Genomic DNA, 140,601 nt, shown 5'->3' on the forward strand with positions numbered 1-140,601 from the left:
GGTGTTGAGACGGGTCCTTTGTGGTCTTCAGAAGGTTGTGGATAAGTACATCTGGCTTCTTTACACCTCCACGTTTTCCTCCAGTTTTTATTTCATTCCAGAGTGTTGAACATTGAGAGATTTTGATAGCACAGGACTTTAGCAGTAGGATTTTGTCAAACAGAATTTTTGAAGGCATGAGTCCAGTGACCCAAAGCACAGGTGCAAGTATGCCTGGAGGGCTTCAGGCTGAAACCAGTATAAAACCAGTAACTCCCTGCTTACTCCCGAGTGGTCCCTGCAGTTTCAGATCGTGGTGAGTGTTCCAGTAACCAAGCCAGTCCCCAGGACATTGCTCTGGCTTGGCAGGATTTCACGAGTTAATCATTCCTTAGGCCTCCCTTGGCCCTTTCATCCTGCATTCTTAGGTGAATTGGACCCTTGGAAGGATGTTGTTGGGTCAAGGTTCTGGGCATAGGGCAAGGTGCTCCCATCTTTGCTCACACTAAGTTCGCCACTAGTGGAGTTCCCGCCATGTCATTTCTACCTCCAAAATAAGTCATCAGAGCTCGCTCGTCCACATCTGGTCCAGGCAGGAGTACGAGGAAGTCTGCTTCTACACCCGTGAGCACAAACACGTCTGTATGGGACAGTCTGTTCAGCTTCGTCATTTAGGCCAGCCCATTACAGGCATTCCTGGATCAGGTGAGAGGGTTTCTTTGGGCCTCTGTTGTAACATTCTTATGAAATATATAGGCTTACGCTCATCACCTAGCAAACAAGGACGGTGCACATTTCAGGTGGTTTATTCTGAGGGGGAGGGGGCTGGAGGGGGTTGGTGATTGTGGGTGCTTAAACTAGAATTCTTTTGTCCACGTTTAAAAAGACTTGAAAACTGAACCCTCACGGTTCAGTGTTAATTCATGCCTTTGTGTGTAACAGGACACTTGACAATTAACTCAAGAACACACAGCAGCATTGAAGCGTAGAAAAAGAATAGCAGATGCCTTTGGGAACACAAATCGCTTAAGAGCCAGCCAAGACGCAGGAGGAGCGGTGAATGTCTGCACCTGATACGCTCCTCCCAGGTCCCGTGTCCTGCAGGCCAGGTCACCATCTGGGCTCCCTGCTTCAGGGCCACATCAGTGGAGGTGTCTGTCGCTGTGGTAGGGAAGGCAGCAGGAGGGGCCAGAGGAACCATGGCTTCTGGACGCTGATTCGCGCCTTGTGAACACCAGGAGTTGGTTCAGGAACAGTTAGAGGGAGGCTTTGGGTTTTGGTGTCCTCTGCACAGCTCCCTGTGAGCAGAGAGCAGAGACAGGAGCTAGCATTACCATGGGTGCTTACTCTGCCAGGCTGCTCGGCGATGTCAACCCGTCTCCAGCTTGGTTGAGGTCTGTGTTCTGACTCGCCACACCCTCACGCTAGATGATGTGCGCTAACACACAAGACCGCAGAGTAAACGGGGCCAACTGTGGCATCAAGACTGCAACTTGACAATCACGGTTTGCTAATCTCAGATGGGCGCTGAAAACTCAGTATGGGCGTGTGACTTAGCGACTGAGCCCGCCCGCCCAGTTTGTCGGTAACGTTTCCACCCTTCAGTTTAGCTGCCCTGTTTTCTAATGTGCTGTAGAGTTGGGAGATAATTTATGCAAGTGTTTGGTTCCCATGTTTACAATTTTTACAGCTTTCCTAGCATTTTAAATGGAAATGTCAATAAATGCTACGAATTGGTGTCGAAGTGATAACTTTCTGGTTGTTTCCTTTGCAACACGATTGTTTTGTAGTTTTTCAGATACGGTTACCTGAGCTAGGGTGACCTCTTGTTCTCTGGTTTTGAGTGGCTGCTGAGAACACCTTGTGTGGTTTTCGCAAGGACTTCAGTCAACAGCCTTCCCCTCAAGTGGAGCTGGCAGAGCTGTCCCCACTCAAAGCAGTGGTGCCGTGCCCACTGTGCTGGTGCCTAGTGGCCCGGCTGGTGCATCCTCTAAGCAGATGCAGGATGCAGGATGAAAAGAATAAGATGCTACGGTTTTAAAAGGCAAACGAGGAGAGCAGAGTTCATTCCACCCTGAAAGGAGAACAAATAGGGCAAACCAGGGGTGGGTTTTGTTGTTGTTGTTGTTATTTTGTTTTTTACAACAGAAGCAAAGGAAACTCCCTGACAGCTCAAGAAAGCAGAAGAGCTCAGAACATGGGAACACGGCAACTGAGAAAAATGGAATCCTGAGTCCACTGATACGGAAATGCTGATAAAATCTAAAGTCTGTAGTTGGCAGCTTTGTATAAAAGACTTCACTAATAGGAGGAGCTATGGAAAATATACTGAAACCCTCCCTGTCATCTCACAACTTTATTTAAACATACGCAAACAAACTAATCTTGTTAGGCTATTGTTTCAAGGCTCAGAGGAAATAACTCTAGGGAGAATTCAGCCAGGTACAATGGTCCACACCTATCTGTAATCTTGGCATTCTGGAGGCTGAGGCAGGAGGACCTGGGTTTGAGGCCAGGGTAGTTAACATATTGAAATCCTGTCTCAAAAGTTTAGAGTTGGCATGCTTGGCGCCTTTGGTTCAGTTCTTAGCACCAGCAAAAATAATAATGACCAAGAGGGGAGCTCAAAACCAGAAACAGGCCGGGCATGGTGGCACATGCCTTTAATCCCAGCACTCGGGAGGCAGAGGCAGGCGGATCGCTGTGAGTTTGAGGCCAGCCTGGTCTACAAAGTGAGTTCAGGATAGCCAAGGCTACACAGAGAAACCCTGTCTCAAAAAAACAAAAACAAAACCAGAAACAGGCAACAAGCCAAAAGGAAGACTCAGGTGCTTGAAAATTCAAAAGGAGAAACAAGGCTTTAATAGTTGTTCAGGGAGATGGCTCAGCACATCCAAAATGCAGCCTGTGCAGCCCTAATGACCCAGGTTCAGGCCTGGAACCCAGTGAAGAAAGCTGGATGTGGTGGCGCGTGCCTGATCCCAGCACTCCTACAGTCAGATGAGAGACAGGAGAATCACCCAGAACACTTAGGACAGGACCACGTAGTGTGGCGACCGAGACCCTGCTTCAATAAGGGGCTCTCCACGGGTGTGGCGAGGCTAGGCGGCCACCTGCATTCACCTCCCTCCCATAAAGTGAGTAAGGCTTGGCTGTTGAGTGTCTTGGCGAGTATCACACTTTTCTCTGACTACCTGGATTTGGTCCCCAGAGCCCACATGATGGAAAAAACTAGGTCTTCATGTTATCCTTGGACCTCTATGCATGTGAACACACACCCACGTGTGCGCGCGCACATGGAAAATAGTAAAAATTAAAAAGATTTAAAAATCTAATAGCAGGAACGTTTAAACAAACTTAAATCTTTAAGAGAAAAATAACATGAATATTCCAATATATCAGTTTTCATAGATACTGGGCAGGGGTGCAGCTCTGCAGTAGTGTGCTTGCCTGTTGAATACAAGGCCCTAGATTTGGCCTTTAGCACTGCTGTATACATGACATACGTATATCATTGTATGTTGTAATGAGTAGGGTTTTTAAAAACAAAAAACAAAACAAGAAAAAAGTGCCATGAAAGGTGGTGGAATGTTTTACCCAGTCAGATTTTACTTGCTCTGAGTGTAAACAGGTCCAAAGTACCGGGAGAGCAGTCACTAGGAACAGCCTGTAGCTTGGAGGTCAGGCTGCTCCTGCGCCCAAAGCAGTGGTCATTTCTCACCGCGCCCCCCCCCCATTGGTACCTCCCTGCCCAGCACAGCTTAAGGTAAAAAAGAAACAGGAGCAATCCAGCTCCCAAGGGAGATCATTTACCAAAGCCTTGCTATTGCAAGATGCCCTGTTTATCTAGTAACTCCATCCCATCTCCCACGCTGCCCATCCTGGGGTGAATATGGGCGGGGCGTGTCTGATTTCTCCCATGTTAGAACCTGGAACTATTACAGCTGCCAAGGCTGGGTAAACCGCATTTGTGTAGTTACTGATGCACTGTTTGTTGTACCCACACCCCAGCGTGGCATTGCCAAAGGCTAAGCCAGCCCCATTTGAAAGCTTACACTGTAACATCGTGTACAGAGGCCCGGTTGGGGAGGCTCCTTCAACAGTGCCTGTGAGGGTAAATATTTGGATTGGGGTTCTATGATGTGGTCATAGGTCTCAAGTGGTTTCTTTCATGTAGTATTTTAAAAGCCTGAAGAAAATGTCAGTGTAGAGCTCAAGGGGAAAGGGAGCTATAGCTGAACTGTGTTGCTTTGTTTAAGGGAAAATAAGTGTGTTGGTTTTCAACATTAGCTCTGTGCTGTGACTGCTTAACAGAAGCCAGATATGCTAATTTTAGCCGAACCCAAAGACCAGACAAGATTACAAATTCCTAAAGCTGTGAGCGAAAGAGAATGCCCACTGCCTCAGTTTGAAATATGAGAACCACCGGCCCAGGGAAATGGCTCGGAAGGTAAAAAGGACTTGCTGCCAGGTCTGAGGACTGGAGTTCGGTCCCCAGTATCCACAAACAATGTCCACAGACACACAAGAGAAGTCGCCGGGTGGTGGTGGCTCACGCCTTTAATCCCAGCACTTGGGAGGCAGTGGCAGGTGGATCCCTGTGAGTTCGAGGCCAGCCTGGTCTACAGTTCGAGTCCAGGACAGCCAAGGCTACACAGAGAAACCCTGTCTCAAAAAAGAAACAAGAAAAGAAAAAAAAAAGAGAGAGATAAAAGTCTGTGTTTATGTCACCAGTATTCTTATTGAGACCAATTTGATTTAGAAATGATCAATAATATTAAACATTTTCAAGATACAACTACATTTAAATGAGATAGCATACAAACCCAGTTTTTTTTTTTTTTAACTTTTTGTTGTTTGTGTGTTGGGGGGGGGCATTGTCCTTGTTCTTTTTGGTTTTGTTTTATAGACAGGGTTTCTCTGTATATCACTGGCTGTCCTAGATCTCGCTCTGTAGACCAGGCTGGCCTCAAACTCAGAGATTCATCTGTCTCTGCCTTTCCAGTGCTGGAATTAAAGTTGTGCACCATCCCTGCCCACCACTGGCGATCTTTAACTGTTTTACCTTTTCTGGTCCAAAGTCTCTATCAGCATTAGTGAAGGAAATAAAAGCTGTTACAACTACACTGAAGGTGGCAGCATCAAAATTCTAGTGAATTTTGATCTCTTTTTAAAAGTCCAGTGGAGGGTGAAGGGATGTCTCAGTGGTTAGGGGCACTCAGTGCTCTCGCAGAGGATTTAGGTTCAGTTCCCAGCACCCGTATGGTGGTAAATCATCTTCAGGGCATCCGATTCCTCTGTTTGACCTGTGGGGAGCAGGCTCACACATGGTACACATACATATATGCGGACAACACTCAATATACATAAAAGAATTTTTTTAAAGTAAGAACAAGGGAGATGATTCGGGGGCAAAGCGCTTGCTGTGCGACCCTGAGAGCCTGTATTTGGACTCCTCACGCCCCTGTGAAAACCCAGGTGTGCAGTACAGCCCTGTGGTCCCTGCACTGGAAGGCAGGAACAAGGGGATCCTGAGGCTTATTGGCTGGTCAGTCTCAATGGCTGTCTCAAAGAATAAGGCACAATAGAGGAAACCAATCTCTCCATGCATGTGTGCATGTGTGTGCACACACGTGTAAAAGCTAACCATGCTGATATTAAGAATGTTTTATGAAGCTGATGGTGGTGGTACATGCCTTTAATTCCAGCCCTTGGGAGGCAGAGGCAGGTGGCTCTCTGAGCTCAAGGCCAGCCTGGCTTACAGAGTGAGTTCCAGGTTTACAGAGAAACCCCGTTTTGAAAAAACAAAACAACAACAGCAAAGGTGTAGAGTAAATAAGGCGAGACATCTGATGGCCACCTCTGGCCTTCACATGTATATGTGTGCACACATGTACACAACCACACTAACAAGTACACATATATGTGGCCATGGTGTTTAGTCTATAGCCCCTCAGCTGAAGCCCGCTCTTTGCCTCCTGAATTGCTGGGATTAAAGGTGGGAGCCACCACCGCCCAGCAAATTATTTTTCTATCGGATCAGAAGTTGGCCCTTAGGTAGGGGTATGTTTACTATACATAATTTTTTTTCATTGTCACCTATATCCCTAAATATGTATATATAACCTGTTCTGTTTGGAAAATGTTACTTGTATGTATATGTCTTCAGGGCTGACCCTTTGGTATTGGATAAACAGTTTGGGGGCTCATCCCTGGGGATGACTGTTTCTCCAGCCTTCACCACTCCTCAGTTGTCTATAGCTCCTCTTTTAGGGTCGGGGCCTCCTGGCCTGTCCCCCTGCCACAGCAGCATCCTCACTGGTGTCTTTCGTGTCCAGGTTATATTTAAGGCAGCCATGTTGATGGGGGTTCTTGGGTGTGGCTTCCCTGACATTTCTAGGAGACCAGGTCTCACAGCAGACCCCCTTGCTCCTCTGGCTCTCACAGTCTTCCTATTCCCCTGGTTCTGCAGTACCTGAGCCAAGACTATGAAGTACTTCATGGATGTATGCCATCCTCACACAAGGGCCATGCTAGTCTTCCTTATATCGGTCCAGTTTAGTATATGTGCTGGGGAAGTGAGTATTTTATAAATTCATAAATTATACATTTTAAGAGGCATTTCATAATTATTTACTGGTTGCCAAGTAGGGACAAGACATAACCCTTGAGGTACATAGCCTTGTGAGGGATGGGGCCCACCCGTGGCCCCTAATACTGTTCTTAGTTTATTCTGTGGCTCACTATATTGTCCCTATAACCAAAGAAAATAATTCCTAGGGTGAAAAGAGTCCATATTAATTTGCATATTAGTCACCTGCCACTTTGAAAAGGAATACAGTCCCAAGGAGGTGGTGGTGGCGGAACACACCTTTAATCCCAGCACTTGGGAGGCAGAGGCAGACAGATCTCTGTGAGTTTAAGGCCAGCCTGGTCTACAAAGCGACAGCTAAGGCTACACAGAGAAAGACTTTTTTGAAAAAAGGAAAAAAAAAAAAAAAAAAAAAAAGGCAGGAGCGGGACACAGGGGATACAGTCTGTCATGTTACTATTTTTATATTCCCCGCTTCTTCTACCTTTCTATTTTGTCATCTCTGTTTATATGTGTTACTTATAATGGGTATTTTGCCTGTAGGTGTACCACATGACTTCTGAGGAAGTCAGAAGAGGGTGTCAGATGCCCTGAAACTAGAGTTTCAGATGATTGTGAGTCACCATGTGGGTGCTAGAAATTGAACCAGGGTCCTCTGGAAGAGCAGCCAGTACTCTTAACCACCGAGCACTGTTCCAGTAACTCCAGTATGAGTTACTTTTGTTGCTGTGACAAATATCTGACAAGCAATTTAAGAGAAGAAAGGCTATTTTGGTTTACACTTTGAGAGTACAACCATCATGGTGAAGAATTCATGCAAACAGAAGTGTGAGGCAGCTGGCTACAATGTATCCATAGCAGAGAATGGGAGAGGAGGAGGAGGAGGAGGAGGAGGAGGAGGAGGAGAGAGAGAGAGAGAGAGAGAGAGAGAGAGAGAGAGAGTTCTAAGCACCCACATGGTGGCTCATGACCCTGTGGAACTCCAGTTCCAGGGAATTCACCATCTTCTGACCTCTGCAGGCAAGACACACATAAAGTTATAAAATAAAACCCACACCAACTTGTTCAGCTCACATGGGATCCTTGGGTTTCATGAAATCCTGTAGATGCATGTCAAAGTTATCTGTGTAAGTGACAGCAAATGTCCACTGAAACACCTCTGGTAAAAGGATGCCACATGTTGCCAACTCTTTTCTCATCGTCAGGTGCTGATTTTTTTTTTTTCTCTGCAAATGCTTCCTGTCACACCACTGTGTCCGTGGTGACCACCCACCTCACCCAGGCTCCTTCCCAGGGTTCTTCCTACAGAATTGCCCTTAGAAAGCTAGGGAGAGAGAGAGATGTGCTGGACTCTATTGCTCCAGAACTACTTAGCGGCTTCTAGCTGGAGATGGGTAGGAAGGCCACCTCTTGGGATGCAACAGAGAGGCTGGGAGTCTCTGCTTGCCTGTATCCCAGGAGATAGAGCTCTTAAGTGATACACCATGCCTGGGAAATAGACTTCAAGATGTTAAAAAAAAAAAAAAAAGTAGGAGCTATTAAAACTATGTTCAGAGTGGCCTAGCAAGGCCTCAGCAGAGCCTCAGGACTTCGCTGCTTTCGTGTATATGCACATCGCTCAATTTTGCAGCCAGTCTCTAATGTTTCTTTTCACACTTCTAAACCAGTGGCAGCTTCGGCCCTGTGGGTCAGTCCTGGTGGTCTTATTTCAGGAAAGTCTGCCCCGGAGTTGTCTTTCAATCATATCTCCCCGGCCCTACCATGGCGGTAACATTAACAGAACATGGGCCGTTCCTGTACCTAGCACTTCATATACAGGATGGTGCATATACCTCTAATCCCAGCACTAGGGAGGTGGAGGTAGAAGGACCAGAAGTTCAAGGCTAATGTGGGCCATGGGAGACCCAGTCCTCAATTCCTTGTTGAGTTCAAGGCCAGCCTGGGTTACAAGAGATTTCTGTCTCAAACAAAAGAAAACAAAACCAAAGACAAAACACACACAAAAATGGTGCTCAGATTGAAAGAACCAGCCTTGTGTCCAATACCACGGAGCAGCCCAAACTGTTGGATTAGATTGAGTGTTAAGCCGTTGGCTGGATCTAATTCTTCCATGCTTGGCTTAGAAAGCTGATGCCTAAAGTAAACTGATGTATTTCTATTTAGATTGGCCTAAAATGGTTACTCTCCCATCTCTTAAAAACAAGTACTTGAGGCTGGAGCGATGGCTCAGCAGTTAAGAGCACTTGCTGCTTTTTCAGAGGACCTGGGCTCAGTCCAGGCACCTACATGTCAGCTTACAACTGTCTGTAGCTCCAGTTCCAGGGGACCTGATGTCCCCCAAGAGCACTGCAGGCATGTGGGCACAAACTCATGCAAACACACACACACACACACACACACACATACATGAACAGAATTAAGGCCGGGCGTGGTGGCTCACACCTTTAATCCCAGGACTTGGGAGGCAGAGGCAGGTAGATCTTTGTGAGTTCGAGGCCAGCCTGGTCTACAAAGTGAGTCCAGGACAGCTAAGGCTACACAGAGAATCCCTGTCTAAAAAAAAATAGTAGGTGGGACTGGGCAGCCATGGGAGATGCAGTGAAGAAAGATGGAGTGGTGGGGAGGAATTGGACTTGTGAGGAGCTGCCACTCATACTTTCATACTTTGAGATGCTGGCTATGCTCTTGACTAAAGTAGGAGGAGCCAATGTCCTGCTCTTCAAATCTGTCCACTAAAAGGCTGCCTTAAGTTTCATATGCACCCAGAAGAAAGCCTGTGATAGAAGAGGAGTGTCACCGTAGGGACGCTGGTGGAGGAAGGTCACTGGGACACACAGGCCCTTAGGACAGCTCTGGGCTCGCCTTCCTCCCTTTGGAAACGTAACTGAAGGGGGTGGGCGGTGACGAGGACATGCTCAATGGTAAAGTGCAGGTACAGCATGTACAAGAGTCTGAGTTTGAGCCATAGCACCAAATCCATAATAAAGGAGCCAGGAGCGTCGAGGAGCAAATGCCTTTAAAGTGACAGGAGTCCAGCTTCTAGAAGCACTCCTCCCCCCTTCCCTCTATTAATAGCCATGCTCAGGGGGCCATAACTCTGCCCTCATGCTGCAAGGTCCTTGGGCTCCTCAGGAGTTAGCTTCATCAGTTTGTCCACACACAGCAGGATGAGAGTGAGGAACCAGAAACTCCAGCCGACCGCCGCAGCAATCCAGCCGTATTCATCCACAGAAGCTCGGCAGCACAGGGAGGCTAGTGGGCAAAAGTCGACATCTGACGGGAAGAACGAGAACGAGACTGTGACACACCAGCCACACCCGCTCTCTCCCACGTTAAGAACCAGAACACGGGACGGCAGCCAATGCTTGTTAAGTGGATAGTAAATCTTTACATTTGCTACGTCTGCACTCAAGGTAACACCACAATCGTCACCACTGTTTTGGTGCTGGGGATTGAACCCAGGGCCCTGAAGGAGGATATGCTTTGCCACTGAGCTACACTCCAGCTCGGTGATAGGTGACAGTGCCCAAGGCTACAGCGTGGCAGATGTAGGGCTCACACTCCAGTCTGTAGATCCCAAAGCTGTATTCTTGGCCCCTGAAGTATTGCTCCTCATCCCTGCTCTCTATAAGTGCACAGATGCAAGCAGTGGGGGTCATTTGATGAGGACGGGACAAAGGGGCCGAGTTAAAATGAAACAAAACCTTCTGTTGCTTGAACGTGGGTGATAGAGATCCCTTTCTGAGTGCCCCAGCCCTGGAAGCACCTCAGGAGGATGGATGGAAATAGCAGAAGAGTCTACGAGCCAGCTCCTGCTTTGGGCAGAGGTTGGAGCAGCTGTTTTAAATGGGCTTCTCACGCCCAAATGCTAAAACATTTTCACCCAGGGCACCTCTGGCTGCTGGCCAGGGTATGGGCCATTGGGCCCACCTGTGCAAAGGATCTTGAGGCTAACTAGAGATCAAAGGCAAGCTAGCTTTAGACCCGCTCTGAACAGCACTGGGATATCCCCGCTCCCTCATGGTCTGGGAAGAAGAGCCAGTCCCTGAGCCACCTGACACCCATTAGAAGACAGAGAAGGGCCAAAATTTCCTTCCCAGCTCCAAGCATAACTCTGAGATCCTCATCTGACAGGGGGAAACTTACTGGCACACTGCTCCAGGGTCCCAGGGTCTGGGTGGTGGGTACCCAAGGTTGAGTTGCCGCTGCTGGCTTCTGCAAGAAAAGGTAAGAAGGAGTCTCAGTGAGTCCCAGGAAGAGGGCTTGAATTGCTTTGTGCACGAGTCGTGAGTAGAAAGAGTGTTCTAGAAGTTCCCGTGAAGACACCACTGTGCACCACTAAGACTCCGGTGGGAAATGCCCTGGGCTCCTCACACTCACCAGCTAACTGCCCTGCTCTCCAATGGGTGATTTGGATGTAGGCCAAAGAAGTAATTAAGGCCAAGCGAGGGGATGCAGAGTGCGAGGCAGTGGGAGTGATATTCATATGGGAGGAGAAAGAGCCGAGAGTGATGGCACGCCTTTGATCCCAGCGCTCAGGAAGCAGAGGCAGAGGCAGGTGGATCTCTCTAAGTTTCAGGCCAGCCTGGTCTACATAATGAGACCCTGTCTCAAAAACTAAAACTAAGACAAAACAAAACAAAACAAAAAAAATGAGGAAGAGATACCACCAATGCTGGGGCTTAGAGAAGTAATAACTATTCAAGGTCACAGTGAGACAGAGGCCATCGGTGACCACAGGAGGGAGAAACCAAACCTGCCCACACCCTGACCGAGACATCCAGCTTCCAGAATGGTGAGCAAGTCCTGTTCTGTTAAAGCCCCCCCCCACCCGAGGCTGTGTTTGTTTCATAAGCCCGAGTGAAAGGTTATGCTCACCTTTCTTTAAATATAGTTAATTTTGTTTTTAATTTTTAAATTAGTGTACAAAATAATATTCTTTTTCTTTTTCTTTTCTTTTTTTGGCTGTCCTGGACTCGCTTGGTTGACCAGGTTGGCCTCAAACTCACAGTGATCTGCCTGCCTCTGCCTCCCAAGTGCTGGGATTAAAGGCATGCGCCACCACGCCTGGCTAATATTCTTCATTATGACTTATTCATACACAAAGATCCTGTACTCGGCAGATATTTGCCCTTCTGCTACCAACTCGTGTGCACCCTCTCCCACCCTGTGGGTCCTTTTCCTCTCTCCACGTAATCCCCGTGCCGTTTAGTTCTTGTCAACTTGGGATAAAGTAGGGTCACCTGGGAAAGAGAGCCCAGCTGAGGAACTGCCTCCATCAGGGGCCTGTAGGCATGTTTGTGGGGGCATTTTTGTGGTTAAAGATTGATATGGGAGGTTTCAAAGATTGCTGTGTGGATGGACTCAGCCCCCTGTGGATGGTACGGTTCCTCAGCCGGTGGTTCTGGTTTGTATAAAAAAAAAGTGCAAAGTTTGTGAGGCAGAGCAAGCTGGTGTGCCTCCATGGCCTCTGCCTCAGTTCCTGCCTCCAGGTTCCTGCCGCCAGGTTCCTGCCTTGGCATCCCTGATGATGGGTAGCAAGCTAAGGTGCAATAATCCCTTTCCTCTTTAAGTTGCTTTTGGTCAGTGGGGCTTTTGTTTATTTGTTTGGTTGGTTGGTTGATATGGCTTTTTTTTGTTTGTTTGTTTATTAGTTTTTGTTTTTTGAGACAGGGTTTTTCTGTATAGTCCTGGCTGTCCTGGAACTCACTCTGTAGACCAGGCTGGCCTCAAACTCATAGATTCGCCTGTTTCTGCCTCCTCAGTGCTGGGATTAAAAGCATGCACCACCACTGCCCAGGTTGATCAGCATTTTATCACAGCGATAGAGAAGTGAACCAGAACAGTCCTCCTTTGGAGTTCATTTGATAGACATATAAACCTCTCTTTATTAGCTGGATTCCACATATGAGATAAAATATGTGAAATATGCCTTTCAGAGTTTGGCTTATTTCACTTAACATGATTTCTAGTTCCATACAGGTTCCTGAAAATGACATAATTTTGTTCCTTATTCTGAGTAAAACTCATGCCTTTCATCCGTTCATCCTATTCACGGACATCCAGGCTGGTTCCGTTCCTGAGCTACTGTAAACAGTACAGCAATAAGCATGGATGTGCGAACATCTCTAGGGTATGCTGACCCAAGTACAATCCCCTTTTATTGCCATTTTATCCTCAGTCAAAGAGACTTTCTCTTCTTTCTAAGAAATGCTTTGCAGGTGAGTGTGGTGGCGCACACTTCTAATCCCAGCACCTGGAAAGAGGAAGCTGAGGGAGCTCTTGAGTTTGCGGCAAGCCTGAACTACATAGCAAGTTCCAGGCCAGCCAGTGATACACGGTGAGACCCTGTCTCAAAAGAAAGAAAACTAAACAAAACCCAAAAAAGCTTGGTGACCAAGACCCACTGCACAGGGCTGCTTCCTGGGCACATAGCCGTAGCTATAAGATAGTCTTTCCTGTGTAAACCGAATTAAGCCCTGACCGAGCTAGAATGCCTCTTTCACAGCAGATTTAGTTTCTTTCCAACATGTGAACAAATAAGCGCTGAAATCTGACCCTGATTCTTGTTCTCTGAGGATCGTGATGTAGTTACTCAGGCAAAAAGTTATTAAGGAAAAGTACATCTCAATTGAGCAAGCCCACCGCTTTCCAGAATAGCCGATGCTTGGAACTGTCTCCCAACTGACAGGCCAGGGACAGGAAGATGGGGGAAAAAAAACCACTTTAGAACGAAATCTAAAAGTCCTGCCAAGAGTTTGTGGAGCGGTGTTGGGTTATGTAGACAAACATTCAGATTCAGGGAGGGAAAGCCATGTCTGGGTGTCTTCTGGTGGTGGGGGGAGGGGGCTGGGGGGTGGTCAGAGCCACGATACCCAGGATAGCACTGTGACCATTTAAATTGAATTTTAAAAAATGAAAAGTTAAAAATTCAGCTTTCTCATCACCCTAGTCACATTTGAAGTGTGTTTAGATGTTACCTGTAGCTGCTGGCCATCTTATTGGAAGCACAGTTCAATCAGAAGCACTTACCATGGGATAAGATTCTACCCACATGAGCACCAATCTAGGTAGACAGATTAAAACCAAGAGGTTTTTGTTTGTTTGTTTGTTTGTTCATTTGTGTTTTGAACCCCAGACCCCTGGACTTAAAGGCTGATGCTTTACCATCTGAGCCACCTGAGGCTTTATTTTTTTTAAAAGACCGAATCTCATGCATCTAAGGCTGGCCTTGAACCTGCTATATACCCAAGAATGATTTTAAACGGCTCATTCTCCTGCCTTTACATCCCAGTTACTAGGGTGACAGGTATACGCCACCATGCTGGGCTCTTGCAAGGTTGTAGGTTGAGCCTGAGGCTTTGTGCACGCTAGATAGGCACTCCTTCAACTGAGCTGTGCCTGGCCCCAAAAAACTGACTTTTGAAGAGTGGTTCTGGAAACTATGCTGCTGTTTGCTTGAAAGTGGAAGGGGAGCTTAGATCTCTCAATGCCCCACCGCCCATGGGTCAGCATGTCCTTCAGAGGCGCTGTTGACACAGAGCGGGGGGAGGGGGGCGGGACGGGGGGGGGGTGTAATTGAGGAAGAAAGTTGTTGCCTAACCAGAGCCACAGAACTGCTGCCACTCTGTCCCCAGTCCCCCATCCTGCCTAAGGTATGGTAATTACCTCGATAGGATCTGGCTACTGCTGGAAATGATTTACACAGTTAAGCCTGATTCCTGGACATTGGAAAATGTCTTCCAAACCAAATCACTTGCTTAGCCTTGATCTTGGCTCTCCACCTAAGGTGGGAGTGTTCTCAGGACAGAGTAAGTGAATGGGGGGCGGGGAATAGATGCCAGTATTCGGTTGAATCCTATGAGGCTGTCATGTTTAGAGGTCAAAACGAACTCCTTATCAGCAGTTTTAGGCGCTTCAGATGGGATAACCCAGAAGAAAATTCCCAAGTAATTTAATGTCACCCCTCAGTGTGCTAAGAACCAGCCAGGGACAGCGAACTGTCATGGTAAACAGAAAGAAACAACCACCACCACAAAAGCTAACACCCTTATGTATGATGGATAGATCAAGAATAGCCATAACTTATCCTTTATTGTGTGCTTGCCACTATGTTGTTGTAATTTAGTTACAAGCTGTTACATGCTGCCTCTTTACAGATAACTTGATAAAGCACAGTTTTGTTACCCTGGGGCTATAAACAAAGAGTCCAGGGAACAGAGAGGCAAAGTAATTTGCTCCAGATCACACAGCTACAAGCCGGATGAGGAGATGAGCCAAGGCTGTTGGCGCTGAAGGATTCTCAAGAGCCAACAGTCCCTAGAGGAGAGCCAGAGCCACAGGATGACAGAGTGCTGAGAAGTGTGTGTGTCTGGGAGTGGGGCCACTCTGAGGAGGCTTGGGGCAAGGTCAGAGCCAGAAGCAGGAGAGGGGAAATCTGCCGCCTAGATGCTCAGGTGTAGAACCCAGTTGCGGAAAGCCAGGCCTTTTGGGATGTCCTGGTGAGAATCTGTGTTTCTCATGCCTGCCGGGACGAAGCCCTGGAAGCTCAGGGCGGGGTGGAGAGCCAAGGGTAGCTTTCCAGTTCCAAATTGGCAGAGGAAGAGGGAATCTCTGCTGCCTAAGGGAAGGTGAGGGCCCATCCTGAGGGAGCCTGGAGGAGCCATTAATACACTTTTCTACTAGTTTGTGTCCCTCCTCTCCTATGAATGAGATGCTGGCAGATTTGTTTGTTGTGTTTTGTGGTAAGGGTCAACAGGGGGGTGATGGCTGCTGTCCTAGCAAAAGACACCCGCAGCTGACCCCCACCCCAGCTCTGTTGCCTAATCCTCCAGGGAAGGACTTTTGTTTCCTCTTTCCTCTGTGCAGGACCAACCCTGGCCAAGGAATCCTCCCCGCCCCCCCCCCCAGGCCTGCCCTCCCCTTTCCAAGGTAGCCAAGAGGAAAGCTCAGAACTAGTACCTGTACCGCAGGACAAGTGGAAGGAGGCTAAGACCAGGCTGAAGAGCAGGGCGCCCTGCGGGGCGGAGGTGAGGTACCCAGGGCTGCAGAGGGAGACACCTTTCTGGACCATGTTGGCGCAGGGGTGCCTCGGGGTGGGGACCATGTGTCCCGGAGTGTGAGTGTGCTGCGGCTGAGGTGACTCCTGTCCTGCTGGAACTGGGAATCTGGTCAGTGTTTGGGGGTAAAGAAAGAAGGTGGAGCCAAGGAGACTGCCCGCCACACCTGTTCTGCCTCTGTAACTGTTGCTGGGGAGGGGAGGAAGCAATCGCTTCCCTCCTTCCCCGAGACAAGATTGTTCCTATTAGGGAAAGGGGATTGGTTCCCTGTGAGTTCCTTGGATCTGGGCTTGCCTGTCCCTTCACCTGAAGGAGTAGTGCAGGATTCTCTCATCAATTACTTTATTATTTATTGAACACTGACTTTGTGCACTGAACTATGCCGCGGCCTGGAAAAACCCACACTCAGGGTGTTAGCATTACAGAAATCCAAGACCCTGAACAACCTGGGGGGATGACTAAGGACTTTGGCATCAGTTGCAAGAGGTCAAGCTACGTCTGCTGATGGGATATTTTAGGGAGAGAAATGACATTTGGACTGGGCCTTGAAGCATGCATAGAGTATTTTGAGTTGTGAAGAGGAGAAAGAGGCACTGTAGCAGGAGAGACAGACACACAGAGAGGTGCTCGGAAGCCCATTGTGATCTTGGCGTAGATAAATGCTGGTCAGGGTGGGAGTGGGGGGGCCGGAGAGCCAGGCTGAGCATCTCTGACTGGGGAATCTGTAGCTGCATCGAGAAGCTGTGGGTAGGTGCTGAGCTGAGGGGTGGCAATCTGATGGGACGCTGTTTTTGCCTACGGTGTTCTTATCTTATGTCCCTACCCTGAGGCAGTACATTCCAAGATCTCAAGTGGATGCTTGAAACCATGAATACTACTAGAACACACACATACACATACTTTCCTAGAGGTTCATACCTACCATAACATTTAATTTATAGTTGTAATAAGATTACCAGCACAACTAATAATTAAGCAGCAATTATAACAGTGTATTACTAGACTATTTAAAACTTAGGAATGCATGGTGGTGGTGGTGGTACGCATCTTTCATCTCAGGCCTCCGGAGATAAAGGTGGATCTCTGGGTTTTTTTTTTTTTTTTTTTTTTTTTTTTGTTTTGGGGTTTTTCAAGACAGGGTTTCTCTGTGTAGCAAGTCCTGGACTTGCTTTGTAGACCCGGCAGGCCTTGAACTTACAGGGACCTACCTGCCTCTGCCTCCCCAGTGCTGGGATTAAAGTGATATCAGTTCTTATGCAGATGATCATAGATAACTGTTCCTTCTCCGTCTTTCTCTTTCACGCGTTTGTATGTGACCAGCACAAGATCTCACTAACTGCCCACTGCCCAGTCTGTGTAGTGCCTCCCAACAGGTGTTATCCTAGATAGCTGAACACAGGGAGGCACTTTTGTAGGTGGCCCCGTGAGAACACAGCTCTCTGGCTGCTCCTTTCTCAAAGGCTGCTGGCAGATGACAACCTGTTCATTCTTTTTTTTTTTTTCCTCGTGAGACAGGGTTTTTCTGTTTAGCCCTGGCTGCCCTGGACTCGCATTGTAGACCAGGCTGGCCTCGAACTCACAGAGATCCACCTGCCTTTGCCTCTCCGAGTGCTGGGATTACCAGGTGTATGGCACCATGCCCAGCTTGGATCTCTGAGTGTGAGGGCAATCTGGTCTACAGAGATAGTTCTAGGACAGTCAGGCCTACACAGAGAAACTCTGTCTTAATAATAATAGTAATAACAACAACAATAATAGTAGCAACAGTAACAACTTAGGGATTGTCTCTGGGATTTTCTGTTTAATATGATCAGAATATAATTGATGACAAGTAACTGACATGTCAGGAAGTGAAAACAGAGACGAGGGGAGCTGACCCCAGCACACTTACCTGGAGGGGGATGGCACCTAGGAGCCCAGCATTTGAGACTCTGGGGTAACCGAGGAGAGCATACTCCAGCAGAGAGGCCAAGCAAGGAAGACTCTGGATGTAACATGGAAAGACAGTTATGGGATGGTAGAAGAGGAAATGATTAAATCTGCTGAGAGGACCCGGGAGGGGCTTCCAGAGCATGTGACTGAGTGTTGAAGTTCGCATGTGCGGAGGGGAGCTGATGGCTTCTTCAAGTAGCAGGACCAGCAGCACATCGAAAGTGAAGGAACCATCTGAGTATGGGGCTAGCCTGTAACACATTTGTATATTGTGTTCTTTGTGTGTGTGTTTTGAGACAGGGTTTCTCTGTGTAGCCTTGGTTGTCCTGGACTAACGTTGTATACCAGGCTGGCCTCGAACTCACAGAAATCCACTTGCCTCTGCCTCCCGAGTGCTGGGATTAAAGGTGTGCGCCACCACTGCCTGGCATACATACATGATGTTCTTAGTAAGAAAGTGATGGCTGCAGGCCAGCTAAATCAAAACTCTATAGAAGACTGTCACGTCTTGTCGCTCACCCCTCTAACACCAGCACTTAAGAGGTAAAAGGTGGAGGATTGAGTCTAGGCCAGCCTGGGCTATCCAGGCCTCCCCTGAAACCCATTAAGCCCCATGACCACAAAACCAAAAAACTAAAATAAACAAGAAGGACTCTGTGGCAGGACATGTGTAGTAGCCTATCTGAGCACTTGTTTTAGAGTTTTCCAGAGGGCACAAATTAATGGTAGCCCCAGTTTGGGGAATGGGATGGAAGTGCTTCAGGCAGCTTAATTTCAGGTCTTGCCCAAAAAATGTCCAGTGCAAGGCAGACATTCACCAATGTCCAAGTAGCAACCCTGTGTGCCAGGGCTTTGGCTGGGGATGGAAATGGGGTTTTTGATCCAGACCTTCAGAGGTGGGCAGCTCACCAGGCATGAGAGAACTGATATGTGCGTGGCCTCCAGCCCTTTGGGTATCGCCCTTGTCTGGGTAGTGACGATTGTGCTGGGAGCAGGAGTGGGGGCCACAGTGTGCCTGGATATACTGAGAACAGATTGTGAATGGCCCTGGATACCAGAGAAAGGAAACTGGGCTTTATCTCACGCTTGGGAAGCCATCTCTGTGGAAGACAGATATGGACATAGGCTTCAGACTAGGTTTGAAACAGATCTGCGGGCAGGGAGGTCTCCTCACAGGCTGCCGCAGTAACAAGGTGTTAATTGCTCGGCTATTTTCCTATTGCTCTGCCTCTCTGTCCCCACCGCACAAGGATACTGATTTGGAAATGGGCCATCTGGGCTTCCTTCCATCCTTTCCTGTCTATACAGACGATGCTTCTACTCAGCCCTTTCCGGGTTACAGAATGAGGTGGCATTCCATTCTGGAATCACAAACAAGGCTAATTATGATCTCTAAGTTGTGCTAATTTTGCTCTCTGATGGTACCAAATCCAGAGAGTGATGTTCTCCCAAAACTCTCTCCCTCAACAAAGTCTTCAATGTTTTCCTCCCAGTAAACCTTGCTCTGGGTTCTCTGGTTGGCATCGGAGGTAAGAGCAGTGTATAAAATCTGCAAGATTTTCAAGGGTCTCCAAAATGTTTGAGACCTGACAAAAATGTCTTCATATCTAAAATCTGAACAGCTCCCCAAACAGCAAAGAACAAAACAAACAAACAAACCTGAGGCAACACAAATAATTTTGACAAGCAATTAATTTCAAATGTTTAAGCAGAAAAAAAAAATACATATGTTTTTCAAGGCAAGGTTTCTCTGTGTAGTCCTGGCTGTCTTGGAACTCACTCTGTACACCAGGATGACCTTGAACTCAGAGATCCACCTGCTTCTGCCTCCAGAGAGCTGAAATTAAAGGTGTGTGCCACTACTACCAAGATACACTTAATATTTTAAAATGTTTATTGTTATTATTTATTATTTTTGTTGTCTGCATGAGTGTAGTGTGTGTGTGTGTGTGTGTTTCCTAGTTTGGAGAGGCCATCTGGTCCCCTGGAGCTGGAGTTACAGAGGTTATAAACTGCCTGATGTGGTTGCTGGGAGCTGAACTCAGGACCTCTGGAAGAACAGCAGGTACTCTCACCCATTGAACCATCTCTCTAGACAGGGAACGTTTTAATATGTTAGATATATTGACCTCTTCTTCCAAAATGGTAAGAGCCAGGCAGGGACTTAGGAAGATTTTAGTTGACATGCTCGTGGCTGCACCCTGACCTAAGCCGACAGCGCCCTATTAGAAGCAGAGGATGTGGGGGAGGGAACTGACCCAGTCCCTCCTTTTCTCTTTTATCAGTTATTACTTGAGTTGAGATTAAGTGGGTTTTGAAAAGAGATTTACTTGTTTATTTATGTATTTTACGTATATGGGTGTTTTGTCTGCATGTACATCTGCACATTAGAAGAGGGCATCAGATCCTGTAGGAATACTGTTCCAGATGGTTGTAAGCAGCCATGTGGGCACTGGGATCGAACTTGTGACCTCCGGTATCTTGTTATCATGATACAGGATGGACTGATTTCTCTACTCTCTGGTAACTCATTCATTCCCAAAGGAAGGGCCACAGGGCAGGTGTGAGAGGCCCCAGGACTATTGTTTTCAGCAGCTGCAGTGCAAGAGCCGCAAGGAGTCCGTAACCCTGCATGCATTTCTGCACTGGGTTTACTTTGGAGAGTGTACCAGGAAGTTACGTTGCTCAAAGCTAGACATTCTATAGGAACGTTCTCAAGATTTTCTTTTCACATACTTCAGTAGACAGTGTTTGGTTACAAATTCTTAAAAAACAAAACAAAACAAAACCCCTTCAGAATAATTATGTCTGTGGTCAGGTTCTACCATGGTGGCTTGAGTTGGAGATGGCCAAGATGGTGGGCTCCCCTTCCTTCTCATTTTATCTGTGTCTCTGACTTCATTTGAAAAAGTCCAGGAGAGGTCTAAGTGTGTCCTCTACAAGGAGGCTCTTTGACGTTGGGGGCACACTGAAGAATACTATGAGAGGCTCTGCTACCACACGTCCACTCCTTCAGTTTGGGCCTTTCAACCTCTAGTTAAGCAAAGATCCATTGTGAAGATGTCCTTGGAGTTCAGGTCTGGGCTACTGCTCCTCGACAGTTGGGATTTGGATGACGAGTTGATAGTTGCTGGAAATGATGATAGGCTGGAGGGCCTCAACCTCAAAGCTCTCTCTTGGGGGAGGGAGGGGCTCAGGGGTGCAAAGTAAAGAGGAAAAAGTGGGCAGGAGGGCTGCACAGAGTGCGGTTGTCATCAGGAAGGACGTGCGTCTCCATTTTCATCTTCTCTAACAAACATGATGCCTGTCACTTCCTGGGACTAGATTCTGTAGCTCACCTACCCCGCCCCCCTTTAAATATGATGTATTAGATTAGAGAGATGGCTCAGGGGTCAAGAGCACTCCTGTGCTGGGTGTGGTGGCGCACGCCTGTAATCCCAGCGCTCCAGGAGGCAGAGTTAGTAATCGATGTGAGTTCTAAGCCAGCCTGGTCTACAGAGGAAGTCCAGGACAGCTAAGGCTACATACAGAAATCCTGCCTCGAAAAACAAAACAAAACAAAATCAAACAAATAAACAAACAAAAAGAGCACTGGTTGCTCTTCCAAAGGTCCTGAGTTCAATTCCCAGCAACCACATGGTGACTCCCAACCATCTCTAATGAGATCTGGTGCCCTCTTCTGGTGGGCAAGCATGTAGGCAGGCAGAGCATTGTATATGTAATAAATAAATAAATCTTTAAAAAATATGATTTTGTTTGTTTGCTTTTTGAGACAGGGTTTCTCTGTGTAGCCTTGGCTGTCCTGGACTTGCTTTGTAGATCAGGCTGGCCTTGAACTCAGAGATCCTCCTGCCTCTGCCTTGTGTCTAAATGTTTGTGTCTGCGTGTGTGGTGTGGGTGTGCATGTGTGTGCGTGTGTGTATGCCTACTGCCTGTGGAGATGAGAAGGTGTCAGACTGGGCTTAAAGACGACTGTGACCTGCTATATGAGTGCTAGAAATAAGACCCAGGTCCCCTGGGGGATAAGCCAATGCTCTTCGCCACTGAGCCATCCTCTTCGGCACCAGCTCACTAGTTTTTAAGGGAGCCAAACACCTCGTGGGTGGTTTCTGTTAAGGAGGGTAGAGAGTTAGGAGCATTGAAAGGGCAAGGTCATTTTAAGGTGAAGTTGATGGACAATTAGAAAGAAGGGAGGGGCTTGTTAGCCTCCCGACCTGGCGATAGGAAACTTCAGTCTCTCCTCGCTTGGTTCTCAGCCTTATCATCTATGCACACTGCTTGTGTTGGCACAACAGTGCTTGTGGTCAGAGTCATTTTTGTTTAATAAATAGAAAGTGTGTCCTCCAAGAGTAACTTTAAGCTAAGGGTTTTTTTTTTTTTTTTGGAAATAAGGTACATGTTTGTGATGAACAGCCAGTTTCCCCTACCAGTTCCGTCGACACAAAACCAAAAGTGAGCAGATGTGGAGTCAGATACTGTTAGCTCTGTCTCCCCAACATCTAACGTCTCTCCTACAGTGGTCCCCTTTACCAGTGGTCCCCTTCCCTTCATCAGTTCCTTCAGACTGTCCTGCTGGGGAAGCAGAACCAGCTCCAGCCAGCAGCACATGTGGGAAACTGAAAGCACGGTGATGCTGTTTAAGGTATCTGGTAGAGATTGCCCAGGAGGGGGCGCTGAAGAGTGATGCTTTCAATGCTCTGTGGGAAGGCCCTTGTTGTGGGTCCTCTGAACCCACTGAGAGGTGACAAAGGACCCTCAGGAGGCGTTATTGCCTAATGCGGGTAGGGTGGACACAGGTAACCTTTGGAGTGATTTCCTAGGAAACTGCAATGATGACAGGAACAGGCCCCTGAGGCTGGAGTTCTGTGCGCTGCCTCTGGCTCTGCCAACAGCTCATTTGCTTTGGGAGTACAGGAAAATCGCTTTACCTCTTTGAATGCCTCCTCTCTGAGGGGCTTGGCTTAGATGCAGCAGTTCTCAATCTGTGCAGTGCAACGCCTTTGGGGGCCTGGTTAACCCTTTCATGGGGGTCACATATCAGATACACTGAGTATAATATTTATATTACAATTCATAACAGTAGCAAAATTACAGTTAAGAAGTAGCCATGGTGGCCAGGCCGTGGTGGCACACGCCTTTAACCCAGCACTCGGGAGGCAGAGGCAGGCAGATCGCTGTGAGTTCAAGGCCAGCCTGGACTACAAAGCGAGTCCAGGACAGCCAATGCTACACAGAGAAACCCTGTCTCGGAAAAAAAAAAGAAAAAAAAATTTTTAAAAGAAAAGAAAAAAAAAAGTAGTAATGGTATAAATTTTATGGGAGGGGGTGTCACAACATGAGAAACTGTACCAAAAGGCTATAGCATTAGGAAGGTTAAAAACTGCTAACTTAGGATTTCTAAGTTTCCCATGACTGTGTATGATAGCAAATATGGAAAAAAGAAATAAGCTGGTAAAAATGATTTGAGAAAAATGAGATAAAACTGAACTTTTTTTTTGTTTTGTTTTTCGAGACAGGGTTTCTCTGTGTAGCCTTGGCCATCCTGGACTCACTTTGTAGACCAGGCTGGCCTTGAACTCACAGCGATCCGCCTGCCTTTGCCTCCCGAGTGCTGGGATTAAAGGCGTGCGCCACCACACCCGGCTCAAAACTGAACATTTTTAAAAGGAAAAAAAAAAAAAAACCCAGTGCAGTTTAGACTAAATATTACCAAAGAAAAAGCAAATTGCTGGTAGCCAGCACTCCTAAGTGAAAAGCTTAGCAGCTCAGGAAAAATCTGCCCATGGGAAACTGTGTGCCTCCTTGTTCCCTGTGGGGAAATGCTGTCTTCCTACACCTCCTTTGTGCTGTGAAGTAGATCTGCCCTGAGGAGACGCACAGTCAAGGTCTGCTGGGGCAGAAGAGAGGGCTGCTGGCCGGCTCCACCCTACAGTGTGAGCGTATGGTGGTGGAAGAGCTGGTAGAGTGACTGCTCTGTATCCCAGGGCACCACCTACAGGACGCCAAGCTGTGAACAGCCAGTAGTACCAGTGTCACTGAAGCACACAGTGAGAGAGCCTGTGTGGCCAGGAGGAAGAGCGGGATTGCTATGGCAGGAAGGCTCCTGCTTCCAAGAGCCATACATTAGATCACTGTGGGCTGGAGGACAGGCTCGCTGGTGATGTCACCATCAATGGAGTCCATTGTGGAGTGTGGGAGGTGGAGGAAAGGTGGTGTGCCTCTGAAGCAACTTGGAGCTTCCTATTGCGAGCTCTTCGTTAGCACCATGGCTGGCCAAGAGTACAGAAGTGCTAGCTGTCAGTGCACAATAAAATCGCCTATTTGAATGAAGGTGACCTGGCTGGAACCTCATTCCTAAAAATTAAACAATAGTCTTTGAAAAGCCAGTGTGACGTTTGTAGCTAGAGCATTTTGTTGGGCTTAAATTCCTCGCAAGCATTTGAGCTTGCCATATGCTTATCTCCTCTTGTTTTCTAAGTGCCGTTCTCTTATAGACTTATCTCGTGTCGCTGAATCTGTGAGTATGGTCAGTGTCCTTCCAATCCGGGTATAGGCAGAGAACACAGGAGGCCCTCGGTGCACAGGGACGCTGCAAGTGGGGAGCCCAGACCTTCAGCTTAAGAGCCACTTAATAGAAAGTCCTCAGGCCATTCGAGTGCCGCCCCAGGGACCTTCCAGGGCAAGTGTGAAATGGCTTCAGCTGCCAGTGAAGCTGGCGTCAAGCATGGACTGTCACAGCACTGCTGCTTTGGATCCAACTCTGTGAGAGTTCTTTGTCTCAAGACCTCACGTCAAATTGAACTGCTATTCTCTTTCAATGAACTGAGTTGGGGATTTCTGAGTATATATAAAAATATATGGTTTGGTGATGCAGCTCTGTAATTCCAGTATTACGAAAGCCCAGAGCCATAAAGAGTCCAAGTTCAAGGCCAGCCTGTGCAACTTAGTGAGATCTTGCCTTGAAAAAAGAGGGCTGGGGTTGTATGGGGTTATAACTCAGTGGTAGAGCCCTTGCCTACCATGTTTGAGGCTATAGACTCTAGCCAGCACTGCCAAAAAGAATTAATTTAACTCGCTATATATAAGTATGTTCAACGATTTGCAGGAGAATTATCTACTCTTTTTTTTTTTTTTTTTTTTTTAAGCCTGCAAAACAAATGGTTAAAGAAACAAGAGTGAATTGTCAGGCATGGTGGCACACATGTTTAATCCTAGTGTTCAGGAAACAGGATAAAATTGTCTTGCTGTGATGAAACAACATTGACCAAGGCAACTTACAGAAGAAGCATTTAATTGGCCTTATAGTTTCAGAGGGATAGAAGCCCGTGGCCATACCAGTAGGGAGCATGGCAGCAGGTAGGCAGGCATGGCTTTGGAGCAGCAGCTGCCAGCTCATGTTCTGATCCACAGATTGGAATCAGAGAGAGCGCTGGGATGGTAGGAAGGTTTTGATGCCTCAAAAGTCCGACCCATGGCACACCTCCTCCTGCAGTGCCACGCCTCCTAATCCTTCCCAAACATTTCCACCAGCTGAGGACAAAGTATTCAAACCTATACGCCTATTTCAAGCCACTACAGACCTTTTCCATGAGGTCTCATTTTCTCTTCAGATTGCCCACTCTCTCCTTTTTTATCTTTTGCAGCCAAATTTTTAAATAGACATGTCTGCAACTGTTCCATCTGTCTTTTCTTCCTTTGTCGTCAACTTCTTTTTTTGTTTGTTTGTTTTTGTTTTGTTTCTTTGTTTGTTTGTTTGTTTTTCTGGTTTTTCGAGACAGGGTTTCTTTGTGTAGCTTTGGCTGTCCTGGACTCACTTTGTAGACTAGGCTGGCCTCAAACTCACAAAGAACCTCCTGTCTCTCCCTCCCAAGTGCTGAGATTAAAGGCATGCACCACCATGTCTATGCCTAGCTTGTTTTTTTTTTTTTATTTAAAAAAATTTTCAAGACAGGGTTTCTCTATGCAGCCTTGACTGTCCTGGACTCACTTTGTAGACCAGGCTGGCCTTGAACTCACATTGATCCACCTGCCTCTGCCTCCCAAGTGCTGGGATTAAAGGCATTTGCCACCACACCTGGCTTTGTTGTCAACTTCTTAACTGCATGCTTCTTACTCTGAATTCCCTCCAACCCATGAGGTAAGGCACACAGTGACCCTGGAAAACTCCATCTTCTTTATGACCACCCCAGCATGCTTGAGACACTTTCCCTTCTTGCATGTTTATTCTTAGGACTATCCTCTGTTCTCATGTTAGTGTCTTTTGTCCAGCCTTAAAACCTTTGACCTCCCTAGTGTTCAGTCCCGGCACTCCAGGGATTCCTTACATACTATGGACTGGATTGTGTGCCCAACCCTCTGATTTGTATGTTGAGGCCTTAGCCTCTGGTAGCTCGGAATGTGGCCTTATGCGGAAGTGGGGTTTCATTTGCTTTTATATTGGAGTAGCAGATGTGCTTGCCTGGTGCCCTTATGACACAAAACCCGAGAATAAAGAAGGCAGAGATAAAGACAGTTGCAGTTTAGTTTGTTGAGATCCTGATCACCTTTCTCTCCCACAGATGTCCCCTCAGTGTGTTGCATTGTGGACAGTATGCTGGTTGAATCTAGTGAGCAAGAGGCAGCAAACTATTATAGACTTATTAATAAGACATTTGCCTATCAGAAGATGGGAAATGAGTCCACCTTTGAGAGTTCCAGAGGTGCGTGCACTTCAGGATTGCCCTTTCTGGGGAGGGATAGGCTGTTGTACGGCATCCAGTCCCGCTTACAGCTAAGAATGGGGCACAATGCTTCGTGAGCCTTTTATAAAGCGACAGTGCTCTCCTCATTTGGGGGTGTTACTTTAGTCCACTTACCAAATGGCCTGAAAAGCTCCTAGTCTAAGTGGGGCCCAAAATAAAAGATGGTCTGTGCTGCTGTGCTGCTACTCCACCGCTTGAGCCCTGTGATCTGGAAGTCAAGGGTGTCTGAACTGTCAGAAGCTGATAGAGAGCTGTTTGGGACTTTGGAAGGTCTCTGAAGGGGACCTATGGGGGCTGTAGCTCAGTCAGGAGAGCACCTGCCTAGTAAGGGATGGAGCCCTGAGTTCAACCTCCAGTACCGCATTAACCAGGGGCGGAGGCACATGCCCGGTAATCCCAGCCCTGGCGAGGTGGGGGCAGAAGGCTGAGCCGTTCTCCCACAGAAGTTCAAGGCTAGCCTGGGCTACATGAGTCCCTGTCTCAAACAAAACACACACAGGTTTACGCACCACAAAATGAAAAGAAAAAAAAAAAAGCCCCCAAACTAAAAGCCACCCCTCGTTTGAGGACCTAGTGAGTACATTTTCACATAGATAGTACACAGCTGTGTGGAAAAGCTGTTCTGGAAAGCTCATTCATGTGAGCCCAGAGACATCTCTGACTTGCTTGCTCTGTTTTTCCCATCACTCGGCAAAATAGCACTTGAGATGCCGGGCTTTGAAGGATTCATCTGTTTCTTCGTCTTTGCAAATAGTGTCCAGAAAAGCACTCACGGGGACAGTGAATCAGATGCTTTGCTTGCTTTCAAAACTACTTCTTAATGCTGTTTCATTTTTTCTGTTTTGCGCAGTGCTGGGATCCGACCCAGAGCCTCCCACGTGTTAGGCAAGGGCTCTACCAGTGAGCCACGCCCCAGCCTCATTCTTGAGACTGAGGCTTTTGACTTGTGTAGGAGCTGAGTTAGCCTGCGGTCTGTCTTAACCCCTCTACGGCCCCAGGAAACCTTGTCCCCAACCTCAGTTCCCCGAGGAGCAAGTTACCCACTTAGAGAACTCCGTTTCTGCTTGGCAGTGGGGACTTCAAGGTCGACACTGAGGGCGGGGCCCAGGTGGGGCTGGGGAGGAGCAAGGCTGGCCGGTGTGGCAGGTTTGAGCTCACCCACGGCAGGATGTGTTGATACAACAGAGTGGCCTCTGGAGAGGGAGCTGGGACTGTGTGGAAGGGGAGAGGCTGGGCGACCTCCCTGCCACACTTGAAAGCCACAATAGACTGTGGCGCCTGTTGCTACTGCTGCTGCTGCTGCTGCTGCTGCTGCTGCTGCTGGGCACTCCCACGAACCAGGCAGTGTGTCCCCACCTAGAACCAGCTCTAAGGTGAGAAAGGTCTTTGCACTGTGCCTTGTGGTCCTGTGATCACGTTGTTACCTCGTTTATCAGACAGAATAGTTAAAAAAAGAAAAACTCTGATTCATTTCGGTGCCCAAAAGGCAAAAGTGTCGCGCTAGTTGGTGGACTTCTGGGGCAGGGGCGGCGCGGGGAGGGGGGTAAGGAAAGAAATGAGTCAGGAAATCATTTTCGAAAATTGTTTCGTGATTAATATTGAGCTTGCTCTATGCTAGGATGGCGGGCGATCACTGGGTCATGGGCCTCAGGATTTTGCTGGCTAGTAGAGAGAGAGGGTCCGTGTCTCAGTTGCTGACTGAGAACCTGGCAGCAGATAGGAGGCAGGATAGCCAGGAAGGTTCACCGGAAGAATGGAGGGATGACAGGATTATGTGGGACGGTGGGAGGATGGTGGAGGGGAAAGAAAGGAGTGGGAGTGCAGGCTCAGGAGAGGAGCACCAGTGAAGACCCTGTGGTAGGTGCAGGATCAGGGAGAAACTGAGTACAGATGTCTGGAGAGCGGAGTGAAGACAGAGGAAGCAGAGCAGACAAAGGCCACATGAGAGGCTTTTTCTCAGCCTGCTCACGGGGAGGCTTTGGACTTTACCCTGCTGTGGCAACAGGGCCGGGGTCTGGCAGGCTATGGGTCTGCTGTATGTTAGGAAGTGAAATATAGGCTGGACGAAGGCTGGTTTTCCAGGTTGACTTGAAGGAAAAGGCTGAAGAAGCAGGGACCATTTGGGGCTTGGGGGTGGGGGTGGGGGGCATGGCGTGCCCCTGTAGAAAACTAGTCTGTGGTGGCCAGGCCGGCATCCCCTGCTTGCTCTCACATGGCCTTCAGTAAATCACCATGAAGCATCCTGGTCCTTCTTCCTACCCCAGGAAGGCCCCTTCCTTGCCCTCTGTTTCATGTACTGGGCACTGGCTATTTGGTTCTCATGAGTGTGTGGCCGTGTGTGGGTGTCTGGCCCCCAAAGGTCCAGGAGAAGAGTTCTAGAAAAAGGTTTTTGGGGTGGGGGTGGGAAAGGGGCACACAATCAGAAAAGGCTTGAATTGCTGATGGCCTGTGAGGAGGTCATGGTGCAGTCCCTTGGATTCTCCAAACCTGGGCGTGGAGTCCAAGAGGAACACAGTTGGGGGGGGGGCGGGGGTGTCTCTCTATCTTGGGGATGGGACCCTATATGCAACACTCACGCTTGTTTCACTTATACATTATATATACACATGAGTGGAGGGAAATTTGCTCCCCACTCCATGAGCACTTGTGTTGTAGTTCTGACCTAGCAGGTAAGATTGGAGGTGGGGTGGGGCACATTTTCCAGCCGTGACATCATATTGGTGCTTACAAGTCTCAGTTTGGGGTGGTTTGGGTTTTTTGTTTGTTTGTTTGTTTTTGAGATGCGGTTTCTCTGTGTAGCCTTGGCTGTCCTGGACTCACTGTGTAGACCAGGCTGGCCTCCAACTAACAGCAATCCATCTGCCTCTGCCTCCTGAGTGCTGGGATTAAAGGTATGCACCACCACGCCTGACTTGGGTTTGTTAATGTTGGTTTATTTGTCTTGCTTGTCTGTCTGTCTGTCTGTCTGTCTGTGATATAGTTGGCACTGGAGACTGAACTAGGACTATGTCAGTACTCTATCACTGAACTATAACCTGGCTCTAATTTTCAAAAATCCTAACTGAAAGAAATCATGTTAAGCCGGGCATGGTGGCGCACGCCTTTAATCCCAGCACTCAGGAGGCAGAGGCAGGCAGATCACTGTGAGTTCGAGGCCAGCCTGGTCTACAAAGTGAGTCCAGGATGGCCAAGGCTACACAGAGAAACCCTGTCTCGAAAAACCAAAAAAAAAAAAAAAAAAAAAAAAAAAAAAAAAAAAGAAATCATGTTAAGATGTTCACATATTTATTACCTTCAACCTCTCTCTCTCTCTTTTCCCTCCCTCTAGACTGAGACTGGGCCAACATGGCGTCTATGTTTCGAAGCGAGGAGATGTGCTTATCCCAAGTGTTTCTCCAAGTGGAGGCTGCATATTGCTGTGTGGCTGAGCTGGGAGAGCTTGGCTTGGTTCAATTCAAAGACGTAGGTGCTGCATTCTTTGGAGATAAGAGGAGGGTGGGGGCGGCTGTAGACAGCCCTTGCTCAATACTTCTTGTTAATCAACAAAACACATTCTGCAGGAAGAGGAGCCCAGAGCTGGGATGGGTGGAATTCCATGGCCCTAACCTTTTGGCTAAGATTTCTGATGGCCCTCAGCAGGTCATTGGCTCTGCCTCTCCTCCCATGTCTTCTCCGGGGATGTTTTGAAGCGTTCGGGCATGGGGCTGGATGTCAGACATCACTGAGTTTCAATGCTTGCATAGCCTCTCGAGACACTGGATCTGGATGGTGAACACATGGATTACTGATGTTCGAATGAACAGAGAGTCTGTTTTCTCTGACTAGTCAGACCAGAGACAGCTCTTGCTGGAGCCGGCAGTTGCTTCTGACGCTGAACTCCGTAATAACACTCTAGGGAGGGGCTGTCTGGAGTGTTGCTTCTCATGGGCCATTTATATCTTTGCCAAGCTTTTACCAAATCCAGTTTGGAAAAACCAGCCCTTTAGTTCCTCACCAGCATCAAAGACAAACCTCAGCTCCCTTGTGGGAGGCCTGCATCCTGCCCTTTGCATTGCTAGTTGTTAGCAGCACCCAACAAGAGGCCAGTCCTCGCTAATATCTTTAAAAGCTTTTATTTTTATCACGTGTAGGTGTGTATGTGTGTCTGCAAGTGAGTATGTGCATGTGAGTGTGGGTGTTCACGAGGCCAGAGGCATTGGATCGGTCAGAGCTGGAGTTACACATGGTTGTCAGCTGCCTTGGCTCCTGAAAGAACAGCAAGTGCTCTTAGCCACTGAACCATGTCCCTAGCCCCAACCTTTACTAGGCTAAGCTGAGAGTTACCCACAGCAAAGGCTGAATTCCTGCTGATGACTGGGATGCCCTGTGTAGAAGACCTGTACACTACTCAAGGTCCCTTCGTATCCCTGGCCCCACTGAGGAGTGTAGGGACTGGGCGCTGCACTTGTCTGCAACTCACGTGCCTTGTGCACAGCCATGTCTAGTCTCAACACTTCTAGCACCAAGATGGTGACACAAGGATGAAAGACAGACACTGGCAGCTGTGGGTCTTTAACGTGAGCTTGCGATTTCCCCTTTTCCTGCAGCTAAATGCAAACGTGAACATCTTCCAGCGGAAATTTGTGAATGAAGTCCGAAGGTGCGAGTCACTGGAGAGAATCCTCCGTAAGCCACTTTCCCCTTACTGATTAAATGTGAAGCCACAAAATGGCAACATAGTCTGCAGAGCTTAACTACTGTGCTTACTTGGCAGGACCCTCTGCCATGTGCAATGCTTTCTGAGGTGATTCCCCCCCAAGGCAGAGGGTATAGGAGGTTGTTGGATGGCCCTCCGCTGCTGAGCAAGAGCTAGGACAGATAGCTCAGCAGACAGCCGGGCTGGCTGAGGGCACTTGTTCTGCTGGACCCTCCATCTCAGGTCTGGGAAATCACGAGCGCCTGTGCTCTCCTTCAGGTTTTCTGGAAGATGAGATGCAAAATGAGATTATCATCCAGGTGCCTGAGAAGGATCCAGAGACCCCTGTCCCTCGGGAAATGATCTCCCTGGAGGTAGGTGCCTGACTTTATCATCTCCCCAGCTGAGGATGGTCACGTGACTCCCAGGTCCTTTCCACGAGAGCAAGTAGGTGATAGTTCCTTTCAGGGTGAAGAGGGGTGTTTACTTTGTGTCTGCACTGACACTAGTTTTATACCAACTTGATGAGCTAGAGCCATCTGAGAGGAGGAATCCTTGGTTGAGAAAATGCCTCTATTAGATTGAGCTGTAGGCAAGCCTGTAGGGCATTTTCTTAATTAGTGATTGTCCGGGAAGGGCCCAGCCCATTGTGGGTGGTACCATCCGTGGGCAGGCAGTCCTGGGATCTGTAAGAAGGCTTAGTAAGCCACAAGGAGCAAGCCAGGAAACACTGTTCCTCCACGGCCTCTGTGTTAGCTCCTCCTCCTCCTGCCCCGTGTGAGTTCCTCTCCTGACTTCCTTCAGTCATGGACCATGATGTGGAACTGTCAGGTGAAAGAAACACTTTGCTCTGCAGGTTGCTTTGGTCCTGACGTATCATCCCAGCAGTAGAAATCCCCACTAAGATACTATCCTAAGAAAGTTTTGGGGTACAACGTTAGGGCCTCTTATGCCAATTAGGGGGAGGCTGTTTTCCTTTCTCAAAAAAGTACTCTTGAGGAGATTTCTCTGTGCACAAAAGTCTGTGAAGTCTTATCTGTGTGGTGACATAAGACAGGCTATAAGGGCGTGTGTGTGTGTGTGTGTGTGTGTGTGTGTGTGTGTGTGAATTGGCTCTTTTCACTTAAAAACAAAATGAAACAAAACAGCTCCTCCTGGTTTTTCTGACTGTTCTGTAAAACCCCCAGCTGAGCCGAGGCAGGAGTGTCAACTCTCACTGCTCCAAATGTCAAATATACAGTTCTGTCTGACACTGTAAACTTGTTTCGGGGGCGAAAGTATCATTGGCATGGGTAGCCTTCCTTTTTAAAAAGCTGTATGTATTTTACATGTGTGAGTGTTTGCCTGCATGTATGTATGTGCACCGTGTGTGTTTGGTGCCTATGGAAGACAGAGACAGCTTCAGATCACTTGGAATTGGAGTTATAAATGGTTATGAGCCACCATGTGGGTCCTGGGAACTAAACCAAATACCCTGTAAGAGCAGTCAGTGCTGTTAACCATGGAGCCATCTCTCTAGGCTGTGTAGTCTTTCTTATTGTTAGTTTTAAATCTCCCTTTAGTAAGCCTGTCCCTTGGGTAGACTTAAAAAATATTTAGAATGACAACCTTTTATTTTTTTAATTTTATATATTTTTGTTTTTGTTTTTCAAGACAGGCTTTCTCTGTGTAGGCTTTGGCTGTCCTGGACTTGCTTTGTAGACCAGGCTGGCCTAGAACTCACAGAAATCCACCTACCTCTGCCTCCCTGAGTGCTGGGATTATAGGCGTGCGCCACTGTACCCAGCTCTTTAATCAACCAACCAACCAACCAACCAATCAATCAATTTATTACTTTATTTTTGAGATTGGAGCCTCATAGGCCAGTCTCAAACTTGGCCACATCCAGGAAAATTCTAAGATTGCAGAGGTACTACACTTTGAAAATAGATGCTCTTAACCTGTTTCTACTGGTGGTGGCCCCGGCCTTTGCTCTTTAGTTAACCACCCCTCACGTGGTTGAAGGCTGTGGAAGTAGCTCAAAGGGTAAGGTGCTGACCTTACTTGAGTTTGATTCCCCATACCCCACATTAAAGATTAAAAACGAAAACAAAGCAAACTAGATGTGGTGCCACATGTTTGTAATCCCAACACTGAGGAAGCAGAGGTAGGCAGATTCTGAACACGGCCTGGACATCCAGTCTAGCCTATGAGATGAACTATAGGCCACTCAGAGACCCCATCTAAAAGACAACAGAACAACCAACCACGTGGGTGGCTTCTGAGAACAACAACCAAGGCTGATCCCTATATTGTTTTCCTTTTGTAATTAATTTTTTTCTCATTATTTTAAACTATTTTTTAATTCTACATGTATGAGTGTATTGTCTGTGTGTGTGTGTGTGTATGTGTGTGTGTGTGTGTGTGTGTGTGTGTGTGTGTGTGTGTGTGTGTGTGTGTGTGTGCGTGCTTGGAGCTGGTGGAGTTCAGAAAAGGGGCCTAGATCCTATGGAGTTGGAGTTGCAGAGGTGCTGGGATTAGAACCCTGGTCCTCCAGAAGAGCAGTCAGTGTGCTCTTGACCACTGAGCCACCGCACCAGCCCCCACTTCTTGTTTTAGCTTTTAAGATTCTATATTGTCTCATGTTTCTAAAGTCAGCTCATTTCTATAGTTGCAGTGCTTTTGTTAAATATAGTATGCTTTCTCCATTTAATTTAAGTTTATTTTCTTGTATATGTATGAGTGTGTTTTGCCTGCATGCATGTCCATGCACCATGTGGGTGCCTTGTGCCCTTGGAGGTCAGAACAGGGCATCAGGTCTCCTGGGATGGGGTTATAGATGGTTGTTACAGACAGTTGTGGGCCTTCATGTGGGTATTTGGAATTGAACTCTGGTCTCCAGCAAGAGCAGTAAGTGCTTTTAGTTGCAAAGCCGACTGTCCAGCCCTCTCCACTGCATTTTAAAGGTCTTCTTAGATAAGTAATCTTCCAGGTTTTTACATGATGATGATGTGATTATCTTTTTCTTTTTCGTCTGTTTGTTTTGAGACATCCCTGGCTGACCACACTGGCCTCTAACTCTCAGAGATCTCTGTGTCTCTGTGTATTGAATGCTGGCATTAAAGGTGTGAGACACTACATCCAGCTGGTAAATTTCAGTATTGCATTTACAAATTGTGTCTAGAGTATACTAAATTCTCTTTTTCTGTCTCCGTGGTTTTGGAGATTGTTGCATTTATTTATGTGTCTTGTTGAGTGTGCATGCCTGCCCATGTGCACATGCCTGATGTGCATGTAGAAGTCAGAAGGCACTTGCAGGAGTTGGTTCTCTCCTTTCTCCATGTGAGGCCTGGGGGTGGCATTTGGGTTCTTAGGCAGGAGCCTTCACCTGCTGAGCCATTCTGCCTGTCTCCTGCCTGCCTTCTTATGTTAGGAAATTGCTATTTAACCATTTCTTTGCCAGTGAAAGCAGCACCTTCCCCCCTGTTCCCCCCGACCCCCCCACACTTATCTCTTTGAAGATTCTAAAACAAAACCTAAAAGCTGTCTTCCCAGACTGTTCTGTAGAGGGCGATTTAATTCCATATGATTTTGTGTCCTGGTGATTTTCCTCAGCAGGTTTCATCACAAGCCGTATTCTTTTGTGTTTCTGTGTGTGCGCGCGTGCACATTAGAGAAAGGAAATTGTTTTTGGCTTAGTTCTACCTTCCTGCCTTTCTCCTCGCCTTTCTCTGTAGGCTCTTTTCTTTTGCTGGTGTCTGGCTCTTCAGATTCATGTGGAACTGGTGTGTGGGTCAAGGCAGCGGTCGGAGGAGAGGATACAGACTCTCTTGTTTGCATTTTAACCATCACTACCGTGTGTCTGGGGCAGAATGAGTTCCCAGTGTGTAAAATTACTTACCTCTTAGGGGTCTTAAAAGCGGGGAAGATGCCAGGAGTTCCTTGTGACCTGTCTTCCTCCCCTCAGAGTGCTTTAGCATTGTCCTCATCGGGTGATGACACGCTGGCCTGTGGTCCTCTGGCTTTCACTACATGCTACAAGAATACTTAGCTTGTAGCTGAGCAGGGCCACACTTCAGCTCCGTTATGACATGGGGGACCGCCTCTTGGATTCCTGCTTTGTGATTAGTGCATAGAAGAAATGTCACAGCACGTTTCGCCAGGTTTATGTTTTTCTCACTTGCACAGACTACTCTGGAGAAACTGGAAGGAGAGTTACAGGAAGCCAACCAGAACCAACAGGCTTTGAAGAAGAGCTTTCTGGAACTGACAGAACTCAAGTACCTCCTCAAGAAAACCCAGGACTTTTTTGAGGTGTTTTTGTGGGGTGGAATTACTAAAGGGCCCTTTCCTTAGAGTCCCATGTTTCTATTTTGAAAACTGGCTGGTTTGGACTAAGAATAAAATGCTTTGTTTCTTGCCCCAGGGCCAGGCTATCAGTCCAAGGGAGTAATCCCAGTGGAATAGCCATGATTCTGGTTCAATTGAACACAAAATCTCTGGCCTTCAATCCCCGTGCTTGTGAGGCAGAGGCAGGCCTGGTCAAGTTCCAGGCCAGCCAGGGTGACATGAAGAGACCCTGTCGCAATTAAGAAAACAAAAGTATGGCCTAGGAGGGAGAATCTGAGCAAGGGAGCATGGGGTTTGCGCAGACTCAGGGGTGGGGGTGGGGTGGGAAGGTTGAGGCGGGGGTTGTCCTAACAAGGATTCTCTGCTTGTTTATTTCTGTTGACATTTGTGGAAGAGCAAAGCTTCCTCAGAAACAGAGCAAACTCTGAGGTCCGAGGCCTTCTAAGTTATCCTGTGTTGGATGACAGGGCTGGTGTTTTTGTCTTTCAGACAGAAACCAATTTAGCTGAAGATTTCTTTGTTGAAGACACTTCAGGTCTCTTGGAGTTAAGAGCCATACCTGCATTCATGGCTGGAAAGTTGGGGTGAGTATAGCTTCATACCCTAAGAATTGGGTGTGGATAGGTGCACGGGTCCTTCGCTTGATGCCTGCTTTGTGACCAATCTTCCCGATTGGTGAATCACTGAGTGAAGCACACCTGGGTGTGGGGACAGCCTGTGCGTGAATACAAGGCTTCCACACAGAGACAGACTTACAGGAATAATCCACGCGGCCAGCAAGGGAGGGAGGGCCCCTTGATCTTGATTATATTCATGTCTTCAGCTTGGAGAATGTTTGTGTATATGGCTCCCGTGAGGGATGGATGTGGCTCATTAGTTGTACGTGACTCTTTCCTGGGCGGTAGATATGTTTTTTTTCCCCCCTTATGTTTGATAAAATACATTTGGAGTTTTCAAATGTCATTAGAAATGACAGAATTGCTCAGGCAAACCAATCCTCAGTACATGGTACTAATATGACGTGACGTGTGATAGTCCTGAAAATATGTGGCAGTTCAAGACGGGATTGTACTCAGTGTTTATCTGAGATTGGTAAAGTTTAAAATATTTATGAACACTGTGGCTGGAGGTCTCTAATTTTTTATTCAGTCCATATTTCACAGCCTATTGAAACTTGAAATGGAGCCGGGTGTGTTGGCACACACACCTTTAGTCCCATCACTCAGGAGGCAGGGGCAGGTGGATCCCTTTGAGTTCAAGGACAGCTTGGTCTATATAGTGAGCTCTATGACAGCCAGGACTATATAGAGAAACCCTTTAAAAAAAAAAAAAAAAACCAAAAATTGAAATGGAAAGAAGATAATGTTTATATAAATATTTTACCTGAATGTAATGCAAGGTTAATATCGTCTAAAGTAATAAAGCTTTAGGTTGAAAAGTTACAGTTTGAAAACCAAGGCCGGGCGTGGTGGCACGCTCCTTTAATCCCAGCACTAGGGAGGCAGAGACAGGCAGATCGCTGTGAGTTCAAGGCCAGCCTGGTCTACAAAGTGAGTCCAGGACAGCCAGGACTACAAGAGAAACTCTGTCTCAAAAAAACAAACAAACAAACAAAACCCAAAACCAAAACCAAAACAAAATTCAACCAACCAACCAACCAAACAAACAAAAACCTCCAAAAGAAAGAAAACCATGTCAGAAGTAGTTTAGGCAGTTATCTAAGAACTGGAATACAGGGCATCAATGTGCCTTTTTTTGTTGTTTTTTGTTTTTTGAGACAGGGTTTCTCTGTGTAGCCTTGGCTGTCCTGGACTCGCTTTGTAGACCAGGCTGCCTTTGAACTCACAGAGATGCACCTGCCTCTGCCTCCCAGAGTGCTGGCAATGTGTGTTTCTTACTACATTACTTTTTTAAAAATAAAAATTTAGCACTTGGGAGGCAGAGGCAGGTAGATCTCTGTGAGTTCAAGACCATCCTGGTCTATAAAGTGAGTCTAGGACAGCCAGGGCTGTTATACAGAGAAACCCTGTCTTTAAAAACCTTAAAAAAAAATTAACACCATTGGAATGGTCTATCATCTATAATACAATACAATACTATACATATGGTATTATGTACATATAGTATTATATAGTATAAAATATTATATATAGTAGAGATAGACTTGCAACGACTAAGACAAGGAATATCAAAGAAAACAGGCACGCCGACCATATGTGGGCCAGTTGGAGCTGGGATGTGTGTGGCTTTGTGAGCGGTTCCCGTGTCTCCCCCACAGGCCCTCGCCTCACTGATGTGTCTTCTTCCCGCTGTGTAGGTTCATGGCTGGTGTGATAAACAGGGAGAGGATGGCTTCCTTCGAGAGGCTGCTGTGGAGAGTCTGCCGGGGAAATGTGTACTTGAAGTTTAGTGAAATGGACACACTTCTGGAGGATCCTGTGACGGTGCGCGCCTCAGGCCTCCAGGAAGGGCCCTGTGAGCTTCCTGGAGTCCATAGCACTAACCGCCTCTCTTTAACCCCTGTTTCCTCCCCTGCTCCCCTGCTCCTCTCTTGTCTCTTTTTCCTTTTCTCCTTAGTTCACCCTCCATTTTAAGTTTAATACATTTGAAAGGTCTATCTAAGGACCAGTTCTTTTTAACACATCATAATTGGTTTAGTCAGCCAACTGTGTAGGTATCTTGTTTCTAGGTACTTACTATCCTAGCACCATGTGGGGCCGAATATGTTTTCATCACAGTGGTACCCAGAGCTGGTCAGAATCTGTTTCTCAAGCTTCAGTGTGCTCATAAGTTGAAGAGTCACCTGGGATCTAGGCCAGCTGGGGTGGAGCGTGGAGCCCAAGGGTCCTCACTTCTTATGGCCTCTCAGATGATGTTGCTAAGGTAGACAGATGCTTGCTTCCTACTGTGCACAGGCGTCACTGAAAGCTACTCAGTGGTTGTTAAGTCCGTAAGCTAATTGCTTCGTCCACCCTCCCAGTTAACACTTAAGCCCACCTGTTCTTTCACCCCTGGTAGCCAAAAGTCCGTAATATTCCAGATGAGAGGCTAAAAGGATTAACCTTAAGTTTCAACCGATTAAAAACAGTCACAGTTAAAATAAAATAGAAAATAAGAAAGAAAAAGCACATATATTCAACTGGCGAGGAGATGGCTAGGGTTCTCCCTGATATGGCTTATCCGCTGCATCTGTGATGTGCTGACCCCAAGGTGAGAAACTCAAGCGCATAATTTGTAATAATGGGGGACTGTGTTCATGCTCTCTCCTGTGAATAATTAAAGAAATAAGAAGTACAAAGCACACTTCCCAGTACACCAGTATACTTTATCTTTGTGTATTGCTTTTCTCTAACCGAGATGGTTTGAATTTTATTTTATTTGTTTTATCTTTTGATTTTTTTTCAAGACAGGGTTTCTCTGTTTAGCCCTAACTGTCCTGGAATTCACTCTGTAGAGCACACTGGCTTCAAACTCAGAGATCTGCCTGCCTCTGTCTCCCAAGTGCAGTTATAATTTTATGTGGAAATGATTTTCCTACTCTTTTTTTCACTTAAAATGATAAGAAATTTCTACCCATAATCCTGTGCATCCTATACATCCTATATTCATTCTCTCTCTCTCTCTGTGCTTACGTGAGCGTGTGTATACACACACACACACACACACACACACACACACACACACACACACAATGTGTTTTGAGAGAGACTCCTGTACCCCAGACTGGTTTCAAATTGCCCATGTAGCATAGACAGGCCTTGAACCTCTGGTCTTCCTGCCTGTCGTGTCCAAGTGCTAAGATCACAGGAATTGTCCACCATGCCCAGTTTCTATAGTTATTTTAAATTGTGATTATTGAATTGTCACTTTACAGTTAAGGCTTGGCATGTAGTCATCATGGTGGGAGAGAATATTTATAAAGGGACTGTTTGGAGAAAGACAATCCCAGACACAGAGGGGCACCTAGCAGGTGCCAGGAAGTCAGAACAGATCCCTGGTTCTAGCAGATCTAGAGACCAGATGACCTCAAAGATTCAGAGAAAAGCCCAGGAAGCTTCTATGGGTGGAGGATGTTTAGAAATAGTGTAAAGTAGGCGGTTCCAGAAATCCAGGAACACCCTAACCTGTTCCTATGAGCAGCTGCCAAGGGGATCATGTATACACATAGTGCTGTGAGGGAGGCTCAGTGATGCGACTCTCAGGATGTCTCTCTGGATGTTTGTTTCCCGTTACCCTCCCTATGTCTCCATGTTCCAAGACCTTTTGGTGGTGGTTGTTTTAAGGCAGTGTATCCCCAGGCCGGCTTTAAGTCAAAACCACCTTCCTCATCATCTCAGTCCTGGGATTATGTATGTGGGTTTTTACTTCTTAATTACTTCATTAAGGATCCAAAGAAGGCAGGCTTGCCGGCTTAAAGGGTATGTGACATTTTCATGACATTCCCTGGGCCTGACAAGTGGCTTCTCTCTGAGGCGGCACCTACTTCTGGGGCCCTGAGTGCTAGGTGATGAGCTCATTGGATTGTAACCGTCAGCAGCATGTTTTATAATTTTTCCTTACCCTCTCAGGCGAAAAACAGCAACAACGAACAGTTCATAGTTGGATCTTTACAAATAACTTTTGCTTTTGCAGTGCTGAGAACTGAACCCAGGGCTTGGCACAGGCTAGGCAGGCTCTCAGTCACCGAGCTATGCCCCTAGTCTGAAACATAGTTTAAGCGGTGGCTTTTGCTTTGTTTTGTTTTTGTCTTCTTGTTCTTTCTTTTGAGACAGGGTCTCACTACTTAGCCCTGACTGGTCTGAAACTTTTACGTTCCTTAGGAGTGCTGGGATTAAAGGTGTGTGCCACCACACCCAGCCTAGGCAGTGTGTGTTCTTAAGGGCACCTAGTCAGTACCTGGGTGAGTCAAAACTTAGTCACAGCTTTCCCTTTGTTAAGTATCAAACAGACTTATCTGTGACATGCAGATGTTGACGACTGCTTTGGATGCCTTGGCTAGCTATTGCCTCTCTTGGAGATGTTTTCTTAGGTGTGAGCACTGCTCTTCCCTATGGGGTGGGTGGTGAGAGCAGAATCAAACGCCCAGCTGTGACCTCCTCGACTAACAGCACAACAGCTGTTACTTTGGGGCCTTCAGATTTTCAGTTTATGCTCTGCTAGGTGTAGTTCAGTGGTAGAGATGGGCACAGAGCGTCCATCTCCAACCCTGGGAAAGAAGGAAACGAAGGAAGGAAAATAATCTTTTTCTCCCCTGATATTCCAGAAAGAAGAAATGAAAAAGAATATATTCATCATATTTTATCAAGGAGAACAGCTCAGGTTGAAAATCAAGAAGATCTGTGATGGGTGAGAGACTGTGACTCTTGGTCACGGTGTGGACGGGGTTGGGAGTGGGTAAAGAGCTGTGCCGTGCAGAGTGCATGGGACTGGGCCCTCTTTGAAGTCAACTCAGGTTTTAGAATAACTTTCTGAAGCTCATTTAAAATGATGCTGAAAATGTAACCGACTTTCAGTGGTGTGTGAGCGTATGAACGGGGAGAAGGCATCTAGGCAGACACACAGGTAACAACGTGGAGACACAACCTACGTTGGGCCATGCCTGGCTCTGCTCTTGCTACTGCCCGGTGGGCAGACTCAGGTTGAGTGAAGTGGTAGGGCACTTGCCTGACAGGCTAGAGGTCCTGGCTTTAATTCACTGGCAAAAAAAAAAAAAAAAAGAGTCCATAGAAAAGGAGAGAGCAGTCACCAAATGCCCAGCCGTGTCTGTAGAACAGCTTTAGTTTTACTTGTGGTTGTGTGTGTGTATGTTGTCCCGGGGATTGAACCTAGGACCTCACTCACACTAAGAAAGCACCCTCCCTTGAGGTATGACCCCAGGCTGGCCTAGAATTCACTCTGTAGAAGCTTTGAGCTTGTCACCCTCCTGACTCATCACCCTTCTAAGTGCAGGGATGATGGGCATGGGGCACTGTGCTCAACTGCTGTGAATCATTTTCTAAGGACCACACGGGAGGCTAGGTTAGCAAAGGCTGGCCTGCTTTACCCATTTTAGCTGGCGATAGCCTCATAGGAAAGGGACAGGTAGAAGCTTTTCTGTAGTAACTCAAACCTGCGTCCTTTGGAATATGTTAAACACAGGTTTCGTGCTACCATCTACCCCTGCCCAGAACCTGCAGCCGAGCGCAAGGAGATGCTGGCCAATGTCAACGTGAGGCTGGAAGACTTAGTCACTGTGAGTGAGAGCTCCAGGCCATGAGCTGATGGGGGCCTCTGCCCTTTCCTTATGAATCTGTCCCCTGGCCCCTGCCTGGAATGTTTGCTTTGCAATTCTGGTTGGAGCTGTGGTAGATTGCACAACTAGAAAGCAGTGTACGATGGGCTGGGGCTGACAATTCTGCATGTCTGTCACATGCTGCTCGGCAAAGAATGGACCACAGCCCTAGAATACCTCCAGGCAGCCGCCCATAGCTAATGAAAGGAGCCCTTTATGACCAGCCCTTTCCTGATGAGTCTGTAACCAGCAAACTGAGTGGAGCAACCAGTTTGCCCATACTGAATTGTTATGCCGATTAACAACTGTGGAAACAGCTGGTTTTTCCATGTGAGAGCTTGATGCATCCCAGATACATTTCCTTCGAGAGATCTGTTGTCACCACCCCCAGGGACATGGAGTGAGTCTGACTAGAACACTCTTGAGTGGTAGCGGCATGGAACCTGGTCACTGGAGTCGCTGGGCCTCCATCTGATGGTATATTCTGTATCAGGGCTGGTAGTCCCTTGGAAATTTCCACACCACAGGCTTGCTCTACAGCCTGCTCTATCCAGTGTTGTACTTAGGGGCCACAGGTGGCTGCTGAACTGTTGAAACGTGGCTAGTGACACAGGGACTGAATTTTATTTGCTAGTTAAACTTCCTACACACACACACACACACACACACACACACACACACACACGGGTGCACATGTATATGTACACATATGTAGAAGCCAGAGGACAATTTCAATTTCAGATATTATCTTCAAGGGTGCTATTTACCTTCTTTGAGACAGGGTCCTGGATTTTACCAGTGCTCACCAGTTACGTAGGCTGACTGACCAGCAAGCCTCTGGGGTCCTTCTACCTCGACCTCCTAAGCATTGGATTACTAGCGTATACCGCAGTGCGCGGCTCTTTTAAACGGCTTGTAGGATTGAACTCATGTTACCATGCTTGTAAGGCAAGTGTTTTTCTGAGTCATTGTCCCAGACTATTGGATTTTTATTAAATTTAAATTCTCAAAGTTACATGTGGCTACTGGATAGGCCAGGGCAATTGAAATCCTCTGTGTATGGGTGTAGAAATTGGGTTTCGTTTATTCTTTTTAGAGACCGGGTCTTGCTATGCAGCCCTATCTGGGCTGCTATTTAGTTCATAATCCAGGCTTGTCTTGTACTCATGTCAATCCTCCTGCTTCTGCCCCAGTGCTGGACTTACAGGTCTAGGCCAGCACATCTGGCACACGAGTCTTGAAAGCCTTTGCCTGGCAGGCACTTTTACTGCTCTGGAATATCTGTGTTTAATTTATTTAATTGCTTCTATTCCTTTTTAGCCACTGTCCCAGGCAACTGTTTCCCTCAGGTGATTCCCTTTATGAAAATACTCTGTGATGGGCCTCGGGAAGGCATCATGGAAGAAGTGGGCAGTTGTGTTCAGGGATCTGATTGGCCAGCTTCTCCCCATCTGTTCAGTCATGGCCAAGGATGAACTCCTCCCAGTATCTGGCAGCTCCTTTTGGCAGTGAGGAATCTTTTAAAACAAACTGAGGGAGCAGACATGTGTCGTTATGGGCTCAAGTGACTGCTGACTGGGAAGGCCTTTCCTGAAGCCCATTCTAAGAATCTACAGACTAGGATTCTAGGATTCAATCCTGCCTGTGAGCAGGGTTTTTTTTGTTGTTGTTGTTGTTACATTTGTGTGTGTGTGTACATATGTGTTTGTGTGTGTGCATGCACATGTGTCTGTGCATGTGTGGGTACATGTGTTATGGCATGTGGAGGTCAGAGGAGAATTGATAAAAGTGGATTCTTTCCACCATGTAGGTTCTGGGAATCAAACTCAGGAAGTCAGGCTTGGTGGGGAGCACCTTTATACCTCGGGCCATCTCTCTGGCTTGCAGGTGTTTCTTTCCTGGAGACTGCATTGTGTTTTTGTTAGGGTGACTGTTGCTGTAAAGTTTGTGAAAGTTTCATCTGTGCCAAGGTGGTCTTGTCTCCTGGTGAGCCATGCCAGGCTGCATGACACTCTTTTTTTTTTTTTTTGGTTTTTTGAGACAGGGTTTCTCTGTGTAGCCTTGACTGTCCTGGACTCACTTTGTAGACCAGGCTGGCCTCAAACTCACAGTGATCCACCTGCCTCTGCTGCCCAAGTGGCCACCACCACCCAGCTTTGCATGACATGTGTGTGTGCGGGCCTGTGTAGTATCAGTCTCACACTTATGATAAGTCTTTTGTGGTATGCCACAACAGCCTTATGAATGGTTACTGAAAAAGATGACCCAGTTTTATTTGTCAAAACATAAAATCTAATTCCATCAAATGCATTAAAAAAAGTGTTTATCTTATTTATTTATTTATTTACTATACAGTGTATACCTGCATGCCAGAAGAGGGCACCAGATCTCATTCTAGATGGTTGTGAGCTCCTACATGGGTGCTGGGAATTGAACTCAGGACCTCTGGAAGAGCAGATAGTGCTCTTAACCTCTGAGCCATCTCTCCAGCCCCTATCAAATGAATTTTATGAGTGCCATATTGTCACTCATGAGCCCACTTAACATTTATTGGAGAGATTATTAAGTGGACTGTTTAGTCTGGTTTGGAGACCTTGGAGCGAATGACCACAGATTGGGTAGGTCCAAGTAATAGATGTTGCTTCCCACACGCACACACCATTCTTTCTGGAGACCAGAGGTCCAAAATCAGGTGCCACCTGGGCGGAGCTCTTGCTGAGGAGGCTGAGGGAGGAACCTTCTTGTTATTCCCAGTGTCTGGTGGCCACTGGCAACCTGATGCCCTTGGCTAGTGGACAGGTCTTTCCCATCACTGCCACGGTGCCCAGGGTATGCTTGTTGTGTGCCCTGATCGCTTGATCCGGGGGTCACCTTGATCAAGGATGGCTTCACCTTAACTCGACACACAGCTCAACCACTCAACCCAGGGCAACAGCACAAGGAGAGGAGGGGAAGGGTGATATGCTCTTTGTCTGTAGGTTCTACCCCTGGGGAGGGGAGGGGCAGGGGAAGCTGCTGTGGCAGATGGACCCCCATTTTTTGCCATTGTGTCAAATACCCACCCCCGCTGCCATGAATGTTCATTTTTTTTTTTTTTTTCTGGTTTTGGTTTTTTAATCCAGGTCATTACCCAAACAGAGTCTCACCGACAGCGCCTGCTGCAGGAGGCAGCTGCCAACTGGCACTCCTGGGTCATCAAAGTACAGAAGATGAAGGCCGTCTACCACGTCCTGAACATGTGCAACATCGATGTCACCCAGCAGTGCATCATCGCTGAGATCTGGTTCCCGGTAGCGGACACCAGGTACATCAAGAAGGCCCTGGAGCAAGGCATGGTGAGTGGCAGGGGCAGCTGGGAGGCAAAGCGCACCTGGCCTCCGCTGTTGTTGTTAAAATTACAAGTATTATCTGTAGGCCCAGCTAGCAATGAATCAAGACACAGACACTTGTGTATATATACACACACACACACACACACACACACACACACACATTTAAAAAAAATTATTTTATTGTATGTGTATTGGTGTTTTGCCTGCATGTATGTCTGTGTGAGGATGTCATATCTTGGAGTTACAGACAGTTGTGAGCCACCATGTGGGTGCTGGAAATTGAATCCAGGTCCTTTGGAAGAGCAGTCAATGCTCTTAACCGCTGAACCATCTCTCCAGCCCCCCACTTGCTGTATTTTAAGATAGCCTTAGTTAACCTGGGGCAGGGCAGATATCAATCCTCTAAATTGCCTCCCATAGTGGGGTAGGCATGGGATCCCTGTCTCAATCCCATGCCATCTGCTTCTAATAACATCTATCAAGCTACCCAGGTGGCTCTGCATGCACTGTGCCCAGTGAACATGTCACTCATGAATGAGGGGTTAGTAACTAAACACCACGAGTGTGCCAGTGCTGCTCATGTTCTTCATCTGGGCTGGATTCTCCATCCATGCCGGCCATGTGCTTCTCCTCCATCTAACCCATGGTGGCCTTCCTCTCTTCACTTTAGGTCTCCTTCTCCTGGTGGCAGTATCCTTCTTCCCAGAATTCCTCTCTCTCTAAGCCCCACCTATCTTCTTTGCCCTGCCCAGGTGGGATGGCTTTTTATTCAGCAAAAGGTTGGTCAGAGACAGTAAACACTAATTAGCATCAAAATATTACATCAGACCATCCCCCAACACTCTGCAGCTCCTGTCTGTCCTCTTCTGGGGTTGCAAACTTCACAAGTGGTTTGTGGTAGAATTGTCTCTATCTTGAACCTTCATTATATTAAAAAAAAAAAAAAAAAAAAAAAAAAAAGTCAGGCTGGAAAGATGGCTTAGAGGTTAAGAGTACTGTCTGCTCTTCCAGAGGTCCTGAGTTCAATTCCCAGCAACCACATGGTGGCTAACAACCATCTATACTGGGATCTGATGTCCTCTTCTGGCATGCAGGTGTACATGCAGATAGAGCACTTACATACATAAAATAAATAAATCTTAAAAAAAAAAAAATCAAATCAGCATTCCACATATGCTGCCTAGTCTCAAAGTCTCCATGTAGCTGAGGATGACCTTGAACTTCTGACTCGAGGCATGCATTACTATACCTGATTTATACGGTGCTGGCGACTGAACCCAGGGCTTAGAGCAAGAGAAATGTTCTTCTTTTTATCCAGCAATTGAAAACTTGGCACCATTCCTTTGATCTTCAAAGAGTACGTGTTGGGTGCTCATGTACTGCCACAGGTGCTGCCTGTCACCTTATAGAGGCACAGGGTGGCTGGAGAGACAAAAACAAGCAAGCTTATGTTCTAAGGGCTCAAAGGTGCGGATGGTCCAACATGCCAGCCACAGACAGCACTGAGCACACTCGTGGTGTTTAGTTACTAACCCCTCATTCATGAGTGACATGTTCACTGGGCACAGTGCATGCAGAGCCATCTGAGTAGACACAGCCCCGACCCAGTAGACCTCCTAGAAACAGAGATGGCAATGCATGTGGCCCTGAGTATGCGTGCTCAGGTGGCTGTGAATGGTGCGTGAGGAAAATGAGGGATGTCATGGGAGAGGCACTGGTTCTAAAACCCTGCTGTCCTCATGGATGAAAGAGTGAGGCCCAGCCCAAAGAGTGCCCAAGGACAGACACTTGGTAGTGGGCAGGTGAGAATGACAGTAATACCATCCAAGCCCAGGCAGGAAGATGCCTCATGTCATGCAAGGCCACATGGAACTTGTACTTAGGGCCAGAGTGACCAGGGTAAGCCACAAGTGGGAAGAGTGACTCTCTGTGGTGACAAGAGGGTGGACTGACTGGTTCCTGCCGGAGGATGTGGTACACTCGCTTGGGTTGTTGCATGGGGTGTCAGGGTGGTGAACCCCATTGGGTTGAGGACTGGGTAGAGGAAAGCTGGTCTGACTGACAGGCAACTAGCTACATGATGGAAAGATTTCTACTAGGCAGGTAGTACACCTGGTAAGAGGATGGGGACCCATGGCGGAAGGGACACAAGCAAGTCTCTCTGAGCAGGGGGCAATGAGAGCGGCTTCTGCTGATCGCCCTGGGAATACTGTGAGGTAAAGCTTCCAGGCTGAGAGCTCTGAAGACAGTGAAAATGGCCAACGTGGTGGGAGCTGTCCATATTCCTGCTTAGGGAAACTGAGGCACAGAGAACAATAAGTAAATCAGAGGCAGGACCTCAGTGCATAGGGTGTTTTGTTTGTTTGTTTGTTTTTTGTTACCCTCAAGCTGCATTCCTAAACTACACAGAGAGGCATTTTGTTTTGTTTTGTTTTTTGTTTTCTTTTGAGACAGGGTTTCCCTGTGTAACAGCCCTGGCTTTCCTGGAACTTGCTTTGTAGACCAGGCTGGCCTCGAACTCACAGAGATCAGCCTGCCTCTGCTTCCCAAGTGCTGGGATGAAAGATGTATGCCATCACCAACCAGCTCAGAGAGACATTTAAAAATCGCACATTTTTCTCATTCATGTGGAAGCCAGAGGACAACTTCTCTGAGTCCACTCTCTCCCTCCACCATGTCCAGTTCAGGAATAGAACTCAGGTCATCAGGTTTGGTGGCAAGCACCCTTATCTACTGAGCCAATTAGTGGTGTGGGAGCACAATTTTATTTTATGCCAGAGTGGCTTGGCCCAGTCTGTATTTTAGAGGCATTTTCACTGCAGGTTGGAAAGAGTTGGGTCACCAGGGAGGTAGTGCCACAATACTGGTGTTAGAATTGAACATAGACTACAGCAGAGTTGCTGGGTGTGGTGGTGCACTCGGCAGTAATCCCAGCACTTGGGAGGCAGAGGCAGGTAGATCTCTAGGTTTGAGGCTTGCCTTGTCTACAGAGTAAATTCCAGGATAGCCATGGCTACACAGAAAAACCCTGTCTCGAAAAACAAAACAAACAACAAAAAATACAGCAGAGGGGTGGCTTATGCCTATAATCACAGTACACAGAAGGTAGAGGCCGCCTGATCTGAAGTTCGAGACCATCCCGAATAGTAGCTATTTCCAGGCCAGCCTCCGGATACTGGAGACCGTAGGCGCTAGTTTTTAAACTCTCTTTTATTTGGGTATCTTATGCCTCTAACCTCCCAAACCCATCCCCCAACCCTAGGTAGGAGAGAAAGAAGGTTAGAAGGGACAGGGGACGTAGACCTCTTTAGACTTAGTTTTCACTGGTTAGAGTTGTCTGGTTCTTTGGGAAGTACCAAACTCAGTTGTCAGGGTATCCAGCAGTCCAGCAACAGCCAACAGCAAACGCAGCAGGACAAGCAAGCAGCCTTCTTCCTCAGAGTCCTCAGAATTCCACTAACTCCAGCTGGCAAAGGCCACATCCCTCTCTGGGCAGCATGAGACTCTTCAGATGTAGATAAACTAAGGCAGTCCCATATCCCACACTTGGGATTAAAACAAAAAAAAAAAAACCATATTTACATAACATAACTGAAGTGGTTTTTTTGTTTGTTTCTTTTTGTTTTTTGTTTTTTTGAGACAGGGTTTTTCTGTGTAGCCTTGGCTGTCCTAGACTCACTTTGTAGACCAGGCTGGCCTCAAACTCATATTGATCCACCTGCCTCTGCCTCCCCGAGTGCAGGGATTAAAGGTGTGAGCCATCACTCCCAGCTTTTATTTATTTATTTATTTATTTATTTATTTTTGAGACAGAGTTTCTCTGTGTAGCCTTGGCTGTCCTGGACTCACTTTGTAGACCAGGCTGGCCTCGAACTCACAGTGATCCGCCTGCCTCTGCCTCCCATGTGCTGGGATTAAAGGCGTGAGCCGCCACCACCTGGCTTACATAACAGAGTTTTTAAAGAAACCAAAATTTCCACTACAGGAGGCCCTTTCTTGGTGTAGCCATCCTTGGTCATAATACTGCTAAGCTTCCTCCAAGGCTGGCCAGAGCAATTTCTTCAGCCTCTCGAAATATCGCAGATGTTTCCCCACACCAGAGTGGAAAGCCTTGTGTGAGTAGGAGGCAGAAGACAGCGTGAAGATAGAACAGGTGTTGGATATGGTCATCACCACCGCCAATCCCTTGGGGTTCCTGCCAGCTGCTCTGTCAGCTGCCAAGGGGAGTGCACAGGAAGGAGCAGAGGCCTCGGGCCGCTGAGGAGGTGATTCCTGTCCCTCCTTGACAAGACAGTGGGAAGCCATTCCATGTAGCTCATGACCTGGAGCAGTTGCTTAACCCTGCCATGCTTCAGTTTCCTCGTCTCTAAAATGAGGTTTGTCTTGAAGTCTACCTGGTGACATCACCGTATGGAGAGTAAATACTCCTTCAGTTGGTGGCGTCCCACTCGGGGCATGTCTGACTGTCGCTATGGGGATGTGGGGTGATGGTATGGAGAGTGCAGAGGGCTGGGAAGACTTGGACAAATGAAGAGGTGGCTTTTGTAGTCTTGGTTTCCATGAGAAGTGGGTTGTGAAGGTGCCAACGAGGGACTAAGTCAACATGGTAAAGAAGCCTCGGCTATGAGACCGAGGCGTGCTGACATCATTCTTTAGACGGCAGGAAGCCTTTGAAGAACGATGCCTTTGGTTTATCCCACGTGTGACTGGGCAGCATGGGTGGGTGGAGGAATCAACAGAAGGACTGAGGCTGGAGGAGGCAGCAAGGTGGTGGCAGCCCAGAGAATAGGAGCCAGGATTCAGGAGGGAGAAATACTGAGCTGGAATGGTGGCCACTAAGTCAGGAGACAGGACTGAAATGGCTCCAGAACAGGAATCTGGGAAAGTGGAGGCTCTGAGAAAATGCAGGGGACAGGGAGGACCTAGCTGGGGCAAGTTAGTGATTCGGCCATAGGCAGCTGGGCTTTCTAGAGCTGCTAGGTCACTTCTGAAGGGCAAGGTGGGATAGATAACCTAGAGCTGAGGGGTGTGTGTGTGTGTGTGTGTGTGTGTGTGTGTGTGTATGTGTGTGTATGTCTGTGTGTGTGTCTGTCTCTGTGTGTGTATCTGTGTATGTGTCTATGTGTGTGTGTCTGTCTCTGTGTGTGTGTATGTGTGTATGTATGTGTGTGTCTGTGTGTGTGTATGTGTGTATATGTGTGTGTGTCTGTGTTGTGTATGTGTGTGTGTGTGTATGTATGTGTCTATGTGTGTGTGGTTGTCTCTGTGTGTGTGTCTGTATGTGTGTGTGTGTGTGTGTGTGTGTGTGTGTGTGTGTGTGTGTGTGTGTGTTGGGGGAGATGGCCAGAGAACCAGGATGGGCTCTACCTTTTTGATATTCTCATGTAAGAGACATTGGTTAAGTTCTAAGACACATTCACCCTTCCTAGGTGAGGTCATGGTTCTCTGGAAGGTCAGGAGATGTCCCAAGTTCACGCCAGATCTGTGTGCCAGCATGTACTCTTGTCTACCCACACTGACCACCTGTTCTTTCTGCAGGAACTCAGTGGCTCCTCCATGGTCCCCATCATGACAGAAGTGGAAACCAAAACAGACCCTCCCACCTTCAACAGGACCAATAAATTTACAGCTGGCTTCCAGAACATTGTCGATGCCTATGGTGTAGGTAGCTACCGAGAGATAAACCCAGGTAAGGATATGAGGCCTTGTACAATGGAGGAACAAGAAACTGAAAATTACTAAGGTGTGCCTCTCAGTAGAGGCAGGAGGTGAATCCAATTATACCGTGACATTCGGCAACTCATTTGGTTTCCTGATGCCCCAGATTGTCTTTTGTCAATGCTGACTCATGAAAGATTTGGTTTTTGTCTTCGCCTATCTTTGCGTATGTATTTGTTTCGAGTCAGGGTCATAAATGTAGCCCAGGGTGACCTTGAACTCATGACCTCCATGCTTCCTTCTCTGAGCACTGAGCACTGTGATGCTACACATGGATCTTTAAATGGCAGCCAACCCTAATCTTCATTTCTTTCTCCAAGTCAAGCAGGGCCCACCACCATCTTTACTATCCTGAAGTTATTGTGCAAGAAAGACAAGGATGCACAGGACTTGGGGTCAGGATAAGAGATCCTTAGTGCTATGCTGTGCGGCCATGGTGGCCTGGTTAGTGAGATAGAGGGGTAGACCAGATGTTCTGCAGCCACGTAGAGAGCAATGCACTTCTACAGCCTGAGTCACCTCTAACTTATGACCGGTAATTTGGGGGCCTCATGGGGTCACAATGCCTGTGAGTAACTGCTGGTACTGTGTCCGTGGTGGGGACAGACCAAAGATGATACTGAAAAGAATATAGAAGTCAGAGACAGGCTTTCAGTCCTGTACTAGCCACGTTCACAACACTGGCCAGATATCTCCATAAACAGCTTACAAAAGATGGGATTATGTTAGTCTTTTTCTGTTGCTGGGATAAAATTGCCTAACAAAACGAAACTTAGGAAAGAAAGGGTTTATTTTAGCTCATGGTTCCAGAGAGGAAACACTCATGGCAAAAGGCATGGTAGGCACGACAGTAGGACCAGGGAGCTGGGGATCACATTTTCATCTGCACACAGGAAACAGAGGGAGAACAGGAAGTGGAGCAAGGCTATAAAGCCTTAAGGCTAGGCCTCAGTGAAATACTTCTTTCATCAGGGCTCCACCTCTTAAAGGTTCCATAATCTTCCCAAATAGTGCAGCCATCTGGGGGGACTGAGTGTCCAAATATGTGAGCCTATGGGAGACATTAGTCCTTCAACCTGCCGTAAGGAGGAAGGTCTAGCTCACAGTTTCAGAGGGCTCAGTCTAAGGTTGCCTGGTTCCTTGGGAAGAGCATCTCCTTGGCAGAGGCATGTTAAAGAGGAGACAAGGGAGCTGTGTAAAGGGAATATGGAAAGGGTCAGGGCAAGGTGGAGTCTTGTCCTAGTTTGATTTCTGTTGCTGTGATAAATACCATGACGAAAAGCAACTTGGGGAGAAAAGGGTTTATTTCAGTTTACGATTGTAGTTTATCAAGACAGAAAGTTAGGGCAAGAGTTTGATCTTGAGGCAGGAGTCTGTAGGCAGGAACTGAAGCCAAGACCAGGGAGGAATGCTGCTTACTGCCTTGAGCCTCATGACTTAATTTACTTTCTTTCTCTCTCTTTTTTTAAAGATTTATTTATATATTTATTGTGTATAGTATTTTGCCTGAATGTACCCCTGTGTGCCAGAAGAGGGCGCCTGATCTCATTACAGATGGTTGTGAGCTATCATGTGGTTGCTGGCAGTTGAACTCAGGACCTTTGGAAGAGCAGCCAGTGCTCTTCACCTCTGAGCCATCTCTCCAGCCCCCTCAGCTTATTTTCTTATACATGTCACAATCACCTGACCATGGTGGCACTGCTCCCAGTGGGCTGGACCTCCTCACATCATTTAGTACTAAGAATATGTGCCATTGATTTGCCTACCAAACTGATGGAGGCTTTTTCTTCCCAGAATGACTCTAGGTTGTGTCAAATTGGAAAAAAAAAAAAAAAAAAAAAAAAAAAAGACCAAAAACTAGCCAACACAAATCCCAAACAGTAATCTGTTTCCTCAAATAAATACAGACCTGACCTATGATGGAAGAACAGACACTGAGGCCAGGGATTGGCCCCTAGAGATGCCCCCAACCACAGCCTGCCAGTTTCTAATCCCTTTCTTAGCAGACAGGGCCTGAGATCTTGCTCAACCCATCGTCCCCTCCTAATGCCACCATCTTAGGAATTATCAAGGGATTAATCTACTGGTTAGGTCAGAGCCCTCAGGATCTCAGTCTATCAGGAATCCAGCCTAGCACGCAGTCAAAACTCAACCTCGGCAAATGCCATCCGACTCCCTGACTGCGGGACACTTGAGTGGCTTGTGTATAAGACTTAGTGCTTGCATTAACCAAGAAAGGAGAATCTGTGCTCCTGGATTAGCTCAGGCATGTGGGAGCCAGGGCAGTGTTATGTGGAGATAGTGGAGGGGAAACAATCAGGTAGGCTGTGTAAACCTGCCAGCCAATGGGGGGGGGCGGTGTCCCTAGAGAAACTTTGGTTGGGGTGCGTGTGTGTGGGAGCCATTCAGGGGCCTCAGCTGCTGTGAATGTCACCCTACAGCGCCCTACACGATCATCACCTTCCCCTTCCTCTTCGCTGTGATGTTTGGAGACTGTGGCCACGGAACGGTGATGCTAATGGCAGCCCTGTGGATGGTCCTGAATGAGAGGCACTTGCTGGCTCAGAAAAGTACCAACGAGGTGGGTGGTCAGCAAATGTTCCTGGAGGGGAAAATGCTAAAATGTGTATGTGAGGACTTGGTCATGGTGGCTCATGCCTTTAATCCCAGCACTCAGGAGGAAGAGGTGGGAAGAGCTCTGTCTGGCCTACATAGGACAGGCAGACGGTGTGAGACCATCTTGAACAAACCAAAACCAAAATGTTTACGTGAGGGGTTAGAGAGATGGCTCAGCTGTTAAAAGTGCTAACTGCTCCTGTAGAAGCATGGTTCCCAGCACCCATGTTGGCTAGTCCACAACCATCTGTGATTCTCACTCCAGGAGGTCCAACATCCTCATCTGACCTCAGGCACCTGTGCACATGTGCTATGTACTCACATAGATACACACGTTAAAAAAAAAAACCTCTAAGAGTCAATCTTTTTAATAATGTGTATGTGATTGTCACTATAAGGAATAAGATATATTTGTAAAAATACCCCAATTCAACTTAAAACCCTTGGACGAGGTGGTTCCTTTGGGTGTCTTGCTGTAAGACGTTCATCTTTTTATTTGTCTATGGCATTATGAGATACTGGGTTTGGGCTTACTTGTTTTTCTTTGTTTTTTAAGGTAGAGTTTCAAATTCACTGTGTAGCCAAGGACGACATTTACCTTCCGAGCCTCCTGTCTCTGGCTCTGGAGAGCTGGGATTGCAGGCATGCGCTGCTATGCCAGGCTTATGTTGCATGCCTGCAATCCCAGCTCTCCAGAGCCAGAGACAGGAGGCCCAGGCAGATGGAGCTCTGTGAGTTCAAGGCCAGCTTGGTCTACAGAGTGAGTTCTAGGACAGCCAAAACCATACACAAAGAAAAACAAACAAAGGAAACCCTGGGGATATTGAGACCTTACACCTCACGTGGAGTCTCTCTGCATTTGGCATGGGTCACCTTTTATGGTATTGCGATGATAGAAGCCCCCGGGAGCCTGTGCTGGGTACAGTTAATGGTGGATGTGCTCATGGTAATACATTTGACAGAGCGGAAACACGCCTTCAGCTATGTTCCAGATTGTAAGAATGGCTGCAGTCCTTTGGCCCAGGCTGGCTTGGTGCAACAATGTCATTGTGAGTTAATCATAAGCAAGGTCAGTCTTGTGACCAGTTCAGTCTTCCATGGCAAGTTTAACAGATGCCATCTTCTGTGGAAGAAATTTAAAGTTGCAAAGCAACACATCAGCAGTTCTTAGAATGAACACCCAGCACCCCAGGTCGTTGCTTTCCTTAGCAGACGTGGCAGATAGAAGCCAGGTCTGTGAAGACGAAGCCCCGGATGAGTATAGGTCTGACCTATAATGGTGGGGCTGAAGCCAGCCCAGGGCTTGTCTCCTGGAAGTGCTGGAGGCCACAGCCTGCCAATTTCCAACCCCTTCCTCAGTATGCATAGCCGTCCATTCTGCTGAAAGAGACTACGAGGCTTGAGGCTCGCCTGTTGCTGTTTGCACAGTGACTACAGGCCAGGGATTCTCTGACTGGCCTACATAAGCTCAGGCGTGTGGGGATAGGATGTCTGCCTTGGCCCTGCCATCTCTGTCCACACTACCAATGCTGCAGAGATCCCATGTCACTCTCCCCTTCTGCACCTCTGCAGAGTGCACTGACACTCGCCAGTCTCTGTTTTCTTGGGCCAGATCTGGAACACCTTCTTCAACGGGCGCTACCTGATCCTGCTCATGGGCATCTTCTCCATCTACACCGGCTTGATCTACAACGACTGCTTTTCCAAATCTTTTAACATCTTTGGCTCCTCCTGGAGCGTCCAGCCTATGTTCAGAAACGGCACGTGGAAGTAAGTTTCTAGGCTGCAGGGGCACGCTTGCAGGCCACCCGAGACCTCGGTGGCTTTTGGCTCAGATCATGGCTGTTCTTGAAATTTCATCCAAGAAGCCAGTTTTTAATGTGATTTTAGTATTTTACATGTATGGATGTTTTACCTGCATGTATGTATGTATGTGTACCATGTGTGTGTGCTGCTTATGTCAGAAGAAGGCGTTGGAGCCTCTGGAGGTTTTCTGAGTTGTCTTTTTGGTTGCTGGGGATTAAACTTTTAATTCTGTTCTTAACAGCTAAGCCAGTTCTCCAGCCCCAGTAATCAACTGGGACCCAAAATCAGATCCCAGCATCCACTTAAAAGCAGGACACATACCTGTAACCTAGGAACTGGGGGATGGTGGGTGAGGACAAGGCAGACACATCCTCCATGGTCACTGGACAGCCTGACCAAGTTTCACATTAAAAAAAAAATTCTTTTCTTTCTTTCTTTCTTTCTTTCTTTCTTTCTTTCTTTCTTTCTTCCTCTCTTTCTTTTGGTGGATAGGGGGCTTGAGTTTTATAGAAATCAAAGTCTATGTGTAAAAAGTCCATCTGAGCCTGATATGGTGGTGCACACTTTTAATCCCATTTCTCAGAAGGCAGAGGCAGGCATGGACTCTGTGAGTTCAAGGCCAGCCTGGTCTACATAGAGTTTCTGGACAGCCAAAGCTACACAGAGAAACCCTATCTTAGAAAACAAACAAAACAAAACAAAACAGCCCACCTGTCCTCCAGGACTAGCCCAGGTGTCCCCGGGGAGACTTTATGGCTCTATTCTGCCCTAAACCTTTACTGTCTGGTCCCCTCAGCCCAGCCCTGCCACTCCTCCTAACTGCACTCCAGTCAGGGCTATGGCTCTTTGGAAAATTGGGCTGTGAACCTGTGTTGTTCAGAGGGTAATTTCAGAAGTGTCAGGGCTCAAGACAGTACCTGACACATGGTAGCTATTCTGTGACCAAATATGGAGCCATTGAGTGAGCAAAACTTCCACCTTGCTAGTTTCTGGGCTTGGGTTGTCTTGCACGCTCATGGCTGATGGCACTGTAGTTTTTCTGCATCTGACCAATTGTTTTTGTTACTTTTTTCTCATCGCTTTGTTTCTGTAGTGTTCATGTCATGGAGAAGAGTCCGTATTTGCAGCTGGACCCGGCCATCCCAGGGGTGTACTCTGGAAACCCCTATCCATTTGGGATTGATCCGGTAAGAATGCCTTCCAGGGTGAAATACTGGTTCTGGATGATATGTAAATGTGTCTTTTATTCACCTGATGTAATTGTCATCTCTGAAGCTTACTGCCTCGACCTGCTAACCTAGGCCTAGTCTTGGAAGCTTCTAGCCTGTGTACAATCTAATTTAGGCCCAGAATGCTTTCAGCCTCTAAGACTAACTGCTGAATAAGCTTACTCTTTCTAGCTTTTTCAGAACTCTGGCTGGCTGGTTCAACTCAGCTATTCTGCCTCAAACCCCTCTCCAAGCTGACGGATTCAAACTGGCTTCTCTCTGCTTCTGACTGAATTGCGCTGCTTGGCCTCAAACTACCTCTAGCAACCTGTTCTACTCTTCCGGCTCCTTCTCCTTCTCTGGCTCCTTCTGTCTTCACCTGTGTCCAGCTTGTTCTCTCTTCACCCTGTCTCTGTAAAACTGTCCCAGTAAAACTGCCTCTCTTAAGTCACTTCTCTTTCCCCTCTGTTCTCATGAGAGTTGGACGTGTCCTATTCTGTCAGATCTTTCTGATTTTCCATTCATTGTCTGCTCCTCAATTAGACATCACTTTCAAAACACTGAGTGCTTCCTTCTACAAACTAACTTTACCTTCATTGTTTGGGATTAGAGGTGTGTACTGAGGGCCTGTCTGTATCCCAGCCAGAGGGATTAAGGGTGTGTCATTCCAGCAGGATCATACATACAGTCTTTGGATATGATTTCATGCCAAAGCAGCCATATTGCTGGATTAGAATTCCTCCACAACAATGAGTTGTTGAGGTCTCTCAATAGAGAAGGAGCAGCAGACTGAGGGTGAGATGGGGTAAACGCCGAGGTCTGTGTGCCAGGCAGAGCTGTGTTCAGTAGATGAACTCTGCTGGGCCTTGAGCTCTCACGTTCTATATAGTGTCCTGCTTCCTTCCCCAGCAGCCCTCCCATTGCTGGCTGATAATAAGCTTTTTAAAAAGCCGTTGGAGAACAGCAAAATAAAAGGATCCAGAGGGTCCTAGAAATCTACAAGTAGAACAATATGATAGGCAGATTTGGGCCCAGGGGTCCCGCTCAAACTAAGGCACCAGCCAAGGACAATACAGGAGGGTAAACTTTAAACCCCTTCCCAGATCTAGCCAATGGTCAGAATATTCTCCACAGTTGAGTGGAGAGTGTGATACGACTTTCTCACATACTCTGGTGCCTCACATTTGACCATGTCCCCTGGAGGGGGAGACCTGGTGGCACTCAGAGGAAGGACAGCAAGTAGCCAAGAAGAGACTTGATACCCTATGAGAATATATAGGGGGGACGTAATCCCCCTCAGGAACAGTCATAGGGGAGGGGAATAATGGGAAAATGGGGGGGGGGGGGAGGAATGGGAGGATACAAGGGATGGGATAAACATTGAGATGTAACAAGAATAAATTAATAAAAAAAAAAAAAAAAAAAAAGCCGTTGGAGCTCGGAGAGGTAGCTCAGCTGGCAAAGTGCTTGGTGCTGCAAACATAAGAACCCGAGTTTGGTCTCCAGAACTTTCATGTCAAAAGCCAGATATGGACTGGTCGTGGTGGTGCACACCTTTAATCGCAGCAGTCAGAGGCAGAGGCAGGAGAATTCCTATGGGCTCGGGGCAGCCTGGTCTACATAGTGAGACCCTGTCTCACAAAATACAACAAAACAAAATCTAGGCATGGTGCTTGGAATCCCAACCATCAGGTGGGGACAAGTGGGTCACTGGGGCTTGTTAGTTACCCAGCCTAGCCTGCTTGGCCAATGAGAGATCCTGCCTTGGAAAAGGAGAAGTGGTAGGCAGTCCCCGAATACATGCAGTCTCATCACAACCCCAACCCAGGATCTGTTTGCCTAGAAAGTATGTACATTAAATAAGTTACTGAATATCAGGTTCCCTACTTTGGCATTATTTATTTAATTATTTTTTTGGCAGTAATTTTGGCTATGATATGCAAGCCACCAATCTTTCTAACCAATCATGTCCTTGTTACTCTTGGCCCAACTTCAACAAATCTCTTTTTTTTTAAATTGTATTTAATTAATTTATTCAGATTACAACTCAATTGTTATCCCATCACTTGTATCCTCCCGTTCCTCCCTCCCTCCTGCTTTCACTCTACTCCCCTCCTCTAGGTCTGTGACCGAGGGGGACCTCCTCCCCTACTTTATGGTCATAGGTCTCATCTTGGTAGCCTGCTTATTCTTTCTTTGAGTGCCACCAGGCCTCACATCTATCCCAATCAGACTGAGACTGTGCTATCTCCCCAGGCTCCTATGGACTTTCATTTTATTTACTTGTTTGTTATATCCCTCAGTCAACTAGATGTGAGATACCGAGTAGAGGAGAAAAAAATACCTGCGCTGTGAATGGAAACACACGTTCATTCATATAAAGCCAGTGCACGCTGCCACTAGGTGGCAGTGTTGTGCTCCCAATCAACCATGCCTCATAGACTCAGTTCTGTGAGTGGCCAGGTTCAGCTTCCACAACTGAGAGTAACCAGCGTGGGCCTCACAGTAGCTCTCCAGACACATTGCATGGGGATCTTCAGATCTACTACCCAGTCCCAGTTACATTCTAAGGTTAAAAAAAAATTATTATTCAGATTGCTATCTATCATTTCACTTATATCTTTCCCATTCCCACCCTCCCACCCTCTTCCCCTAGACCTCTGATGGAGTGGCTTCCCCCACCATCTGACCACAGCCTATCAAGTGTCATTAGGTTAGTCTGCATCCCTTTCCTTTGTGTGCCCGCCAAGGGGAAGTGATCCAAATTGAGGGCACCAGAGTTTTTGAAAACTAGTTTGTAAACCGCAAAGTGTGAAAGACAACTGTGAGTCATTAATATTTTTTAACAGATCTTACTTTTATTATTATTATGATTTTCTCTCTGTGTGAATGTATGTATGTATGTGCACATACGTGAGTGCAGGCGCCCTGGCAAGACAGAGGCATCAGGTCCCCCTGGAGCTGAAATACCGGGTTGTTGTGAGGCAGACGTGGGTGCTGGGAAGCAAGCTCTGCAAGAGCTGTGTGTGCGCTTGACTGTGAGCTTTCTCTCCAGCGCCATGTTATCTTTGCAGCATGGAAGGCTTTCTCGTTGGTCAGGGTGTCATGGCCAGGAAGCAGGCAAGGAGGAGATGCCAGGGTCTCATAACTTTCCTTTGCTTTGAATCCCGCTGTTCCTACCTTCTCTTCCCGCACAGCCCACACCCAACTGTCAGCAAACCCCATCTGTGCTGTTCTGCTCCTCAGGCTGAGCAAGGATGGAGAATTTCACATTTATAAATTGGGGGGTGGGGCAAGGATATGGGGGCAAAGGAACCTTTGCACACCACAGGTAGGGGTGTAAGCATGTGTGGCCATCGCATAAGTCAGAATGGAGGGTTCCTCAAAAATCTGAAAATAAGCTGGGCATGGTAGCACACGCCTTTAATGTCAGCACGCAGGACACAGAGGCAGGTGGATTTCTGTGAGTTCAAGGTAAGCCTGATCTACATGGAGTTTTAGGACAGCCAAGGCTACAGAGAAACCCTGTCTCCAAAAACCAAAAACAAAAGCCCAAAAACAACCAAACCAAACCAAAGCCCTGTATCAGGCTAAATAAGTCTGTTGCTGAAAAACCTATGCTGCTTGCTTTCTTTCCTGCAGAGCCTCGATTCAAAGTGTGGAGGTGGTGGTAGGGGATGGGACTAGCAGGGGAATGGTGAAAAGAGATCTTAAGGGGGGTGGGAGAAGGAGAGACGGTGTCTTAGTTTGCTTTCTATTGCTGTGATAAAACACCATGACCAAAAGCAACTTAGAGAAGAAAGGGTTAATTTGGCTTGCACTTTCCCATCACAGTCCACAACTGATAGAAGTCAGGGCAGGAACCTGGAGGCAGGAGCTGAGGCAGAGGCCATGGAAGGGGTGCTGTTTATTGGCTTGCTCCTCATGGCTTGCTCAAGCAGGTTTCTTACAGCGTGCAGAACCACCCGCCCCAGCTGGCATGCCCTCAGTGGGCTGGATCCTCAGACATCAATCATTAATCAGGTCAATTCCAACTGGCCAATCTGGTGCCCGCATTTTCTCAGTTGATGTTCTCTCTCCTAAAATGACTCTTGTTTGTGTCAAGTTGACAAAAAGCAAAAAACAAAATACAAAAACAAAACAAAGCCCAACAATAACTAACCGGGACAGATGGTAATTGAATTCGAGTGACATAAAAGCAGAAGTGAGGATTATCTGGGGAGAAAAGGGAACCAGACAGAGAGGGAGCCAGGGTGCCCTGGGGAAGACAGAGGCAGAAGGGAATGAAGTAGAGCAAAGTATAGCGACACACTCATGTGAAAATGCCATAATTGAAGTCCAATCCATTACTTTGACTGTTGACTTCCCACAGAGGGCAGAAGCCAGTGCTCTTAACCACTGAGCCATCTCCGCAGCTTCTCAATGAACAGAAAAGTAATCTTACAAAGAGGAAAGTAGTCCCAGTCCTAAACAGTCAAGTAGCCCAGAGTTTCTGTCTTGAGTCCATTTTTGCCACTTGACCACAATTTTGAAAGGGAAGAAAAAGAATGCCAGGGTTGGAGAGGTGGGATGCTCAAAATAAGAGTGGAACTGGTACCATTTAGGGCTTGTAAACGCGAGGCCCGGGGTTCTATTTCCAGCACCACAAAAGCAAAACAAGCAACTTCTTGCCTAAGAGTGTATGCGTAAGATGGCAAATCCATAAGATATACGACATTATAGGGGATGGCGGGTCTGGCAGCTGTGCCCCCTACATTCGGGGCCTCTCTGCCTTTGAGGCTGGTGGAGGGTTTAATTTCTGCATAGTAAAAAGTGTCCTCAACTTATTCACTCAGTGTGTTAAGCATCTTCCGTGGCTTCGATCACAAAACATCTGGCCTCCATCATAACAGAGCAGCTTTAAGGTGTTTTCGGTTTCCCTTTTCAGTAAGGGCGCTGAGCCCAGGGTCTCGTATATGGGCGGGGGGCGGGGGGGGGGGGAGGGGCAAGAGCTCGACCACTGAGCCATGCTCACAGAGGGGACATAGTAGTTAAAAACCTTCCTTTGGAATTCGGCTGCCTGTGTCTAAAGCTTGGTTTTCCCACCCATTGGCTTTGTGATTCTGAACAAATGAACCTGTCCTTGCCTATTTTGTCACCCGTAGAATGAATGAGTTGTGCACCCTTAGCCCTGAGGTTGCATAGCAGATGGATCAGTCTACTGGATAAACATGATATGCATTAGTTGCTATCATATTTTCTTTCAAGGTACATTGGTTACTTGCCCTTTCTGAGATTATGATTAATTCTCTAAGTTTATATACATAACTGCAATATTTGTATCTAGCTGAGAGAGACTGTTGGAGTTAAATAAGATCAGTATTTCTGAAGAGGTTGATGTGTGTGCCTGGTATTTCACCTGTTAGCATTTGTAATTTTTATCTGATTGGCTAGGTCTATAGTCTGCTAAAGACCCTACCCTCACCACGCTGACTGGTGCTGTAGAAACGGGTCATCACTATGATGGCCAAAGAAAGGCAGGGTCAGAGGGCAAGTCCCAGATAGCTTAGATGCCAGGGTAGCTGTGCCAAGAGTAGAGGCAGTGCCTATAGTCACTGCAGTCCCCACTTTTCTCGTCCTACTGGTCTCTTGCTGACTGGTGGGAAGAATATTTCTAAGAGCAACTCCCAGCCCCGTGCAGCTTCCGACAGCATGTTTGTGTGTGTTCCTGTGTATGTGAGTATGTGCACACACAGTGGGGGATGGGCAAGATGACTATGTGGTAAAGCTGTGCCTAACTGGATGTTGGCCCATGTGGTGGTGTGAGTGAGAGTGCCCCATAGTCTCAGGCATTTGAACAGTTGGTCCCTAGGTGGTGGGGCGCTGTTTGGGGAAGCGAAGGTGATGCAGCCTTGCTGGAGGAAGTACATCATGGGGGCGGTGGGTGGGGGTAGGGGGGACAGGGGGCGCTTTGAGATGAAAACCGTCTTTCTGCTTCATGCTTGCGGTTAAGGACATGAGTTCTTAGCTTCCTGCTCCTATCTTCATGCCACCATGCTTCTCTGTCATGATGGACTCTGATCCCATGGGAACCACAAGTCGAAACAAACTCTTGGATGAGTTGCCTTGGTCACGGTGTTACATCACAGCAACAGAGGAGTAACGAACGCAGCCTCCGGGAAAGAAAGCAGTGTGGAGTAGAAAGTTTTGATGAAGTGAGGGGTTTGTGTGGATTTGTTGCCTTTTGGATGACACATCTCACAGGCATGCGGGATGTGCTTGGTTTCCTGTGAGCTCAAGGGTAGGAGCAGGGGAGTGGCACGCCGACCACCGGGTTAGTGAGCTTTCTGTGGCATTAGTGCTGGGGCCATTAGCTACAGGGAGACTCCGGCTAGCCCCTGGCTGCTACTCTGCTCTTGTTTTAGGGTTGGAGGGCTGCCTCTTTCTGAGGACTAGGAGTGGGGGGAGGGGGGATGAGAGAGGGAGGATGGGCCTGGGAGGTGATGAGGGAGGTGGCTACAGTTGGGATATAAAGTGAACAAATTAAAAAAAAAAAGAATTCAGGTAATGTTTTAGTTTGTTTCCTGTTGCTGTGATAAACACCATAACCACAAACAACATGGAGAGGAAATTGTTTATTTAGCTTCCCAGGTCACTGTCCACTACTGAGCGGAAGCTGGGGCAGGAAGTGAAGCGGAGGCTATGGAGGGGGGAATTTCTTACTGGCTTGCTCCTCGGAACTTGCTTAGTTGCTTCCCTATGCAACCCAAGCCCACCTGCCCAGGGATGGCACCACCCACAGTGCACCGTGCCTCCCTCACCAACCACCAATCAAGAAAATGGCCTACAGGCCAATCTCTGATAGAGGGAATGGGTGACTCTAGTTTGCCAAGTTGATGACAGGAACTAACCAGCAGAGGCAGCCAGGCTGGGCGCCAAGCCTGCACTCTCACTGGGCCACCTTAGCGGTCCTTATCTCTGGGTCTCCTCTGACCAGTCCTCCTTCTAACACTGTCATCACAGCTGCAGTTATAACATGCTGGTCCTTTTCCCTTCTCTGAGCCCAAAGTCATGTCATAGCCAGAGCAGCTTTCTTGGGGGGACTGTGCTGTAGCCTCAACTCCAAAAGACCTCCCCAATTCTGCCTCATGTCTTTTTTGTCTTTTTTTTTTTTTTTTTTAATCCAGATTTGGAACCTGGCTTCAAACAAACTCACGTTTTTAAACTCCTATAAGATGAAGATGTCCGTCATCCTGGGGATTACTCAAATGCTTTTTGGTGTTATTCTCAGCCTCTTCAATCATATGTGAGTTTCCTCCTTAAAAAAACATTTTAGGTTATGTGTACATGTATGTGTGTGTATATATACATGTGTATATGTGTTGTGTATGTGAGTGTGTATGTGTGTGAGTGTGTATGTGCATGTGTGGGTGTATGTGTGTTTGTGTGTATGAGTGTGGGCATGTGTGTGTACGTGTTTGTGTGTGTACACATGTGTAAGTGTGGGTGTGTGAGTATGTGTACATGTGTGCAAGTATGTATATATGTATGTATACATGTGGGTGTACTTGTGTTTGTGTGCATATGTGTGTGAGTGTGGGCATATGAGTGTGTGTACATGTGTTTGTGTACATACATGTGTGTGTGAGTGTGGGCGTGAGCATGTATGTGTGTGGGTGTGTGTACATGTGTGCGCGTATGTGTATGTGTACGTGTGGGTGTATGGGTGTTTGTGTGTGTACGTGTGTGTCAGTGTATACGTGTGTGTCAGTGTATGTACGTGCATGTGTGGGTATATGTGTGTTTGTGTGTGTGTCTGGGCATCTGAGGGCAGGCTCCTGGGTCCCCAGAAGCTGGAGTTCCTGGTGATCATGTGCTGTCTAACATGGGTTCTAGAAACCAAACTTGGGCACTCTACAAAAACACAAGGATTCTTGATTCATGAGCCGTCTTCTACCCTACATGTGAATTTCTTGTTGCACCTCTGAATGCTCATCTAAGGCACGGATGAGACGCTGAGGCAGTGTCACCTCTGAGCCTTCACAGGGCAGGCAGCTGTCCTGTGAGTCTTCACTAGAGCTGAGACAGGCTGGTTGGCCAGAAGCAGGAGCACCTCTGTTTCTGTTGTGCAGAGTCTGTTGAAGTAAATGTGTGTTTTTCACCTGGGAACTGTCTGAGGGTTCATCAGGGGCTGGGGAGCTCACAGCACTTTATGTTTCCCCCATTTGAAAGGAAAGGTTGGTGTAGTGCCCAGCTAATTCCCCAGGAGGACTTGTATGGATTCTGGCCAAGGTACTCCCAACCCTGGACCACCCAGCTGGCAGCAGCTTCTTTTTCTCCTGCCCATTCATGTTGGCGCTCTGCTCCTTTCCTTCCATCAACATCCGTCACTTGAAAGCTTTTTAAACTTATTGATGCTAAAAGTATGTTTGGACACATACATGCTCACTCAAATGTGCCTTTTGACCATGGTAGCTGATTGCAGGTGCCACAGAAATCCCACTTGCTACTTAGGAGTAAGAAGACGTGGGGCGCACAGAAGTGATGGAGAGCTCACAATCAGTCAGTTGAAGTCTCCACTTTAGCTTCTACAGGATGTGAGCGTAGGCTCAATGCTTGACACCGCTGAGATTGGTATCACGGTAAACAAAACAGAATGGGGGCTGGGGATGTCGCACAGTTGGCAGAGTGTGTGCCTGGCATGCACAAAGCCCTGGGCCCAGTCTCCAACACTGCACAAAATGAGTATGATGGTGGTGTGCGCCTGTAATCCCAGTGCCTAGGTGGAGGCAGGAAAATCAGAAATTCAACGTTTAGCTCCATAGCAAGTTCAAGGCCAGCCTGGGCTATGGGAGATCCTGTCTGAAAAAAGAGACAGAAGGACAGAGAGAGGAAGAGAATGGGAACACATGACCAGAATGGGTTAGGTTGCAGGGAAACGAACAACTAACCTCAATGGCTTAAGATTATGAATCACAGCAGGGCTCACACGGGTCCCACATCTGTCATCCTTCCACCCAGGGGACTTGGAGGATGGGTGGCTACTCCATGGAGCCCTGCAGGTGCCATGGCAGAGAAAAGGCAGAGAGTTACTCAGTGAGTTTGGAAGCTTCCACGCAAAATGACAGGTGCCATTTCTGGTCCCCTTTTGTTGGCAAGAACCAGTTGCAAGATGGCCTTAACTGAGAGGCCATAGAAGTGGTTCTACTTGGAAAGTCAAGGATGCTCTGCCCCGAGGGAAGCACTGTGGGTGAGAATCTAAAGATCTGTGGGGGAAGGGCTTTCTAGCTGGCATTGGCCTCTGTATTCATCAGGGCCTTTTCTGATGGTCTGTCTCTAGAGTGCCCCTCTTAGTCTGTCTTACAGCTAGGGCTCTGTCTTACAGCAGAAGGCTCTGAACCTTCTACTACCCCATCTCAGCATTGTGCCTGGAGAGAGTTTATAGAATTTCAGGATCATAAAATATGCTTTTCTTCTCTTGAGGTATTAGGAATTGAACATAGGGCCTCACACAGGTGAGGTGTCTTGGGCACTGTTCTATTGCTGTGAAGAGGCACCATGACCATAGTGACGCTTATGAAAGAAAGCATTTAATTTGAGGCTGGCTTATGGCTTGAGAGGGTATTGTCATCACATGGGGAGAGCATGGCAGCAGGCAGGCAGGTGTGCTGCTGGAGTACCAGCTGAGAGCTCTATATCCTGATGAGAGAGAAAGAGAGAGAGAGAGAGAGAGAGAGAGAGAGAGAGAGAGAGAGAGAGAGAGAGAGAGAGAAAAGAAGAAGAGGAAGAGGAAGAAGAAGAGAGGAGAGAGAGAGAGACAGAGAGACAGACAGACAGACAGACAGACAGACAGATGGACAGAGACAGGGGTCTGGTGTGGGCTTTTGAAATCTCAAAGCCACCTAATGACATGCTTCCTCCAACAAGGCCACACTTCCTAATCCTTTTAATTCTCAGTCTACCAAATTATGAACCTATGGGAGCCAGTCTCATTCAAACCACTACACTAGGCAAGTGTTCTGCTACTGAGTTACAGCTGTAACCCTCTTTTTTTTTTTTTTTTTTTTTTTTAAAGTAGGGGCTCATGTAGTGCAGGCTGACCTTGAACTTCGTATATATATCTAAGGCTGGCCTTGAACTTGGTATATACATCTAAGGCTGACTTTGAACTTGGTATGTATGTCTAAGGCTGGCTTTGAACTTGGTATATACATCTAAGGCTGGCCTTGTCTTCCTGCTCCTCTGCTTCCACTTCCCAAGTTCTGGGATTATAGACATAAGCCAAGTGGTTTTCCTTTTTCACTTTTAAGTTTTGAGACAGGGTCTCATTAAGTTATGTCAGCTGCTGTGTGACTCACCGTGTAGCCCAGGCAATGCTAGGACATGCGATCCTTCTACCTCAGCCTTTGGGGTGTCTGCGATTACAGGCTTGTGCTTCCAGACTCGACTTTTAGAGTTCTTCTTCAACCCAATCATGGAAAAGTGAGAACCACTGAGTTACCTGTGTGCACGTGTGCAAGTGTTACACGTGTGGGGGTTAAGCCACCTGATGTAACTGCCGGCTATTAGAGCCAGTCTTCGTTTCCAGGCTCTATCTAGCCCACAGGCTGTAGACTAGGAGCCCCTGTCTTAGCACATGTGTGGGAGAAAAACTTCCAAATGCCTTGTTTCTGCTTCATTTCACTTTCAAAAGTGACTTGGGAGTGAGAAGCTGTGGCCAGATCACTGGGTGGTACTTTTGAGACCTAGGTTCTCTCTCCCCCAGTCTTACTTTTCTCCTCTCTTTCCTATCCATATGTTCTTGTGTTTCCCAGGGGAGCACAACTGCTTGCCAGCAGGTGCTCAAGAAGGAAATGAGCTCATGCGCCCTGGGGAGAGTGCTTAAGCTTAAGCATTAACGTTCTGTGAATGTTGTGTCTTATATGTGTCTTCCGTCCCTAGTTACTTCCGAAGACCCCTCAACATCATCCTGCAGTTCATCCCCGAGATGATTTTTATGCTGAGTCTGTTTGGATACCTGGTTTTCATGATCATTTTCAAGTGGTGTCGATACGATGCCCACACATCCCAGAAGGCTCCCAGCATCCTCATCCACTTCATCGGCATGTTTCTCTTCGACTACGATGAGTCCTCCAATGTACCCCTCTACAGCCATCAGGTAGGTCTGTTTGAAAACCTCCTCAGACCCACTCAGTTCTGTAAGATGCCTCTCCTGGTCTCAGTAGTCCTTTGCAGCATTGAGCCATCTTAGCACTCTGGGAAGAGCATTGTGTTGTCATTAAAACAAGGGGACAGGTGCAGCTTTGTGGCTCCCATTCTTTCCTGCTGGGGCACTGCACAAGGGACATTATTGCTGAGGAGTTAGAAACTGGCTAGGAAAAGAGGAAGAAAAACAAAACAAAACAAAACACCCAACACAGTCCTTCTGGTGGGTTGGCTTGAATTGTACAATGTCCCATTAAATTTTAAACCTTAAAGATTTAAAAATCTTGGCCTGGCAAGATAGTTCCGCAGCTAGTAAGTGGGCTGGTGGAAGAAGTGAACAGACTCCTGCGAGTTGTCCTCTGATCTCCACATGCGTGAAAAAAAGAAAAGATTTTTTAAAATCTCTCTTGGGAGGCAGAGGCAGATAGATGGATCTCTGAGTTTGAGGCCTAGTTCTATAGAGAGAGTTCCAGAACTGCCAGGGCTACACAGTGAAACTCCTGTCTAAATATAAACAAACAAGCAAACAAAACAAATAAATCATTTGTTAAAAAAGCAAACTCTAGCTCAGGTTCACAGGAAAGAAAATAAAAATAAAACCAAGAACAGAAGCTCCTCTGCTTCCACGGATGGTGGGTTTCTGGAAAACTGAGGGTCAGGTTCATGCTACCCCAGGGTCCCCAGAGTCAGCCAGACCTCACCCTGTTTTCTGTTATTCCATGGATGTATGCTCCAACAGTTGGACTTTATTCCCACTCTGATCTTTTATTTCCTTCAGTCTTTTTATCAGCTTAACAGTTGCCCCTGGGGATCTAAAGGGAATCCTTCTGAGACAGAAAACCCCTGTAAATTCTCAGATCTACAGATGCTCAAATTTCCTGTATAAAGTGGTACAATATTTGGCTAGAGCCCATGTAACACCCCCCCCCAAATTGTTCTCACCCTCCATCCCCCGAGGCAGGGTTTCTCTGTGTAATAGCCCTGGCTGTCCTAGAGCTCACTTTGTCGGCTAGGCTGGCCTCAAACTCAGAGATCTCCACCTTCTGCCTCCTGAGTGCTGGGAGTAAAGGCCACCATGTCCAGCTCTTGCCCTGCGTTCTTTAGCTACTCTCTGCATCACCTTGGCATTGGGACAATGTAAATGCTATGTAAATTTCTATGACACCATTTTCTAGGGAAATAATGGCTAGGCAAAGGTCTTGTATGTGTTCAGTACAGAGAGATTTTGTTTTGTTTTGTTTTTAAAATGTTTTTTATTGGTTGGATATGCAGGTGCGGATGGTTGAGTATCTCCTACTTTTTTCAGCAGTTTAGATGTATTTGTGAGGTATCATAGTGTTTGGGTGAACATATAAAGTCATGGGTTTCATTATAGTGCTGTCACACATACATGTCACTATACTTTGTTCTCAATTGTCCTCCACCCTCACTGCTCTCACTCCAGCACGTTCCTTCTCCCCATAGGGTGTATTTTATCCCGAAACAATAGAAAATGTTTCCTTGGGACTGGATGTAAAAAGAGCTCAGTGAAGCTGGGTGTGGTGATGTACTCCTTTAATTGAGCAGAGGCAGAGGCAGGTGGATCTCTGTGAGTTTGAGGCCAGCCTCGTCTACAAAGTGAGTCTGGGACAGCCAAGGCTACACAGGGAAACCCTGTCTTGAAAAAAACAGAACAAACAAGCAAGAACAGCAGCAACAACAAAAGAAGTCAATGAGTCATCCTTATAGCCTGTCCTCACCCAGAGATGAACCCAAACAATATAGCTGGAAGGCAGGAAGGTTCTACGACTTTTCTATCCTGTCTCCTCTGGACCAAGTTCTGTGGCTAGGATCCTACAAGTGGCTCTTCCATGGATGCATCCTCTGGCCTGCAAACACTAGTGTCCTAGATGCCTTTGAACCTTTCCCCAGGCTCTTAGCTGTGTTCCCGTCCCTCCAGAGGCATCAAGCAAGAAGAAAAGCTGCCTGCTGACGAGGCTTTTGTAAGAGATGGTTTTAGATAATAATCAGTGAAGAAACATAGCTCAGAGGGCGCTTTTGTATCTGACCTGTTAAACACATATGGCAGCCTTGGGCTGGCCCCAGAACACTGGCACAAAGGGAGTGTGTTTTGAAGCTTCCTTTATCCCATGCTGGCATTGGAATGAATGTTTATTTGGATTTCCCAAACAAACCCTGTCTTGTAGACACTGGCCTTAGAGAAACCAAGTAACAAACCCTTTCTTGTAGGCACTGGGTTTAGAGTAACCAAGTGTTTCCAGCATTAACTGCCTGTGGCGAGGCCAGGGCTTCACTTAGTTTGGAAAAGGTACCAGGCGTTGCAACTAGTAGTTTTCCAACTTCTTGTCTTCAAAAACATTACATGGAACTGGTTGCTTTCCCCAAGGCCATCTGTGAAGATTAATTATGTTGACACGATTTGGGATTTCCAAAACTTCAGTCTGGGGTCAGGTGCCTGGAAGAAATGGCAGTCACTAAAGGCTCCACTCAGCATTTCCTTCGCCCTACTCCAGTCAGGACACCTTCCTGCCTTTCCATGGTAGCACCTGATCAGATCGCTCCTCAGAACTGGGAACTGTGGAGGAGGAATGTATATAAAAAAGGGGTGGAGGGCTGGGGTGTGGGGGAGAGGGACACCCTGAAAGGAAACAGGAAGCTAGGTATTCCTCTTGGGTCTCAGCAATTGCCAAAGGGAGACCCATGAGAAATTGGGTTCTGAGTACATAGTGGATATCCCAACCCATGAGGGGACATGAGGCTAAAAGCCAGGTAGAGGGTGTCGAGAGGGAGGGAGGATGAGAGAGAGAGAGAGAGAGAGAGAGAGAGAGAGAGAGAGAGAGAGAGAGAGAGAGTGCTCAAATCATTACCTCACACTGGAAATATGTAATTACTGGTTGAACATAAAATGACTGGAGGCTTGGTTTCAGCTGAGATATGGTTGGAGTCACGTGACCTGCCAATTTTCTTCTGGAGCCAGGGAGCAGAGTTAAAGGGCGAGCAAACCATAGAGCTGTTTTCATAGTGTGTCCCTCCAGGACTTGTTTTAAAGACTGGCTGGCTCCATATGGTGTGAGGGTATTCCAAGGGCTGCATAGAAAGTAGGCAACACAGAAATGATGCCTGTCCTTCTTGGGCACAGAGCACCCCAGGATAGCCATTTCTGTCTACACTAGGAATGTAGCAGACATGAAGGGGAGCAGTTGGAATGCTTAAGGGGGCTCAGCGGGCTGCTGAAGTGCCCCCCTTGGCCCCTTGAGCATAGGAAACCCCATTGTGCATGGGAAGGGTACTCTGTGGTCATCTTAGTGACTGGTCACCGTTTTGATCTTGCAGCAAGAAGTCCAAACTTTCTTTGTCATTATAGCGTTGGTCTCTGTGCCATGGATGCTTCTGATTAAGCCATTTATTCTCAGAGCCAAGCACCAGAAGTCTCAGGTAAGTAATGGCTTTCAGTTGGCCCACTGGGGGCCACAGCACACGTTCCTTTAGTAGAGTCCCATGGGTGCCCCTTTACTTCCAGCCCTGTGAGCCCCTATTTCCAAAACACAGTAAGTTTGAGATCTTCAGCTCTGCTCAGGGTGTGTGTGTCCTATCCAGTTGTCATTGAAGGTTTGTTTTATTGCCTAGGCATAGAAGAATTTTACACTTTTTGTTTTGTTTTGTTTTGTTTTAGAGACAGAGTCTCCCTATATAGCTTTGGCTTGTCTTATATTTACTATGTAGCACAGGCTAGCCTCAACCTGAAGCAATTCTCCTGCCTCTGCCTCCCTAGTACTAGGATTACAGGCACACACTGCCATTGCCCCCAGTTAATTCTACTTTTTATAAATGAGTACTAAAAGTTACTCTTCACAGATTTTCTAAGGCTGTGATTTCATTCCATGCTGCTATAGTCTGTGTTAGGGAACCGCCCCCCCCCCACCCCCCTGGTAGGCACATTCAAGGAAACCAGTTTTAATTTATGAATAACTTTCTCCTATTGTCAAATATTGGTTTCAATAAATTTCTTTCTTCTGTATAACCTTCCTTGAGCCTTGGATGTACCTAAGGAGCACAGTGCAAATAGGATTTAGGGAGATTAATGCCTCAGTCCAGCTGAGGGACAACTCCCTACTTTCTTCTGTTAGAGAAGATGCAGTGGACTGTGTTGAGATTGCAAATGCTTTAAATGGCTGTAGGCATTAAATTCTACTTTTCGAAGACATAAGGTGGACATTAGCCTCAACTATCATGTATGTGGGGTCTGGAGAAGGCGAATGACATAGCAAAAAAGTCAAATAATCACAACATGATAGAGAGAGAGAGAGATACGTAGCTAACATTGAACGAGGGCCTTTGTGTTGTTAGTCCTTTAATAATGCGGAGGCCAAGCTGAGTGCCGTCTTCTCCTTGCTTGCTGACAGCTGCACTCTTTCACAATCCACGAGGACACCATGGATGACACGGAGGGTGGCCACTCGAGCGCCACTGTTAAGAAGACGGCGGGTGCCCACGGGACTAAGGGTGACCACGAGGAAGAGGTAACTGAGACCAGAGCACCAAAAGCCGACCCTCTCAGTTTGGATAGAGTCTAGAATTGGGATATAATCTTTACAGTCACGAGGGTGTGGACATCGTCCTGCCAGAATGACTTCAGGCATGGGCTGGAGGGACTGGAGGGGCTGGAGGCCTCTGCTGGTTCTCAGCCTTGTGGCTCCTGAGTCAGCAGACTCCTCCCCAGGGAAGGGGATGTCTGAGTGGATCAGAATGGGTAGTTGACAGCAAATTTGAAAATGTTTGATTATTTTGGTCAGTTACTGCTGTTATCCTTAACAGCCTGTACATACCAATCCAATCTACCAGCTCAGCAGCCCAGAGAGTCCCTTGAGTGAGGAGTCTTATCCCCAGCTTTCAGTGAGCCTAACACTGGTACCATCCATGGTGCCGCTGCCTTAGTCTAGCTTGAGGTATTAAAATAGGAAATGGATTGCTGAGTGCCACCCATTTTCTCCAACACAGTGTATCTGGCTCTCCAGTGTCTTCGTCCCTGGCCCTGCCCGCCCCTGTCTGGACCTGGTTTCCTCATCTGTGGCTTTCTCTGTTCCCATGTGCGTTCTCTCACCCTTCCCTGCCCCACCCCTTAGGGACATTGCCCCAGAAGACACCTTAGCTGCCCATTTTTTGTTTGTTTGTGTGCTTTTCTGAGACAGGGTTTCTCTGTGTAGCCTTGGCTGTCCTGAATTCACTTTGCAGACCAGGCTGGCCTCGAGCTCACAGCGATCCAACTGCCTCTGCCTCCCAAGTGCTGGGATTAAAGGCATACGCCACCACGCCCATTTTTAAATGACCACTGAGGTCAGCCACACTCCTGTTCAGAGACTTGACCACTATTCTAACTTTGGAGAGGGGACTGGGGTTCCCAGGGGGTCAGAGATGCTACAAGTGGCTCCACGTGTGGGGCTAATTACTAAAAAAGGATTTTCATTTTGAACGAGTGGATGGCCAGATGGAATTAATGGAGAATCTGCATCATGGGACACTTCCCTACAGGATTCCAGGTACAGAGATTATAACCCATGGCAGTGGCTCTCGATACTGCCCTCTGTGTCAGAGTTGCTGGCGTGTTTTAGAAGCCATGCCGTACAGTGTGGGATGCACGTCCCAGCTTGCCCAGGATGGCTCCCCTCCTCTGTCCTCCCCTCCATCCATTTGTAGTAGGTTCCACTCTCACCTCCCGCATGAGCTGGCTGCCCTTGTTTGAACAACTTCCGTCTCCATTCATAGACCTTTCAGCCCTGGGTCTCACTATGCATGTGTCCCCCTCCCCAGGCAAACATTCTTGGCCCTGCTTCCCTCCACTGTGGTTCTCACCTCATCATTAGGATTTAGCTAAATTCAAGGTCAAGGGCACAGTCCCCCCAACCCCCACCCCCTCAATGCTACCACATCTACTCAACAGACCAGCTGCATGACTGGGAGTCTCCAGAGCTGCTGTTGCTCCAGACCACCCAGTCACAAGCTGGCTGAGCCATTCGCATCCGTCCAGATTTAGTCATCTGTAGGACAGTTCACAGAAGTCGGGAACATGCTATTCAATAATGATTATTATTATTTTTTTAATAGCAAGAGGGTGCAAGTCAGAGCCTGCCAATGGCAGAAGCCCATAGAGCACAATTATGGATGGAAGGGTTCCAAGTAGGCAGTTTTTGTACCCCAGAGGTCACATTTCTCTCCTAATACTGATTGTGGGATGAAGTACACATTGGATACTGCTAGCCCAGGAAGCCCGGAGTCCCAGGTTTTCCTGAGAATGCATTGTGTATGCAACATGCTTGGTATAGTATAACCTCCAGGTCCCTTCTGGCCCCCGAGAGCCATCCCAGCCCCCTGACCACATAGGTGGACTTTTTGGTGTGGCCAGCCTCCATGCAGGTCCTCAGGGACCCACTGTGAGCAACACACACGCTCCCCAGGGGAAGGCTGAGAACCAGATGTTACTTCCTGGGGTCCAGGAAAAAGCCAGACTGGGCTGAGACTCACTCTTCATACTCCCTGGTTCTGCCTACTGCCTGTGCCTACCCAGCCGGCTGCTTTTCCTCATGGCCAGCCCCTCCCTGGGCTGAGAAGCATTAGTTTTGTCTTTTCTCCATACCCCCAATGTGCTTAACCACAAGCCCCACCCCTTCTCAGATGTCCCTCTATCCAGGCATCCTTGACTGCAGCTGTGACTTCTCCAGCCTCTTCGCTTGTTTGTTTCTACTGCGCCCCCCCCCCCGCCCCATAATTGAATGAAGAGAATGGGAAACCAAAGCCTGAAGCTCCTCTTTGTGTGACCTCCCCATCACAGATCCACTGACCTCTATTTCTGCTTCAGTGATCTCTCTTGTAGATCTGCAAGTTCCTAGGATCCACTTCCAGTTTGGTCTTTTCTTTTAAGCCCTAGTCCCGTGTCTAGAACTCCCTGCTGCATTCCCCTCCTCCCCCTCCCCTCCCCTCCCTTCCCCTCCTCCTTCTTCTGTAGCTCTCTGTCACCCCAAGCACAGCACCTTTAAATCAGCTGCCCTCTCCTCCAATTCTTCATTGTCGTCAGTGCCGTTCTTGGCAGCCACTTAGGCTCAAGTACCTCAAAGTCCTGTGTGACCCTGACCCCAACGGGGTAGAAGACCTGCCCCATAATCTCTCTGTGTGTATCAGCCAGGACAGTCCCCATGCCGTGGTGTGGCAAACTGCCTTTTTGAGTATTCTCTCCACTAGGCCATGAGCTGCCCAAGGGCCGGTCACACTGTTGCTCCCAAGTAGGGACTAGTGACTGATTTGGTGTCTCCCAGCCACTTCTCCTTCCTGTTTGCTGGACTGATCCCAGTGGAGGGCTATCTGATCCAATGTGCCTCCAGATTAATCTTCCGCCATGTTTCCCTTCTTTCTACATCTTCTTACTCAGACATTCCTTCTGGCTCGTAGTTGACGTCTGGCTGCTCTTGCGCCTCTCCCCCATCTAAAGCTTTCCAGAAACATCACCACCCAAGCTCTGTCTCCTGTTCTTAAACAAGCCCAGATCTCTGAGACACTTATTTTCCTTCTGACGTTGCACTCAACAATAGTGAAAACCACCTGGATTTTCCTTTCAGGGTCAGTTTTTGGGGACACATTTCTTCCCCCCATCTCTACCCATACTTCATGCCACAGCATAAATTCACCCCCTTTCTCAGCCCAGCCCTTACAGCTCCTTTGAGTAACCTGTTGCTGGGAAACTGTACCGTGTACCCTGCTGTTTCCTCAATAAATTAACGTGTACCTCCCCACGTTAGGCCAGAAGCTTCTTAAAGCCCATCTCTCAATCATCTGTGTATCACGTAGGATCCTTTTCCTGGAAGCATGCGTAGAGGAAGGACGGATAATGGGTACCACATCACAGGAAGTAAGGCTAAGATCTAGCGCTCTCCAGGCACAGTGGCAGCAAGGACAGGGATGAGAGGTGGTTTCGTTGCGCAGAGCAGCCTGGGGAGACCCGTCCTTGACTGTGACACACAGAAAAGAATCTCAGAATGAAGCCGGGCGTGGTGGTGCACGCCTTTAATCCCAGCACTCGGGAGGCAGAGGCAGGCGGATCGCTGTGAGTTCGAGGCCAACCTGGTCTACAACGTGAGTCCAGGACAGCCAAGGGTACACAGAGAAACCCTGTTTCAAAAGACAAAAAAAAAAAAAAAGAATCTCAGAATGAGCCGGTGTGAAGTGTAGTTGGCGTTCATTGAAACGTAAAGAAAGGGCTCAGGGGAGATGAACCGCGCTCGAGTTCACTCTCGGGCTTCTTGAAGGACACGGATTTTAAGCAGAGGGCCTAAGAGAAGCTGACTGGCACTTAGGGAAAGACTAAGATGCCCCCAGTGTGGGTATGTGTGGGCTCTTCATGGGAGACTCACACTTAACAGCAGTTTTCGCATTGGCCACGCATACCGTTTTGGTGGCTCCCAGGTCAGATCTCAAAGGGCTCTCAGCACCTTTTTCTCCTTCGCTCTCTTTCTGGTGAGGTGGCAGAGTGGCTCTTGAAGCACACCGAGGACTCTATAACTAATAAGCCACTAGGGTTGTGCAAGGGGCTTGGGGCATGCCCTCGTGCTGTGGATGGATTTTCTAGTGAGATTTCTAGGAAATTGTAGGTTTTTGCAGCTGAGAAGGAACAAAAAAGGAATTAAGCAAATATTGTTACAATTCTAGACTCTTTCTGGGTGAGGGGCTCCTTTCCCTTCCCGTACCCCATATCTCCCCTTTCCATCCTGTCCCAAGACAACTGTGGCTGATGGTAATCTATGATACAGTCTGTAACTCACTGGAAGCTCAAAGCACCCCCACCAATAACCCTGATATGATGAGTATTTACTACACGCACTGAAATATATCGTATCCCATAAGTATGCAATTATTACCGTAATAAAAAATATTAGATTTTAACGTCCTCACTATAAAAGGAAGAGAGGAAGAACTTATTGAAATAAAACCGAAAATGTTCTGTCACAGTTCAACTTTGGAGACATCTTTGTGCACCAAGCCATCCACACCATTGAGTACTGCCTGGGCTGCATCTCCAACACAGCCTCGTACCTTCGGCTCTGGGCCCTCAGCTTGGCTCATGCAGGTGAGTGTACATCACAGGACCTGGGGGGGGACAGGGGGTTGGGGGGGCTAGGGAGCCTGGCAGTCATACCACCCAGGGAGCAGGCTTGCTGTACTCATTAGCAAGAGTGCTTTCTCCGGGTCATTTGTAGTATATTTGCCAGAAAGCAACTGTTTTAATGCTTTTTACTCTTGGTGTCTTTCTGGTCCTTAAGCAACAACTCACTGTAGTTTCCCACGCTTCTGAGTTTATGTGAGCAGAATCTGGGCTTGGCCCCGGCATGACAAAAATGCTACGAACTCGGGGCTTCAGCCGGAAAATGAGCTGAGAGGAAAATGCCAGTGCAGTTGGGCTCAGGGGAAAGCGCACTGTTTAACCTCTTCACTCAGAGGTGTGGGGCAGTGAGAGCTGAGGTAGAGGAGTGAAGAGCCCAATCCCAGGGCCTAGGCCTCCCCTGCCCCCCCCCCCGCCGCCATTCCTTTTATTTATTTATTTATTTATTTTAAATTTATGTTCATTGGTGTGAGGGTGTCAGATCTTGGAGTTACAGATAGTTGTGAGCTGCCATGTAGTTGCTGGGAATTGAACCCAGGTCCTTTGGAAGAGCGGGCAGTGCTCTTAACCACTGAGCCATCTCTTCAGCCACCCCCCCCCCCCCTTTTCTAATCATCTCATCTCCAAGACCCTGTCTCCAAATACTGTGACATCAAAAGTTCAGATCTCAACATGTGAACGCAGGAAGAGCTGCAGAGAGACCACACTTTTTTTGGGCTTAGCGTTTTTTGCCCCTATCTCATGTTCTTCAGAGTTATTCCGTTTGCTGCTGATGGCTCCAGTCGGCTTACTTTCCCTGATAGGCAGTGTGCCATAGAGTATTTGTCTCTCGTTGGAAGCCCCACCACTGTCATCAAAGCTGTGGCAGGCAAGCTCCTGCGTGACCTCAGAGGCACCTTCGGCTCTGAGGTGGTGAGAGTGACGTGCATTGAGCAGAGACCCCTGATGGCTGAGGATATTCCATTTGCTCCCACAGAGCTGTCTGAAGTGCTCTGGACCATGGTGATGAGCATCGGCCTTCGCCTTCGAGGCTGGGGAGGGCTCATTGGGGTCTTCGTCATTTTTGCCTTCTTCGCCATCCTCACGGTAGCAATCCTCCTCATCATGGAGGGCCTCTCGGCCTTTCTGCATGCCCTCCGGCTGCACTGGTAAGCCTGCTTGTGTCCTAGGAGCTCGGGGTTGAGTTGAGGAAGGGCAGGTTGGAGGGCTGGCTGGCCAGGGTCACAATTTAGTTAGGTTTTTGGAACCTTAGTTTAGTCATCTGTTTATATAGAGTGCATGGTGTGACTTATGTTCACATGTATGGGGATATGCTGGCTGCCCTGTAAGCATAGTAAGTGAATTAAGCACGCTAAGTGAATAATGTTAACCCACTTGGCAGGACAGGGGTCACAGCAGTAGAAACAAGGCCCTGAACTTTACAGAGGAAACAGGAGAGTGCCACAGGAAGCCTGTGACATCCAAGGATGAACCTAGCAACAGCTAGCGACACTAGGCTGACGGTGCTGCATTGCTAAAGCCCCCCCGTAACCATCCTCAGCATACTCTGCTACTGCAAGGAAACTTCATTTTTTTCATTTTATGTATATGAATGTTTTGCCTGAATGCATGTCTATACACCTTATCTATGGAGTGCCCATGGATGCCAGAAGAGGGCATCAAATGCTCAGGAATTGGAGTTATACACATTTGTGAGCTGTCATGTGGGTGCTGGGAATCAAACCCAGGTCCTCTGGAAGAGCAGCCAGTGCTTTTAAATGTGGAGGCATCTCTCCAGCCTAGGAAACTTTTTTTTTTTTTTTTTGAGACAGGGTTTCTCTGTGTAGCTCTGGCTGCCCTGGAAGTTGCTCTGTAGACCAGGCTGGCCTTGAATTCAGAGATCCACCTGGGGGAAATTGGTTATGAAGTTATTTTTTTTTTTTAAATACAGGCCAATAGTCTTATTGTGACATCATATGACGGATTTGGTTGATATCCCTGGGAGGCCTGCTCTTTTCTGAAGGGGAATGGAGGAGGAGTGGACGAGGGTAGGGGTGTGTGTGTGTGTGTGTGTGTGTGTGTGTGTGTGTACAGACAAAGCTTCTTTGCTAGCACGGACCCCACAACTGGGAGCCAGGGTGGAGACAGGAAGCCATGTGCAACTGCATGAAGAGCTGTCGCCTCTTTTACTGTGATTATCAGCGCGTGGAGGGGAGGCACCTTTGCCCAGATGGAGGCTGAGGAAGTTCATGATGTGGGGGAGGTGTGTTGCTGTGGCCCCTGAAGCCGGAAGAAAAGAAGTGGGAGGGAGGGGGTGTGGCAAGAGGGAGGCTTAAAAGGCCATCTGGTTCCCATGGTGCTCTGCGCCTTGCTCTACCTGCTAGCCTCTGATATTTCCGATCTGCATTTTTTTTCGCCTTCCTCATCTCCCCACAGGGTGGAATTTCAGAACAAGTTCTATGAGGGGGCCGGCTCCAAGTTCTCTCCCTTCTCCTTTAAGCATGTCCTGGAAGGGGCAGCCGAGGAGTAGGTGGGTCTGTGCCAGCTGAAGAGGTTCACACTTGTCTCTGATGTCAGCCCAGGCCAGTGCCCCATGCCACAGCCCCTCCTGGACACGAGAACTGTGAGACTGTGTGTGTGAGGCATGGCATTTGACAGGATTTAACCACATAACTGGGGGGGGGGCTACTTTGGCAAATCATTTGGACTTTATGATCAAAGACTAAACTAACTGGGAAACAGGAGTCAGGGGGAAGGGACACTAGGCCACTATCTTCCTGCAATAGTTTATTTTTATTTTACTTTATATTTGTTTTTGAGACAAAGTCTCATTGTTAGCTCTGACTGTCCTGGAAATCGCCATGTAGCCAAGGATGACCTTTACCTCTGGCTCCTACTGCCTCTACTTCCCGAATGCTGAGACTCTGGGAGGGAGCCTCCACACCTGGATCTCATGCCACATTTCAAGTGCTGTAACCATGAAAATAAACGTCTGCTTTACTCACTGTTCTTTAAGATTTCATTATTCAAACTTAATCCATAACATTTAGTATCAGCTGTTGGAAGCCAACACTGGACAATGGAGTTACACAACCGAATCATGGGGAAGGATCAGGTTTGCTTCCTCTTTGTCTGGGGCTTAGCATTATAAGCTTAGGGACTCTCTCAAACATTGTCAGCCCACACGAGGAAGCACTACTAATGCCTACTCTGTGGAGAGGGAGACCCAGCCTTAGCTCTCTGCAATCAGTAAGTCCTGAGAAATGAAATGTGACCACATGACATCATTCTTGGGGCACTGTTTATTGTCACTGCACACTGTGCTGGAGAGTAACTGGAGAAGGAGATGCAGGCGCTTGGCTGGGTTCTGAGGAGACTGCATCATAGTTGGGTTCCTTACTCTTTGAGTCTGAGAGCCTTAGGACCCCTGGACTGGTGAACACCCCCAAGCGCCTGAGGAGATTCATCCCGTAGACTGTTTTGTCTGAATGCCCTGAATCTATCACAACTACAGGAGTTGGACTAAGAATAAGCCACATTTTTGTAATGCTTCACAATTGACTAAGACCTTTCTACATAAAGAGCTGATCATATTCAAACTTATCTTTTAGATGGGCATGTATGTGTTTGTGAGTGTTTGCATGTAAGAGTGCAGATACATGGCGATTAGAGGACAACTTCCCATGCCACTGTGCATGTCTGGCTAGCTGATCGGGAGCTTCCAGGGATGCTCCTGTCTGTGGCTCCCATCTTGCTATAGGGCAAGTGGGATTATAGACTCGCACTACCATGTTTGGCTTTTACATAGCTTCTGGGGATTTGAACTCAGGTCCTCGTGCTTGCGTGGCGACACTTTGTCCACTCACCATCTCCCCAGCTTGAGACTCTCATCTTTTAGACTCCACTTGCTGCCCTGTGTTGTTGAGATTGACTGGAGTAGATAGAAGCAATGCCCAAACCTAAAAGGAAGTGGCTGTGCCCCTTCCTGTCTGTATTTCAACCTGTCCAGCAATTTGAGGCCTGCCTTCTAAAGTATTCACTTATGAGGGTTGAACCAAAGGATGATAATTGGTGTCTGTGTTTGAATTCCAGCTGTGAGACTTCATCAGGTGCATCACTGGACAAGAAATGGAGTTAGTTATTCCTCCTCCCAAGTGCGTAGAAAACTCTCCACCTCTCTGGACTGTAGAAAGGGGATTGTAAGACCTGGGCCATGGGTGGGATGCTCTAGCCAATGACGGCTGACAGAACAGCCCGTCTGTCAGTGCCTATAACTCTCCTGGTGCCATGATCACTGGGGAATTTTAAGGTTCTCAGCTTGCTGGTGTTCTTCTGGACATCCATGTCAAGAGTGCACCCCACATAGATGGCTCAAAGGCGCTACCCACCCCAACCCTTTCAGAAATCCTCCCCCATTCCCTGCCCTGGAGCCTGAGAGTGACACAAGCTGATACCCCCCAAGGCTTGGCAGCTGTTTTCTGTGTCTGAGAACACTGTTATTTTCTCTTTAACAAGGTATCGGGTGAGGGCTGTTTGGAAGGGGGTGTGCCCTCCCTGTCACTTGCCCAGAATGCCAGGTGGCTCCTTAACGAATCCTGTTTGGAGAAGTGAGGTGAAAGGAGCTTGGGTAGGGGCTAGGCCTCTCTGAAAGGTAAGTCTAGAAGCAGAGAGGCCCCCAGTGCTGCCAGTCAGGCTGCGGTGAGGCGGTGCGCATACAGAGGTGAGAAACTTTTGGGCAATGGGTCTGTGTCTGTTTCTACTGCTGCTGTTCAAAGTAGGGAGGGGGCTGCCAGATGTGGTGTGCACACCTTTGGTCCCAGCACACCGGGAGGCAGAGGAAGGTGGATCTCTGTGAGTTCGAGGCCAGCCTGGTCTGCAGAGTCAGTTCCAGACAGCCAAGGCTACACAGAGACAGGGTTGTCTCAAAACCAACCAACCAAACAAAAACAAAGATCAAGAAACAAACAAACAAAAAGAGTAGGAAGGGAGTTGGCTATTCCTGTGTGGCTGGACGCAAGTGGAATGTGGAAACTTTTATTTTTTAAAAGATGTTTATGTATTGCATACATGAATATGTTTGTGTATGTATGGTACATGCGTGCGCGCGCGCGCGCGCGTGTGTGTGTGTGTGTGTGTGTGTGTGTGTGTATGTAGGTTTGTGACTTATGCACATTCCCAGAAGTCAGAGGGGACACTGGGTGTCCTGCTCCATCACTCTCCACCTATTCCCTTGAGGCAGAGTCTATGACTGAACCTGGAGCTAGGCTGGCAGCCAGCAAATCCCAATGACCCTCCTGTTCCTGTCCCGCTCCATGCTGGCTATAGAGGCCCACAACTCTACTGGATTTTCACATGGCTTTAGGGAATTTAGAATTGAGGTCCTTATTCAAGTACTCTCTCAACCCCTTATTGATGATCCTATAAAATAAATCCATGTCACGCACACACACATCAGAGTGAAAAAGGTCTACAGGGGCCCAATTATTTCTGGCTAGAGAAAAATTCAGTCCGTCAAAATGCAATAGAATGCAGTATCAGTCTGCCCCTTGGGAGTTTGGTTACTTAGGGGCCCCTCCCGAGCCTTTGAGTGGCAGATTCAACCCTTAATCTATCCACACCCTTTTTCAGGTGGTTTGAAGGTGGGTTGCACATCACGTCCTCTCTTCAGTGTTCGAGGGAGGGCAGGCTGGGGGTGCTGGGAGTTTTCTCTTTGTTTCCACAAGTTAGTCTGGTTTCACTTCTGCCCTGTTCTCTCTCACTTCTCTTCGTCCTCTTTGCCCTAGTTGAAGAGCTATTGGCAATTGATGGCCACAGGGGGAGGGGGAGTATTCAATATGCTACAGCACTCATCTTGTAATCAACTGCTACTATTTTATAAAAAACAAAACCACAAAAAAACCAAAAAACCTACCAACTAGAGGATAGAGTAATAGCTGCCAGTAAAGGGCTGGCCCTCGTAAGCACGGGGCCTGAGTTCAATGCCCAGCTCATACACAAAAAGCCAGGCATGGTAGCGTGTCCTTGTAAGGCCAGTGTTGGGCAGGCAGAAGCAGAAGGGTTCCTCGTGCTCAGGGGCTGGCCAGCCTAGTCTAACTGATGAGCTGCAGGCCAAGGAGGGTTGTCTCAAGGGTGACAGATGGCATTGCTGAGGATGACCCCTGAGGTGGTCCTCCACACTCCACGTGCACACCAGTGCATAGGAAAAAGAAGACAGCTCACAAGAAGTCATGCACAATGTTTTCTGGCCCATGTATGTGTGTGTGTGTGTGTTTGTGTGTACACTTACTCCTTTACCAAATAAGAGCACCTCTCCAAGAAGTGTCTCAACAGTGTTTGACAAGAGGACAGTCATTTTTAGAAATGACTGCCTTCCTGGCAGGCTCCTGAAAGGGATGGCATCAGCTGTTGTAAAGCCTGGAGCCTACCTCCAGATGGAGACAGGCCCTTGCCTCTGAAGGGCTTGTCAGTTAATCCAGTGGGAAAGGTCAAGTGACCTGGCTAGGGTACCATCCCTAGGAATCTGGGTTCACTTTAAGATAATGTACTTTTCCATCCTAAAACTTCTGACCCTTAGTGCAGTCCCTATGAGCCACCATGGCAATTAGCTGGGTTTGTCTAGCTAAGTCCTAATTCAGAAAGCCATAACCATTCCTTTGGATGCTGGTCAGAGCCTAAGGAAGCTTTTAAGCTCTTTAACTGATGCTCTGGGCTTCCTTGCTCTTTATCTTTTCATTAAAACAATTATGTGTGTGAGTGTCTTTGTAAATCTCTGTGTGTGCCTGTTAACCTTGGAGGCCAGAAGGTGTTACATTCAATGGACCTGGAATTAGAGATGTTTATGGGCCACTGTGTATGTGCTGGGAATTTAAGCCAGGTCTTTGAAAGAGCAGTAAGTACCCTTAGCCACTAAACCATCTCTGGAGGCCTCCTGCACCCACCATATTGCTACTGCCAGCAGGTGGCTGGCCTTCCTGCCAGCCTGTTCGCTCTCTTCCCCTCCTCCTGGCTTATGTGAGATTTGCAGCGTGCCTGCCCTGCCCTCTTCCTTCAGCGCCAGTAAATTTCCATCCCGAAGCTTCCATTTCAGTCCATTCTTTGTCCCCGAGCTTTTGTTTGTGTCTGTTCTTTTTTGTTGTTGTTGTTTTGTTTTTCTGAGACAGGGTCTGTTCTTAAGCTATTTTATTGATGAGACTAAGATCCCCAAGAGAGGACCCTGATTTGCTGGGGCTCCCCAAGATTTCCAGTAGCATCACTTTCCTGCCTTTTTTAATTCTTTAGTGGAGAAGATGGACCTGTGCCTGCACCCCTAGACGATGTCACTACTGTGGTTTCTGTCACTTAGAATAACTTCTTTTGTTGTTGCTGCTTAGGAAGAACAATTTCATGGGTTACTGCCGAGTGACATTGTTGTGATTCCTTGCTGGGCATATGTGTACTTGGTGACAGTGGTTTTCTAGAAGGGAAACAAAACAAAACAAAACAAAAGCACACAAGACACATAAAAGAATTTCGTTACCACAGCAGCACAGCGTAGCTGTTATAATGTCTATCTTGGGTGTCACCTGTTATGTTGAACTATTCTTAGGACATGGAACACACTAGGCCCTCCCATGAAGTCCCCAGAGGGTCCCACAAACCACAAGACATTGGTCCAACACTTGACAACCATGGATGCCCCTGTCTGTGACCTCTTCTATGTTCTAGCAAAAGAGGCTTGGCTCTGGGTGTGTCTGTTTTATTGAGCTACAGAAAGTTGTCCCATCTAACACACACACTGGATTAATTTGTGGATAAGTGTGCACGTGTGAAACCATCATGTAAATCTACCATCACCTGGGAAAGTTGCCACCAATTGCTGTTCTCACTGCTGCTGTGCCCCGCCCCCCGTACTTCACCCGCCTCTCTTCCTCCTCCTTCATCTTGTGATAACACGCAGCAGCAGCAGCATAAGACCTCCCCTCAGCAGTTTTTGTACAGAGCACAGTGTGGCGTGCACAGTGTGGTGTGCCTCCTGCACAGGATCCGTGTCCCACCCCCACCACCACCAACTGAACTTTGTACCCGCTGACTAGCACCATGCCCTGTCCCACATCCCCTGGCAGTTGCTATTTCCCTGAGCCACCATCCAGGTGATATTAGTTCCTTCCATGCCTGGCTTGTTTCACTTGACATTGTGTCCTCAGCCTCTACCCATGTTGTTGCCCATGGCAGGATTTCCTTCTTTTATGGCTGGATAATACGCCATTGTATGTACATGGTGCATTTTTCTTATGGGTTTATCCATCAGTAGACGTTTAGGTTGCTTCCAGGTCTTAGCTGTTGTAAATGATGCTGCAGTGACAGAAGGCACACACACACACACACACACACACACACACACACACACACACACACACACACACATATATTCCTTTAGGGTAGCTGCCTCCAGTTCCTCTGGAGATCTGTCTCTCTAGAATTTGAAACACTGCATAATATGGTACTTGCACTTTTATTTTTTGAGGAAACACCTTAATCTACCCATGATGTCTGTACCTATTTATATTCCTGTTAACAGCGTGCAAAGGGATCCTCCCACCTCATCCCCGCCCCGCCCCCGACAGCCTCACTTATACCACACATGTGCTCTACCACTAAGCTACATTCTCAACCCTTTTTCAAAGTTTTCATCATAGCTATTCTCAGGAGTGTGAGCTCATGTTTCTTGATGGTTGTGATTTGTATCTCCCTAATGATTAGTGACGCTGGGCACCTCTCTCTGAACCTATTGGCCATTTGTGTATCTTTTTTCACTTTATGTGTATGCCTGTGTGGCATGCATGTGTGTGGATGTGTGTCTATGTATGGATGTGTGTGTGTGGTGTGCATGTGTGGGTATGCATTCAGAGGCCGTCGAGAGTCTTCCCTGATGGCTCTTACTTTACTCATTGAGGAAGGGTCTTTTGGTTGAACCCAGAGCTCACAAATTCGTCTAGTTTGGTAGCCAAGTTCCTGTGAAGATCCCCCATTTTCACCTCCCAAGGGCTAGAAGGTGAACTCCTTTCATGGGTGCTGGGGATCTGAACTCAGGTCCCCACGCCTGCAGCTTTCAGGCTAGCACTGTTAGCTGCTGAGCCAACCTAACTTCTTTTGCAGGAATTCCCGATATATTTTTGGCATTAACCCTTTGTAAGTTTTAAGTCTATGGGAAAATTGTGTAAGAATCATAGGACTTTAAAGTTCCTCATTTTGAGAACAGGCCTGCACAAATTGCTGTATCAACCAAGGACAATGCATACAGTAAACCTAGACCCCCCTGTTCAGATCTAGGCAAAGGACAGCTCATTCTCCACGGTTGTGGGGAGAGTGGGGACTGCCTCTGACATGAACTCTGGTGCCCCCAATTTGATCACTTCTCTTTGGTGGGGAGGCCTGGTGGCACTCAGAGGAAGGGGAAGCAGGCTACCAAGATGAAACCTGATAGGCTGTGGTCATATGGTGGGGGAGGAGGTCCCCTTCTGTTAGAGGTCTAGGGGAAGGAGATAGGGCAAAAGAGGGAAGGAAGGGGGGAACAGGAAGGTACAAGTGAGGGGGTTAACAATCAAGATGTAATCTGAATGAATTATAAATTTTAAAAATGGAAATTTAAAAAAGAAAATGGTACACATACTAAAATAAACAATACATCCATTATCCCTCAATACTTTGCCACACATACCCCATCTTTTAAAAACTTATTTATTTTCATTTTATGTTTGTTTTACCTGCATGTACGTATATGTGCTATATGTGTGTCTAGTGCATGCAGAGGTAGGCGTGGGGGCCACATACCCTGGAACTGGAGTTACACAGGGTTGTAAACTGCCAAATGGGTGCTAGGAACCAAATTAAAGTCCCCTGCGAGAGTGGCAAGGGCTCTTAATGACTGAGCTGGGTTTTCTGCTCCATGGCCCTTCTCTGAGAAAGAACTTGTGTTTCTTCCTTGAAATTTTTGTACATGTGTACAGTGCATATTGATTAGATCCACTCCAACCCCCCACCTCTCAGGAAATCTCAACCCTTCCGACATCTGACCCTCCCACCCCTGTGCCCTACCTCTTAACAGCTGCCTCTTTAAGATTCCTACTAGTAGCCGGGCGTGGTGGCACACGCCTTTAATCCCAGCACTCGGGAGGCAGAGGCAGGCAGATCGCTGTGAGTTCGAGGCCAGCCTGGTCTACAAAGTGAGTCCAGGATGGCCAAGGCTACACAGAGAAACCCTGTCTCGAAAAACCAAAAAAAAAAGATTCCTACTAGTGTTGCCTGAGTGTGCTTCAGCAACCTATCAGCACACACACCCCTGAAAAAATGACTTCCTCTCTTTCCCCAGCAACTGTAATTATCTCCTCAGCTGGGCGTGGAGCCTTGTGAGCTCCACCCCAGTCTGTGCTGGATCGCTGACTTCATATGGCCTGTTTGAGTGCTTCATTTTGTTTTGTTTGTTTTTCGAGACAGGGTTTCTCCGTGTATTCTTGGCAGTCCTGGACTCACGTTTGTAGACCAGGTTGGCTTCGAACTTGCAGAGATCCCCTCTGCCTCTGAGTGCTGGGATTAAAGGCGTGCACCACCACGCCCAGCCAGAGTACTCAACGTTTCATTGAGACCGAGTCTTACCATGTAGCCCTGGCGGTCAGTGAGGTCTTCATTTTGTCTTTCCTTTGAGTGAATGCATTTTAACATCTTGGCTATATTTCCGGTTTTTTGTAGTTAGCCATCATTCTACAGGGTCTCTCTGTGAATTCATGGCTGTCCTGGAACTTGCTCTGAAGTATCAGGCTGGCCTTGAACTTGGAACTCAGAGATCCCATGCTTCTGTCTCCTCAATGTTGGGTTAAAGGTGCGTGCCACCCTTGCTCGGGGCAGTCATTTTTTTTTTTTTTTGTGTGGCACCAAATGCTTAGTAAGCAGTACTTACAGTGGGAGTAACCAGGGCTCTCGGCTTCCTCTTGCTGAGGAGGTCAGTGCATGCCGGGTGCAGGATGAACACTTTCTGTGAGCTACCTTGTTTGCTTCTCTTCACACCAGCCTAATGGTTAGGTGCAATTTCTCTATCATCCCCAGTTTAGGCCTGAGGATGAGGTGGTTCACAAGAAGGTGAATTCCTCAAGCCAGGGACCTAGTCAACAGCAAGGAGGGAATCTAAACACAAGTGCAGGCTGCTTCCAGAGGAAATGGATGGCAGAGGGCAAAACTGTCTCCCAGGACTTGAATGTGCCCGTGTGTGTGTGTGTGTGTGTGTGTGTGTGTGTGTGTGTGTGTTTAGAGGTCACCCTTAGCCCTATGCATGTATGTGTATGCTGGGGATGAACCTAGGGTGTGGTCCCTCAGGGATGCTGTCCACCTTTTTCTGAGGTAGGGTCTCTCACTGGCATGGAACTCATGGATTTGGCTAGGATGGATGGTCAGGAAGCCTCAGGAATCTTCCTGTTTTCACTCCAGCTTTTTTACATGGGCTCTATGTGGTGTGTGTGTGTGTGTGTGTGTGTGTGTGTGTGTGTGTGTGTGTGTGTTTAAAACCTCCTCATCTGTGCACAGCAAGCACTTTATTGAGTGAGCCTACCTACCAGTCTACCTCTTAGGACTTTTGAGGGCTCAAGGCAATTTCACATAGAGTGGGCCTGGACTATGATTTGTGTTCTATAGCCATTATATTTCTTCTCTGTTACTTGCCCTGGCTTCATTAGGGGAGCTGTGTGGGGAATTGGAGTGACCTAGATGGCAGCCAAGCAGACAGAGCCCGTGACAATCATTAGCCTTCGCAAGCTGAGCCAGTCAGCCCCAGAGTCGCAGCAGAAAGGTAAGACCATCCCCATCCCAGAAGGTGCAGCTTTCAAACCAGTGCTCAACATTGTTATCGTAATGAGGTGGGGCCAAGGTTGCAGGTCAGTTGGTAGAGTGCTCGCCTCACACGCACGAAGTCCTAGACTCGATTCTCAGTACCACATAAACTGGCTATGGTGGTCCATGTCTGTAAATCCCAACACTGGAGAGGTAGAGGCGTGAGGATGAAGAGTTCAGGGTCATCCTCTGCTACATAGGAGCTTGAAGTCTGTCTAGTCCGCACGAGACCCGAATGATAAATAATAATGTTGTACATACCTTCAAAGGTTAAACCCCAATCCTCACGGGTTCCCTTCCCACCCACGTGGTCCTCATCCTCTGCCTTCCTTGTCAGAGACAAAGACGTTCACGGTGGAGGATGCAGTGGAGACCATCGGGTTTGGGCGCTTCCACATCGCACTCTTCCTGATCATGGGCAGCACTGGGGTGAGTGCTCTCGGAGAACTTGTGCGTCTGCGATTCTGACCTCACTGGTTGGCATCAACTCTTCTGCCGGCCCCCAGCCCTGGGCTGTCCATTCCAGGGAGTGGGAGTCCTGGAAAGGATTTCCTCAGCCTCTGCAATGGGTCGGCTGGGGACAATGTGATGCGTGTGTCTGCTCTGGCAATACAAGGCTCATCGTAGAGGTTTACATTGAGCTGTTGGGATGAAGGGAAAGGACCATGCAGTTAGTTCATGTGGAGTAGACATGTGACTCTTGAACACGTGTGCATTGGTAGTATCACCTGGAACGCCTGCTGTTAGGAAGATTCTAGATCCCCTAAGAGACTCAGTCATTTCCTACCATCAGTGGCATACGTTTCTTCAAAATTCTAGGTGTTGTATGCTAGGCGTGGCGGATATATCTGTCATCCCAGCTGTTGGCAGAGAGCTGTAAGCGGGTGAGGAGTTCAAGGTTATCTTCTGCCAAGGGTTGAGTTTGAGGCCAGCTCCATGAGGTCCGACTTCAGTCCTTGGAGCTCATGTAAACGTGTAAGGAGAGAACTGGTTCCGCCACCTGTAAACTGTGACACATGCCCTCACCCCCCCCACCCCCACCCCACCCCCCACACCTTCCCCACATACACACACAAAATTAGGCTTTTTAAAAATTTAAAGTTGTTGAAAGGGCTCTCAGTGAAAGATCTCGCTGCCTAGCATGTGAATCCAACAAGACCCTGGGACAGATTGCCCCAGCCCCCGCCCCCAGCACAAAAATCAAATCAAATCAAATCTGTTTCTTTTGGGAAATGAGCTCTTGTTATGCTGTCCTAGGTATGGTAGGCTTAGGTGATGCCAATCCTAAGTATTTAATTCTCTAATAACTTTCACCAAATAGTCACTAACCAAAAGCAGCAAATGATACATGGGTGTAATCCCAGCACTTGAGAGGAAGAAGCCGGAAGATTGGGACTTCAAGGCTAGCCTCGGCTACATAGCAAGTTCAATGCCAGCCAGTGCTACTTGGAACTGTCCCAAACACAAACAAATAATAAAATAAAAGTGACAAACAAAACCTGGGTGTCATGGCTTGTGACTGTAATCCAGACACTTAGCAGGCAGGGGCAAGGGGACAACTGTGAGACCAGCCTAGGCTACAGAGTAAAATCTTCTCTAAAAACACAACACCAAGACAAAGACTCAGAAAAAGAGTCATACAACATGGAGGCAGTCCACAAGTTCTAGGGCCTCTTTCCAAAGCTGTGTGCAACCTCAGGAGGGAGGTTGGGATAGAAAGGGATACGCCAGAAATATCATACCCCTCCTTTCATGATAAAACACCATGCAACTCAGAACCCTTCCTTACTGGCAAAGAGAAGATTCTTGCAGTGTTTTCACAGTTCCATACACAAGGGCCACAAAGATGTGGGGCAGAGGGGTTTTTACTGCCTTCTGTTATGAGAGTAGGATTGTGTTACTCTGAACTAGTGTGTTTCCTCTGGGACAATGTAGACATTTGGTCCTGATAAACATCACCCACCTGTTTTGCGTTACTATGGAAGAGGAGTTTACCAAGTCGGACTTCTTTGAGATGGCCGTGCAATCTAAGTTCTGTACTAAAACAGCCTACTATCTGAACTCCGGTCACAGCCTCTAGTGGAGACAAGCCACACACTAGCCAGAAAACCCCAGTGCTTAGGAATCACTTCTCCCCCTCTTCATGCCAGGCCTCCACATCACCATAGTAAACAACTCTGTGACTGTCCCAGTGGCGTCATCAAGAAAAATGTGTTCTCTTCCGGTATTTCTCCTTCTTCTTCCTGGAGCCCTTGTCTGTGTCTTAGCATTTATCCTGTCTTGCAGATACACAGCCTCAGAGTTGGCTGGGCATAGTGGTAGGTGTTGTAGTCCCAGCAATTTGAGAGACTGAGGTTTGAGGATCCTTGAGGCCAAGAGTTCAAAGCCAGCCCTACCTCAAAAACAAAAATCAGGATGTGAGTACCTGAGTCTACTCCCAGCATCCGTGCAAAAGCTGCATTCAGTGTGAGTGTACCTGAAATCCCAGAGCTGTGGAGAGGGGCAGGTGGCAGGATTCCTGGTTTAGTAAGAGACTCTAAGAAAATAAGATTGGGCTAGAGGGATGCCATCTGCTGCTCTGGCAAAAGACCCAGGTTTGATTCCAGCACTTACGTGGCGGATTACAACCATCTACCTCTCCAGTTCCAGGAGATCCAATGCCACCTTCTGGCTGCCATGGCTCCTGCATACACAGATACACAGGCATCTACTCAGGTAAAACACACACACACACACACACACACACACACACGCACACACACACACACACAATCAGTATATATACATATGCATATGTAATTTTAGTATACATGCATACATATATATTAGTACATATATGGTAGAAGTGACCCTCCCTGGAAATGTTATACCCACACTTGGGTATGATTCTTTCTGCAACTCCTTTTTTAAAAAAATTAACTAATTAATTAATTATACAGTATTCTGCCTGCATGTACACCTGCACGCCAGAAGAGGGCACCAGATCTCATTATAGATGGTTGCCAGCCACCATGTGGTTGCTGAGAATTGAACTCAGGACCTTTGGAAGAGCAGCCAGTGCTCTTAACCACTGAGCCATCTCTCTAGCCCCCTTTCTGCAACTCTTATTTGAGAAGCTCATCCCCATGCCATCAGTCTGGTTTTGTTTGTTTTTTAAAACCTAAGTCACCTATTTCTAATCATTTGTTTTTGGCATCCTTTTTCTTTCCCTGGGGAATAAACCCACTCTAAATTGGAGCATAGGCTATGGACAAAACGTTAATTGTTGTTGTCAGTTTTGCTAAGCTGGGAAGAGGAGCCTCAACTGAAGAACTGATCCCCTTAGATTGGCCTGTGGGCACGTCTGGGGGACCCGGCTGACTGACGCAAGGGTGGGTGGATATGCAGCTCCCTATGGATGGCCCCAGCCTTGGGTAGCCAAGCAAGCCTATAAATGGCATCCCTCTGTAGTCTCGGCCTCCAGGTCTCTGCTTTGAGCTCCTGCCCTGGCTTCTCTCTGTGATGAACTAAGACCTGTGTGTTAAACAAACCCTTCTTTCCCTAGTTACTTTTGGTCATGGTGTTCACCACAGCAGCACAAAGCAAACCAGAACACTAGTTATCTGTTCTCTTCTTGAGATGCCCGGTAGTGCGTCCTACAACTTCCGTGCAGTAGACATCACTTCCTGATCATGAACTCCTAGCTTGTGCCTGTTGCTTTATTGTTTTCCAGCCTTCAGAAACTTTGCCATCTCCTTGAGATCCCAACTTCCTGATGGTGGAAGCTATTTCAAAACCACATTTGCAAACATGTGTCCTAACACCTGCAAAATATGCTGAGGCTAGCCAGGCTTACCCACTAGCTAAGTGACTGGACCCTCAGTCTGTGCTGCTGAGCAAATGCACAGGTCAGCAAAATCACATCTCCAGTTGTCCCAACCTGAATATTACATCTATATTGCATCTATGAAAGCTAAGGATCTACTATAGGTATTTACTTTCTTTTTGTTGTGTTTCCGGTTTCTTGAGTCAGAGTCTTGATACAAAGCCAGTGGTTTCAAACCCACAATGCTCCTGCCTGGTGAGATCACATGTGTATGCTACTGTGACTGGCTCTACCGGGGCAGCGGTTCCCAACCTTCTGAATTCTGTGACCCTTTAATACAATTCCTCACGTTGTGGTGACCCCTCTCCCAATCACTGCTGCTTCGTAACTGTGATTTTGCTAATGTTATGAATAATAATGTGTTTTGAAAACAATATTTGCATATTCTGATAGTCTTAGGTGACCCCTGTGAAAAGATCCTTCAACCTCCAGGTTGAGAACTGCTGCTCTAGGGGAAAGAGGACATTGGAACTAAGGAAGGTGACAGGCGTGTGTGGAGGTGACATGAGCTGGTGTGGAGATATAGCATTGTCTTTTATTTATCTTTCAGGTTGTGGAGGCCATGGAGATCATGTTGATAGCAGTTGTATCTCCTGTTATCCGCTGTGAATGGCAGCTGGAGAATTGGCAGGTGGCATTTGTCACCACGGTGAGTACCTGCTGTGTGAGCCCCATGAATGAACAATCCGAGGGCCCGGCTTCCTTTCCAGAACTGAGGGCCAGCCCCCCACCCCCACCCACAAGGAGAACTGCTGGCCTCCAAAGCTCATGGCTAGATTCCAACGTAGTTAGCATTCAATCTCTCTCTCTCTCTCTCTCTCTCTCTCTCTCTCTCTCTCTCTCTCTCTCTCTCTCTCTCTCTCACTCCAGTGAATAACCCTGACTAGCCAAGCATTCCTAGCAGATGTTCTCCCCTCAGTAATTCTAGAACAGTCTCACCTCCATGCACTGCCATTAACCACAGCCCCAGGCCCTCCTCCCTGGCATCCAGTCCTCTAGCTGATCCACTGGTCCTCAGCATCCACCAAAGCAATAAGCCCTCCCTGAAAAAGACATTTGACACAGTATGTTTTACACATAACCAGCCACTAGGTGTAAAGAGATATATGATTTTGTGTTCCAAGAACTGTAAGGAAATATGGCTGAAGGGCCAGATACCAGGAGGCAGTGTGTAGAGGTGAGACTGTGTGCTCTGGAGTTACTGCGGCAACATCAGCCTAGGAGAAGCCCAGGGTGATAGAAAGAGCTGACATACTTGTCATTAGAACTGTTTTTAATAGAGACAACATGTAATACAGAAAGCCATTCTAGGATGTGGCCAGGCTGAGAGGACTGTCTGGGAGGCAGGAAGGTGGTGACTTGTAGCAGTCAGATGGCAGAAGCTTTGAGGGTGAGATTCTGTAAGACAAGGTTAGGGATAGTACCTGAAAGTGATTGTGGAAAATTCTAGAAGCTCTCTCTTTGTCTCTCTGTTCCCTGGCTTATATCCTTGTGTCTTAAGTAAGGTTTTATTGCTGTGAAGAGACACTATGACTGTGGCAACTCTTGTAAAGGAAAACATATAATTGGGGCTGGCTTATAGTTTCAGTTACACTACCATCAAAGCAGGAAGTGTGGCAGTATGCAGGCAGACCTGGTGCTGGAGGGGCCAAGGGTTCTATGTGCTTATTTGAAGGCAGCAGGAGACTGTGCGTTATGCTGGGTGTAGCTTGAGAATATTTAAGACTGTAAAGCCTGCCTCCACAGTGATACACTTCCTCCAACAGGGCCACACCTATTCTAATGAGGCCACGCCTCCTAATAGTGCCACTCCCTACGGGCCAAGCAAACACAGGAGTCTCTTCATGATGCAAAATGCATTTCATCTAACTTCAAAAGTCTCCATAGTCTTTCATAGTCTCTACACTGCTTAAAAGTCTAAAGTTTAAAGTCTCTTCTGAAATTCATGCAATCTCTTAGCTGTAATCATCTATAAAATAAAAAAGCAGACCACACTCTTCCAACACACAATGGCACAAGATTTATAGTACTGTTCCAAAATGGAGCATAGTGAAAACAAAACAAAACAAAACAAAACAAAAAAAAACTGGACCAAAGTTAGACCCAAAGCTGGCTAGGCAAACTCCAAACTCTGCATCTCCATGTCTGATGACAAGATGCTCTTCAGGTCTCCAGTTCCTTTCAGCTCTGTTGACTGCAATCCATTTCATTTCTTTTTCTTGGGCTGGTTCCCTTCCCTGTTAGCAGCTTTCCTCAGCAGGTGTCCCATGGCTCTGGCATCGCTAACAGCTTGGGGTCTACAAGCATTATAGACTTCACCTTCACACCTTCACACCTTCACATAATGGTCTTTCTAGGCTTCCACGAAAAGGCCACCCCTGCTACACACCTGGCCTCAGTGATTTTTCCTTAGTTGTGGAGGAACTCCTTTCTTTCTTCTATCCTTGACTCTAAAGCTAGAGCCATGTGGCTGAAGTTGCCATGTTCTGCTGCTTGCTGAGATCGGAACACGGCTCCCTTCCTCTATTGCATCTTCACCAGCTTTCTGTTTTCAATGATTTCCTTTACTGCCTAAGCTTGAATGTCCTGGAACTTGCTCTGTAGACTGACTTTGAATCAGAGATCTCCATGCCTCTGTCTCCTGAGTGCTGGGACCCAAGCTGTCTACCAAACCCGGACCTAAATTGTTCCTTAATTCCTTTTCACAAATTAGAAGTTTATTTGGGTGGGGCCTTGCTCTGAAGTCACTACTCCCTTGATTTAATTTAATTTAATCTCTTTAATCTGATTATCTAAATTATTAGCTAAACAAGATTTAGCTCCATTTCACTTTCTGGTTCCCCTTTAATCCTTGAACCATGCATTTTGTATTTTTTCCTTTCTAAGTTTACTATGTTTCATCAAAATTCTCATCGTAAAAGTGGACTACAGAAGCCGGGCGTGGTGGCTCACGACGTTAATCCCAGCACTTGGGAGGCAGAGGCAGGTGGATCACTGTGAGTTCGAGGCCAGCCTGGTCTACAAAGTAAGTCCAGGACAGCCAAGGCTACACAGGTTGTCTCGGAAAAAAAAAAAAAAAAAAAAAAAAAAAAGTGAACTACAGGATAGAATCTATACTAGGCTGTTTTGAGATTTCCTTTGCCAATGTAATTAGTATAAATCTCTTCACTTTAGCCTCAGGCATATTCTTCAGACAAAGGCAAAAAGCAGCCACATTCTTCATCAAAATATCAGAAGAATGACGTCTAGGCAGCATACTAAAATTCTTCTCCTTTGAAGCCTCTTGAGTCAGGCCCCCACAGTTCAAATTCCCCTCAGCACCACTGTCTACCACGCTCCTACTAGTATGGCCCATTAAAGCATTCCACTGCTTTCCAATCCAAAGTCCCAAAGTTCCTCTTCCTCCCAACAAAAGCATGGTCAGACCATGGTCAGACAGCATTGTCCTGGTACCAACTTCTGCTACAGTTAGGCTTTCATTGGTGTGAAGAGTCACCATGACTTGCAGCAACTCTTATAAAGGAGAACATTTGATTGGGGCTGGCTTACAGTTTCAGAGGTTTAGTCCATTATCTTCATGGCAGGAAGCATGGCAGCTAAAGGCAGACAAGGTGCCGGGGAAGGAGTTGAGAGTTCTATATCGACTCCAATGCAACAAGCAGAAGGAGACTTTGTCATACTAGGCATAGCTTGAGCATGTAGGAGACCTTAAAGCCTGCCTCCACAGTGACATATGTCTTCCAACAAGGCCACACCTACTCTAAGAAGGCCTAATAGTGTCACTTCCTGTGGGCCAAGCATTCCAAACACATGGGAGGCGCCTGATTCAAACCACTGCACCTTGCAACCTTGCAAGGATATAGAGAAAGGAGTGGCCCTTTCTTGGTGGGGTAGTGGGGACAGATGGCTGCCTTTCCACTCACTCTTCTCTGAATTTTGATCTGTGGTAATGCGTAGTAGTACATCCAAATCCTGCGTCTATGTATGTCTTGGAGGATGGAACGCTTGGAGCCCATATGTGTGTCCAGTCACAGCCGCACATCTGGCCTTTTCTGAAAAAGCAGAAGAAGTGTTTGTAGCACTTAACTCGAAAAGCTGCCTTTTCTTTTGTGTTTGAGACAGGGTCTTACTGCGCAGCTCAGGCTACCTCCATCTTTCATCTGCACTCACCCAGTCAGTCTCCTGAGGGATGGATGGGATTACAGATGTGCTGCTGTACTTGGCCGAATCATGTTTTATATTAAATGGACGAGCAGAGCTCCCCAGGGAGGGAGGGAGAAAGGGAAGGGTGCAGGAGAGGTGAAGTCAGTGTCCTGTTGCTATGCAGGCTCCCAGCAGGGTTTACACAGGCTATGAATCAAGGTTTCTGTCCCAGAAATTAGAGAGCCCAGGGCAAGAATCATGGGGGAAAAAAAAAATCATGGCTTCTATAACTCAAGGATCTATAGGGTGAAAACTGAGACACTGAATAAAAAAAAGCGAAGAATACACCAGGAAACAGAAAGACCTTGTGCTCATGAAGTGATATAATTAACCCTGTGAAAATGGCTATATTGCTGAGGGTGGTCTGTTGATTCACTGCAATCCCCATCAAAATTCCAATAGTACTCTTTGAAGAACTAGAAACAAAAATCCTAAAATGAATGTCTAAATACAAAAGACTCTTTGTGGGCAAAGCAACCCCAAGCAGGAAGATTAATACAAGTACCTGATTTCAAATTACATTACAGAGCCACAATGACAAACACAGCACAGTGTTGGCACAAAACCGACATGTGGACCAAGGGCGTACAACAGGGGGCCCAGAAGTAAACCCACACAGCCGTGGCCATACAATTTTTGAGAAAGATGTGAAAAACACCCATTGGAAAGCATATAATCTTTCTGTAAGTGGCGCTGGGAAAACTGTGTCTGTATACAGAGAATGAAATTAGAACTACATCTCACCTTGCACAAAAATCAATTCCAAATGCATCAAAGATCTTAATATAAAACCTGCAACACTGACATTGCTAGAGGGAAATAAGAAGAATACTTCAAGACGTAGGAATCGGCAAGGACTTTCTGAAAGACTCCGGCAACACAGGAAATAACCCTGGTTGATAAGTGGGATTCATGAAATTAAAAAGCTCCCGTAGAGTGATGGAAGCAATCCGCAGAGTGGAGAGGCAGCCCACAGAAAGGGAGGAAGTCTGCCAGCACAGACAGAAGGCTAACATCCAAAACCATGTAAAGAACGGAAACAAACAAACAAGCAAACCAAAAAAAAAACCAAAAAAACCAAAAAACCAAAAAACAAGACCCCAACCACCCATTCAGGAAGTGGTCTAGTATACTGAATAAACAGTTCAACAGTTCTCAAAAGAAGAAACAAAATGGCCAATAGACATCTAAAATATTCAGCATCCTTAGCCATCAGAGAAATGAAAATTAAAACTACTTTGAGATTTCATCTCACCCCAGTCACAGTGGCTGTCATCAAGAAAACAAATGTTGGCATGGATGTTGGGGGAGGGAAGCCCCTATTCACTGTTGTTGAGACTGAGGTAGCCACTATGGAAATCAGTACAGTTTCAACAAAACAAAACAATCCCCTCCCCCTCCCACCCCCTGGCCAGGAAACTAGAACTACTTTATAATCCAGCTATATAGCTCCGGGCCATACACGCAAAAAGTACCCTTGGAAGATTGCTGCACTGTGCATCCCTGCTAGAGGTAAAATTGTTCTAGATGCCCATCAGCAGATGAGCGCATGAGAAAGCGTTGAACATGTATACAATAGAACTTTAACCAACCATAAGGAAAAAAGAATCACGACGTTGTGTGGAGATGTATGGAACTGGAAATCATCATGTTGGGGCCGAGTATCCCAGCCTCAGAAAAATGCCACATGTTTTCTTTCATGTGTAGCTCTTACATTCTAAATTTTTAAATATGTGTTTAGGGCAGATACTTCTCATGGAGCTAAGATGAGGACTGTGAGAAGGGAAAAAGATGTCTTGGGAGGTTTGGGGGAAATAAAAAATGAAGGTAATAGAATACGTGTGACATGACAGCAGGAGGGGGGAGGAGAAGGGGCCAGCAGGGATCAGGGGGAGGAAGGAAAAGTGTAGGGAAGGAGGGATCATAGAAAAATAAAAGAGGTTGGGGCTGAAGAGGTGGCTTAGCCATTAAGAACACCTGCTGCTCTTGCAGAAGACACAGTTTGGGTGTCACAAAGTTGATCAGCTCACAACCACCTCTAACTCCAGCTCCGGTGTTCTCTTCTGGGCTCCTTGGATAGCCACATGCACATGTGCATAACGCTCTCGCCTCTCTCTCTCTCTCTCTCTCCTCCTCTCTCCCTCTCCTCTCCAGCTCTCTCCATCTCTCTCTCACCTCTCTCTCTCTCTCTCTCTCTCTCTCTCTCTCTCTCTCTCTCTCTCTCTCTCTCTCACACACACACACACACTTTTTAAAAAGAGTATGAAAATGCTATAACAAAACTCTTTGCATACAAGTTGTCAAGCCGGGTTGGTGGCGCACACCTTTAATCCCAGCACTTGGGAGGCAGAGGCCAGCCTGGTCTACAAAGTGAGTCTAGGACAGCCAAGGCTACACAGAGAACCCCTGTCTCAAAAAACCAAAACCAGCCAACCAACCAACCAACCAAACAAGCAAAACCAAAAAACACGTTGTCTGCTCATTGAAATAATTTATAGAGTAGAATATATGGGAACCTAAGATTCTTGGTTTGAGCTGCAGCACAAAAGTGGTGTGGGGCAAACATGCATGTGTGATGCCTTTCCATCAATTCCTTGTAAGCCTGTCTTATGAGGGGTAGAGAGGAAGAGAAACAAATCAGGCAGCAGAGAGAGACAGATTTTTCCATGAAAAGTCTGGAAGCAAAGCTGACATTGTAGCTCCGATTTCCTGGGGGGCTTTGGCCAGGGGGTTTTCCTAGGGGAAAAAGCAATTGACTGGAAGGCAGGGAAGTGGGTACTAACTGCATAGGCATACACATAGAGCCAGGGCTGAGTGAGATGCCTGACAAGAGAGGAAAACAAGGTGGCTCCACCTTAGGATTTGTAGCTCAGACATTTTGTGTATTTGTTTGTTTATCCTGATATGGTTGGGTGGGAATGAAAACCAGGCGGGGTCTCAGTAAGACTGAGACCCAGACCAGTTTGTTTATTTATTTATTTATTTATTTATTCATTCATTCATTTATTTTGGTTTTTTGAGACAGGGTTTCTCTGTGTTAGCCTTGGCTGTCCTGGACTCACTTTGTAGATCAGGCTGGCTTCAAACTCACAGCGATCCGCTTGCCTCTGCCTCCCAAGTGTTGGGGGGTTAAAGGCGTGCGCCACCACACCTGGCTCCAGACAAGTTTACTGCAAGCAATCAGAGTTTTTATATGCTTATCAGAAACAGAAGACAATTGTAGTTTGTCAGGATACAATGATGCTTGCAAGCTATACAGGGTACATAAGATTAATGACTAATCAAGACTAATTGCCTAGCCAAGTTCCTATATGCTTCACTGACTTCTAGGGATGCCAAGAGACACAGGTGGCCTGAATGCTCCACCCGCTGAGGGAATGCCTCACTGAAAGCCACTTAGTGCCCCAACAGCCACAATTTGAAACCTGGAAAACCTATGATGCACGCCTCTCAAGGCAGCTAGACCAGGCCAACTCTATGATTCTCCACCTGAATGTAGCCTAAGCTGGTGTCCAATACATTATGTACCCAGGGATGACCTTAAATTTCTAGCCCTCCCCCCCTTTTTTTTTGAGACAGAGTTTCTCTGTGTAGCCTTGGTTGTCCTAGACTTACTTTGTAGACCAGGGTGGCCTCGAGCTCTCAGTGATCCACCTGCCTCTGCCTCCTGAGTTCTGGGATTAAAGGCATGCACCACCACACCTGGCCTTTCTGATTTTCTATTTAAAAAAAAAAAAATTATGTATGTGAGTGCTCTACTTGCATGTATGCCTTCATGACAGAAGAGGGCACCAGATCTCATTATACATGGTTGTAAGTCACCAGGTGGGTGCTGGGAATTGAACTCTGGACCTCTGGAAGAACAGCAGTGCTTTTAACTGCTGAGCCATCTCTCCTGTCCAATGTCCGACACTCTTGCTTCCACTTCCAGAGTGCTAGGATTACAGACATGAACCATCATGCCTGATTTTATGTGAGGCTGGGGATGGAACCCAGAGCCCTACGTGTGCTAAGTGAGCATCCTACCACCTGAGCCCTAGCCCCAGCCCTGGAGAGTTTGTGAGTGGATAATCAATTTAAGGTGCTCATTTCAAGTTTGTGTGTCTTTGTGATGTTACAAAGGAAGGCTGCTTCGGTGGCACCACGTGTGTTGGAATGAGACATGGTGGGCATGAGCGGGCATGGCGGGCTCACGTCACAATGGAAAGCCCAGCTGAGGCCAGTGTCTGTGAGAAGGAAAGCAGTCCCCTGTTCTGTGGACCTGTTTCCACCTGGGTCATGTTGGGAAGGCATGTTTGTAAAAGAACTACAGGCACTGGCCTCAGGAGTCTGCCTGTGCCCCCTGAGCCCTAGAGTGCTTTGGGAAACTCATCTCTAGTCTAATTTTAGTTAGGATGGCTAGGTGCTTAATGTAGCAAACACACGGCTTTCTGGGGTATTTTGCTTAGAGCATTGCTTTTCTTCACCCTGATTCTAGATGGTGTTTTTTGGCTACATGGTGTCCAGTATCCTCTTTGGTCTCCTGGCTGACAGATATGGCCGCTGGAAGGTAGGTGTGTTCACCCCCATACCCCCCATCCCTCACACTCCCCTTCTTTATGGCACTCTCCCTGTTGCTTCTTTTCCATGGACTTGGCCTCATGTCAACACCTCTCACCTCAAAGGGGATAAGAGATAGCTTATTCAGGAGCCAAGCACAAGTGACTGTGGCCCGCAGGAACACAGATTCAGGTTACCCCAAATACCATTTTTGTACTGGCTGGATTTGTGTCACCTTGACACAAGCTAGAGTCATCAAAGAGGAAGGAACCTCAGTTGAGAAAATGCCTTCCTGCGATGAGATCCGGCTGTAGGCAAGCCTGTTGGGCATTTTCTTAATTAGTGATTGACGGGGGAGGGCCCAGACCATTGTGGGTGGTGCCATCCCTGGGCTGGTGAGACTGGATTCTATAAGAGAGCAGGCTGAGCACGCCATGGGGAGCAAGCCAGTTAGCAGCACCCCTCCACGGTCTCTGCATCAGCTCCTGCCTCCGGGTTTCTGCCCTGTTTGAGTTCCTGCTCAGATTTCCTTGGATGCTGAACAGTGACGTGAGGGAGTTAGACAAACCCGTTCCTTCCCAACTTTCCTTGGTCATGGTGTTTCGTCATAGCAAGAGTGACCCTCACTAAGACAGCATCCCGGCTTGATCTTGCTATTTAATATCAAGTACACTTATTGTGGGCCCTAGATTGGTGGCTTACACCAAAGCAGGGGAATCTCTGCTATAGGGCCCAGATGCTATCTGATGACATTTTTAGCTTGGGGACAGTGAAAGCTAGTCTTCTGTTAGGTTAATGTAATCCAAAGGTTTTACCTAATAACCATTAGGGTGTTGGGTCAGATACAGAGGTGGGTGAAAATGCCTATTGAAGGAGGTGACGATATCCTCAGACAGTTGGGCTCTGTATCTGCAGTAGTCCAACTGTCTAAAGTCACAGTTCCCAGCAGTCAACCTGCTTGTAAAATTCTCAGCCCAGCTGCGGTTTTCCTGGGAACGTTAGTTCACACTATCAACCCCTGTTGTTCCTGTAAATAAGCAAAAGCAATGCTTCAACTTTGCTTTGTGTAGTCTTTCTGACACAGAGTTTCCTTGTACTCCTAATAGCCCTGGGAGGAGGGAGGGCAGAGTTTTGCTCTGTGTTACCTCAAGGGTGGGCACACTAGACACTGTAAAGGAGCTTTCAGACAGGACAACGGCCTGGGCTGTGGTGTGAAAGCCCAGTGGGTGCTGCGGCTCAGCTTCTCAGAGACCTGGTGTCCCACAGGGGAAGCGCCCACTTAAGGAGGTGTCAGAGATTCTCTCATTCCCCAGGAAGGTCCTGGTAACAGGTGTTCTTTCCTTGCTTCAGATTTTGCTGCTCTCATTCCTGTGGGGAGCCTACTTCTCCTTACTGACCTCTTTCTCCCCCTCCTACGTCTGGTTTGTCTTTCTGCGGACCATGGTGGGCTGCGGAGTGTCTGGCCATGCACAAGGGTAAGACTTGTTCCAGAGAGTCTGTGGGGGAGAAATGTGGATGCCCCAGGTGAGTGTGCATAAACACACACACACACACACACACACACACACAGAGAGAGAGAGAGAGACAGAGAGAGATGCACACAGTCACAGAGAGACAGAGACAGACACATATGTACATATATTTGTACAAGCAGTGTATATGGGGACACAGACAAACAGACACACACACAGACACACTCACACATTCATAGAGAGAAAGAAAGATATATACATTCATTTACAGATAGATACAGAGAGATAGACACATTCACAGACAGCAGACACACACACACACAAACACACACACACACACACACACACACACACACACACACACACACACACACACACGACTACATTAAGTAGGTGGAGTGCATGTTAGTTCAGGACCACACATGTAGCTCAGCGGCGGAGCCCTTGCCAAGCATGGTCAGGGTCTTGGGTTGGAAGGTAGGTCACGGCTTCTAGATTTGACCTTTTCCTTGTGCACTCCCTTGTGGCAGTTTCCCTGTCCCTGCCCATGTGCGGAGTTGTACCATGTCAGCCCCTCTCATCTCAAAGGTGATAAGAGAGCTTACACAGGCCAAATACAAGCAGCTGAGAGCACTGCTCTCAGGAACAACCATCTGTTGCCAAGTGCCATTGCCCCATAGTTTAAAACTTTACCCACCTGGAGAGATGGCTCAGGGCTTAAGAGTATGTACTCTCTTGCAGGGGGCCCAAATTCAAACCAGCTGCAGGGGAAATTTGATGCCTCTGGTATTTTCACACCACATACACTCACATGGACATGCACGCACACACATAATTAAAAGTAAAATAAAAAGAACTTGGATTTAAAAAACCAAAACCAAAATAAAAATGAAACCCATACCAGAAAGAATTTACAAAGCAGAGTGAGAAATCCTGAGATAGATTTAACGTGCCTGTTTCCTGCCAGCCTGGCTTCTGCCGCTAGGTGAATAAAAACACAGGGCCTCAATATTTTGTTGTGAGAGTTGCTGTGTTAACGTTCCAGTTCTGTGGCCACCTAGAAATTCACAGAGCCCCTCAGGCTATCCCCTCCTGGGCGCCTTGAGGCACGCTCTCCTTCAAACATGCCAGGAGATGTCAAAGCACCTGGCATTACCTTAATGTGTTGAAGCCAGAATTGGTCTTCCCTGGGGCGTTAGTTAAGTGCCTTTCTGAGCTGAGAGGCTGATAGGAAGAGATGCTGAGAGAGCTTTAAGAAGTCTTCTGCAAGAAGCAGCCCAAGCTGGGCAGTGGTGGTGCATGCCTTTAATCCCAGCCCTTGGGAGGCAGAGGCAGGTGGATTGCTGTGAGTTCGAGGCCAGCCTGGTCTATAAAGTGAGTCCAGGACAGCCAAGGCTACCCAGAGAAACCCTGTCGCTAAAAACAAAACAAAACAAAAAGAAGCAGCCTAATAAATATGTTCAAAAAAAGGAAGAAAGAAAAGAAAGAAAGAGAAATGAATAAACCCAGCACTGGCTAGCAGAGAACTATGTAAAAGCTGTTGGACTCTCACCCTGTTTATTCTTCTGTTTACAAAACACTGTGTCGTCCTTAGGAGTTGCATGCTGTGACCGTCATCAATGAATATTCTTTGCCTTCCCTTGGGTGTATTCTTAGTTATGTTTGTATATCAAAAAACGTGATTAGGGCCAGGTGTGGTGGCGCACACCTTTGATCTCAGCACGCAGGAGGCAGAGGCAGGCGGATCTCTGTGAGTTCGAGGCCAGCCTGGTCTACAAAGTGAGTCCAGGACAGCCAAGGCTACACAGAGAGACCCTGTCTTGAGGAAAAAAGAAAAAAAGGAAAATAAAAAACAAACCCATGGTTAGATTTGACAAAGCTGTCTTCCGAAGCTTCTCTTGGACAGAGGGATAAGGCCATTTAAAACGACTGTGAGAGCCACGTGACAGGAGAGGGGCTGCTGAGAGTTCACTCCTCACTGCTTCTCAACGTGAAACCCACTGGAACCATTGCAGCTTAATCACTATACAATGAGCGCCCCCTCTTAATTAAAAAATTAGATTTATTTTATTGTGTATGAGTGCTCTGCCGCGGGTATATGTGTATGTGTGCCCCGTGAGTGCCTGGTGCCCACAGAGGCCAGAAAAGGGTGTCAGCTCCTTGGAACTGGAGTTCAGGATGCTTGTGAGTATCGTGTGGGTTCTACAAACCAAACGCAAGAGCGCAAGTGCCCCTCACCGCTGAGCCACTTCTCCAGCCTCCCTTTATGCTGGATGGTTTTATTGAGGTGAAAATTTGTGACTGTTTAAAGGGAAGTTGATTGGTTTTCTAAACATAAAACCACTGTTTCTCTACTCTCTGTGCAGGTTAATCATAAAGACTGAATTTTTGCCCACAAAATACCGAGGCTACATGCTGCCTTTATCTCAGGTAAGGGAAGGTGGGAAGCCTAATGCTTCCGAAAGAACAGGTCACATGTGCTTCCTTCCAGCAGGTTGGTTGACTTTTGGGCACTGCCTGTTATTTTGGCACCAAATAATGAGCATGAAGCATATCTGATGCCAAAAGCCCAAGCTATTGTTTTTAAAATTACATGTATTACCGGTGGGCCGGGCTAGCGATCAATTAAGACACAGACACTTGTTATATTTTAAGATAGCATTAGTTAACCTGGGACAGGGCAGATATCAATCCTCTAAACTACCTCCCATAGTGGGGCAGGCATGAGATCCATGTCTCAGTCCCATGCCATCTGTTTCTAATAACTTCTATCAAGTTACCTCCCATCCATAATCCCAAATACTTGCTAATGTTTTTCATCTAGGCCAGATTCTCTATCCACGATGCCGGCCATGTGCTTCTCCTCCAGCTAACCCATGGCGGCCTTCCTCTCTTCACTTCAGGTCTCTTTCTTTCTCCTTGTGGTGGTCTTTTCTTCTTCCCAGAATTCCTCTCTCCTAGCCCCACCTACCTCCTTTGCCCTGCCCAGGTGGGGTGGCTTTTTATTAAGCAAAAGGTAAGTCACAGAGACAGTAAGCAATAATTAGCATCAAAATACATCAGACCATGTCCCAACACCAAGCTGAAAGTTTTCTGAGCTGGGGACTTGTGCCACGCAGTAGGGATGCTTACGGCACTGTACCGGGATATTATCCAGTGGGCAGAGTCAGGAGAACTGCTGCTCCAAACTCTGCATCTCCATGTCAGATGTCAAATGGTCTTCAACTTCTTTCAGCTTTGTTGATGGCAGCACGCTTCCGTCTCTTGGGCTGGTTCCACACCTGTTAGCAGCTCTCCCCAGCAGGTGTCCCATGGCGTTGGCGTCTCTAACATCTTGGGGTCTCCAAGGCAGTGCAGGCTTCACCTTCCCAGCCTCATGCAATGGCCTCTCTGGGCCTCCGTGCAATGCACCCCTGGCACATGGCTGGCCTCAGCGGCTTTCCTTAGTCACAGATGGAGACTCCATTACTGTTTTCTTCTATCCATGACTCTAAAGCCAAAACTCACGTGGCCAAAGCTGCCAAGTTCTGCTGCTTGCAGGGGCTGGAACACGGCCGCCTCCTTCAATTGCATCTTCACCAGCTTTCTGTTTCCCATGGTGCCCTTCACTAAGGAAAGCCTAAGCTTGGCTTTTTTTTTTTTTTTTTTGGAAGTCTGTAGACCAGGCTGACCTCAAACTTACAGATCTGCCAGCCTCTGCCTTCTGCCTTCTGAGTGTACCCTTCTTAGAACGTGCCTCCCTACCTCCCCCTGAAGCCTCTGATATACATATTTCTACTTCAGGTAAAAGCAAGCAGCTGACCTTCTGCTATCTGAGCTTAAATGCAGGAGCCACAGTGGAACCCCACTCTTCCCCCTCACCCTGCTCAATTGCCAGATTCTGCTGGCTCATCTCCAACTCACGGACCCATAGTCCAAGTGTCCACCAACACACCTTGTCATCTTTTCTTTAAAAAAAAAAGAAGTGTGCATGTGCATTAAAAAGATCTTTTGTCCTCATAGTACTGAGATTCACCCCAATGCCACATCAGCTGTCACTCGCTCTTACACAGAAGCTATATCTATCATCTCTTCAGAGACGTTGTCCCCTGTCACCCAAGTCATTCTCCATACATTATTCCATTTTCTCTATAGCCCTATCACTTTCTATTTTTGGTGAAATTATCTTTGATAAGACAATCCTCCCTTGGGGTCGGAGAGATGGCTTGGTAGCACTGAGGTTCTTCCGGAACATATGGGTCTGATTTTTAGCACCCATTTGGCCCCTTATATCCATCTGTGACTCCAATTCCAGGGCTTCTGTCACCTACTGGCTTCCTTGGTCACCAGATATGCTACCCAAACCTATATGCAGGCAAAGCATGTATACACACAAAATAATAACAAATACTTTTTAAAAGCCACCCCTTAATTGGCTCCTAAAAGGGTATTCTAAAATGCTACCTTCTTTCCATGTCTGTGAGATGGAGTGAGCATGACTGTCATCTTAAATGGGTGAAGTGTTCAGGCTAGTGGGAATGTTCTGTTAATAATAATTTTTTTTTTTTTTGAGACAGGATTTCTCTGTGTAGCCTTGGCTGTCCTGGATTCACTTTGTAGACCAGGCTGGCCTTGGACTCACAGAGATCCGCCTGCCTCTGCCTCCCCCGAGTGCTGGGATTAAAGACATGTGCCACCACTGCCCGGCCTATTAATAATTCTTGATCAGCAGGGTCAAGTTGACATCAAAGTTGTAAGCATAAACAGCAAAGTGGGAAGCTTTATATATACTACAGGTGGTTTTTTTTTTTAAAAAAAGGAACAAAATGCTTCCCTATTAGCTATGTCTAAAGGAGCTTTGGAAGTAAGCAGAGTAAACTGTGTCAGCTTCTTCTGAGAAAAGATGATGGCAGAGAGCTGGGAGAAGAGCGCTTTCCCACCCTTCTTGTGCCCCTTTATGACATGGAGAGTGTATTGTCTGTGCCAGAAAACACATCAGTGTCCAAGACCTTCAGGGCATTAGACTTCATTTGTTTGTTTGTTTGTTTTGGTTTTTTTGAGACAGGGTTTCTCTGTGTAGCCTTGGCTATCCTGGACTCACTTTGTAGACCAGGCTGGCCTCGAACTCACAGCGATCCACCTGCCTCTGCCTCCCGAGTGCTGGGATTAAAGGCGTGCGCCACCACGCCCGGCAACTTTAAACTCTAATTATATTGCTGATGGCTTTCTGTAGCTGAGGTAGACCAATTTACGGAAAACAAACTGAGCCATAGAGTTGAGTGACTCATCACGTCCTCAGATGAGAGGAGAAGTCCTGGGAGTAGGACCTGATTGTCACCCCTTGGAGCACCCATCTTGCCAGCACACAGTACTTGGATGGGCTCCAAGGCTTCAGAGAAAGGAGAGATGTCAAGGAGGCAGGACAGAAGGGATGTCAAGGAGGCAGGACAGAAGGGACGGTCATGTTTCAGGTCTCTCTCCCCAGGTTTTCTGGCTTTCTGGCTCCCTGCTCATCATCAGCCTGGCCTCCGTGGTCATTCCCACCATTGGGTGGCGCTGGCTCATCCGCATCGCCTCCATCCCCGGCATCATCCTCATCATGGCCTTCAAGGTGACGCTTTTGAAACTGCCTCTATGCTACCTTTCTGCTGGACCACTTTTCCTCACAAATGTATTTTTTATGTTAGCCTCTTTTTTTTTTTTTAATATATATATATATATATATATTTAAGATTTGTTTGTTTGTTTATTTATTATGTATACAATGTTCTGCCTGCATGTATGCCTGCCCAACAGAAGAGGACACTAGATCTCACCATAGATGGTTGTGAGCCACCATGTGGTTGCTGGCAATTGAACTCAGGACCTCTGGAAGAGCAGACAGTGCTCTTAACCTCTGAGCCATCTCTCTAACCCCTTACATTAGCTTCTTTAAAAAAGGTTTACTTTTATTTGTAATTATGTATATGAGTGTGTGTGTCTGTATGTGAGTATGTGCATGTTGAGTGTATCTGAGACCCTGGAGCTGTAGTACCTTCCAGTTGTGGGGACCTGTGTAGCTTGATTGAGCGCTTGCCTAGCATATTTGAAGCTGCCCTGGGTTTGGTCATTAGCACAGCATAAACTGGGCGTGGTAACACATGCTTGTAATCCTAGCACTTAGGAGACCTAGGCAGGAAGACCAGAAGTTCAAGGTCACCCTCAGCTGCATAAGTGATTTGAAGCCATCCTGGGATACAAAAGAAAGAAAAGGAAGGAAAAGGGAGGGGAGGAGACGTGTAGAGGATGGAGGCAGAGAAGGCTCCTGAGTGGGCATTTGTGCCAAACAATCCAGTTCAGGTCTCCATGGGAACACTTCCAGCTCTAGAAAGCCCATGACTAGGTCATAGATTTCTAGGGGTCTGTCTTCTCACTTGGCATCTTTTAAAAGGGGTCTGTTTGTTTGTTTTTCTTTTTCTTTTTCTTTTTTAAAGACTAGATACCTTCCCAAGCCTTTCCTTCTTCACAATAAGTAAAAGCATGACCTCCACACATCTTTCCCATGGCTGGTCCCAGAGCCAGGTCCCTTTTTCCTTTTAGGGTTAGGGTTAGGGTTAGGGTTGTTGCTCTGAATCACCCCTCCCCCATCCCTGGCCCTGAGGGCTTTGGGTGTGGCTCAGTGATGTAAATCTTATCTCTCTTGCACAAGGCCTTGAGTTCAATCCCCAGTATGCACTCACCGTCGCCACGAATCGGGTCTAGAGCCCTCAGTGCTGTGAGGCCAGTGCCCATCGGGGCTGTTGCTTCCTGTGGGAAGAGCCCCTTCTCTGCGATTGGAGACTCAGGCTTTGTTGCCTTCTCAGCCAAGTGCATCCCAATACTGGGTGTTCTTAAGGCCTAGGTTCAAGTGCAGCCTGGAATTTTTGGTGTATGAGTTGCTCTCAAGCCCAGAACCCAAGACCTGCCATTGTATGATGGATGTATCATTAAAAATAAACTATGTTCTATTCACATATCTAAAATCTCTAGTCCAGTGTCTCATGTTCTCTAGATTTCCTTCCCTCAGGCAAGTTTCCCAGTCAGCATGAATCCATCAGGATGCCTGATGCATTGTGTGCCTTGAAGTTTGCTACCCCTCCCGTAGGGGTCCACAACTAGGGCTGAGTAAGGCATGAAGCAGTAACAACAGCACTGTTTACACTCTGTGGTACCTGTAGCTCTGATGTTCTTTGTAATCTGTGCCCAGTTTATCCCCGAATCTGCTCGCTTCAATGTTTCCGCTGGGAACACAAAGGCTGCGCTGGATACCCTGGAGAGCATTGCCAAGATGAACCGCTCAGTCATGCCAGAGGGCCGGCTGGTGGAGCCCATCCTGGTGAGCTCACGCCTGCGTCACCCACCGCCGTAGTCTGGAGGGTAGTCCAGACAACTGTTCTCAACTCTGGCTCCCTCTGCCATACTGCCCTGTAATTCTGGAAAATTATCTGACAAGGCCTCTTACCTCGCAGTGCTAATCATGTCAAATTTTTCATTTTATTTTCTTGTATTAGCTTTGTCTCATTTTGGTAAGGTATTTCCATAAAACCTGCCGGCTTTCTTCAGAAACTTTTCAGCTATCTTGTTGCATACTAGTATATGGTTTACATATTTTGTTTGTGGATTAGTTTTACTGCTTGATGGCCTTTTTTGTTTGTTTGTTTGTTTGTTTTTGAGACAGGGTTTCTCAAAACCAGGACAGCCATGGCTGTCCTAGAACTCACTTTGTAGACCAGTCTGCCCTTAAACTCACAGTAATCCGCCTGCCTTTGCCTCCCAAGTGCTGGGAGTAAAGGTGTGCACAGCCATGTCTGGCCTTGAAGTCTTTTTATAACATATATTTATTTATGTGTGTGCATGTGGATGTGCATGTCACAGCATGCATGCAGAGGTCAGAGAATAATTTAGTATCAATTCTCTACTACTCTGTGGGTTCTGGAGACTGAACTCAGGTCATCATGCTTGGTGACAAATGCCTTTACCTGCGGAGTCATCTTGTGACAGCCCCTCTCTTTACTTTTTAAAAATTGTTTCTGGGCCTGTGACCCAGAGCCTCATGGTAGAAGGGTGTGTTGGAGCAGAACTGCCCACCTCATGGCAGCTGAGAGACAAACGGAGCCTACCTTGGAAGTTTTCGTCAGTTTCGAAATGGCCTCTCTTGTGATAATTCTTTGGATTAACCTACCAGCTGGCAGAGCACTCAGGACAAACTCAGTTCTTGGTGACTGGATCCACCAGCCAGGGCCAGTTGTTAAAAAGATTATTATTTTGTGTTTTGGTGTTTTGCCTCCATACACATCTGTGCTCCACATGCTTGCTGTGCTCCCCAAAAGCCAGAAAGAGGGTGTTGGATCCCCTGGACCTGGAGATAGAAATGGTTGTGAGTTGCCCTGTGGGTGCTGGGATTCAACTGGTCCTCGGCAAGAGTAGCCAGTGAGTCACCCTCCAGCCGCTAGGCCCTGGTTTTTACCACATCAGTCTTTTGGGCTTGGTGAGGGAGGGTGCTTCATAAATGAGCCACACAGAGATGATCTCACCAGGTCACATTCCCATGTGACGCTTGATTTGCATGACCAATAATATCAGATAAATATGTTCTTAGCCCTTTGTGTGTATTTTGTCCCCTCTGCGTTTTCCCAGGATAAAAGAGGAAGATTTGCAGATCTACTGGACTCTAAATATCTGCGGAGCACACTGCAGATCTGGGTCATATGGTAAGAGCATAATTACTGACAGGCCGGAATTAAATAAATAGTTGTGCTAGGCATGGTGGTGCACGCCTTGAATCCCAGCATTCAGAACCAGCCTGGTCCACAGAGAAACCCTGCCTTGAAAAACCAAAACCATACTCACTTATATCTGCATACTAGCCCAAGGGGCATGTCCCACGAAAGCCTTCACTTACCAGGAAACTGGGACAGAGGGGAGGGCATTCTATTGGGACTCTAAATGAGAGAAGCATGGAAGAATAGCAAAATAAAAGGATCCAGAGGGTCCTAGAAACCTACAAGTAGAACAATATGATAGGCAGATTTGGGCCCAGGGGTCCCGCTCAAACTAAGGCACCAGCCAAGGACAATACAGGCAGTAAACTTTAAACCCCTACCCAGATCTAGCCAATGGTCAGAACATTCTCCACAGTTGAGTAGAGAGTGGGATATGACTTTCTCACGTACTCTGGTGCCTCACATTTGACCATGTCCCCTGGAGGGGGAGACCTGGTGGCACTCAGAGGAAGGACAGCAGGTTACCAAGAAGAGACTTGATACCCTATGAGAATATATAGGGGGACGTAATCCCCCTCAGGAACAGTCATAGGGGAGGGGAATAACGGGAAAATGGGGGAGGGGGAGGAATGGGAGGATACAAGGGATGGGATAAACATTGAGATGTAACAAGAATAAATTAATAAAAAAAAAAAAAAAAAAAAAAGAAAAACCAAAACCAAATCAAACAAACAAACAAACAAACAAACAGAAACCCAAACAAGTATTTGGAGGAACCCCACTCAAATAGAGGAGTCCCACAAATGCAACTTATTTTCTTCTTTGCCTCTCATGGTTTCTGTTTCTATAGATAACCAGAGTCCAAAAATCATACTTGTCTCAACTTCTCTGAGAGTCCACATGTACATATAGCTTTTAAAAAATGCTTTATTTATTTTATTTTATGTGCATTGCTATTCTTCCTGCTTGGATATATATGAGAGGGCATCAGATCCCCTGGAACTAGAGTTACAGACAGTGTGAGCTGCCATGTGGGTGCTGGGAATTGAACCCAGGTCCTCTGAAAGAGCACTCAGTGCTCTTAACTACTGAGCCAACTCTCCAGCCCCTAATATAACTTTCATTATGGCATATTATAAACTGTTTTGTTAGTCTGTCTAGGACCTTCATGTAAGGCATCAAGGTATGATCTGTGGGGTCTGCTGACTGTCTTAGAACAGATCTTCTATGGATAAAGGCGACAGTTAGTCCCCACTCTTCACTCAGCTGTGGAGAATGTCCTGTCCATTGGCTAGATCTGAGTAGGAGTTTGAAGTTTACTGCACGTATTGTCCTTGGCTGGTGCCATAGTTTGAGCAGGACCCCCGGGGCCCAGATCCGCCATCATAATGTTCTTCTTGTAGGTTTCTAGGACCCTCTGGATCCTTCTATTTCCCCATTCTCCCATGCTTCTCTCACCTAGAGTCCCAATAGGATGTCCTCACCTCTGTCTCACTTTCCTGGTAAGTGAAGACTTTCATGGGACATACCCCTTGGGCTAGTGTCCAGATATAAGTGAGTATATACCATTTGACTCTTTCTGCCTCTGGGTTAACTCACTCATTATGATCATTTCTAGTTCAATCCATTTGTCTACAAATTTCAGGAATTACTTGTTTTTAACAGCTGACTAGTATTCCATAGTGTAAATGTACCACAGTTTCTTTATCCATTCTTCTACTGAGGGACATTTAGGCTGCTTCCATGTTCTGGCTATTATGAATAAGGCTGCTATGAACATGGTTGAGCATATGTCCTTGTTGTGTGCTGGAGCATCTTCTGGGTATATTCTAAGGGGTGGAATAGCTGGGTCTTGAGGAAGCCCTATTCCCATTTTTCTGAGATAGCGCCAGACAGATTTCCAAAGTGGCTGCACTAGTCTGCATTCCCACCAGCAATGAAGGAGTATTCCTCTTTCTCCACATTCTCGCCAGCATGTGGTGTCACTTGAATTTTTGATCATAGCCATTCTGATGGGTGAAAGATGGAATCTCAGAGTTGTTTTGATTTGCATTTCCCTGATGACTAAGTACGTTGAGCATTTCTTTAAGTGTTTCTCAGCCATTTGATATTCCTCTGTTGAGAATTCTCTGTTTAGTTCTGAGCCCCATTTCTCAATTGGGTTATTAGGTTTGGTGGTGTTTAATTTCTTGAGTTCTTTATATATTAGATCTTTGCCATGAACTCTGGTGCCCCATATTTGACCACGTCCCCTTGATGGGGAGGCCTGGTGGTACTCAGAGGAAGGATAGCAGGCTACCAAGAAGAAACTTGATACCCTTAAGAGCATATACAGGGAGAGGAGGTCCCCCTCAGTCACAGTCATAGGGGAGGGGAGTAGGGGGAAAGCGGGAGGGAGGGAGGAATGGGAGGAAACAAGGGATGGGATAACAATTGAGATGTAATATGAATAAATTAATAAAATATAAGAGTGTCTAAATAAACTATAAACCCACTTGCAGGAGTACCAGGGGGAGTACACATGGGAGATCAAATAGTTCATCCTACAATGTCTTGTCTTTCTAATACCACCCAGCCTACCCCTCCCCAAATGATAAAATGATGAAAAGAGAAAGGAAACCATACTATTCTACAATAGTTTTCCAGCTCTTCCCAAGACTGTGCATCCCATTTCCTGGCCCTTGGTAGTCTGGGCTTTCTGTTTACTCTATGACAGAGACTGGTCCTTCGGACTCTCCAATGATAGACTCAGTGGGGCAGCCTGTCAAGGACCTCTCTGTGCTTCATTTCTTTGCAGCCTTAACCTTGAATGAGCAAAGGATTCCAAAGTAGAACTCAAAAAAAGTGCTTAATGTACAGGAAAGACTGAAGACTTTTCCTACATCAAATTAGCATCTCTGGAGGTGGGCTCGGTGGCACAGTCCTATAAATTCAGCACTGGGAAGTGAAGCAGGGGGACCAAGAGTTCAAAGTCAAGTTCTGCTACCTGTTTGAAGTCAGCCTAGGCTACAAGGCTACATAAAACCCTGTCTCAAACAAACACAAATTAGTGTCTCTGTGCCATATATTATGAGAAGTCTAATGGCAAGCTACCAACTAAGAAATTTGGAATACACACCTACATACACAAACACACACACACACACACACACACACACACACACACACACACACATCTATCACAGTTTTGGATATATATGTATGTGTGTATATAATGCAGTATATAATATGCGTATAAAATACAAATGGTATATATGTAATTGTCTTTCAACAAGTTAAGATTTTGAGTTTAAGATTTTTAGTTTTTAAATTTATGTGTATGTGTGCATTTCTCGGTACTGCATGTGTGTGCAGTTGGCCAAGGATACCAGAAGAGGGTGTCAGATCCCCTGGAATTAGAGTTATAGGTGGCTGTGAGCCATCTAACATGGGTGCTGGGAACTCAAGTCTGGTTCCTTTGGGAGAGCAGCAAATCCTCTTAACTGTTGCACCATCTCTTCGGTCCCAATAACTGAGTTCAGAAATAGGAAAAAGGCTGAATAGGCACGTCAGTGAATGTAAATCACACGCCAAGACATATTCAGCCTTAAAGTCACCAAGGAAACATAAATCAGAACCCTACACATTCTCATAAACCCAATAATAGGTAAAAATAGCTACATTGATAAAGACCACTGGGCTGGAGAGATGGCTCGCCAATTACATGCACTGGCTGCTCTTTCAGAGAAACCAGTTCGGTTCCTAGCACCTACATGGTGACTCACAACAATTTAACTCTGGCACTAGGAGACCCAACACTGTCTCCTTGCCTCCAAGGCATGGCATGTAACTTGCACATGGTGCAAAGCATGCACGCAGGAAAAGCACACATAAGATAAAAATAGATCTCCAAAAAGACTGCAAAGTCAATGGACCATTCCTCACACAGCTGCCTGTTGTTCAAATGGAAGAAGAGGATTTGGACTCTGTCTATAGGGCCCTATTAGTGTGACAAATACATACATCTTAGGAGTTAGGAATTCTATTTCAAAGTTTATGTCCAGCAAAGAAGCATACACGTGTTTCTCCAAAGTTGTCTTCAGATGCTGCTTTCTGTTTCTCTTGCTCGGTGCCTTCCACATAGACCACCCTCCTTCTCACCCCTACCTGTCATGGTTCTTTTTGTCCCCTCAGCCTGGTGAGAGCTTCTGCTAATGCCATTCTTTTCTCATTTCCAGGCTGGGAATTTCTTTTGCCTACTACGGTGTTATCCTGGCCAGCGCTGAGTTGCTGGAGCGGGATCTGGTCTGTGGTTCGAAGCCGGAGTCTGAGCCAGAGGTGATGGTGACCACAGGGCACTCAGAGGAGAGTCTGAGTCCCTGCTACTGCCATCTGTTTGCGCCCTCTGACTACAGGACCATGATCATCAGCACACTTGGGGAGATTGCTTGTAAGATGCCGTCCCTGTTTCAGATAGGGTTGCTGCAGCTCAGGGTCTGTGGGGATCAGGAACCCGGGGGAGAGGGGGTGAGTGGTGACAGAGCCCACACAGAATCCTGGGAGTCAGACTCTAGAGACCAAACTCAAAGCGCAGATCTAACTTTACTGTGCAGTGTATAAGCCTTTATATGATTAAAGGGCCAATCAGGCCATCCCATGCTAGCCTCAAGCACCAATAGCGATCAGTCAGGTTGGTGTAACTATAAGGAAATGGGAGTGGGGGATGGGGGTGGGGGATGGGGGTGGGGGGTGGGGGTGGGGGATGGGGGTGGGGGATGGGGGTGGGGGGTGGGGGTTGGGGATGGGGGTGGGGGTGGGGTGGGGACAAAGGTCACCTCCGGAGACTCCCATAAAGAAGGGGAAAGCAGTCACCGCCCTAGCTTTGGATCCATTTTGAGACTTCATTATTGTGCTAGCAGCCCCTAGCAGATCAGCACTGTGTGCAGTGGATCAGGACCTTTCAAGGAGCCGTAGGAGCTTCTGATGCTTTACTTGCCATTCTCTATGGTCCTCCATCAGGCTGATCCCAACATTTCCCACAGGCTGCCCTCTGTTTTAATTTCAAGGTTAAAGATCTCCAGTAGGAGAGCTGATTTCGGATGCGTATATGTTTTTTTTTTTAAAAAGCCATATAGGGAAAAAGTTAATAAGTAAAACTATAATTACCATGGCATAAACAAACTACTGGGTGGTGAGTTTGGAAGCTGCATCCTGGAAGAAATGTCCCAATCAGATACGGTAATGACAATCACGCTGGTGGTATTTCCAGCTGCTGTCTCCTGATGGTCTGGTGTCTGGAACTGTGGGCTGGTGGTCACCGTCCTCTCCTTCACTCAGTGGTAGGTTTTACAGAGCCGTCCAGAGTGGTTCCATTGTTTCCCTTAGAGCAGGTGTACCAGGAACCCAAACCGGCTCATCTGTGCCTTCTGGAAAAACACACACAACCCTTGTCCCATGGTTAAGAGGCAGGTAGGACCCTTCCGCATATAAGATCTCACCAGTAGACTAATGGTAAAGGGGTGATCCTGGGAAGCATTGCACCCCAATGTTTATAGGTGGGGACAGACCATTTTGTCAAAATTTTAAAAATTAATGGTAAAAAGAACGTCAGTTAATTTATCCCTGATGTCCCCCCTTTTAATTGCTTCTTGAGAGAGGCACGAGCTCTTCTCACTATGGCTATCCTTGGGGACTGTAAAGAATCCTGAAGGTCTGTGTTATATCCCATTCTGGGAAAAGGCTGTAAAAGCAAAGCAAGTGTATGCTGACCTGTTGTCAGTCTTAATTGAATATGGCACACTTATAACCAACATGGCAGTATTAATAGTAGCAACAAACATCTTGGTATTTTCTTTAGGCTGGGCCATGGCAAAGAAGAATGAGGAAAAGGTATCAATAATGAAATGACGTGTACATTAAAAAATTATTTATCATATGTGCACAGTGTTTTGCCTGCATATATACCAGAAAAGAGCACCAGATCTCATTATAGATGGTTGTGAGCCACCATGTGGTTGACTGGGAATTGAACTTGGGACCTTTGGAAGAGCAGCCAATGCTCTTAACCTCTGAGCCATCTCTCCAGCCCTGACATATACATATTTAAGGCAACCAAACTCAGGAACATGGGTCACGTTCATCTGCCACAAGCTATTGGGATGAAGACCTCTAGGATTGGCACCAGCTGGTTGTAAGGAACCTAAAAGCAGCAAGGAGATGCAAGTAGAACAGGTGCATAATAAATACTTACAGGAATTCATAGATAATTGCAGAAAAAGCTTGTGGAGTGATAGAGCCAAATTGTGAAATCTAGAATGGAGCCATTGGGCTTGTTCTAACAGGCATGACAAGAAGGCCGTCACTAGATAGTCAAGCTCCCTGTTTCCCTCTGCAATGGCCCCAGGGACCTCCAAATGAGAGCGTACATGCTGATAAAGAAAGGAGCCTGTCTTTGTTCAATAATTGTTCGAAGTTGAATCATGGCCAAATACAGAGGCCCCTCAGCAGGTTTAGCAACAGCCAAAGGTATAACCTTAACATTAGTAGCACATTGGCTGTCACTGAATGTATTAATGAGGTCTTGCCAATCCCTTAAAAGGGCTAAGGTGGCCAACAATTCTAACAGGACAGATCTCTCAAAGCAGCTAGTAAACACTTTAGGTCTGTGGGATAACAAGAGTGACTAGCATAGCCAAAATATGACTTTGAGGAGTCTGTAAAGCCTGACTCAGCCTTCTCTTCCACCTCTGGGAAGTGGCCAAGGGCTATAGCCTGTAATGTTTTGTATGATCTCAGGTTTGTATGATCGATCTGTTTTGTACTATTTGATAGTTTCTTATATGATTCTGATCAACAACTCAAAAGAGAGGCCTCTCATGCCTGGCGTTAGGGGTTTTGTTAGCTAGTCTACAGCTCTTGGGGCACACTGTCAGCCCAGATGGAAAAATTCCATTTAAACTATATATGTATATCTACCTACTGACCTACATGTATTGCAGATATGTTTTTTAGGTAGATAAATAACAGTATGGTTTCTTAGGACCTTTTCTGATATTCTTTCTGTTCGTTTACCTTCCTCCCTCTTTCTGTGCTTTTCTCTCTTCACCGCTCTACATAGATACATATATGTAGATTTCTTATTTTGTTCTATGTGTATGAATATTTGCCTGCCTGTACGTGTGTGCTCCGTGTGCATGCATGGTGCCCTCACAGGTCAGAAGAGGGTGTCTGATCTTCTGTAGCTGGACTCATAGGTGGTTGTAAGCCATCATGTGGGTGTGTGGTTCTGGGAACAGAATCCAGGCCATTCTATACAAGAACAACAAGTGCTTTTAACTACTGAGCCCTCTCTCTAGCCTGCCTCTCTAATAAGAATAAGTCGCCCCCCCCCCCGACATTTTCTCATTTCCCCTTCAGAGCACTTGTAACTGATATTTCCATATCTATTCTCCCCTCCCCCACCCCCTGCTCCCCATGATAATTCCTTTTCACTTTCCTGGTTTCTGCAGGTCCTGTGGATTATATACTCACAGCTGATGATCTGGAGCTAGGGGCCTCAAATGAGGGGGAACATGCGACATTTGCCTTTCTGGGTCTAGGTGGCCTCATCCAATATGATCTTTCCTGGTTCCATCCATTTACTTGGAGAAACCCTGGAGAGGGATGTCGAGATAAATCATAACTAGAAAATGGGAGTATCTTACAATCATATTTCAATCGACAGCACTGTTCATTTGTTCTAGACAAAAGCGATGCCCCATAAAAGCTGAGTTCCTTGAGGGTTTGCCAACCATATGCACAACATCCCCAGGACTGTAGAAACTAGGTGTAGTGGGGTGTGCCTGTGATCCCATTGTCTGGGAAGTGGATACAAGAAGATCAGAAAGTCAAGGTCATCCTTGGCTGAGTTTGAGGCCAGGGATACATGAAACCCTGTCTCAAAATAAATAAATAAATAAATAAATAGGTAAACAAATAGAGTCAAAGGCTCAGAGCCACATGTGGTGGCATAAGCATATGTAGTAAAACTGCTTTAAAGTTAAAAAGAAAAAGTCAGTGGAGCCTTGAATTCAATGGACAATGGTGTATGACATTTAGTTCTAGCAAACTGGTAGTTTACAATAGCCTTTGTGCTAGAGTAAACAAACAAACAAACAAACAAACAAAAACAAAGCTAAGCTTGATGGGCACACGCCTTTAATCTTAGCATTTGGGAAACAGAGGCAGGTGGATCTGTGTGCGTTTGAGGTCAGCCTGGTCTACAAATGGAGTTCCGGGACAGCCAGAGCTGATACACAGAGAAACCCTGTCTTGACATGACCATGTGTCTGAGTTTGGGATGGTAGCTGCTTCCTTCTGAAATGGCACGATGGGTCCCTGTTGGTGTCTATGGATACTGCTTTTTTTGCTCCACGGTGTCAGCATTTGTGTTTGCTGTTTGCTTTCCAGTGAACCCCTTAAATATCCTGGGCATCAACTTCCTGGGCAGACGGCTGAGCCTGTCCATCACCATGGGATGCACGGCTTTGTTTTTCCTTCTCCTCAATATCTGCACTTCAAGGTATTTTTCTCTTGGTTGCTTCTACACAAGTGGTATGAAGTGGGTGTCGAATGGGACTTTCTGAGTTCTGGTGATAAGTGGCATCTGAAACGTGCCATCTCATAAGGGAGAGCCGAGCACAGGCTGTCAGACGGAAAGGCCCTTCCCTCTTCCGTGCCCCTCCCTCTTCCGTGCCCCTCGCTCTTCCGTGCCCCTCCCTCTTCCGTGCCCCTTCCTCTTCCGTGCCCTTCCCTCTTCCATGCCCCTCCCTCTTCCATGCCCCACCCCCTTCAGCTCTCAAGGGATGTGCTACAGTCCTGGGGTGCTCTCATTTTACCCAGGTTCTTTATGCAAAGCTTCTTGGACAACTGGGGAGCATTTCTAACTTTTTTTTTTTTTAACCAAACTATCTGGACAAAGGTAAACTAGTCCAGTGATACGGACAACGTGTGTCTGAGAGTTGGAAAATTAGTTCAGTGGTAGAGGACTTGATTCAGATAACAAGTATCACCCCCAAATTTCCAATCCTGAGTATCCTGAGCAATAATGTGTGTTTGACTATTGATCTGTGAGTTCTACACCTACAGGCCTGGCAACCCTAGATTGACGTTTTAAGAAGTTTCATCCCAGACAGTGAAAACAAACTGCATCTGTATAGAGCATGTGTGCTGGCTAGTTATATGTCAGCTTGACCCAAGCAAGAGTCACCTAAAAGGAAGGAATCTCAACTGAGAAGATGCCTCCTTAAGATCAGGCTGTAGGGCATTTTCCTTCCTTCCTTCCTTCCTTCCTTCCTTCCTTCCTTCCTTCCTTCCGATATCTTTATTTTATGTGCTTTAGTGTTTTGCCTGCATATATTTCTGTGTGAGGGCATTGGATCCTCTGGATCTGGATCTTCAGATGGTTGTGAGCTACCATTGGGTAATGAGAATTGAACCTGGGTCCCTCTAGAAGAACAGCCAGTGCTATTAACTGCTGAGCCATCTCTCTGGCCCCTAAAGGGAATTTTCTTAATTGGTGCTTGACTGGGGAGGGCCTAGCCCATTGTGGGTGGTGCCATCCCTGAACTTCTGGTCTTGAGTTCTATAAGAAAGTAGGTTGAGCAAGCCATGGAGAGCAAGCCAGTAAGCAGCATCCCTCCATGGCCTCTTCTACATCAGCTCCTGCCTTCAGGTTTCCGCCCTGTTTGAGTTCCTATCCTGACTTACTTCAACAATGAACTAGTCTGTGGAAGTATAGGCCAAATAAACCATTTCTTCCCCATGTTGCTTTGGCCATGGTGTTTCATCACAGTGATAGAAACCCTAACTAAGCTTGTCATTGCTCTCTCTTTAGATTTGTGAATTGTTTCTTTTCTGTTTTGTTTTTTGAAATATCATTTACCCCTCAAACCTCTCCCTTGTGCCCTCTTGTTCTCTTTTAATGGCCTTCTTTTCATTGTTCTCTCTCTCTCTCTCTCTCTCTCTCTCTCTCTCTCTCTCTCTCTCTCTCTCTCTCTCCCCCCTAAATACATAAATTCAACCTGCTAAGTCCATATAATGTTACCTGTATGTTTATGATCTTATGTTTATGACCATTTGGTACTGGATGACCCCCCACTCCCCAGTGCCTCTTCCTGGGGAAGACCATTTCTCCTGCTCCCAGTCTTCCCTAGTTGCTTATAGTCCCTTGTCTAGAATTGAGGCCCTGTGAGAATCCTTCCATGTTAGCATGTCCATTGATGTCCATGTTCAGGTCTTATTCAGGGAGCCATGATGATGGTACTTCATGGGTCCAGCCTCTCTGATGTTCCTAGGATACATTCGCTCATGGCAAACTCCCTGCCATCTTTCTGTGCCTCCTTCCGCAATGGGGCGAGGTGCAGGAATTGTGTTGTAGATGTGTCAGTTGCGTCTGGGCACCTCACAGTCTCTTGATCTCTGCGTGTCATTGCTCCTTAAACAATGTCAAAGAACCGTCTACACACAGCAGTGACATTTTCCCGGGAGCTGTAGGCAGTTTGGTGATTTAAAGAAGACACAAGACTTAGTCTCTCTGGTTTTATGTTGAGGTCTTTAATCCACTTGGATTTGAGTTTTGTGCAAGGTGACAAATATGGGTCCAGTTGCATTTTTTTACACATAGACCTCCAGTTAGACCAGCACCATTTGTTGAAGATGCTATCCTTTTTCCATTGAATGGATTTGGCTTCTTTGTCAAAAATCGAGTGACCATATGTGTGTGGATTCATATCTGGGTCTTCGATTCGATTCCACTGATCAACCAGCCTGTTGCTGTGCCAGTACCATGCTGTTTTAATTACTATTGCTTTATAGTACAGTTTGAGATCAGGTGAGTGGAGAGTGTGATATGACTTTCTCACGTACTCTGGTGCCTCACATTTGACTATGTCCCCTGGAGGGGGAGACCTGGTGGCACTCAGAGGAAGGACAGCAGGTTGCCAAGAAGAGAGTTGATACCCTATGAGAATATACAGGGGGAGGTTATCCCCCTCAGGAACAGTCATAGGGGAGGGGAATAATGGGAAAATGGGGGGAGGGAGGAATGGGAGGATACAAGGGATGGGATAAACATTGAGATGTAACAAGAATAAGTTAATAAAAAAAAAAAAAAAAAAAGAAGACACAAGAGGGTGCTAGAGAGATGACACAGCAGATAAGAGCATTTGCTGCTCATGTAGGACCCAGGTTGCCAGCACTTACAGGATGTTTCACTGGCACCTGAATTTCAGTTACAGCTCCAGGGCATCTAATGCCCTATCCTGACCTCCCAGCCATGCTCATGGTAAACATACACACACGCAGGCAAAGCAATCATACTAAGAAAGCACCTTTCCCAAGGCACCTGAGAGCATCAGGCCTGAGGATTGTGAGGAAACTGGCTGTAAGATGTCACTGTTAGGCCAGTTGAGAGCTGCACTTTGCCAAAGCTCAGAGTTTTGTGAGGCCTTGTCTTAGAAGGTCCCCTGTGTCTCCTTCTATAACTTCCTCTGCTTCCTCTTCAGTGCTGGCCTTATTGGCTTCCTTTTCATGCTGAGAGCCCTGGTGGCAGCAAACTTCAACACCATCTACATTTACACTGCTGAGGTAAGCACTGGGGAATGGCGTGGCTACATCAGGGCATGCCAGGTGAGCTTCCGATCTGTGTGGGTACTGCATCCCTGGCTTCTGTTAACCTTCGACAAGTTTCTCAAGCCATTATGAAAATGACACTGGAGAGTTCGGTATGAATTTCCTCCTTTCCACTCAATCTACTGAAAACCAGTCTTTGAAAGAGAAGACCTCCTCCTCTTTTTCTTCCAAATCAGGTTGTTAGTCCAACTTGTTGCTATGACAAATGCCTAAAGGGGAGGATAGATCTATTTTAGTTCTGTTGTTCTGGTCCATAGCTGGCTGGTTTACCCTTTGGTCTGTAGCAAGAGACACCATGGCTGAAGGGTGTGAGAGAGAAAAGCTGTTCACCTCATAGCAGCCAGGAAGCAAAGAGGACTAACAAGAAGGCACCTGGGCTAAGATACACCCTCAAAAGCAGATGCCCAGTGGCCACTTCATCTATCAAGGCCGCTGCACTCCCGCCTTCCAGTAGTCTCATAAAAATTTGAGTTCATTAGTGGATTAAACAATACAATAGGGCAGGCCTAACGTTTCTGCCCTTTGATAACTTAAGCAGCCCTCAATCCAAACATGTCGACAGTGACAATTAACCACCATGGGGTTGGTGAGATGGCTCATTGCGGAAAGACAGTTGCTGCCAGATGTGACAATCTGAGCTCAGTCCCTAGGATTCACATGTTGGAAGGACAGCACCGACTCCTGCAAAAATTGTCCTCTGACCTCCACACATGAGCCATGAATGCATGCATGCCCGTGCACCTGTGAGAAATAAACAACTGTAACGTGTGTGTGTGTGTGTTTAAGTGTTTAAATTCAAACCTATATGCCAAAAACAATGGGCATCTTCTGTCTCAAAATCCATCTTCTAGACTACAAATACTGGAACCTGAACCAGGGAGGAAAAGGAAGAAGAGAACCCTGGGAAGAAGTCACCAATGGATGCTCTCTGTGCCTCTCCTCTGCAGGTCTACCCAACCCAGATGCGTGCTTTGGGGATGGGAACCAGTGGCTCCCTGTGCCGCATCGGAGCGATGGTTGCGCCATTTATATCCCAGGTATCCAAGGAGGGTGTGCAGGGAGACTGAAGCTGAGTCGGCGGGGGTGGGGTGAGCAACCAGGGACCCCAGTGCCCTCAGAGTCAGGGTATAGCAAAGGGCTCTGCTTTATTCTGGGGTGTGAACATTCCGTTGCCTGTAGGCTCTAATTCTGAGCTGTGTCTCTTGTGGAATTTGTCAGCCAGGATGGGCTGATGAAGAGCAAGAGAGTACCAGGGGGCAGAGCAGGAAGGCAGAGCCTAGACACCAGCAGGTGGGGCTGGGCGGACATCTGGTGCAGGCTGGGATAAAATTCAGGGGGACCTCACATGACTGGGGATGGAACAAAGAACATAGCTTTGGCTGTCCTGGACTCACTTTGTAGACCATGCTGGCCTCAAACTCACAGAGATATGCCTACCTCTGCCTCCCAAGTGCTGGGATTAAAGGTGTGGACCACCACACCCGGTAAGAGAACACCATCTTTAAAGAGCACACAGGAACTAGTGTCGATGTCAGCTCTGCAGGATAGGCCACTTGGCGGAGAAGCCTGAAAGCTCCCGCCTCTCTCCGGGTTCTTTTCCTGTGTGTTGGGAGCCCAGTTTTGTTTCAATCTATAGAAGCATTCTTCACTGCCTTTGTATGGAGTCCATATTCCTGGGGAGGAAATAGTTGAATTCATTTCATGTATGAGCACCATCATGATGCTGGCTGCTGTGTTTGGATGTCAGGTCTAGCTTCAACTACCTTGTGTTACTTGATGATGATGATGATGATGATGATGATGATGATGACGACGATGATGGTGGTGGTGGTGATGATGATTGCCTTTAAGGGACTGCAGTGGTGGTGGGGAATGAGGGGAAGAAGGAACACGAAAATAAGAGAAGCAAAACACTTTAAATCCAGTCTGGTGCAATCAGTCACCATTCAATGCATGTACTTTGCTTTCTTAGCCAGTTTGGACTGGGAGAATTCTAGTTGTGGAAGCTTCGTGTTCATTCCTCCTAAGGTATAGCCCAGGTTTCCCACAGAGTGAGCTGTTTAAGGGTCTTCCATGGGGATAGCTGTCAATCTTAAGTTCTAGGGGGAGCATTGTGATGTAAATATTCCTGGGCTCTGTCCAGAGATGTACATGCACATGGAGACACACTACCTGTACTTTAAGAACCCGCAGTGTAACGGGAGTCAGCTGCTCTGTGAGCCTTCCTGACTGGCTGTACTATCCACGGCAAGAGTGGCGGAGGAGCTCGTGTTCCCTTTCACACAGTTTTCTCTTTTTATTTCCCGAGACAGGCTATTATAGATTAAAGTGGGAACTTTGCCAGCCTAGAGCGCTAGCTTAGTGTTTAGAGTGCCTGCTGCTCTTCCATAGGACTGGAGTTCAGTTCCAACACCCAACACCCATGTCAGGTGGAAGACAGCTGTTTGTAACCACAGCTCCATGATATTTGATGTCCTTTTCTGAACTCTTCAGGTACTGCATGCATATAGCACCCCTCCCCCCCACACGCACACATGCACGCGCGCAAACACACACACACCACACACACACACAAATATATTTTGAAATTAAAAACCATATATGTTAGCCAGTAATATGTTTACATAATCTAAGGACTAAATGTATAAAGTTTAATTCAAATGCATCTTTTACACCTGCACACTAGAAGCTCTCACTATAGGTGGTTGTGAGCCACCATGTGGTTGCTGGGAATTGAACTCAGGACCTTTGGAAGAGCAGCCAGTGCTCTTCACCTCTGAGCCATTTCTCCAACCCTCAAATGCACAATTTAAAGTGAATGTTTTGAGGTATCTAGTTGTTCAGAAAGTAACTGAAATAAAAATAAAATCCAGGTGTATGTAGTCTTAGCAAACAAAAAAAGATGATTTTACTGTAAAATGATTAAAGGCTAACCACACTGGCGAAGGACCAGCACGAGGCTTCTGTGGAGCTAGATCAGGGACCAGCCAGGTGCTTTTATAACAATGCACCACAGACTGAGGAGCTAGCTAGGACTGACTCAATTAGAATAGTGCCTACTGAGTATGCAGTAAGCCCTGGGTTCCAGCCTCTGCCACCCCAGAGCTTTGAAAGGAGGTGACAGGAGGATCAGAAGTTCAAGGTCATCATCACCTACCTGGTATGTGTGAAGGCAGTGTGGGCTACATGAGACCCTGTCTCAAAAACAAACAGAACAGAAAAAAATCATAGACTAAGTAGCCCGTAAGTAACACATTTCTGACAGCTCTAGGGACTAAGTTCATGATCTGGTACCTGCGGGGTTGGGTTCTGGTGAGGACCCTCCACCTAGCTGGCAGATGGCTGCCTTCTCATTGTATCTTCTCTCATGAAGGAGTCCTGTGTGGCCCGTTTTATCCCACCTCAAAAGAAACCAGGCTCACATCTGAGATTAGAATTTCAATATAGGAATTTGGGAGGGGCATATAGACCCACAGGGTCAATGACCTTTGGAGTTCATTGGTTCAGCAATGTATGATATACTGGTACCTTCTATGGATATGCAGCCAAGTCCTTCTAGAATACAGTGACCTTTCCTTCAGGTTGGTGGTACAGCTGGGGAAAGTAGAATGGTGTGCTAACGCATTGAAGACTGCCCCCCCTTGTGGCTGAGCCTAAACAAGGCATCTCATTAAGTGAGAGTATCATGCAAATAAATGAAGGCACACGTGCATGTGACACACACCACACACACACACACACACACACACACACACACACACACACACACACACACACACACACACATACCACAGCACCACAGCAAAGGAAGGTCAATGGGAAAGTTCGCCCATACTCTAGCCAAACATAAACAATTTTTTTTTTTTTTTGCCCCACTCACTTCTGTTATCAGTGACACAGTACAGTAGTGACTCTCAGTTCCACTCGGACTCCGTCACCCCCTCAGAGGCCAGACTCTTCCATAGCACATCCGAACCAGCTCTCGTGTGGCTCTCGGGTCGCCTTCTGAAATGTCTGCTCTTGAGCAGCTCCCTGCTCATCCTATTAAATAACAGCCCATCGGGACTCAGAGAGTGGGAAGGGCAGACGAACGGAGCCTTGTTAGGAGGCAAGTAGTCTCTTATTTCATACCTTCCTTTCAGTGACTGCTTTAAGAAATAATTTCTGGAGTAATAGTCCCCCCCCCCCCCACTGTAGATTATTTATTTATTTATTTATATTTTTATTTATTTATTTTTGTGGCAGTTTTTATGTAGCTCCCCAGTTAGAACACTAACAGTCTTCATTTTATGAAAAGTATATGTAGAATTATGTTACCCAAATTAAATAGTCAGCCAACATTTTTTTTTTTAAGTTTTACTTTTTAGATTAAAAATTGACATCAAGCTGGGCATAGTGTCGTATGCCTTTAATCCCAGCACTCAGGAGGCAGAGGCAGCCGGATCACTGTGAGCTCAAGGCCAGCGTGATATACAAAGCAAGTCTAGGACAGCTAAGGCTACACAGAGAACCTTTGTCTTGAAAAACCAAAAATAAATACATAAACAAACAAACAAACAAATAAATTGACATCATACATTTTTTTCTTGTTGTTTTGGGTTTTTCTTTGTTTTGGAGCAGAGTCTTACTATGTAGCCCTGGCTGGCCTGGAACTCACTGTTTAGAAAAGAAATTGTATCACTTTAGAGACGTCTTCTAGCTTAAAAAAAAAAAAAAAAATCCTTTAAAAAAGATTTTTAAAAGTTTGAGACCTTTATATAGGAGCACTGTATTTACATCATTTCCACCCCCTTTTTGCTCCAACTTCTCCCATGTCCACCTCCATTCCTGCTCAAATTTGTAATTTTTGAATTATTGTTACACACACACACACACACACACACACACACACACACACACAGCCTACTGAGTCCATTTAATGTTGCATGCATGTGCGCATGTGTGCACGCGCGTGTGCGCATGCGTGTGTGTGTGTGTGTGTGTGTGTGTGTGTGTGTGTGTGTGTGTGTGTGAGCACGTGTTGGGTTGATGGCTGAGGGCTGGACAACCAATCACCTGGCTTGTACCTAGAGAAGCTGCTTCTTTCTCTCTCATTAGCTCTTAACTGTCTGCAGCTTTTCACCCAGGGGTGGGGCCTTGTGAAATGTCCCCCGTCTACATTAGCATGTTTGTGTTGTTGAGATTTCATGGACGCGGTTCCTTATCATACGGAAGACACTATCTTATAGCAGACGTTCTACTTTTCTCTCGCTCTTACAGTCTTTCTGCTTCATCTTCTGCAATACTCCCTGAGGCTTAGGAATAGGGTTGTATTTTAATTATTATTATATTATTATATTAATTGCAGCTGGGCACCCCGTGGCTAGCTGTTCTTTGCTTTTTGATCAATTGTGAATTTCTGTAATGGTTCCTTTTTTTATGCAAAATGAAGCTTCTTTGATGGGTGAGAGATGCACTTTTTGTGGTTATAAAGCGTAAATATGTAGAAAACAAAAATATATTGGTTCAAGGAAATGATTAGTAGTAGGTTGTCCTTTAGGGAGATGTCACCAGCTACAATAGTTTACTAGGTTTATAGTACCAGGTTTGCATTCTCTCCTACTTAGCAGGCCTTAGGCCCTGTTAGACAGTTGTTGGTTACCCCTAAGATGTAAGTGCCACTACTGCACAGTTGGGACCACCACGCCATGCCAGGGATTGTTGTAGTCCTTATGCTGTACAACTAGGTGGGGCTGTTGGTTGCTTTGCTCCCTTGGCAGCCTGCATAGCATTGTCAGTTCCTCCGAGTCCTATGTCTAAAGTGTGTGGTGTCTTCAACACTAGGTGTTACTTTCAAGTTCGGGGAAGGTATTACTTTCAAGACAAGGACAGACAACAGCAATAACCTATATATTATTTGGGGAGTCTCTTTGACTCCCCTGGCCAACAACTCAAAGGTTTGCCATACTTAGTATTGAGGCTTTAGTTAGTCTATGGTTTTTGGGATAGGGGCATCACCCCAAGTGTCAACTCTCCCCTTCTCCCTCCCTCCACCCTCCTCTCAAGTAGTTTAAGAAGAATATGCTGTAGATCTTCTTTAAGAGTCTAGTAGAATTCTTCTATAAATCCATGTGGCCCTGGCTTTTCTTTTTCCAAGACAAGGTTTCTCTGTGTAGCCTTGGCTGTCTTGGACTCTCTTTGTAGACCAGGTTGGCCTCGAACTCACAGGATCCACTGCCTCTGCCTCCCACATGCTGGGATTAGAGGTGTGTGCCACCACTGCCCGGCTCCGGCTTTTTTTTTCTTTCTAAAGCTGGAGGAGTTTTTATTACTATTCCAGTCTCCTCATTTGTTATGTCTATCTTTGTTGCTCTCTTATTTAACTTTGGGAATTTGGATGAATTTATAAATTTATCCATTTCTTTTACATTTAAAATTTTAATGGAATACAGGTTTTAAAGTATTTCCTTATAATATTCTGATTTTTGTGTATGTGTTTGTTGTAATGTCTCCCTGTTCACTATTTCTGATTACGCTATTTTGGATCATCTCTTTCATTTGGTTAGTTGGTCAACGGCCTGTGAATCTTGTTTGTATTTTCAAAGAATCCCATCTTGATTTGCTTATTCTTTGTGTTGTGTTTTTCATTTCTATTTCAGCTCTGAGTTTTTATTATTGATGTTTACTGGATATGCTGCTTTTCAAATTGAGTTGCGTCATTAAGTCAGTTATTTGTGCCTGATTTTTTTGTTTTGTTTTTTGAGATAGGGTTTCTCTGTGTAGCCTTGGCTATCCTGGACTCACTTTATAGACCAGGCTGGCCTCGAACTCAGTGATCCAACTATCTCTGCCTTCCTGAGTGCTGGGACTAAAGGTGTGTGCCACCACACCTGGCTTGTGCCCTGATCTTTAATGTAGTTGCTTAGAGCTATACATTTTCCTTAGGACTGCTTTTAATGTATCCCGGAAGTTTTGTTGTGTTTTAATTTTTATTTAATTCCAGAGAAATTTAAACCATTTTTTCTTGATTTCCTCTCTGGCCCATTCATCATTCAATAATGTGTAGTTTAATCTTCATGAGTTTGTATAATTACTGGGGATTTGTTTGCTGTTGATTTTAAACTTTATTTTATTGTGGTCAGATAGGATACATGAATTATTTCAATTCTCCTGAAATAGTTAAGGTGTGTGTGTGTGTGTGTGTGTGTGTGTGTGTGTGTGTGTGTGTGTGTGTTTGTATGTGTGTTCACAGGATGTGGTCTATTTTAGATAAGTTTTCATGTTTCATTTGAGTAAGAATGGCCCCCATAGACTCATGTGTTTGGATGCACTTGTTGGAGGAAGTGTGTCTCTGTGGGGGCCAGGCTTTGAGGTCTCATACATACTCAAGCTATGCCCAATGGGACAGTTTCTCCTTGTAGCCTGTGGATCAAGATGTACAAGTCTTGGCTCCTCCAGGACCATGTCTGCCTACAAGCTGCCATGCTTCCCACCATGAGGATAATGGACTGTACCTCCGAAACTGTAAGCCAGCCCCAATTAAATGTTTTCCTTTGTAAGAGTTCCTGTAGTCATGGTGTCTCTTCACAGCAATGAAACTCTAAGTTGGTGCACATATACTTAGGATTGTAACATATTCTTGATTAATTGTTCCCTTGATTAGAGAGATGTGTCCTTCTTTATCTCTCTGATTTAATTTTAATTTGAAGTCTATTTCATTGAGTATTAGGAGATCTGCTTGCTTCTTGGCACATCTGCTTGGAATGCTTTCTTCCATCCTTTCCCTTTAAGGTGGTGTCTCTCATTGAAGGGGAGATGATGAGTTGTTCATAACAGGAAGATGGAGTTCTTAGTCCATTCATCTACTTCATGTCCTTTGATTGGTAAGTTGAGGGCATTAGTATGTGTTGATTGCTGTCATTTTATTATATTTTTTCCTGTTTGTGTTCTTGGTTTATTTTGTTTTCTTTCTATAACCTCTTGAGTATGCTTATTCCTCTTTTCAGTCTGAGGTATTGTGTCCAATAGTCAGTGTAGGGCTGCTTGGTGAACATGACTTCTTTTAGCTTGTTTGTATCATGGAAAGATTTTCTTTCTTTTCCAACTATACTAGATGGTTTTGCTGTGGACATTAATCTAGGTTGATACTCATGGTCTTCAGAAATTAAAGTAAAAACTCCAGGCTCTTTGGCTTTTAAAGTTTTCATTGAGGAATTCTTATGGATTTCCCTTAATATGTGACTTGTAATTTTTCTCTTACATCTTTCCATTTCTACTCTTTGTTCTGTATATCTAATGTTTTAATTATATTGTGGGGCATTTTGATGTTCAGTGTGCTTTTTGTTCCTGTTATGGGTATGTCCTCCCTTGGTTTGGGAGAAGTTCTTCCATGATTTTGTTGAAAATCTAGTCTACGTTATTGACCCAGGAGCTTCTTCATCTATACTGTGGTGATTTGAATAGGTATGCCCCCTGCCCCCATAGATTCATGTATTTAAATGCTTGGCCACAGGGAATGGCACATACTAGGAAGTATGTCACTGTGGGGGCGAGCTTTAGGTCATATATGCTCAAGGTACACCAGTGTGGCATGCAGTCTCCTTCTACTGCCTTTGGATCAAGATGTAGCACTCTCAGATCCTTCTCCAGCACCATGTCTGCCTGGATGCTGCCATGCTGAAACTGTGAGCCAGGCCCGATTAAATGTATCCCTTTAGGAGTTGCCTTGGCCATGGTGTCTCTTCACAGCACCGAAACTCTAAGCCATATGCCTATTATTCAAAGATTTGGTCTTCTATCTTCATTCCAATTTGAGTTTTCAATAGTTCTCTCTGATATCAGTTTTCAAATCATGAATTATATTAATTTCATTTTGTCATGTATTTATTATCTTCTCTAGAGCATCTTTCAGGTAGTTATTGCTAGTCCCTTTAAATTCATTGAACTGTTAGTTCATTTTTAAAAAAAACTTATTATTAAAAAAATGAAGTTGATGACTGTTTTTTTGTGGCAAGGTTTCTTTTAGCCTTGGCTGTCCTGGAACTCTCTGTAGACTAGGCTGGCCTTGCTGATCCACCTGTACTGGGATTAAAGGCATGTGCCACCACACTCGGCTGATGACTGGGGTTCAGCTAGGTAATTCTCACCTCAGGGTTTGGGTTTGGGAAGTACTGTCTTGGCTATTCCTATGGTCTGTGCTTTGGAGGTGTGACATGGGCATGTGGTCTTCTTTCCTTGGTTGTATGTCTGATATGTGATTCTAACCTGCCTTAGGCTGGGCTGGCGCAGAACCTGTGCGACCAGAGTTAGGCTTGTGAATGTGGGCAGGCTTGGTTCAGGGTAGAATCACTAGGGAAAGCTGGTGCATCTGCTGTACACCCAGTTAGGCCTGAGAGCATAGGGAGGGTGTCTTAGTTAGGGTTCTATTGCTGTGAAGAGACACCATGACCACAGCAACTCTTATCAAGGAAAATAACTGGGGCTGGCTTACAGTTCAGTGGGTTAGCCCATTATTGTCATGGTATGACATGGCAGTGTGCGGGCAGACGTGGTGCTGGAAAAGGAGCTGAGAGTGCTACATCCAGGTCACTAGGCAGCAGGATGTAAACGGCTTGAGCTTCTAAGACCTCAAAGCCCAACACCTAGTGACATACCCCCAACACAGCCACATCTCCCAGTAATGCCACTCCCTATGGCTAAGCTTAGGGCCATTCCTAGTCACAGCTATTCACAGGTGGTAAGGGCTAGCTCAGAGGACTCACAGATGCTAAGGGCTAGATTAGAGTACTCACCTGGAGTTAGGCCTAGGCGTGTGGGAATGGCACAGGATGCCATGGGAGGACTCTCCAGGACAAATTGGTGGGCAAGTTCAATTATATGTGTCGGCATGTGCACATGTGTGCAGTTGTCCATGGAGTCCAGAAGAGGGCCTCAGATCCCCTGGAGCTGGTGCTGAGAACTGAGCTATGGTACTCTGAAAGAGCAGCGAGCACATTAATTTGCTGAGTTACCATCTGGCTAGTCTCTCTGCTAATGTGCATTGAACTCTTACTCTGCCTGGCATTACCTTGTATTAGTCAGTGTGTGTGTGTGTGTGTGTGTGTGTGTGTGTGTGTGTGTGTGTTGAGGGTTAACAAAATAACCAGGGCTTATAAAAAAAAAGGTTTATTTGGTTCAGCTTTGGAAGTTGAAAGTCCAAGATTAAAAGTTTCTATTAGTTCAGCTTCTGGTAAGGGCCTTATAGGTCAGCATGTGCAAGAGAGGTGATCACATTGCCGGATGGGCAGTGCGGCCAGTCCAAGGGGCTGGGGTCTCACAGTCCCTTCTGAGGCCACATCTCCACCTGACCTCACAAGCTTCTGTGAGACACCACCTCTCAACCTCACCTTCCCAAGGCCCTAGTGACTCAGTCAGCTCTTGGGGGAGACACCGAAGTGATGGCAGTCCTGTTTGAACTTCTCTGAGGAAAACAAACCATATAAGGTTCCAGTTGTATGCTCGAGCCAACGTGTGCTAGTTGGAGAAATCTGGCCATTGCATTTTTAGGATATACTACAGCTATTTAATATGTTGTCATTCAAAGCTTGTTTGTACACACGCTCATGTGTAAGCAGATGCACATGCATATGGTGAATGTTTGGCCAGAGATTGACATCAACTGCCGTTATCACTCTCCCTCAGTCTCTGAGGCAGGGCTCCCTTGCTGAGTCGGCCAGGGGGCTGGCCTGCTGGGCATTAACAAAGGCACTGAGGATCTGAAGCACTCTATCCTAAGGCATCTCCCCAAGCTCTGGCTAGTGTTTATTTTTCTTTTATTGTCTTAAAGAAATCAGGTGACTGACATTCTGAATGGTTGCTCATCCAGGCTCCTGGCTTTGTAACTGCATCCCTTCCATGACTGCTACCCACCATGCATACTGACCACTTCCTTCCAGTCAGCATTTTAAGGTGCTTCAGATTCCACAGTCATAGGCTATAAACTAAGTCCTCTGGACTCTCCAAGAAGCTCTTAGGAGGAGTTTCTTTCCTCCACTCTCCCTTCACTGACCACTGCAGGAACCATTCTCCAATTCTGCTCAAGGCTCTAGATCCAAAGCTTACTTCAGTTCCTAGCCACATTAAGGACTTTGCTTCCTCTGGCAGCTTCTCCCATCTTAGCTTCTTGATTTCCTTTGCCCCTGGTGGATTCACATCAGCTGCTTTGAGATTTGTCTTTTTCTGCTTCCTTTACTTGTTCTGCTGAATATTAGACCCCGAGCTTTCCTCATTGTTCTGCACTTACGTACCATCGCTTTTTTGTTTTAACCACCAAGTATATGTCCATGACTTTTCTTGGGGGGGAGGGGGCGCTGTCAGTGTCACCTTTTAAAAAAGTTAAAAAAGGATGTTTTTCCTGTATCATGGTTTTGTGTACCATGTGTACCGTGTTTGTACAGTGTTTGAGGCCAGAAAGACAGTTATAAATAGCTGTGAGTCATCATGTGGGTGCTGGGAACTGAACCCAGATTTTCTGGAAGAGCAGTCAGTGCTCTTAACCTCTGAGACATCTCTCTAGCTTTACATTTGTGTGTGTGTGTGTGTGTGTGTGTGTGTTTAGGTGTATGGATGTGCTTGGTGGGATCATGTATTTGAGCCATCTCATCCCCTTACCTCTTGAGGCAGGGGTCTCAAACTCCCTACATAGGAAGGATGACCACGAAACCCCAATCTTCCTGCTTCTATGCCCAAAGTTCTGAGATTACATCTGTCTGCCATTGCTCAAATTCATGCCTCCTAAATTTTCATGTCTGCATCAGCCCACATTCTGAGCTCAGATTCATAGAATTACCTTCTCAGCATTTCCACTTGACTGTCTTACAAATTCCTTTCCTACAGTTTGTATCAGTTACCTCGCTCTTCAACTGCTGGAAACACAATACCATGCTGGGTGGAAATAAACAAGACATTATTTAAGGTTCTAGAACTGGAGTCCAGGATCAGGGTCTTGTTTAGAGCCCTCTTCCTAGCTCATGGCTGTTGCCCATCATGGAGTGTCTGGTGTCTCATCTTTTTGGAAGGACATTGATCTTGTCAGGGTAGACTGCCATTTTATCATTTCAATAGATTTTTAAAAAGATTTACTTTTAATTATATTTTAAATTATGTGTAGGCATGTATCTATGTATACACGGGGCTATGTATACCTAGGTGCATGTCTCTCTGGAGCTGAAGCTACGGGCAGCTGTCAACTGCCTCACATGGGTGCTGGGAATAGAACGCAGGTTATCTTTAACCATGAGCCATCTCTCTAGACCCTACAAAATAGGTACTTTTACAGTTTGCCTTTTTATTTTACTTTCAAACTTTTTTTTTAACTTTCAAACATTTTGGCCCATACATTTTTAAATATTTATGAACCAAGTATTTTAACCTATGGTGTTTTTGTCATGTTTAAATGTCTTTCCATTTTTTTTTTAAAGATAAGGTCTGTCTATGTAGTCCTGGAACTCACAGAGAACCCCATATCTCTGCCTCCTAAGTGCTGGGATTAAAGGCGTGTGCCACAAGGCCCAGCTACATTCATGTGCTTCTTAAACTTGGATTTCGTTCTACTTTATGCTTAAGGCCTGAGGTAAGAATATAGCTTTTGAAAGCAACAAAAAAGCTGGGAATGTAGTTTGACAGTTCCCTGCCTAGCTGATAGAAGGACTGGGCATTAGCCACTAGCTTCTCCTCACCTGCTTTAATAATGTTCCTATTATAGTAAAGGAACATTCCTCGGGTACTTTCTAGTGATATTTTGTGACCCACTATTTCATTGCTCCTTTCTGTAACCCAATGCTGAATACCTGAAGCGAACAACTTCCCTCGGGGTCCCTGACTACTTTCAAACTTCCTGATTTCTTTTCTTACAAGTTAATTCTTCGAAATTCATTTTAAAAACAATTTTCTTTCCAAATTGATTGCAAGTTCCTACTGGGAAATTTTATTTCCATTAGAATTACAAATTACTTTGGTGAGAATTATGCAAGACTTTATCTAAGAACTAAAACTCATTCATGTGCTGTTTATTTAATTAATGTATGAGCACGCATTAAAATTTTTTTTTCATGCTTATTTAATTTTGGGCACCGGATTTCATGTAACCCATACTCATCTCAAAATTGCTATGATGACCCCTAGTGCTAAGATTACAAGTGTGTAGCACCATACACTGGTGGACCCCAGCCAGGGCCTGGTATATAGTAGGCTTCATTCTACTGAGCTATATGCCTAGCCCCTTTTGTGTATTTATTTATTCTTAAAGTGTTTTTACAGTTAGCTATGTCTCACAAATTTAATGTTGTATTTCCATTGTATTCAGTTTAGATCATTTTGGGATTTTTGATAGCTTATAAATGTTTGGAGATTTTGCTATTGTCTTTATAAGCTGATGCCATCTTAGTTAGAAAACACAATTTTAATGGTTTTAAGCCTATTGAAATTTATTTCATGGCCAAGGATGGTTTATTCCAGTTAGCATTTGATGAACATTTGAAAAAAGGATAGGCTTTCTGTTGATATTGGGTAGACGGTAATCAGACCCTCTTGGCTTAACAGTGTCATAAAGTTCAATTCCTCTGATTTGTCTAGTCATTCTATGAAGGAAGGGATAAGTGGATGGAGCAATGAAGTTCAATACCCAGCACCCACAGCAGGCCGTTCACAACCGCCTGTAGCTCTAGCTCTAGGAGACTGATTCCCTCTTTGGCCTTCATGGGCATCTTCACTCTTGTGAAGATGAAAAAAATAAATGAAAATAAATCTTCAAACGAGAAGGGGATATAGTAAGGTCTCCAGTCACGTGTGAATTGTTTCTCCTCTTAGCTTTAGCTGGGTGTGTTTGAGCTCTTTCAACTTAGGTTTACTTAAACTCTGACTGCTGTCTTGGTATTCTGACCTTTTTGCCATATAAAGCTCTGCCTTGCCTTTTATCTAGGCTCTGCTCTTTAGTCTCTCTCTTCCCTGGTATGGAGAATGAACCGGCTCCTTGTTTATACTACGTAAATGCTCCATCATTGAGCTACACAGCTCTGCTTTTTAGTTTTTGTTTTGTGTTGATTGAGTTTGGGACTTCCCACAAGCCAGGTCAGCTACATCCTTAGTTTCTACAATGGCCTTTTAGAAGTAGAGTTCTCTTTCATTTTTGCCTAGTCAATCTGGCATGAACCCTGGAAAGATGCACTTTTACTGAACTTCCATTTATTTATTGTTCGATGTTGACTGTTTTGAGGGCTCATACATGCTAAACATGGTCTCAACACTGAGCTACATCCCTAGGCCCCACATGACTTCTACAGACAGATAATTCCATAGACTTCTTGCTTATAACCTAGCTTAGGTTATAAAAGAATGTATAGTGACAGCTATCCACCGGATTGCTATGAAGTAGGGCCCTGCATCTCTCTAGGGAAGCAAAAAACAAACAAAACCCAAACAAACAAACAAAAAAAAAATCACAAAACCAAAACTAGAAATTCTAACCTTGGCTAATAGAATAATTATGTGATTTAAACCCAACTCTTCAGAGTCTTACCCAACTTGGGATCTTGACATAGGTGCAAAGAATTAAAGGGAGAGATAATTTAGAGTCTATTCTAAATAGGTGAGAGTTTAGATGTTGAATAACAAAAGTTCCATTCTAGATTGTTGAGTGGTGATATCGCGTGTTGTGCAGGCTCCCTAGTCTCTTGGTGATATCGCGTGTTGTGCAGGCTCCCTAGGCTCTTGGTGATATCGCGTGTTGTGCAGGCTCCCTAGGCTCTTGGTGATATCGCGTGTTGTGCAGGCTCCCTAGGCTCTTGGTGATATCGCGTGTTGTGCAGGCTCCCTAGTCTCTTGGTGATATCGCGTGTTGTGCAGGCTCCCTAGGCTCTTGGTTTTTGTTCCTTTTCTGTTGTCCCAGTCTCCTGTTTCAGAAAATTTTATCTTGGCGAGGAAAATCAAAGAGCAGAGAGCTAGGTGACTCTTGCCTATAGTCCTAGCATTTGGGAGGCAGAGACTTAGGAGTTCAAAGCTAACCTCAAGTACAGAGTTCAAGGCCAGCTTGTGCTACACGAGGCCTTGCCACTTCCAAGCCCTATAAAGCACCCACCAAAACCCCTCAGAACCTCCCCAATTTAGAATATTATCTATCACTTGTTAGGTAGGTCAAGTCCAAGTAATTAGAGGTTAATATGATGTGCTCTGTTTACATATGTGGAGTTATATGCCACATATTGTCCTGATGAGTCAGGGTAAGCTGATACGTAAAATGAGAGTTGGGCTAGATAATTTCCAGATCTTTCAAAAATTGTATATAATCTGATTATAGGGGACTTCTTGTTCCTTTTTCCCTGTGTATGCACCTATCCTGTTAAAATTAGCAGGTAACTATCAAGTCCTTGAATATCTGCCAACTTTGGGCACTACTCTGGAGAAACGGGTACATGAAGTATTTGGATAGTAGCAAAGTGAAAAGATCCAGGCAAAGATGTATGTAGTTTGACAGAAACACTTTTTGTGGGGAAAATAAACACCACGTGGAAAGTTTTGACAGTTAGCTGGGTGTGGCGGCCTACACCTTTAATCCCAGCACTTGGGAGGCGGATGTCTGAGTGTGAGGCCAGCCTGGTCTGCAGAGTGAGTTCTAAGACAGCTAGGACTACATAGAGAAACACTGTTTGAAACAAACTCTCCCATTTCCTCCCAGTTCCTACTGAACTTTGCTATAGAAACGCCTGACAGGTAGGTAGGTGCAAAGAGATGGTGTCCAGTGTACATTAATGCCAGTCATTCGAGATGCCTGTCCCAGCTTGGTCCAATCAAACCAATGTTCCAAAAGGACAATCTATGGAACTGGATACAAATGACCACTTGTATATGCATTTGGTAACACAAATCCTTTGATATAATAGTGATCTATCATTCTGCTTTGCCCTGCAGGTCCTAATGAGTGCCTCGATCCTGGGAGCGCTGTGTCTTTTCTCCTCAGTCTGCGTCGTGTGTGCCATTTCTGCATTTACTCTTCCCATCGAGACCAAAGGCCGTGCTTTGCAGGTAAGTGGCTCAGGAAGCTCCTGGATTTTCTTACAATTACCAATTTAAAAGCATTTTAAATTCTATGTATACGTGTCTGTCAATGTAAATCCCCTGGAGCTAGAGTTACAGGCATTTGTAAGATGCGCAACATGGGTGCTTTCTGTCTGATCTTAGTTCCTTAGCCATCACTCTTTGACGAAAGAGAAGCTTGGAATGTGGGTAGCCTTTATTTAAGCAGGCAAATAAATATCATTAGGGGGTCCTGATAGAAATTCTGGGTCTCCAGTTTTTCTCACATATAATTTTCAGCAGCAATAAAGGTGGTTAACTAAGAACACACTTTGTATGTTTCCATGTAAAAGCTATAAACAGAGAGCTGGGTTAAGACATTTCCTGCAGAGCCCTTGGAATCACATGGCCTGGATGTAGCAGACTGGTTTCCTTTCTGGAATACCTGTAGTGAGCGGTAAAAGCTTCAGTGTGGATTCCCTGAACCAGCTGTGTTGGTAGCAGTTCTGGAAGGCCTAACTTCAAGCATCATGGACTAGTTAGTGGTTCTTCATCTAGGAGCAGGCTGGACTCTGAGCTTTAGACACCTATAGCCTGTGATCTCCTTTCATGATTGGTCTACTTAATGTTAAAGAAGTATTTTGGACTATGAAATGAGTCTGCCCTGCACTTTGCTCTGTGTTTGGGCCCCTTATTTCCCTGGAGGCTGTTGGATGAAGGCAGGGCACAGAATCCTAAAGACAGACCTAAGTGCAAGTCCCGGGGTGGGGGGTGGGGGGTGGGGGTGGGGGCGTGAGACTGCAGCTCTCAGTATGGTGCACAGGCCTGTCTAGATCTGCCTACAACTGAGGAAGGAGGGTTTGGGAACTTTCCATTAATCTGCAGTTGTCCTCGCCACTGAGTGCTTGTCAGATAAGATGTGTTTCCTTTCAGTCTTATAAAGGGTCACCACACCCTTTATATGAAGGACAAGTTAGATAAACTTTTACATCAATGTAAAAAAAAATGCCAAGTCTTAGGCTGATTTTCCACTCCCAACATTTCCACTTGATATATCTGTGGTGACTGTCCTGCTTCAGCCTTCCAAACTCTAGGCTTAGCAGGTGCAAGGTACCATAACCAGCTCACATTACTAAAAGTAGTTTTACAATTAAGAACGAAGAGGAACCTAACAGATCATTTAATATGCCCTGTAAGTTTCCAACTCATATCCACCTATAAAGCCAGCCCTGTTGCTGGGTCGTGTCAGAAGCACTTACCATTGTGACAAAAATTTTCACATGTTGGTTCAATATATACATATGAGCACACCTCGGCAAATGAGTGGTGGTAAGACTTCTGGAAAATTAAAAACCAACTTGGTTAATAGCTGAATAGTAGTATTGAGTCAGTAAACATAAAAACCCAAACATAAATGAACATGTGTATAGTGCTAGGCATGGTAATATACACCTTTAATCACAGCACTCTGGAAGCAGGGGCAGGTGATGTGAGGTCAAGGCTAGCCTGGTCTACATAGAAAGATCCAGCATAGCCAAGACAGAGATATGATGGTGGAAACCAAACCAAACCAACAACCAAAGAAAAAAAACCCCTAACTCCCTTCCCTTCACCCCCCCCCCAAAACAAAACAAAACAAAAAACCAAAAAACCCCAAAAACCCAGAATGTGTTTATAGTGTGAATTGTACGAATTTTAAATGATA

The 140,601-nt window shown here is 46.6% G+C and overlaps 3 protein-coding genes and 1 non-coding gene across 5 annotated transcripts; 2 read left to right on the forward strand and 2 right to left on the reverse strand.

Moving 5' to 3' along the window:
- The first annotated feature begins 397 nt into the window (after positions 1-397).
- Positions 398-79,539, forward strand: Atp6v0a4 (ATPase H+ transporting V0 subunit a4). The gene is made up of 21 exons (XM_051151719.1): positions 398-684; positions 29,632-29,765; positions 30,890-30,968; positions 31,258-31,352; positions 35,146-35,271; positions 35,797-35,891; positions 37,625-37,751; positions 40,571-40,653; positions 41,446-41,539; positions 44,701-44,913; positions 50,449-50,599; positions 53,070-53,209; positions 54,857-55,014; positions 56,144-56,237; positions 63,425-63,543; positions 67,179-67,395; positions 70,776-70,877; positions 71,846-71,962; positions 76,437-76,554; positions 77,564-77,735; positions 79,003-79,539. Exons 2-21 carry the CDS (start codon positions 29,649-29,651, stop codon positions 79,094-79,096), a joined length of 2,511 nt encoding a protein of 836 aa, XP_051007676.1. The 5' UTR covers positions 398-684; positions 29,632-29,648; the 3' UTR covers positions 79,097-79,539.
- On the reverse strand, positions 6,462-6,565 carry LOC127194977 (U6 spliceosomal RNA). The gene has a single exon (XR_007831347.1). It is a non-coding gene; the product is annotated as a U6 spliceosomal RNA (small nuclear RNA).
- Tmem213 (transmembrane protein 213) lies at positions 9,673-15,687 on the reverse strand. 2 transcript variants are annotated; one of them, XM_051151714.1, is made up of 3 exons: positions 15,533-15,687; positions 10,718-10,786; positions 9,673-9,823 (listed from the first exon to the last, which is right to left on the reverse strand). In XM_051151714.1, the coding sequence occupies exons 1-3, from the start codon at positions 15,675-15,677 to the stop codon at positions 9,675-9,677; spliced, it is 363 nt and encodes a 120-aa protein (XP_051007671.1). In that variant the 5' UTR covers positions 15,678-15,687; the 3' UTR covers positions 9,673-9,674. The 2 variants fall into 2 exon arrangements, with proteins under 2 accessions (XP_051007671.1, XP_051007670.1); XM_051151713.1 differs by having other exon boundaries at positions 9,673-9,844.
- Positions 79,540-88,299: 8,760 nt separating the features above from the next.
- On the forward strand, positions 88,300-138,953 carry Svopl (SVOP like). Its single transcript, XM_051152443.1, has 14 exons — positions 88,300-88,381; positions 88,760-88,851; positions 92,838-92,936; positions 100,968-101,039; positions 102,380-102,504; positions 104,868-104,931; positions 107,966-108,091; positions 109,706-109,834; positions 111,136-111,209; positions 115,439-115,650; positions 119,649-119,760; positions 122,744-122,825; positions 123,818-123,907; positions 138,792-138,953. Exons 1-14 carry the CDS (start codon positions 88,300-88,302, stop codon positions 138,951-138,953), a joined length of 1,521 nt encoding a protein of 506 aa, XP_051008400.1.
- The last annotated feature ends 1,648 nt before the right edge of the window (positions 138,954-140,601 follow it).

Source organism: Acomys russatus, chromosome 10 (assembly GCF_903995435.1).
Source record: "Acomys russatus chromosome 10, mAcoRus1.1, whole genome shotgun sequence".
NCBI lineage: Eukaryota > Metazoa > Chordata > Mammalia > Rodentia > Muridae > Acomys > Acomys russatus.

Coding starts and splice junctions, on each gene's coding strand:
- Tmem213 (XM_051151713.1), bottom strand. CDS start 15,677: ATGGTCCCCACCCCGAGGCACCCCTGCGCCAACATGGTCCAGAAAGGT. Junction 10,787..15,532: donor CCACTTGTCCTGCGGTACAG/GTACTAGTTCTG, acceptor CTTTTCTTGCAG/AAGCCAGCAGCGGCAACTCA. Junction 9,845..10,717: donor GACCCTGGAGCAGTGTGCCA/GTAAGTTTCCCC, acceptor TCTTCCCGTCAG/ATGTCGACTTTTGCCCACTA.
- Atp6v0a4 (XM_051151719.1), top strand. CDS start 29,649: ATGGCGTCTATGTTTCGAAGCGAGGAGATGTGCTTATCCCAAGTGTTT. Junction 41,540..44,700: donor GGCTGGAAGACTTAGTCACT/GTGAGTGAGAGC, acceptor TTTTTAATCCAG/GTCATTACCCAAACAGAGTC. Junction 71,963..76,436: donor AGGGTGACCACGAGGAAGAG/GTAACTGAGACC, acceptor GTTCTGTCACAG/TTCAACTTTGGAGACATCTT.
- Svopl (XM_051152443.1), top strand. CDS start 88,300: ATGGCAGCCAAGCAGACAGAGCCCGTGACAATCATTAGCCTTCGCAAG. Junction 92,937..100,967: donor AGGTGGCATTTGTCACCACG/GTGAGTACCTGC, acceptor CCCTGATTCTAG/ATGGTGTTTTTTGGCTACAT. Junction 123,908..138,791: donor TTGCGCCATTTATATCCCAG/GTATCCAAGGAG, acceptor TTTGCCCTGCAG/GTCCTAATGAGTGCCTCGAT.